The sequence below is a fragment of the Diceros bicornis genome, unplaced genomic scaffold (genome assembly GCF_020826845.1).
Source record: "Diceros bicornis minor isolate mBicDic1 unplaced genomic scaffold, mDicBic1.mat.cur scaffold_73_ctg1, whole genome shotgun sequence".
Taxonomy (NCBI): Eukaryota; Metazoa; Chordata; class Mammalia; order Perissodactyla; family Rhinocerotidae; genus Diceros; species Diceros bicornis.
In genome coordinates this window covers 2518468-2659140 of record NW_026691615.1, presented here as the reverse complement: position 1 = coordinate 2659140, position 140673 = coordinate 2518468, and the positions used below count along the sequence as shown (strand labels likewise).

General features: G+C 54.1%; 2 protein-coding genes across 8 annotated transcripts; one reads left to right on the top strand and one right to left on the bottom strand.

The window, feature by feature from the left end:
* Positions 1 to 56835: 56835 nt before the first annotated feature.
* On the bottom strand, positions 56836 to 99329 carry SAFB2 (scaffold attachment factor B2). Of its 6 annotated transcripts, XM_058537898.1 has the most exons (21): positions 99049 to 99329; positions 98023 to 98110; positions 94292 to 94356; positions 94003 to 94206; positions 92115 to 92177; positions 91174 to 91201; positions 89753 to 90263; positions 89284 to 89333; positions 88629 to 88729; positions 83715 to 83864; positions 83514 to 83626; positions 79403 to 79533; positions 78028 to 78119; positions 74874 to 75010; positions 73201 to 73494; positions 72166 to 72306; positions 70985 to 71027; positions 69864 to 69997; positions 68107 to 68219; positions 67913 to 67979; positions 67252 to 67628 (listed from the first exon to the last, which is right to left on the bottom strand). In XM_058537898.1, exons 1-21 carry the CDS (start codon positions 99232 to 99234, stop codon positions 67484 to 67486), a joined length of 2856 nt encoding a protein of 951 aa, XP_058393881.1. In that variant the 5' UTR covers positions 99235 to 99329; the 3' UTR covers positions 67252 to 67483. The 6 variants fall into 6 exon arrangements, 5 of the variants coding, with proteins under 5 accessions (XP_058393883.1, XP_058393884.1, XP_058393881.1 ...); XM_058537903.1 differs by lacking the exons at positions 98023 to 98110; positions 99049 to 99329 and adding an exon at positions 96657 to 96957; XM_058537900.1 differs by lacking the exons at positions 67252 to 67628; positions 67913 to 67979; positions 68107 to 68219 and adding an exon at positions 56836 to 57173 and having other exon boundaries at positions 99049 to 99326.
* Positions 99330 to 99610: 281 nt separating this feature from the next.
* On the top strand, positions 99611 to 138699 carry SAFB (scaffold attachment factor B). Of its 2 annotated transcripts, none has more exons than XM_058537906.1 (21): positions 99611 to 99905; positions 102858 to 102942; positions 112152 to 112216; positions 112298 to 112508; positions 115298 to 115356; positions 118163 to 118190; positions 119129 to 119639; positions 120061 to 120110; positions 120955 to 121049; positions 122844 to 122993; positions 123068 to 123150; positions 123471 to 123610; positions 123777 to 123865; positions 125574 to 125680; positions 132883 to 133173; positions 134297 to 134434; positions 134644 to 134686; positions 137217 to 137338; positions 137598 to 137698; positions 138064 to 138130; positions 138397 to 138699. In XM_058537906.1, the coding sequence occupies exons 1-21, from the start codon at positions 99717 to 99719 to the stop codon at positions 138524 to 138526; spliced, it is 2754 nt and encodes a 917-aa protein (XP_058393889.1). In that variant the 5' UTR covers positions 99611 to 99716; the 3' UTR covers positions 138527 to 138699. The 2 variants fall into 2 exon arrangements, with proteins under 2 accessions (XP_058393889.1, XP_058393888.1); XM_058537905.1 differs by having other exon boundaries at positions 137592 to 137698.
* Positions 138700 to 140673: the final 1974 nt, after the last annotated feature.

Genomic DNA, 140673 nt, shown 5'->3' with positions numbered 1-140673 from the left:
CCCCAACTTCTTGGCTGTGTGACCTTGAGTGAGCACCTTTACCTCTCTGGGCCTCGGTTTCCTCATCTGCAAGATGGGGATAATAATAGAATCCTGTATCGTAAGTTAGATCTAAAATTCTTATAAAGTTCTTAAGGTGGGGCCAGGTATACAGTAGGTGCTCAAACAGTTTGGCTATCATGAGGGGGGTACTATTACTGTTTGCTGAGCTCCAGGCCCTTTCCTGGAACAGCGAAGGAGACGGTGCTTACCTGCCCTCCATGCTCAGGTCTTATTTCTTATTTTTTCATCCTTGCACTTTACATATGGAGGCTCAAAGCCACGGAAGAGTTTGGTCAGGGACTCAGTGCAGGATACAGTTGAAGGAACTCAGAGACGCCTCGATGATCTCAAGGCCCCTTATTTTTGCTGATGGGGAAACTGAGGCCCGGAGAGGGGCAGGGAGGCCTTCCTGGCCTTCACTTCTGAGCCCAGCCCTGAGTCTCAGGAGGGACCCCAGAAATTCCCAGTCACGTCCCTGCCTGTCCTCAGTGCTGTGGCTGCGGGAGCCGCCTGCCTGTAATTTACCAAATGTGACAGCATCTTGGCCCCGATGGCACAGCCCCAGCCAGTGGCCTCTGCGGGGCTGTCACCTCCCCCGCCGGGTCTGAGTGATGGAACGAGGGAGCGAGAGTCAAGCTCTCACCGTGTGCCAGCACCCAGCTGGCCCACCGCTTCTGCGGATTTGGGGTGGACGGCTAGAGACTCTATCGCCCCCAAGGCTGGACGGATCACGACCCCATTGACAGATGTGGAAACTGAGGGTCCAGGATGGAAAGCAAGTCACCCACGTCACATGGGTACCCATCTGACTCCCTTCTATTGCCAGGCCCCGGGGTGGGGGCTCTGACAAGCAGTGACCGAGACAGACCCAGGCCCTGCCCTCTCGGGGCTCACGTCCAGCAGGGAGGGCAGGCGATGAGCAATGCACACGATGAATAATTGTGGGGTGTGTTGGGTAATAAAAACTATGGGAAAAAAGAAAGAAGGGAGGGGGGTACAGGATCCAGAGATGGAGGAGGATGAAAGTGACAAATGGGGGGAGGCCTCACTGAGGAGGTGACATCTGAGCAGACACCTGAGGGAGGGGAGGGAGGGAGCCATGTGGGTTTCTGGCGGAAACAGCACGTGCAAAGGCCCTGCGGCAGCAACAAGCTCGGCCTGTGTGAACAACAGCACAGAGATGGAGTGAGGGACACTATAGGATGGATGGTGTGGTAGGCAGAATAATATCTCCCCAAAGATGTCCTCAGCCCAATCCTTGGAACCTGTGGATATGCTACCTTACACAGTGTAGTGGGATAAATAGCGTCCCCCCGAAATTCATATCCACCTAGAACCCCCGAATGCGACCTTATTTGGAAATAGGGTCTTTGCTGGTGTCATTAGTTAAGGATCTCGAGACGAAATCGTCCTGCGTCTAGGATGGGCCCTAAATCCAATGACTGATGCCCCTATAAGAAGGGAACACAGAGACACAGGGAGAAGACCGCCCTGTGAAGATAGAGGCAGAGGCTGCAGGGATGCGGCCACCAGCCAGGGGACGCCTGGGGCCCCCAGAAGCTGGAAGAGGCCAGAAGGACCCTCCCCTGGAGCCTCCGGAGGGAGCACGGCCCTGGGACCCCTTGATTTCAGCCCTCTGGCCTCCAGGACTGTGAGAGAATAGATCTGTGCCACCTTAAGCCCCCCGATTTGTGGTACTTTGTTACAGAAACCCTGTAAAATTTCCCAGAAAAGGGAAATTAGCAAATCTGATTAGATTAAGGACTTTGTGACAAGGAGATTGTTTTAGATTATTTAGTTGAGCCCAGTGCAATCCCCCGGGTCCTCATCAGAGGGAGGAGGAGGGTGAGAGGCAGAGAGAGACGGGAGACGCTGCGCTGCGGGCTGTGCAGAGGGAGGAAGGGGCCCCGAGCCCAGGACGCGGCGCCTCTAGAAGCTGGAAAAGGCAGGAGACGCTTCTCCCCGGAGCCCCCGGAGGACCAGCCCTGCCCACACCTGGACTTTAGCCCGGGGAGACCCGTGTGGGACTCCCGGCCTCCAGAAGCGTCCGATAAGAAATGTGTGTTGTTTTCAACCACTAGATTTGTGGTGCTTTGTTACAGCAGCGGGAGGGGCTCATACAGATGGTTTAATGGTTTCCATTTAAAAGGAGGCAGAACCCGTGCGACCTCTGGGCACAGAGCGGCTGCTCACAGCTGGGCCTCACCCAGCGTGGCCCCTGGTCTGCTGGTCCACCGACGGCCCCCCGGGCCCACTGCATTTCTACGCCCTCGGCAGCCGGGGGTCATCGGCAGCTGCAGGCAGGGCCTCCCCCAGCCCCTTTCATTTACTGCTTTTTTTCGAATTACAAACATCGGGAATGTTCTAGAATGCCTTCACACTACACAGGCCAGTGGAAAGCGAGAGTTGCAAACTGCGGCCCCCCGGGGCCACACTCGGCCCCCAGATGTGCCTCCTCTGATCAAGGGATTTTGTTTGGGTTTTTAAATTAGTGACGATGCTTAAAGATCTGGAAGTTTCCTGTAGGTCTAGAATCGGCGCTTGCTCTGAAGAATCAGGGGATCTGGCCACGCTGGGCCCACGTTTTCTCACGGCTGATGCTGAGAGGTGCCACCCCCGTTAGTCGGGGCAGGGGCCTCAACTTACCAGGGACCCCACCCAGCCCACTGAGAGTCGTCACCATCACCCATCAACCCCAGCAGCCTTCCTCGGGTTTAAAAGTGATAATACTAGTTTGGCAGTTCCTCAGTTAGGTAAACAGAGAATTACCGTAGGACCCAGCAATTCCACTCCTGGGGCTCTACCCAAAGGATTTGAAGACAGGTGTTTACACAAAAACTTTTACGTGAATGTTCATAGCAGCATTATTTATAACGGCCAAAAGATGGAAACAACCCAAACGCCCATCGATGGATGAATGAACAGACACACAATGTGGTCCATCCATACGGTGGAATATGACGCAGCCATGAAGAGGAGTGAGGCCCTGACACAGCCACACCGTGGATGGACCCTGAACACACGATGCTCAGTGAGAGAACCAGACACAGAAGGACACACGGTGTGTGATTCCATTGATGTGAAATGTCCAGAACAGGCACATCCACAGACAGGAAGTGGGTTCATGTTTATCAGGGGCTGGGGAGGAAGGTGGGGAGCGAGTGCTCACGGGGATGGGGTTTCCTTTTGGGGGGATGAAATGTTCTGGAACTATAGTGTTGATGGTTGCACAACACTGAGAATGTACTAAATGCCACTGGATTGGTTGATTTTGTGTTATGTGAATTTCATCTCAATAAAAAAAGTAATAATGAAATAAAATAAAATAAATCCCCTTGCCTTGGGTGACCCCCATTGACATTCTGGTGCAAATGCTTCCAGAACTTTCTCCTCCCACATCATTGTCCTTGAGGCTTCCTCTTGCCCCTATGCACGTACCCCAGACATGGGTCCACATCCGCTCACACCGCTGACCTCACCCTTTATCATGGCTGCGTAGTCTTCCCTTACCCAGGTGGCGGGGTCGCCTGCCCCCTGGTGGTGGGCTGCTGGTAGTTTCCAGTTATTTGTACTTGAACATGGAAGTGAAGGTGATTGGACGTGTCTGTATATTGCTCTAGAGGGCACAGGACCAGTTTGGTTCATTTTCAATTTCAGTGGGTGCCAACAGCTCCCACTGTCCCCACGTGTATGAGGGTGCTTGTTCCAGGTCCCCCCTCCTCTGCCCACAGCCCTCCAGGGCTCCCCCTCCCTCGGGGGAGAAGCCCACGTCCTCCTTGCGGTTCCCCAGGCCCCGCATGACCTGCCCCGTCCCCTCCCCGCCCTCCCTCCTCCCTCTCTCCCCCTCCTCCCTCTCTCCCCCTCCTCCCTCTGCCTCAGCCACACGGGCTTCTCGCTGTTCCTCCAATACGCCAGGCCCGTCCTGCCCCAGGGCCTTTGCACGGGCTGTGCCTTCTGCCTAGATTTCTCCTCCTGCTCACCCCCTTCCCCAGGCAAACTCCTCATTTTTCAGATCACAGCTCCTGTGTCGTTTCCTCATTCCAAACTTACCGAGGGGGGAGAGAGAGAGAGAGATGGGGTGTCTGAGAGAGAACATGAGAGATTATCCAAGGGGAGAAACCAGGCAGAGACCGGACAGGAGCGGGTGGGGAGCTGGGCTTGGGCAGGGCTGGGGAGAGGCAGTTGGAGGCCGAAAGGGCAGCCGGGACTGGCCCGGGGCGAGTGGCCCCTGTCGTGCGGAGCCCCCCCAGGCCCCCCCAGTGCACTGGCTCTTGCGCATCAACACTCGCCAGAGATTCGGGAAATATTTTCTCACCATCTGACAGTTTTGGCAAAATACAATTCCTCCAGCTTTTTTCCGTGCAAAAAACATGTCCATCAAAACCGTCCCCGCAGGGCCGGCGGGAGAGGGAGGCCGCGGGATTTGGTCCGGGGACTGCGGAAAGGCTCCGGGGAGAGGAAGACGCGGCGGCCTCGCGTCTCTCTGCAGTTGGGGGGCGACGTAAAAACAGTAAGAGTAACAGTGAAATCGCAGCCACTCGCTGAGCGCTTGGTGGGGCTGGATGCTCCGCTGTGTCCGTGTGCCTGCACAACTCCCCCGTTATTATTATCCCCATTTTTCAGATGAGGACGCAGAGCCCAGAGAGGGGAAGACACTCCCGTAAGGTCACACAGCACAGCCAGGATTTTAACCCACACCCGCTCAACTTCCCCAGGGAGGCCTGGAAGACCCTCTCCCCAGACGGGAGAGGGGAGGAAAGGCAAGGGAGGCTGAGGGATCAGCATATGCAAAGGTTTCAAGCAGGTTCCATTCAATTCCAGCTATGGCCAGCAGCCCTCAGTTAAATGTGACTGTGCAAAGCCTAGAGGAGGTACAGAAGTTGAGCAGGCCCACAGTGGTGATGGGGTTGGGGCATCCCCTCGACTGCCTTCATCGTCCCTGTCACATCCCGGTCCCCACAAACCCCTAAGCCAGGAGCGAGCGTGGTGTGCAACCTTAAGCAAGTGGCTTAACCTCTCTGTGCCACGGTTTCCCTGTTGGTTTCAATAGACATAAAAAATAATCTCTAACTCTCAATTAAAAGTGTTCCTGTTCCAGAAACACTTGGGACGGGCTTGGCACACAGTAGGTGCTTATAAACGTGGAATATAATTAGGTAAGTGAGTCCTGAGCAAGGAGTGGGCAGGCAGGGGGTGGGGGGCAGGAAGGTGGCTCTGGTCCCGGAGCCCGAGCCCCCGCCGGCTCCCGAGGCCAGGGATGGAGTTTTCTAGAACACTGCCCCTCCTCCCAGTTTCCACCCGGAGCCGGCACCGCCGCATAAATCCCACTTTACGGCTGTTATTGACAGGCGGCGGGAAAAGCAGGCCTACCAAGGCCCAATTAATTTTCCCGTCTGGCATCTGTGCACAGAGCAAATGTCTGAGCTCCTGGAGGGAGGGGCAGAGCGGGCTGGGGACAGGCCAGGCTGAGGACAAGGTCGTGGGCCGGCTGGGGGCATTCGAGACCCCATCCTAGGAGCACTGTTCGGGGAGTCCCAGATTCTGAGCCCCCGGCTCTTGTCTGAGGGCAGAATAGGTGTGGAGCGGGGTTTGCAATTTTTAATGAGGATGAAGATGAGGAGACGCTTGAGCAAATCCCCGAAGGAGGTGACAAGGAGCCATGTAGCTTTCTGGAGGAACAGTTTGCCAGCAGAAGGCACAGCCCGTGCAAAGGCCCTGGGGCAGGACAGGCCTGGGTGTGGGAGGAACCGTGAGGAGCCCGTGTGGCTGGAGCAGAGGGAGGAGGGGGAGAGAGGGAGGAGGGAGGGCAGGGAGGGGACGGGGCAGGTCGTGCGGGGCCTGGGGGTCCTCGGGAAGGACGTGGGCTTCTCCCCCAAGGGATGTGGGAGCCCTGGAGGGCTGTGGGCAGAGGAGGGGGACCAGACTCAGGGGCCCACAGGCGCCCTCTGGCAGCTGCAGAGAGAACAGTTGGAGGATCCATCTTGAAAACAAACCCAGTTATTAAATTCTCCCTTTCCAACCCCAACTGTGGGCCCGAGGCCTCCTCGCTCTTGAAAGGGAAAATCTGTGCACGTGAAGAGGCCTTAAAGCATGCTCGAGGAACTTCCTGCAATGCTGGACGCGTCTATACCTGCCCTGTCCAGTACGGGGCCACCAGGGACATGTGGCTTCTGAGCAGTTAAAATGTGTCCACTGCAACTGTGGAATTGCATTTCAAATTTATTGAATTAATTTCTTTTTTTAAATTGTAAAATACAGAACGAAATTTACCATCTTAACCATTTTTAAGGGCACAGCTCAGCGGCATGAAGCACATTCACACTGTTGTGCAACCATCCCCACCATCCGTCTCCAGAACTTTCTCATCCTCCCAAACTGAGACTCTGTCCCCATGACACACTGACTCCCCGTCCCCTCCCCCAGCCCCTGGCCCCACCATCCACTTTCTGTCTCTGTGGATGTGACTCCTCTAGGGGCCTCCTGTGAGGGGATCACACAGTGTCTGTCCTTCTGCATCTGGCTCATGTCACTGAGCATCACGTCCTCAAGGTCCATCCACGTTGGAGCAGGTGTCAGAATCTCCTTCCTTTTCACAGCTGCGTAATATTCCAGTGTGTGGATGGACCACTTTGTGTGTATCCATTTATTCATCAACTTTTATCTATTGTGAATCATGCTGCTATGAACGTGGTGTACAGACATTTCTTTGAGACCCTGCTTTCAATCGAATTTTATTTAATTTTAATTAATTTAAATGTAAATAGCCATGTGTAGCTAGTAACTACTGTATTGGACAGTGTGGCTCTAGAAGAATTGGAAGAAAATTGAAGAGAATGAATTTTCCTTCTTAAGTGTAATTCAGTGCCCTATTGGGGACAACAAATGACATTTTATGAGCCACCCACACTTATTAGTATCCCACACTGTAACCTATAGTCCAGCGTGGGACACAGCGCAGCAGAGACATTCCCTGGATGAGGCCTCCTCGGCCTACTGCTTCCTCCTCCCCAGGGGCAGGCAGCCTGGACCCCACAAGCCTGAGGATGATGGCCACCATCAGGGGCAGCTGCACCCCACCCCGTGGCCTGGGCCTCATTAGAGTGGTACCCAGGGAGGCTGAGTGAGGAACCTGGCACTCATTATTACTCGAGCTGTGGAGGAGCCTCAAAGGAAATGCTTAGATGGAGGTGTATCGGTCAGCTATTGCTGCATAACAAAGAACCCTCAAACACATTTATCATCTCATAGTTTCTGTGGGTCGAGAATCCGTGCATGCCTTAGCTGGGTCCCCTGCTTCAGGGGCTCCTACAAGGGAACAATTTTGGTGTCATCTGGGACAGTGGTCTCATCAGAGGCTGGACTGGGGAAGGATCCACTTCTGAGCTCCCTCGGGTTGCTGTTGGTGGGATTCATTTCCTTGTGGCTCTAAGCCTGAGGTCCTCGGATCCTTGCTGACTGTCAGATGCACGTTGCTCTCCGCGTCCAGAGCTGCCCACAGTCCTTTGCCCCTTGGCCATCTCCACGGACCATTCTCAACATGACCACTGGCCAGTAAGAAAGAAAAAGAGTGGCAAGTCTGCTGGCAAGACGGAGTCTTATATATGGTAACATAATCATGTTCTGCCGTATTCTGTTGGTTACAGCAGGTCACAGGTGCCACCCAGACCTAAGGGGAGGGGATCACACAAGATGTGGACACCAGGGGGCAGGAGTCATGAGAGCCACCTTAGGGTCTGTCTGCCAGAGGAAGCAAAGGGAGGGAGAGCTGGCAATGGCTCTGGGCCCCGAGGGGTGTCTGGGAGGGAAGGAAAGAAAAGAGGAGGGAAGAGCCGAAGGTAAGAGAGATTGGGAATTGGGAGAAAGACATGAAATTCCACAACTTTTTTTTTTTTTTTTGCTGAGGAAGACTGGCCCTGGGCTAACATCCATGCCCATCTTCCTCTACTTTATGTGGGACGCTGCCACAGCATGGCTTGACAAGCGGTGCATAGGTCCACACCCAGGATCTGAACCTGCAAACCCCAGGCCACCGAAGTGGAGCACGCAAACTTAACCACTAAGCCACTGGGCCAGCCCCTCCACACCTATTTTTGGTGCCCCCTTTTTGCCCAGCCCCAAGTCCTCTTGGCCTCACACGGACACTCCCAGCCCAGTGTGACTTCTGCTCTCATGGGGAGAGGGGTGCACAGGCTCCCCCAGTATCCCTGATCCACCCTGAGGGTTGGGAAAGCTTCCTGGAGGAGGCAGCCTCTGTGAGACCCCCGAGGATGAGACAGAGGCCATCGGTGAGATGGGGGCATGTGTTCTGGGTGGAGGGACCAGCAAGGGCAGAGGCTTGGAAGCATGAAGGAGAGAGATGTACACACCTGGCAGGGCAGTGAGGTCACACCAGGGGGTTATTGGATGAATCATCACTTTGCCTCCGAGGGAGGTAATGCCATACCCATTGTACAGATGGGGAAACTGAGGCTCAGACAGGTGAAGCCACTTTCTCCAGGTCATGTGGCTCAGAAGAGCAGCCTCATTTGTGAATCGGATGTTTGAGGTCCTTCTTCATGCTCACACACAACTCTGAGATCCCCTTTATGACCTCAAGATTGAAAACAACAACGACAACAACAGTAATAATAATAGTGGTGTTTGTTGAGCGCTTTCTATGTGCTAAATACCACTGTAAATGCTATATATATATCAGAGGTCACTCCAGGGCCAAATACCGCCCAACATTTGTTGTTTACATTTTTAAATGGTTGAAAAAAAGAATGAAAGAATAATTTTGGGACACATGAAAATGATGTGAAATTCAAATTTCAGTGTCCGTAAATAAAGTTGTCTTGGCTCACTGCTGCACCTGTTCATTTATACATGGTGGCTGTCACACAACAATGGCAGAGTGGACCGTGTGGCCCCCAAAGCTGAAATTTTTGACTTTCTGGCACTTGACAGAAAAAATTTGCCAGCCCAGCTGTCTCTGTATTAATTCCTTGCAACCACTCTGTGAGTTAGATGCTATTGCCTTATTCGGTTTATACAGATGAGGAAACTGAGACACACAGGGTTAAGTGGCTTAGCTAAGGTCACAGTTAATAAGTGGCTGAGCTGGGATTTGAACCCAAGTCTGTCGGACTCCCCGTACAGTGCTCTCAGCTCGGCACCATACCTGATCATGCCCTCTGGCCCTTGGCACTTGAGGCCTGGAGTGTCTGGGTCCAGCTCTTTCTCCCCTGAGCCTGGGGAGGGGGTGGGTGGTCTGCAGGTGCCCACAGCAAGCTCCCCATTCCAGCTGACCCCTCCCTTCAGGACCATCCAGGAAGGCAGCCAATTAAGAGCAAATCAATTAAGCAAACTCCATGCTGACTGCTGCCCTGTTTTTCTGACCTCAGCCGCGAGGCTCACATTCCGGACCCGGCCGACTTGGGTTCGAGCAAATGCATTTGTGGGTAGATTTGAGAAGGGGCTGCAGGATCAGGAATCCGTACAAAGCACTCTGGCCTGGCGCCCCGGGAGCCTGCGACATTGGATTGTATAATCTGATCCCCCCCCGGGGAAGGTGTGGTGGGGGGTATTGTGTGAGCAAGTGCTGGAGGAGGGGAACCCGTAGAAGGAGGGACTGTTCTGCAGACGAGGAGCTGCTCGGTGTGTCTGGGAGTGTGGAGGGAGCAGTGGGAAAACAAGGCTATAATTTGCTCATTTTACCTGTCATTCAAGTGATGAAGGTTGCTGTTTCTTTGTCACATGCTATTTGAGAGATGTGACACCTGAAAGGGGAGTGTCATAATGCAGGCTCTTCCTGCTGTGCTCTAACCTGGAATGATATGAGGTTTGAGCTGCCGCAGACATCTTGTAAGGGCCTCTATGTGGAGCTTGAAAGCAGAGCAGTGCAGAGAAAGCAGAGCAGAGAGACTGAGAGAAACGAGCTCCTGGATCCAGCCACACCTGAAGCTCACACAGACCTGGACTTTCCACTTACAACCTGGGCATTCACGTATATGGCTTATGCGTGGTAACTAATAATGCTCTCACCAAATATTTCCTGATCTTCACCTTCTAGGAGGTGGAAGATTAGATTATTATTCAGCAAATTTCCCTCTACCTCTCCCCAAACTCCACGGGAGGAATATACTTCCCTGCCCCAACGATGTAAGGCCCAGCCGTGTGACTTATTGGCCAAGACTATGAGCAAAAGAGACAGTGAATCAATTCAGAACTTGGGCCCTAAGAAGGACGGTATGTTTCTGCATGCCGTCTTCTGCTCCTGCCTTTAGCCATGAGACAGATATATCTCAAGTAGCCACCAATCCAAAGAAAATGAGAAACACATGGACCAGATCTGGACACAATTCACCGATTAGAACTGAGCCCAGCTGACCTGCAGATGTGAAAATGAGAAATAAAAGCCTGTTGCTCTTTGCCAATGAAATTTGGTGGATGTTTGTCACGCAGCACTAGCTGACTGTTACGTGAGCACACGATAAGACTGCCCTTCCCGGCTTCTGATTGGTTGGTTTGGGTGAAGCTGGATGACTAGCTCTGGCCAATGAAGAGTAACAGGAAATGCCCTGTGTCACTTCTGGCCAGAGCATCGATTGCTGGTGAGAGACCACCCCAGAGTTCTCCTTCTCTGTGCCCCAAAGACCAACAATATTCCAGACAGTGGCTGCTCCATCAGCCAGGGTCCTGGAGTGAGGGGACATGGGGCAGAAACCACAGTGAATAAACCTGTGATGTTATTAGCCTCTGAGATGTGGGGGCTGTTTGTTACTGTAGCCAGATCAAGCCCATCCTGTTACAGTAAGAAGGGAAGTGTTTGGGTTGGGCAGAAAGAAGTGGCCCAGATTTAGGGTGAAAGAGAAGACTCTCAACCCTAATAACTAACATTTACCAAGCCTTTCCTACCGTCCACATGCTTTTCCTGAGTGATTTCATTTAATCCACACACCCACGCTGAAACCGAGGACAAGGGAGTAAAAATTTCTCCGGATTAGGGTGAAACTTTGTACCCACGAGGTTATCATGGGAAACAAAGTAACCAAAGTTTCTCAGCTTGCTTTGCAGGACAGCAGGAGGACCGCTGATAAGAGAGTAGCTTGCTGACAGCCCCCCGCCTGGCTAAGCATCGCACAGGAGCACTGAGAAGCTAAAACGACCGATGGTAACCTTTAGACATCACACACTAAAAATCCACGGCATGCAACACACAGAAACCCCCCAAATTTGCATGTGTGATCCATGAAGAGACATGAAAGACAGTCATGCCTGCACAGAGGACTCTCAAAACTTCAGCCCCCGAGGCCACATGCTCCCCCTCCCCAATCCCGTTTGCCTTCTATAAGTCGTTTCCAAATCAGTTCCCCTTTAAGGTGGTTTTTTTTTAGGACGATGGTTTGCCATCTTCCAATCAGCTAGCTCATCACTTAATAAAGCTCTTTCTCTACCACTGCCATGCCTCTAGACTGACTGGCTTTTGTCTTGCGGCGAGCAGATCGAGCCCTCACACAGTAACAATGCTACGGGGTAAGAGTTAAGAGTTGATATCGTCTCCATTATACCAACTGGGACACTAGGCTCGGGAGGGCCTGTCACTTACTCAAGGCCACGTAGCTGGGAAGTGGTGAAGCCAGAATGGCCCCCAGACCCGCCTGACTCAAGAGCCTGCCTCTTCCCTGAATCTGGCTGCCTCCAGGCCATGATGGACGCTCCGAGCGTCTGCAGCCAAGTGAGGGGACTTGAAACCACAATAGAAGCCACGTGTCCACCAGCCCTAAAGGAGTTTGAATCTACCTGTTGGAATGTAAGTCCACAAAACCCAGTATCTTCCTCAGGGCGTCCTCGTGGACACTCCCCCAGGGCGTGCTCGTGGACCCTCCCCCGGGGCGGCCTCGTGGCCCTTCCCTAGAGCAGCCTCATGGAGCCACCACTCAGTGCTCCCAGTTCCTTCCATGGCCTCACCATGATCACGTGTGGGGAGGCATCACACCCCAGATACCAGGAAGACTGGTTGATTTTCTTCTAAATATATTGTAACCATTGATATGTGATTAACTGTGGAAGACTCAGAGATCCCACTGCCCCCGGCCCTCAGATGTGGTGTGGGCTTCAGTCTGTCTCGGCTTGTGTCGAGGTCTTTTGAAAACACCGTCTTTTATTTCTTCTCTCCACAGCTTTTCTCACCTTCCAACACGCCCCACCACGGTCCTACTCCTTTCTGTATCCCGTAGATGCTGAGCTGCCATCAAATCATTAAACCCACCTTTATTTTATATCCTGCTCAGGAAGAAAACAGCCCTGCCCATTAAGTCACGGCAAAGGCGAAGAAGACACATCCTGATTTCAGAGACGCTGAGACAAGAAAATTGCCCATCTTAGAACCGGCAAAAGGTGGTGAGTTCGTTGTTTCGTGACTGTCTCTTCTGCTGGACCCAGCAGGCAGGATGCTGTTTGTCTCGGTTGATGCTGTGTTTCCAGGGCCTCAAACAGGGCCCGACACTTAGCAGATGCTCAACAGATACCGGTTGAATGAAGGAAGGAAGCAAGGAATTGTCTGACTCAATGCTGCAAAGTTTTCAAACACTCTCTCGTTTGATCCTTGTCACGCAGCCATCATCAAACTCTGCATTTTACAGAGGGGAAACTGAGGCCCCAAAAGGGATGGTGACTGGCGCAAGGCCACACAGCCAAGCCTGACATCGACCTCCCTCCCCGAAGCTTGGCTCTGGCGGGCTGATTCCGAATCCATCCGGGGCAGCCCGGGTCCGACTTCGCCCCGACACCCTTCTCCGCCGGCCACGCTCCCCCAGAACCTGTTTGGTAAAAACCTCATCACGCCCGCCCGAAAGTCGACATCGAAATTACTGCCGAGCCCTTGACTCAGGGTAATTAAGAGCATTTTAGGACGCCTCGCTTGATTAAAAGTAGACCAGCCGTTCAGAATGAAAATTCACAAGGCAAATTGCTTTTGTTGCCGCCACGATGCTGTTTTAAACCCACGCGGCTCTCGAGCTAATAAAGGCCCGTCACTCGGGCTGTCGGCCCGCTCGGGACGCATTTGCATGACTTCCCGACCGCTGTTTACTGTCATCGCCGCCCCGGCACCCTGGACTGGAGGGACCTCTGTCAGGGCATCAGAGCCAGGGGGGCCCGGGCCAGCCTCAGTGTCACCCCCAAACCTGCTCCCATCTCAGGGACCACCCAAAGTTGGCCTGGTCCCCAGCTGTCCCCACTACCCTTTCCTGCCTGGTACCCCAGCCTCTGCCTCCTCCCTGGCCTCCCTGCCTCCAGTTTCAAGCCCTCCCATCCACCCTCCCCACAGGGCTCCTAAAATCTGATCAGGCTCCCTGCCCCCCGTCTTCACCCAATGAACTCCCCCTTACTCATCACCTCCCCTGACCTCCAGGTGGCTCAGGGGCCTCCTCTGGGCCCTTTCAGCTGCCTGTGCGCCCCCCATTGCAGCTCGCATCCTCCACGTTGTAACTGCCCAGTCACGTGTCCATCTCCCCGCCTGGGCTGTGGGCTCTGGGAGGACAGGGCCGGGTCTGTCTTGGTCACTGCTGTGTCCCCAGTGCCCAGAGCAGGTCACGGTGCTGAGGAGGGGGAGGTTGAATGAATGAATGAATTAATTAATTAATTAACGCAGTGGGGTGAGAGGTGTTGGGGACCCCGTGGATCCCAGACATCAGGCCCCCAAAATTCCCCTCTCCGCCCTGAAGCTCACTGTTCTGCAGACCCAGAGCCCCCCCGCCTGCAGCTTCAGCCCCTCGCTTCCCCAGCCCAGTGACAGGATCCCCCAGCAGAGCCAGTGGAGGGAGGTCCCGCCCCTTGATCCGACCCCTTCCCCGATCCCCAGGGCGAGCGAGGGCTGTGGGCTCCCCCTCCACGGAGGCTGGTGGCTGGGGGTGTGGAGGGGGAAGGTCCGGTTCCAGCGGAGGAACGGCAGTGGGAAGTCCCTCCTGCAGTCTCACCTCGGGTCCGGAGATCACACAGTTTCTCGTCGGTCACGAATGTCCAGTTACGGGGAGGGTCATAGTTACAACTTGACGACATGCCACTCACGGTGTAAGAGGCGGAGGACCAGGTGACGACACCTATCAATGTTTTAAAACCAGTAAAGTCTCTTCTAAGAATTAATCACAATGTAAAGCAACAGTTCTTCCCCGGGGGCGAGTCTGTCCCCAGGGGACACTGGGCCACGTCTGGGGACATCTGTGGCTGTCACACTGGGGGTGCTCCTGCATTGAGTGGGTGGGGCCAGGAATGCTGCTTAGCCCCCCACAGCACCCGCGACGGCCCCCCACAGAGAACGACCTGGTCCCATGTCAGCAGTGCTGAGGCGGGTTTGGGGGGGACCCCGACGCCAGCTAACATCTAGGGGACACTGACTCTGCACCAGACATTTCTGGAGACTTCTGTTCTAACTTTCTTGGAGGCGGGCGTGAACACCATCCCATTTCACAGATGCAGAAAACCGAGGCCCACAGCCACAGAGCCGCGTCCCTGAGGTCACACAGTCTGCCAGAAGGTCAGCCAACAGGGGCCAGGACTGTGACCTCTGTCGCGTTCACTCCTGGGTCCCCGGGGCCTGGCACACAGCGGATGCTCGGGAAACAGAAGGTAGAGAAGAGGTGGGATTCAAACCCAAGCCGGGTGATTCTCTGGCCTTGGATCTGGGGCGTTCTGACTGCCAGGCCCCCCATCACAGCCCCGGGCCGGAGACCCCTCTGCCGTCCAGGGACCCTTGGGATCCAGGAGGCGCGGCTGGAGCTCAATCTCTTATTGTGGCCGCTGAAAAGGGAGCAGGTGCTGGCAGCCCGGCCGAGGGGCCCGCTGGTCGCCTTTGTGCCCGGAGCTGGTGGGACCCTCTGCTCGGAGCCGGGCCTCCATTCAGCCCGCTCAATTCCACACTCCACCTTCGCGGCCTGAAAAATCCCGGTTCTGCCCGGCCGGCCCGGAATGCGGGGCCTTTGTTCGTCTTTCTGGGCCTCCTCTGCCTTTCATCGCTTCCTCCCGGAGCCGGGGGATGGGGGGGTGAGGAGAGCGAGAATAAATAAATAAGGGAGGCCGAAGAAAAGGGCTCCTCGAGTGTCCGCAGAGCTTCCCATGGAAGGGGATTTTCGCCTGACACTCGGAGATATTGACAAAGGCGGGCGGGCGCACTTGGCCGTGGGCCGCATTGAGATATTCACAGAAACAAATTCATCGGGCTGTCTTGGTGCCGATCTGGCTGCCAGATGTTCGTCAGCGTTCCCCAGGCCGGGAGAAGGAAGCAGAGACCAGCTCTCTCCCCGTGACTTGCTGTGTGACCTTGAGGAATCTGCTTGCTGTCTCTGTGCCTGGTGGATCATCGGCCCTTTATGTTTCTGCTTTGGAGGGATGTAGGGTCTGGGGGTGCTCGGAGGGTGGAAGATGCTAAGTCACCCAGCCTTGGGGAGGCAAGCTCCTAGCTCCTTACCAGCGCCTGGGGGGAGAGGAGGGGCCCCAGGGGCTGATCAGGGCGTCCACAAAAGCCACCATTCTGACACCATCTCGAGACTCATTCCCGGATGGCTTCGGGAGCCTTCTCTCCCCTCTCTGGGCCTTTTCTGTAATAATAATCCAGCCAGTGTATGTTGTTCAATTCAGTTATTCAGGCCAAACTATTGGCTGAGCTCTGCCAGGCTGTGTGTTGGGCTCTGGGAACAGGGCAGTGAGCAGGGCAGACGGGCCCAGCCTTCCCAGGTGGCACGGATGCTCACGTGACCAGCTGCAGGGTGACAAGGGATCCAATGGGGACACGGAGGCACCGTCAGACGCCCCCAGAGCCACCTGAGGAATCAGGAACCCTTTCCTGGAGCGGACGTGTCTCCTCTTCCCGGTCTTCTGTGGCTGAGCAAGAAAAAGCCAGGCTTTTCTGCGCCCAGGCGGAGGGCACAGCGGGGGCAAGGGCCTGGCGGGAGGAATGGGCGTCCGGGGCACAGAAAGGAGCCAGGGATGCAGGAGGTGAAGGCTGGAGGGGGACAGACACGAAGCCCACGTCAGCCACGTCCTGGGACGCGTGGCAAAGCGTTGCCAGGGTTGTGTCCGTCTTTGGGGCTCTCCACCGCCTGGTGGGATGGATGATCACGTTGATTCCCATTTCTCAGATGGGAAAACTGAGGCCGCTCAGGGGCAAGCCCAGCCGGGCCAAGGTCACAGGGCAAGTAGGGCAAGGTGGGTAACAGATCAGGCCATCCCGAGGCTGGGGGCTTCCTGGGACCCTCCGTCCTTCCACACAAACACCTTTTACCCTGAGACGTGTTGCAATAAACGAAGCTGCCTTCAGGGATATTTCGAGGAGAGAGGGTTTGTGTTCGTGGGAAGGCGGCTCCAAGACGCCCCCCATGTGAATTTCCTGCAGCTGCTGTGACAAAGGACCACAGACTTAGCGAAAACTCTGCAAATTGATTCTCTCACACTTCTGGGGTCACAGGTCCAAAATGCGCCTCATAAGGTGTGGGCAGGGCTGGGCCTCCCGGAGGCTCCAGGGAGAACCGTCTCCCGCCTTTTCCAGCTTCTAGAGGCCACGTCCTGGGCTCGGGGCCCCTTCCTCCGTCTGCACAGCCCGCAGCGCAGCGTCTCCCATCTCTCTGCCTCTCACCCTCCTCCTCCCTCTGATGAGGACCCTGTGGTGACACTGGGCCCCGGGGATCCAGGGTCGTCCCCCATCTCAGGGGCTTTAACATAGCCCCATCTGCAAAGTCCCCTCTTGCTACATAAAGGAGCATATTTGCAGGTTCTGGGGATTAGGACGTGAACGTGTTTGGGGGGCCATGATTCTGCCCACCACCCCCACCCCCTGAGGGGTCAGGGCCCAGAGGGGATCAGAACAGAGGATCCAGGCAAAGCCTTGGTGTTGCGGGATCCTCAGTTTCTCCATCTGTGAAATGGGTGTCAATCGCAGGCCTTGACCATTAGGATGGTTGGAAAGTTTTGCTCAACCATTTAACAGCGTAAAGGGGGGAGGGGTTGGGGGGGCCTCTCTGAGGAGCAAAGAGCCGTATAGAGGAGCGGGGGGAGGATGTTCCAGGAAGCGGGAACAGCAGTGCAAAGGCCCTGAGACAGGTCATGCCTGTGTCTCTGAGGACCAAAGAGGAGACAGGAGAGATCGCTCTGGGAAGGAATGGCTGAGGGGTTCCTGGAAGATGTGAGGCTGCGGCCTGGGCAAAGATCAGGGGTATGACCAGCCTAGAGCGAACGAGTGAAGCAGGCTAAGGGCACCGAGGCAGAGTGACAAAGCTGCAGGATGGGAGCCTCGATTTCCCTGGGGCCCGAGGGAAGCCTCGGGGGGGGGGGGTGTGAGTGGGAACAGCCCTGCCGGAAGCAGCCCCCCAGCCTGCCCGCTCTTCGAACCCCAGCTCTGCCCCTCTCACGCTGTGTGACCTTGGGCAAGTCGCCTCCCCTCTCTGGGCCTCATCTCCCCATCTGTCAAAATGGGGATAACGGTGGTGCCAACACCACAGACCTGGGGGAGGAGGAAACGAATAACCCAGGACAAGCTCCGGGCTTGGCGCGCAAGGAGAGGGCAGAAGCCCATATCACTCACTTCGAGGCAAAACTCGCCCCCAAGATTCTGCACCCCCTTCTCTCTTGGTCCAACTTTTTATTTTCTTCAATGACACACGTGTCCGTGTCCCCAGGCGGGGGATCTTGCTATTGTCAGTGAATGAACCGCCACCGCCCGACGTTGATTGCACCATCGCCCCCACCCCCAGGATCCGCTCACGATGGGGGCACAGAAGCCTCAACAAGGGGGGCAGAATTAACCCCGGCGCCATTCACAGGAGGCGCCTCGGTGGTTGCAAACTAAAAACGCACACAAAAATGACTGCTCCCTCAAGGAACTGGAGGGGGCTGTCTTGCATTAGGATTTTGTTGCTTATTTTATTTATGAAAAAGCGCACGACGAAGTCCTGCTGTTTCGGGGCCCCGCTTCTGGGTTCAAGCCAGAGAGAGGGGTTCCAAGGAGATGGTGTCTCCTTGGGCTGGGTCTTCATCCCCCGACGGTCTCAGAGGCTTTTTTCTTTGAGGCACCTCGCAGGTCTTCTGTTCTGCCATCACGCATCGGCGTCCTTCTAAATCTCCCCTCTGGGTCTGCCCTGCGCACAGTAGGGACACAGAAACCCAGGTTCAATGGACCTGAGACGCTGCCAGGGGCCGTGGAGAGGTGGGAGGCGGGGGTCTGGCGCCACGCTGGCATTCGGGTGTTTCTTCCTCCGGTAAATATTTATTGAGCACCTACTGTGTGTCTGAGCCTGTGCTGGGCCCTGGGACACAGAGGAGACCAAACAGACAAGAAGAAAAAAAATCCTCGTCCTTGTGGAAGGAGATGGACAGGCTGGAAAAACAGGGTGACGAGAGATATGTGGGAAGTGCACAGGGCGAGGGGAGACATCACGGAGGGCTTCCTGGAGGAGGTGACTCTGAGCCAAGCTCTGACGGATGCATTGGAAGAAGCCGAGAGAGAGGATGTTGGGGGTGCAGCAAAGCCTGGAGGGGAGCCAGTGGCTCCTTGGGACAATTGCAAGGTGTACGAGGGCTGCTGGGGGACCAGGGAGGAGGCAGAGGTGGGGGCGACCGTCGAGGCAGAGCCGCAGGGCAGAAAGGAGGGGCCAGAGGGGACAGAGGGAAAGGAGGCAGGATCCAGGAACCGACAGGCCGTAGTGGGAGGGAACGTGAGGCAGGGCACGAGGCTGCCATCCGGGGCTCCAACTCGGGGATGGGGCCACCTCGGAGATGGGAACCCCAGAGGGGGAGCAGGTTTGCAGGGAGACGCTGAGGCCAGATTGGGCCCTGAGGACGGGGGCCCTGGGGGACGGCCAGGGAGAAGCCCAGGGTGGCAGCTCGACCTGCCCGGAGGAGGCTGAACTCCCGGCACCACTGGAGCGCTGCTGTTCCCTCTGCCTAGAACACCCTTCCCTGCAGCCTCCACCCAGCTTACGTGCTCTGCTCCCTCCAGGTCTCAGCCTGGAAGACACCTCCACCGGGAAGCCCCTCTGGGTTCCCACAGCCCCTGTGCGTCCCCCATTCCAGCCAGGAGCATGCTTAGCCGTCAGTGTCCGAACGGGGCTGGTCCCTCTAAGTCCTGCCGTGTCCCGAGCACCCAGTCGGCACCCTCGACCTCTCTGTCACGGGAACAGGGTGACTCTCATTTTCGTGACGTGCCCGGCGCCCATCGGTGCCCCTGGCTCTCCGGCGCTAACTCCCGTCCATCAGCGGACCCCGCCAGGTCCCTCGAGGACACACAGCAGAGTGGCCGGAAGCGGGCACCTCAGAGGCCGGCGAGACCCTGGGCCATTTCCAGCGGCCAAGGCCCCAGACGAAAGCAAAAAACCGCAAAAACACCAAAAGCGCTGGTTTGTTTTAACAGAGACTGTGGCACAAACGGACGCTTCTGCTGCACGCTGCTCACAACCCAGTGCAAGTAAGTGTGTTCTGCAGGTCATGACACGATTATTCTGAAGGATTAATTCGAGGTAGACAGAGGTGGGACTTGTCCATCCACTGACAGGTCTGAACTGAGCACTGACTGTGTACCGAGTTCTTTTCTAGGCACTGTGGATGTGGAGGTGACCAAGACAGTCCCCCTGCCAGACAGAAAACGCATTAGCAAATAAACAAACAAGAAAATTTCAGACATTGGTAAGTTCAGGCCAAAATAAATAGAATGATGGGATCGAGAAACCCAGGGGTGATATTTCAGCCAGGGGGATCAGGGAGGGCCTCCTGGAGGAGGTGATATTTGAGTAGAGAAAGTTGAAAGTTGAGATGGAGCCGCACATATGGATAAGTGGGTGGAGGGAATGGCATGTGCAAAGGCCCTGTGGCAGGACCAGGCCTGGCGACTTGGAGGAACAGGGAGGAGGCCCGTGTGGCTGGAGGGAGGAGGGCGGGCAGGGAGGGGATGGGGCAAGTCGTGCAGGGCCTGGTGGGCTATGGGGAGGACTTGGGCTTCTCCTCTGAGGGACGTGGGAGCCCTGGATGGTCCCTGTAAGCTTCTGTCCCTCCTGAGTCTTTGTGACTGTCACACCCACAGCCTCACCAGGAAAGAACCTCAGAGAAGACCTTCAAGGCTCTCTGAGAAGACGATCCTCACCTCCTGCACGGCCTGCCAGACCCCAGCACCCCCTTCTCGACCGAGCCCCCGCACTGAACCCCAGGATGGCTGCCCGGCTGAGCCCCACACTCTCCCCCACCGTCGTGGCTCCTGCCTCCACATCCAGAGCCCCAGCCCGAGCTGCTCACATCTTCCCTCCCGCTCCCGCCATTCCCGCGTGTCAGGGCTGAGGTGGGGGCTCTGGAAGCAAACCGCACATCCTCGGAGCCCCCACCTAGTCCCTGGGCCCCGGGGAGGGGGAAGGTCATGACCCCATCCGCCCTTGAAGGGGTTGAATACAGAAGGAGCATGATGGGGACTGTCACAGCGTCTGAGGTCCACCCCTGCGGCCCTTGCAGAGGTCACTGGGGGATTCCTTTATTCATTCAACAAACAGCGGTCTGCTTCCCCCTTTGCCATTAGTCTGAACAAGGCTGAGCCCCAACTCCAGGCTGGGATGCTGGATCCTACCCCACTCTGACCCTCAGTCTCTACATCCATCCCCAGGGGAGACTGGACCCTCCCTGTCCCGTCACCTGAAATCCTACACCCAACCCAAACGTCCCACTGCAGGGCCGGGCTCCGCTGACCCTAAAGAGCAGGGTCCTCCCACCTTCGCCCCTCAGAGCCCCCGGGCCTGGAGGTTTCCGGGGCCCAGGCGGCAAGCAGGCGGGTTGGGGTTAAAGCCCCCCAGGGGACAGGCCTCGATGCTTGAGGCTCAGAGCCCCGCGGAGCGTTCCATCTCCAGCCCAGCAGGGGCTGCATTAGCCGCTCAAAACCCATTTGGGGAAATTAGAGCAGAGGCCTCTGCGACAATCACGGGTCATTCTCCTCCCCGTTCCCAGGGTCTCCTGCAGCGATGACAGCCCAGCGTCGGGTCTGAGGGGGACGCAGGAGGACTGGGGGGTCCCAGCCGGCCGGCTCTGGCCCCAGGCCTTCTCCAAGCCGGCCAGGGAAAGAAAAATGCAATCATCACGGGGTTTAAGGCAGTCACTTCTCCGCTCCAGCACCTTCCATGGCTCCCAGCTGCCGAAGAGTTCGGTCTGAATGGTTCAACCTGACGAACAACAGCGAGTCTCAGTAGCACCAGGGGAGAAGCCTGCTCTGCCAGCTCTCTGTGTTTCTTCCCACAGAGGTCGTGGGCTTCCTGAATGTCCTCTAGCCTCAGCGGCTCACAAGGCAAAGTGAGGCCAGGTTTGCATTTAATTCAGAAGAAGGGTGGACCTCAGGAATGGTTTGATCCAGCATTTCAACTGGTCATCAAGATTCAAAATTCATTCTCTCTTCTGAGACCTAGAAGACCTGAGACCTTCTTCCCAGCATCTTCTCCAGACTCCCCAGGTTTTTCCACCTCCAGGTTTTGGCTCACACCTGGCTGGCCTGTCCCATTCCTCCTAACACCCTCCCCCATTCCTTGGCCCAAATGTCACGCCCACAGGTAGCACAGGGAGCACAGCTCCCTGGAAAGAGAGATCAGGAAGTTGGCTGTTACCCAAGCCAAGACTTCTCTGCCCCTCTCCAGACCTCAGTTTCCCCACCTGGAAAATGACAGGACTTGCATCCATTTTCCTTAGAATCTCTAAGGTTCAGTGAGCCTGGGGGCCCCACAGGGGATGCTTCTTGGGGATTAGTCCTCTCAGTGGCCATTTTAGTCATAATAATAACAGCCAACATTAGCATATGTTTTCTATGAGCCAGGCCTGTACATAAGGGCCGTGCTAGGGCCTCTGGTCCACGATGAGGTGAGGTTTCAATTCTCACCTCCCATATGAACTAGGGACTAATGTTAGCTCCATTTTACAGATAAGAAAACTGAGGATCAGAGAGGTCCAGCCTCTTGCTGAAGGTCACACAACTGGTAGGTGGGAGAGCTGAGACTCGACCCCTGTGGATCTCATTCCAGACCTTAGCCCCCAGGCTACTGCACCTCTGGGTCTCCTGGCCAAGATTTCTGGGTTCTAATGTTCCATTCAGGCAACCAGCAGGCAGGTAGAAGGAAGCCTTTTCTCCCATGAATGCATCTCCAGGTTTGTAACAGAGATCAGCGGACTCAGTTTAGCTCCTGGGACTCAGTTTACCTCCTGGGAAGTCCCCCTTCCCCTGAAGGTTCTCCCACATTACTGACAAATGCTCCTCCCTCTCTGACAGATGTGGAAACTCAGGTTCAGAAAGGAGAGGTGATGCTCCTGAGGCCTCCCAGCCAGGCAGTGCCCCGGTGTCTGATATCAGTCAGGACAGGCTGGTTGTGCAACCCTAGGGAGCCAGCCTCCAAGGTGGCGTCCATGAGCCTCGCCTCCTGGTATCCACGGCCTTGTGGGGTCTCTCTTGCACTGAATCAGGGCTGACCCATGTGGTCAATGGAATACGATGGAAGTGACAGCAAGTGGCTTAAATCCCAGGTCACAAAAGACACTCCAATTCCTCCTGGCTCTCCCTGGGATCACTCACTATGGGAGAAGCCAGCCGCCATGTTGTGAGGAGGCTCAGGCAGTGCTGTGGAGGGGCCCACGTGGAGAGGAACTGAGGCCTCCCACCAACGGCCACTAGAGGGAGCCATCCTGGAAGCAGCTCCTCCAGCCCCGCTTGAGCCTTCAGATGATACAGCCCTAGCCGACAGCTTGACTGCAAACTTGTGAGAGATTCTGAGCCAGAATTGCTTGGCTGAGCTGCCCCCAAATTCTTGACCCCCAAAACCACGAGCGGCAATAAATTATTATTTGAAGCCACCAAGTTTTCAGATCATCTACACATCCATAGGAACTGGAGTAAACCCCCAAATCTTAGTGGCTTTAAAACGACTAAGGTTGATTTATTTACCACACACGCTATACGCCCAGCATAGGTGGTCAGGGAGCCTCTGCGTCCACTGTACACAGGCACTGGGGCAAAAAGATGGAACATCAGTGGTCTCCGGGCAGGGGGATGGATACGGAGAATTGCACGCTGGCTTTTAAAGGCTTCCACCTGGAAGTGATGCACTTCACTTCTGCTCACATTTTATTGGCCAAAGCAACTCATGAAACCACGCCTCACCTCAAAATTCAACCGTATTAGTTTGCTAGGGTTGCTGTAACAAAATACCACCAACTGAGTGGCTCAGACAACAGAAATTTATTGTCTCACAGTTCCAGAGGCCAGAAGTCTGAGATCAAGGTGTTGGCAGAGCCAGCTGCCTCTGAAGGCATGAGAGAAGGATCTGTTCCAGATCTCTCTCCTAGCTTCTAGTGGTTTCCGGGCTTGTGGCAGCATAACTCCAATCTTTGCATGGCGTTTTCCCTGTGTGCATGTGTCTCTGTGTCCTCTTTTGATAAGGACATCAGTTGTAGTGGATTAGGGGCCACCCTACTCCACTATGACCTCATCTTAGTTATGACCTTATTTCCAAATCAGGTCACCTTCTGTGGTACAGGGTGTTAGGACTTCAATGTATAAATTTGAAGGGACGTGATCCAACATGTAACAGCAGGCGAGTAATCTTATCACTTCCCTAGCAGAAGAACTGGAATCCTGTAAGCAACCCTAATAACCACAACACGCCCATTTATTGAGCACCTACTATATGCTAAATCCTTTACTAGACACCCACAATGCTTCCTCGTCCGTCTCTCAAGACAATCCTACCAAATAAATCTTCTCATCTGATTTTACGGTTGAGGAAACTGGGGTTCAGAGGTAGCAAGACACTTGCCTAATGTCACACAGCAAGTCAGAGACAGTGCCAGAGAGAAGTCCATTCCACCAGCTCGCCATCCTACTTCCCACAGAGTTTTTGGGTTTCCCGAATTTCCTCCAGCCTCAGTCGCCTACAAGGCAAAGTGGGGGCATGCTTGGATTTAATTCAGAAGTAGAGTGGACTTCGGGAAGGGTTTGATCCAGCATTTCAATGAGTCAGGATGAATCCAGGTTCGCTCTCTCTCTTCCCTCTGCCACAGTCATCCTAAATCTGGTTCCCTAGGGGTTAAAGGGAAGCTGCTAACAGTTGGGGGGGCAGTGGGGTAGATGCACAAACTGGGCTGCATTTGAATCTACCCTGATCTACTTATTTTCATCACACTCATCATCTATACACATTATGAATTTATCATGCTTATTGTTTTATGTCTCTTTCTCTCCCCACTAGATGGTCAGCTCCTGAGGGCAGGGATATTTATTTGATTCCATATCGTATCCTAAGTGCCCAGAACAGTGTCTGTCACATACCAGACAAATATCCGGTGAATAAATAAAAAAGGCAGGATCGCCCTTAGACAAGTCACATTCTCTCCTGAGACTGAGGGTTGGTTCAGCACCCCCCCCCCGAGGCACATGACCGAGTAAACTTGGGGGTCTGTTAAGTAGGATGCAGAGAGCTGGGGGTATATTCCCCCAGCTCTCCCCCTTTCCCAAAGACTCAGGTTTTGTCAGGTGGTCCTCTCCATGCGGCTTTCTCCAGGCTCCAGTAACCATGTCCTCCTCTTGCTATCTCAGATCTAGGGGTGACAAGGGCCCCCCACTGTTGCTATTCTGCTTGCTGCACCATCCCTTAGGCATTTCTCTCAATCTCTCCCACACCACTGGAAATAGTACTCTTATTCAACTCACCCCAAATTACCCCAATTACAGCGGTGCAGCTGTGTCCTGCTGGGACCCTCCATCTCCCCTCTTGCTGCCCCAATACCCTCGCCAAACTCCTCTCTCCCTCCTCAAGTCACAAAAGAGCCTAGCGAAGGCAAGCAGAAATGGAGGGGGGTGGTTACACCAGCAGAAGCTCCACTTACTCGGAATTCACTCTGCCAGGCTCCCTGCTGTCTGCTTTTCCGGTGTGGTGTCATTTAAGCCTCACGTGTGTTCTTGTCAATCCCGTTTTCCAGATGTGGAGACCAAGGCTCAGAGAGGCCCAAGTAGTTTGCCCATAGAGGTAGTAAGTCACAGAGCCAGGTGTTATGGGCAGATTTGTGTCCCTCCCAAAAGATACATTGAAGTCCTAACACGGGGACCCGTGAATGTGACCTTATTTGGAAATAAGGTTTTTGCAAATATAGTCGGGTTAAGACGAGGTCATTAGGGTGGTCAAGTACAATATGACTGATGTCTTTATAAGAAGAGGGGGATTTGGACATAGATCCACTCAGAGAAGACAGTGCCACGTGCAGACACAGACCTGGGAGAAGATGCCACGTGGAGACGGAAGCAGAGACTGAAGGTCAGACACTAGAAGCTGGAAGAGGCAGGAAGGATCCTCCTCTAGGGTTCTCTAGGAGGGATCACGGCCCTGCCAACACCTTTGATGGACTTCCAGCTTCCAGAACAGTGAAAGAATAAATTACTATTATTTCAAGCCACCCCATGTGCGATACTTTGTTGCAACAGTCCCAGGAAAATAATGCACCAGGTTCCTGCCAGATTCGTTAAAAACTCCTCTTCTCTGCTGCCTGTTACATAGGATCCCCCAACTCTGCTCCTCCTCAAAGCCCAGAAAATCAAATTAGTTTATTCCTTGTCTAAGGAACCTCCAGATTTCACCTTTTCCCTCCTCTCGCCTGTGTTATTTGCCGTGTCTAATAGAGCAAGGTTGCAATGTCACCTCTCGCCAGTAGAGGCCGCTCACACACACACCTTCTATCCTGCAATTAACATGCATCTCTGCCTCGGTTTGCAGCAAGGTGACCTTGAAACTGTGTAAGTGAGGCTCTAGGGGTCAGAGACACCTCAGCATAGAGATTCACAGGGTCCCGGGCACCATGAAGCTGGCCCCATAACTGTTGTTTATTCTTAACTCGTGAGACAGGTGGTAACGGCCCCATTTTATAAACTGGGAGACTGAGGGCCCAAGATGGGCACTGCCATAAATCTCCTGGCTTCCATACGGGGCCCCGTCCCATATCCTTAAGCCCTCTCTTTTTCGCCCATCTGACATCCAGGCTCAGTCAATCCCATCCCCTCTGCTTTCAAAACCTATCCAGAGTCCGGCCGCTCCTGTCTCCTGCTCTGCCTCCATCATGGTCTGAAACCCCATCATCGCCCCCCTGGACCAGCCCAGTCGCCTCCGCCCTGGTCCCCGGGTCCCCCCCTCACCCCCACGGTCTGTCCTCCCGGCAGCCGCCACCAGAGGGTTCTTGCCGCTATGTCACCTCCTTGGAGAAGCCCCCTGAGGCTAATTTTAAGTGTCGATTTGCCAGGGCTGTAGGGTGCACAGATATTTGGTTAAAGATTATTTCTGGGTGTGTCGGGGGGCGGTTCTGGAAAAGATCAGCATTTGGATCGGTGGACCCAGCAAAGCAGATGGCCCTCCCCAATGTGGGTGGACCTCATCCATCCACTGACAGCCCGAATGGAACAAAAAGGCGGAGGGAGAGAGAATTCGCTCTCTGCCTGACCCCGTGGGCTGGGACATCTTCTCCTGCCCACGGGCCGGGCCGTTCGCCACCGGCTCTCCTGGGTCTCCAGCTTGTGGACACAGATTGCAGGATTTCTCAGTGTCATAATCACGGGAGCCTGTTCCTTATAACAGATCCCTTTCTAGATAGACGTATACATCCTATTGGTTCCGCGTCTCTGGGGAACCCTGACTAACAACCCCTTCCCAAGACTTCCCTGTCTTAATCCCCCCATCCCCAGCCACTCCCCATTTATTTCCTCCACTGACCTCTGAAGCCCCCTTCTTCCTTTATTTATCCACTGGCCAACTTGGTATACAGTTAGTGCTCAATATAGACTGGCTGACTTGAATCCTCGACAGAGGCCATGTGATGGTGGAAGAAACTAAACAGTTGATCTTGCTCCGAATTATGACACCCTCGGCCGCAGACCCGAGTCTCTCGAACCCGGGTCTCTCTGCTGTCACAGCAGGCCTGGTCCCTCCAGGTGTTGGAATAACCAGGATGCAGGGCTCAGAAGCAAAGATGGGGAAGATGGAGGGGTCCCCCAAATTGCCTTCCATGCATTGCCCTAAAGCCGGGCTTCTCCCCCCTCCACCCCGGGCACTGCCGACGCGGGGCCGGGTCACTCTCTGTGGGGGGCCACCCTGGGCACTGTGGGGGGTTGAGCAGCATCCCTGGCCCCCACCCACACGATGCCAGGAGCTCCCCCAGTGTGACAGCCACAGACGTCCCCAGACATCGTCCGGTGTCCCCTGGGGAGGCAGAATCGTCCCCGGTTGGAACCACTGCCCTGCAGAACTGGCTCCTTCCCCCCTCCCTCCTTCTCTCACTGCGTCTACACCCGGGGATGGGAAGCCCCAGCCAGACCCAGGGAAATTGGATTAACTCGCAGAAGCTGGCCAAGACCATCCGTCACGCCATCTGAAGGACAGCGTATTGATCCCCACGTTGTGAAAAAATTAAATGATATCCCTTTTTGTTATTCAAAACGCTGCTTAAGCAATTCCGTAATGGAACTGCCTCCCCGCATTGGACGGAGGACGAGCGAATGTGGACGTGGCCCCGTCGTCCCCCCGGGTAATTGATGACCCCGAGAACAGCTCCATTTTGCCGGCGACACGAGCAGCTTTGATTTATTAAAGACATAACAATTATGAAAATAGCTGATTGATAATCAACTCGCCCGGGGCCCTAATTGATTTCTGGGGGGAAATTAAGCACGGGAGGTATTGACACCTTGAGGACAGGGCCACCGGCCTTGGGGATGGGCCGTGATGGGGTGGCTGGTGGGGGCAGAGGATGGGATGGGGGGATGGTGGCCTGGGTTTGGCTGTATCCTTTGTCACCTCGCGGGATGCTGGGCATCTGGCCAGCTCTGCTCACGGTCCAGCCCCGATGGACTCTGCCATTTCCAGATGACCGAGGGGGACCGGACTCCAACAGAGGCACGTGTGCCGTATTGTCCACAAATCTCCCAGCATGCTCTGCGTCGGAGACCTCAGCATAGCATCCACAGCGGCCGAGAGCCTGGCACCGTGCCTGTAAATGAGTCTGCCCCACCGGATCCAGAACCTTCTATGCCTCCAGACTCCCCTGCGAGGGATGCCAAATTTGGCCAGAAAAACACAGGACGCTCAGTTACATCTGAGTATCAGACCACAAACGAATTTTAGCAGAAGTCTGTCCCAGGCAATATTGGGACACGCTTTTAAAGAATTATTTGCGGTTTCTCTGAAATTCAAATTTAACTGGGTATTTTGGAACTTATCCGATGATCCTATCTGGACATTCAGGACCCCAGCTCCCAACAGCCCCACAAGGGCCTGTTGGAGGCAAGAGGATGTTCAGTTCTTGCCCCCGAGGTCACCGGTGGCTGATTTAAGATTCAAACCCAACCCTGAGGTGTGAGCCTTCCACAGCCTTCGAGATCCCCCGCTGCTTTGGGAGGGAAGGGACAGCAACTTTTCTTTCCATGCAGGGACAGAGCAGACGGGTGGCAGGGACCAGGTCTGGTGACAGACGGATATGGATTCCAATTGCCCTAGTTCAGCCTGCTGATTGCTGTGTGACCTTGAAAAAACAGCTTGGCCTCTCTGGGCCTCGGTCTCCAGCACCATAAAACCAGCATAATGGTGGGATCTCTATCACGGGGTGCTGGGGAGGGGGAAATGATTTGTGGGTGCCCACACTTGGGGGGGCATTTGATACATGGGAGGGGTCAGTTGGGGCTCCCCGAGAACTAGTAAAGACAGAGACAGACAGACAGCAATAGAGAGAGTCAAGGCAGAGAGACAGCAACAGTGAGAGAGAGATGCGCCCCATTTGGAGATGGGGCGGCCCCCAGGATGGGAATTCAGCCTGCAAGTCAGAATGTTCCATTTTCTATAGAACGTTCTAGAACGTTCTAGAAACGTTGCCAGTTTCTATAAGGCAGGGAGAGAGCAAACGCGGAGATCTCAGGATGCAGACCCAGAGCTGGCAGCCGCCTGTGCCCGGTCCCCGTGACGGCCCCGCTGAGCGGTTTTAAGTACCGGGAAAGATAAAATAATTTTTCCCCCTCTGAGCTGGGTGATTGACGCGGTAATGAGCCCCGCCGACAGGGAGAAGGTCAGGCTGGAATGTAATCAGTTTTTTCCAGAGCGATGCATAAACATGACGGCACGGCAGCAGGGAAGGGGGAGGGACCCCAGACTGTCCCCAAACCCTCTGAGCTCTCAGCCGCAGGGCATGCCGGGGCCAGTGGGGGCCGGGGGGGGGGGCTTCCCGGAGGAGGTGTGGCTGCCGCTGGGAGTGTAAAGAGCAGGCATCGCGGGCAGAGGAGCCTGGACATGTCTCTTCAGGCATCTTCCCGCCCGCACCTGATCCTCCTGCCAGAACACACATCTCCCTGCATTGCTCCCAGCCTCAAACCCTCCATGGCTACCCACTCCCCACCCTGCCTAAGAGTTTGAATCCGGGCTCTCCCTGTTGCAGCTGTGTGATCTCGGGTGTGTCACCTCCCCCTCCCAGCCTCAGTCTCCTAAACTGTAGAACAGGATGGATACAGGGCAAGAACTGAAAGAGACACCAGTGGCAATGCTTTGGGCTGCAAGTAACAGGAAAACGCAGCCTAATGTTGCTTCAACATTAAGAAACGTTTTTCATCTTGTACAACAAATCATTAAGGTCTTTACTCAAAAGGCGCTTCTCCCAAGAGCCTTCGCTGATCAATCCCTCTGCTCCCTATCTTTACCATCCTTCATTTTTCTCCCTAGCAGTTATCATTTCCTGACGCTATGCATTTGTTCAATATCTGCTTCTTCCTCCTCCAAGCTCCTGAAGGCAGGAATTTTTAGGTTTTGTTGACATGTTCCCAGGGGCACCCAGAAGGTGCTCATTAAATGCTTGTTAAATAATTGGATGATTTCTTCATTCGGGATGATTGATTTGGCTATTTAAGAACGTGGTCCTGTGTCTTTGTCAGTATGTCTACCATGTTGTTCCTCATGGTCCAAAATGATTGCCAAAGCTCCAGCCATCACATCCTTATTCTAGCAGGAGGAAGGAAGAAAGGCGGAAGGACAAAGGAGGCTTCCTCCAGTAGACTGTCTCCTGGATGGAGCCTTCCCAGAAGCCCCTCCCCAAATCTCATTGGCCAGAACTCAGTCACATGGCCAGACCTAGCTAGCTAGCTGCAAGGGAGTCTGGGAAAGGTAGTTTTTATCAGAGTGCCCTCCCTGCTCTCCCTCGTCCAGCAGTGGTTCTGCAGGTGGAGACGGACAGGAGGATGAATGCTAAGAGGCAGCAAGCAACGGACTCCTCCTCGCAGCCTCCACGAAGGAGAAAATACCACTGTGCCCATTGCCCGGCTCAGAACACTGAGGCCCCCAGAGATGGAACACCTTGCTTGTGGTCCCCTGAGTGTCATAAATTCCAAGAGCTGGAATTCGGACCCAGGCAGGGGTGGTTGCTGAGCCCGGGCCTGCTCCAGCCCCTGCATGGTCTGTAACCACGGCTGTGATTTGTGTCATTGTTATCATTGTGGCTGTCACCCGGGGGGTGCCTGCAATGTCGGGGACCGGCCTCCAGGGTGCACGCTCCAGCTGACTCTGGAGAAGGGCGGTGCAAAGGGCAGCACGGAGGCACAGGGAGGTTGAAGGGCATCCCAAGGTCACACAGAGGGAGGCAGAGCCGGGACTTGAACCCGAGTCCGCCTGGTACAGCCCACCGCCCTCCCTGCCTCCGGGGAGGCCACGGAGGACCCTGCGTGGGTTACTCGGCCGCACCAGGGGCTCCCGGGCCCTTTCTCTTCCTGGCGGAGGCTGGGGCAGCGGTGGGCGGGCACGCAGGGGACGCCGGCCAAGTGCTGAGTCTGCACCGCGACATCTCCGCAGAAGCCACCGGGCACGTGGCCACGGGGGCCCAGGGCTCTGCAGATCATCAATCTCGCCCCGTCCCTGTGGCTGGCTGCCACCCTCCCACCACCGCCCGGCGCCCTCCATCCCTCCCTCTCCCGGGCCCTGCTGCAAAGGGCCCAGGCTACAGGGCAGAGCATCCTGGAGGAGGCATCAAGCCAGGACCGCCCAGGCGAGGAAGGCCGGCCGGTCCATCCTGGAAACACCCAGAGGCAGGACTCACCAGCCCAAGAGAGAGTGGAGGGTAGAGGCCCAAATCGTGGGGTCTGTGGGTGCCCATCTCAGAGCCTCCTCTAATGCTGGGCCAGCTGATTAGTCTTGCTGTGCCTCGGTTTCCCCGTCTGCAAAATGGGTTTGAGAAAAAGGATCTGCGTCGTGGGGCTGATGTGAGGGTCATGCAAACTCTGACAAGCACTTTGGGTATTGACTGTAGATAAGTCCTGGGTTGGGCCATGGGAGACGTCGATGTAATCTGGGAAGGTTTCCTGGAAGAGGCAACATTTGCTCTGGGCCTGAAAATACGGGAAGAATTTGGAGGGACTGACAGACGAGAGGGGGAAGTCCTGGTGGGTGGAATGGCTTGAGCAAAGGTGTGGAAGTTAGAGGAGGGTTTTACAGCATTGAGAGGAGAGGTGGGGCTGAACCATCAAAAGGCCTTAAATGTCAGGTGGAAAGAGACGGGACTTGGCTGCAGGTAATGGGGAGCCTTGGAAAGTTCTTCAGCAGGAGGGTGAGAGCATCAAGGCAGCTATGATTTTAGGGAGATGAGCCACCTGCAGGTCAGGGTGGATCAAGGCAGACCCATCGGGCATCCACCATCCTGCCCCCCAGGGTGCCTGGGTCTGGGCAGTGACTCATGAGGCACCTGGGGTGGGGGAAGAAGATAAGCATATGGGTGCTCCTAAGGGGAAACTGAGGCACGGAGAAGTTCATTGACTTGCACCAGGACCCCCATCTTTAATCACTGTGGGCAGGGAGGGCCTCTATCCGCGGTACCAGGCTCCAGCCCCAAGGCTGCTTACCAACCACTCTTGTCCCTAACACCTCCCGGGTGACAGAAGCTGATCCCGTCCCCTGTCACCCCGCAGCCCTTGGCCCTTCCAGCCTCCAGGACCAACCGAGACAGCTCTGCAGTTAGAGGATTCTGCCGACTCCACACACAGAGATCACATCCACCATCCTGCCCCCCAGGGTGCCTGTTATGGGCTAATTCCGTCCCCTGCGAATTTATAGATTGAAGCCCTAACCCCCAGGACCTCAGAATGTGACTGTATTTGGAGATAGAATCTTTGAAGAGGTAATTAAGTTAAAATGAGGTCGTTAGGGTGGGTCCTAATCCAATAGGACTGGTGTCTTTATAAGAAGAAGAGATTAAGACACAGGCATGCACATTGGGGAGAGCACGTGAGGACACAGGGAGAAGACAGCTGTCTACAAGCCAAGGAGAGAGGCCTCAGCAGGAACCAACCCTGCCAACACCTTGTCTCAGACTTCTAGCCTCCAGAATTCTGAGAAAATAAATGTCCGTTGTTTAAGCCACCCAGTCTGTGGTGTTATGGCTGCCCTAGCAAATTCATACAGTGCCCGTGAGACCAGCTGCACCAGCTCTGGATCTTCAATAGTCAGAACTCTGTGGTCTGCAAATCACCAAAAAAAAAAAAAACCTTGACTCAGATCAGCTTAAGCAAAAAAGGAGCTATTGGAACAAAATCTAGGGCTTCAGGCATGGTTTGATCCAGGTGCTCAAATCACATCAAGATCATCTACTTTCCTCTCTATTAACTCCATTCTCGGGGAGATGTTTCCCACAGGGTGATCAGATAGCTCCTAGGAAGACCAGGTTTCTATCAGCTCAGCAGCCCCTGACAAAAACGGTGTGTCCTCCCCACCCTAGCAGAACTTCCCTGGTAAATCCAGCAAATGTTCAGGAGTTCGATCTGATTGAACCTACCTGGGTCATGGTGGGTGGCCCTGAGCCAATCACTGAAGCCAGAGGTTCAGCATCCTGCGATGGGCCAGCCCTCGGTGTCTTTGACGGGGCTCCCCCAAAAAGAGACCCTGAAGTAAGGATTTCGGGGGAGGTGGCAAGTAGTTTATCAGGAAGATGATCCCAAGAGGCATCAAGAGGGGGGAGAAAGTGAGCCGACACTGGGGCATTGATGAGCAGGTGACTGTCACCAACAGGGACCCACGGGGGCTCTAGGGGACTGGGCGGAACGTGCCTTGGAGTTTTCCCAACAGAGGGACAAGGGGGCTGCGGTGTTTATCCCCCACCTGCAAAGGCCGAGGCTGCATTATCCCTCCTCCTTCTGGCCTGGTCTGCCCGGGGCTGAGCGAGCTCCAGGAGCCAGGAAAATGCCTTCGGAGAGTGGAGTGCAGGTGTTCTCGGGAAGCAGGCTATTCGAGAGAATACGGGTGGGGCTGCTCCATGGGTGGTCGCCTCCCTCCCTGGTGCCTGGGATGAAGCCTGCCAGACCCTCATGAACCAAAAACAAGACAGGGGAGCTCCCCCCAGGATGATCCCAGGCGCTAATCCAGAAGCAGGAAGGATGTAGGACAGACTAAGGCAATGATGGTCTAAATAGGGTCAGGTCTCCTGCATTCTTCCTGTAAATCTCATGTGTTCCCTCTGGCTGCCTGTTGACACTTCCCTCCAACAGTCCAAGCCCCCCGAGCCCCTTCTCAGCCCAAAGGGACAGTCACGCTTTCGGACATTAGGGTGGGACCACAGGGTGGGACGGATGGGGCCACCAATGCTGTTACTCCCGTGGCCGCCACCAGGTGTCGCTGTGGAACGAGGGTCCTGCACAGCCTTGCCTGCTTTTCCTCGCTTGTCTCCGTTAACCCAGATCCTCGCATGGACCCCAGTGGGTCCCCGAGATTAGAGCCCCGATCACCGAGCAGACACCATGACGGGGAAAGTGAGTGAGGTGGGACTTCCAGCTCCCACTATACGCTACCTTAGAACCAACCAGCTCCTTTCCCAGCCACCCCCCCTCTTCCCTTAGGACTAAGTCCCCCTGGGACACCACGGGGTGTCCCTTCCTGCCTTTAGATCTCCCTCGGGGCTCAACCCATCAGAGAGAACCTCAGAAGGGGAGGAAATGGAATCCCTTTGCTCCAGTGAGTTCTGCCTCATCCCCATTGGCCGGGTCTGCACCCCAAGGATTTGGGAAGAAATGTATTAGTCAGCTATTGCCACGTAACAAATCGCCATAAACTTGGCAGCTTCAAACAATGCTTATTTATTATCTCACAGTTTCTGTAGACTGAGAGTCCAGTCCAAGCTTAGCCGGTCCTCCGCTCCAGAGTTTCTCGCAAGGCTGCAATCAAGCTGTCAGCTGGGGCCACGTTCATCTCCAAGTTCAACGGGACTAGGTTCTGCTTCCAAGTTCAAGAGGCCTGCACGCTTCTGCTCGCTCTCTCGGAACCCGGCTGCCGTGCGAATGACCCCAGGCTGGTCTGCCAGAAGAGCACCCTGTTCTTCACAGGAGAAAGCCCTGTTGTCCCAGCCGACAGCCAAACCAGAGACCCCCAAACAAGAGAGCCCAGCTGAGATCTGAGAGCCACCACGCCCAACCCCGGGCGGAGGGCAGAGGCCAGAAGGGGCCCGGTCGAGACTCGAAGAATCACCCAGCTAATCTACAGACTCGTGGGCAAAAATACACCCTGAGTGTGTTCAGCGCTGGATGTGGGGCCGGTTTGACAGATCCGATCTGCGACAGCGTCGTCACCGCCATTCCCCCACGACGACGGGCACCCGCTTAAATATGAATGAAAGTAGGAGGACTCGGTCGACCAACTCTCCCTAAATAAAGCAGTTCTGCTTCGTGGAGTTTAGCTGTCTCCGCTCTACAAAGGGAAGGCGGCTGGCAGCTTCTCCTGATTAAAAAACGTTCAGTTCCACCTCGCCAGGCATCTCAATGCCCTCCTTTCCCACCCACCTTCCCAGGAGCGAGCGGAGGCTCTTCTGGGCTTGCTGGACCTGGGACTGCTGAGGGGCTCTCAGGACCCTTCGGCTGCCACAAACAGGACCTCTCTCTGCCATCCCGGCCCCGGCTGCTGGCAGAGCAGCCGCGGAGGCTCCCTGAGGATCTGCTCGCCTCTTCTTACCAACACTCAAGACCCTCTCAAGAAGAAGGAACAATCCCTGGTGGGCGGAGGACGACAGGATGGGCTTCAGGAAGCCTCAGCGCCGGCAGACAGAGCAAGACAACCTGTGTCCCGGACTTGGCTGCGACCTTGGGCTTGTCACCGTCCGGGAATAATTGGCAGAGAGATAATGTCACCTGCCCACTTCCCTGGCCCATCCCCGAGCCCCTGGAACTCTCCAAGTTCTAGCCATTAAAACAGGACCTGCCCCAGAACATCCGTTCTCGCTGGCCGTGCCCGCGGCTCAATACACTTCACGTCACCCCCAGAAAGCAAGGCTTCTTAGTGGAACAGGTCAGCGATTAAGAGCGAAAAGTCTAGAGTCAGACCTGTGTAGAAAGCTTAGAAAAACTGGGTGGGGCACTAAATGATGGAATGATTAGAAAAATTAGGAGGATGATGAGAAAACTTACAATGACGCTCAAGGAGTCCTATGCAACTGTGTAAAAGAATCAGGAATCTCATGGAAGGCGGCCAAGATACTCTGAGGAGATCAAAACACAAGAGTAATGGATACAGAGTTTCTGTCTGGGATGATGAAGAACAGGTCTGGGGTGGGTGGTGGCACAGCGCTGCCAATGTCCGTAACGCCACTGAGCTGGGCACTGAAAATCGTTCCGATGGTAAATTTGATGTTCTGTATGTTTGATCACAATTTAAAAGCGGGGGTGGGGGTGGGGGGCAGAAGGAAAGATTCTGCCTCTCAGGGGGGGATCCCATCTCGTGCTGCCCACATCGAAGCCCCTCACAGTAAGAAGCCTTGGAAGCCACGTCAGGAGCCAGTTTGGAGAAACTGAGATCCAGAGAGAGCAAGGAGTTGGCCCAGAGTCACACAGCAAGGAGGGCGCAGGGCCAGAACTTAAGACTCCAGACAGGGCCTGAATGAATAGGACCGTCCCCCACCGTCCCTCTCCAGGGAGCGGCTGATTTTGCTTAAGCTCCTGGTGGGGGGAGGCTGAATGGGAAGGAAGCATCTTCTCTCCTTGTCGAAGCCTCGGGAATTCCTCCCTGGGGAGACGTGCCTGTTAAGTCTCTGATCACAGACTCGGTGATTTCATTATTGTCTGCAAAGCTCTTACAGATAATCACAGTGATACAGGGCGCTGGAGTCATCAGGGATCCCTGACGATGCTCCGACGGTGGGGCCAGAGGGTGGGGCCGGGGGGGTGCGCGGAGATGGCCCTGCCCATCCCCTTTGTGCGGAGAGAGGGGCTCAGGAGCCAGAGGACAGGGGAGCCTGCCCAAGGTCACACAGCCAAAGGGGGACAAGATACGCCCCCACAGCCACTCATGGTAAGCCTGAGTCAGGCCCCCTCCTCTGCCCACAGCCCTCCAGGGCTCCCCCTCCCTCGGGGGAGAAGCCCACGTCCTCCCCGCGGCCCCCCAGGCCCTGCCCGACCTGCCCCGTCCCCTCCCTGCCCTCCCTCCTCCCTCTCTCCCTCTGGCTCCCTCCATCCCTGCTTCTGGCTCTCACCAAGTTCTCAGAACACAGTAAAGGACCCAACGCAGAATAAATGGGCACCCTGAACACATCCGGGATCCGAAAGGAACTTCTAGTCCACAGCCTCTGCTTGGACTCCTCTCTGGATGGGGAGCTCACTACCTCCCAACATCTCCCATTTCATCTCTGAGCTATTCTGGTCATTGGCAAGGTCCTCAGAAAAATCTAGGCTGAGTTTTGTGCCCTGAACTCTGTGTGTGTGTGTGGGTGTGTGTGTGTGTCTGTCTGTGTGTTGAGGGATGGGGGACAAAATGAGGTCACGAGGGGAAATTATTGAATCTTTGCAGGGTGGTCACTGTTTTGAACACTTTGAAAGCCTCTCTAAGACTGTAGGGGTGAGGTTCACCCAGACTGACTCTCTCTCTGTCTCTCTCCCCTCTTTTCTTTTTGTCTCTGGGTCTCCGTGCTGTTCAAAGTCACACAGACCCGCAGCTTCTCAGCCCCCAAAGAAAATTGCCGGCCACGCTGGCAGCAGAATAATTGAATCGGCAGGCGGCCGGGATGGAATCAAGTGAGGGGGTGAAAGGGAGAGGGCTGGGGGGCGGGCGCTCAGCTAACAGCAGGGCCCTGGTCAGGGGGATGCGCTCAGCGACGGGCAGCGGGAGTGCGGGCAAGGGGGGCGCGGGGCCGTGAAATCTCACCAGCGACCCGGAGCCCCCCGGCTCTGCCTGAGACGATCTGAGCCCTACAGAAAGAGCTGGAAGCCTGCGTCTGTACCTCCAGCACACAGAGTCTGAGGAATCCCCAGAGCCACTTGGCAGGGCCCGGGTGGGGGTCTTCTCTAGGGTCCACTGCCAAGGGGGGCCCAGCTCATTGAGGCGAGGGTCGTTACCTGTCATTCGTCCATCCACACAGTCCCTCACCCCCTACCCGTCCACCCACCTACCCATCTACCCATCCAACCCTCCAGCCACACCCACCCCACATCCCCACCCACCCATCCACCCATCCTCCCATCTTCCTACCCCACATTACTCACCCACCCATTCATCCATCCACCCATCCATCCATCCATCTATCCACCCATCCACCCATCCATCCACCCATCATCCATCCACCCATCCATCCGTCCATCCATCCATCCATCCATCCATCCATCCATTCATCCATTCACCCATTTATCGATCCATCCATCCATCCATCCATCCATCCATCTATCCATCCATCCATCCACCCATCCATCCATCCATCCATCATCCATCCACCCATCCACCCATCCATCCATCCATTCATCTGTCCATCCATCCGTCCATCCATTCACCCATCTATCCGTCCATCCATCCATCCATCCATCCATCTGTCCATTCACCCATCTATCCACCCATCCATCCATCCATCCATTCACCCGTCCATCCGTCCATCCATCCATCCATCCATTCACCCTTCCATCCGTCCATCCGTCCATCCATCCATCCATCCACCCACCCACCCACTGGCCCATCACTCGATAAACACCTATTAAACTCCTGCTGAGCACCCATTTCTGTGCTGGGTGCTGGAGACACCGGGACAAAAATGACAGCCGAGGTCCCTGTTCATTTGGAGCTTAGTCTAGTTGGGAAGATCAATGCTAAACAACGGAACAAACTACTCTGTCACTGAAATTACGACAGCCCTTAAGACACACTCAGTCTGCTCTGGGATGTATAATGGGGGGAGGGGACTGATTTGGTTGGGAGACCATGGACAAGCTACAAGGGGAAATAGTGTGACAGGCAGAGGGAACAGCATATACAAAGGAGAGGCAGATGTCCAGCGTCTGGCTCAAGGGCAGGGCACACGAAGCTGACCCTGGATAGGAAGCGGGGGCCCCGGATGAGGAGTGGGTTAGAGGGGAAGTTACTGACCCCAGACTGGGTGCTGTTGGGGGGTGTCCAGGGGAGATGGGGAGGAATCAGCAACAGGGGGGGCGAGAAGAAGGCAAAGGAGACGAGAAGTTGCGGCCAGAGAGGAGGAAGGGAGACCCGGGCGTGGCCAACCATCACTTCCCTTGCCCGGATGGAGGTCTTAAGGTCCAGGGATCAGCGGGGCCCTGCCTCCCAGCCCAGGCCCTCTCTGTCCCTTCCACATGTCGGACAGCAGCAGAGGCCCTGAGGACCACCGAGGGAGACCCCTTCAGCAGCTCGCTTCTGAGCCCAGCCCTGCCAGCTCTCGCCGGCCAAGCCACATACCTAATTCAGCAGCCGCCTCCGTGTTCCCAGCTGTGACATGGGGACATTTCAGCCACTCCATGAGGCCATGGGGAAGCTCTGAGGCCAAGATGACCGCAGCAAGAAGTGATTGCGTCCTCTACACCGTGACTAGCAGGGCCTGGCCCATGCATCATTCATTCATTCATTCATTCAACAAATATTTATCGGCTGCCCAGATGCTGTTCTGAATGCTTAGGATACAGCTGTGAACCAAACAGACACAGTTCCTCTGTCCTCAAGGAGCTGATACTACAGTGAGACAGAATAACACACAACCGCCTAATCTTATTTCAGGAAGCAGTAAGAATTATAAAGTAGGAGAAGGGGACAGAAATTGTCTGGGGGAGATGCCTGTGAGCTGGGGTAATCAGGGAAGGCTTCCCTGAGGAGATAACACATGGGAGGAAGCATTAGTCCAGCCGAGAGTTTGGGGAAAAGCATTCCGGGCAGTGGGAACAGCAAGTGCAAAGGCCCTGAGGCAGGGCCACGTTGGGCATTTCAAGAGTCAGCTCCTTTTTGGGGCCGGAGCAAAGCGAGGGAGGGGGATACGGGCTCCTGGTACTCCCCATCCTCCTTCCCTGCTGGCTCCTCCTCTGCTGCAATGCACACACGTGACACGCTACGCATTGTCACATTTATCTTGCCGGTTTTCTCTCTCCGGCTGTCAGCTTCATAAAGAGCCTAGAACAGCGTCTATGTGTGATTTTGAACGAATGAACGAACGGACAAGAATCGGCCATCCTTCCCATCAGAAGGGCCAGGTGGGAAGGCACAGAGCCTCCAGCCACTTCAAGAGGCCCCTTTAGGAGGTCAGCCCTGAGAGCTGTGGGGTCAGGGCCTCCCCTGATGACTGAAATTCTAATTAACTCCAGGGCCGCGAGGAGGAATTATAGATAACTTCGCCTCCGAGCGTTCGAGAAGCAGCTCCCCCTATCCCCCCACCAGCCAGCTGGCCGGGGAGGCGGGCGCCGGGAGAGGTCATTTGCATAGGCAGGTAATTGGTTTTGCAAATAAATCTGGTTCTTGAAATTTGTAGATTAGCAATAATACGTCTCCAGATGAGAGAGAAAGGTCACGGATGAATACAACAACAATTAAACTTTCGGGAGATTAGGAAGCTCAACAGAAACCCAGGACGGGGCGGCCGGGGGAATGTGGGGAGGCCGGAGAGGTGGAGGGGGCTGCGGGGGGGTGCTGTCTGCAGCTCCCGGGGAGCCAGCCGAGGTCCCCGCCTTCCCGCCTCATGGGGACACCCTCTGGATGCCAGCCTCTGGGCACAGTGGGACATTCTGTGCAACACGCCCAGGACGGCTTTTAGGATCCCATTTCTCAGATGGGAAAATCGAGGTCCAAGGAGGGCGAGGAAGACGCTCGAGACCACACAAGGCAGGACTCGAACCCAAGACCCTCAGCTTTGCAGTGTCCTAGGGGACGGCGAGCCCCATCCGACAGCGGCGAGGAAGTTGGGAGGGTGGGAGGCCCCCTCTGTCGCCTCTTGCTGTGTGACCAGAACCGTTCCTGTGCCTCGATCCTTCCACGCCTCTGACATCCGAGCCCAGAGCGCTTTATGTGCGATTTTAAATTTGCAAACGGGTGGCGATTGAATGCGACACAGCGGCTAAGGGACCGGGCACCGTGCCCGGCGAGATGGAGGAGCCCCTTCGGCCATCCTGGGCTCTTGGCTGCAAGCAACAGAAATGCGCGCCAGGGAACGTAAGCGGAGCTGAAATGTATGTGCAACTCCCGGGGTGGAAGAGAAAGGCGGAGAGAGACGCTCAGCGGCAGGGAGGAACTGAAAAATCTCGACAGGTCACACAACCGTATTTTGCCACCCGCTGGCATGTGACCTTAGGGGAGTCACCTTTCCCCTGGGGACCTCAGTTTCAGTCCCTCTGAAAGGGGGCATCCTTGTGCCTGCTTCATTTATTCAATGTAGTCACGCTAAGTATTTCCTGAGCCCCTACGGAGTGCCAGGCGCTGTTCCAGGCCGTGGGGAGGCGGCTGTGAGCAAGACAGGCAGAAATGTCTGCCCTGGTCAAGCTTGCAGCCCAGTGGGGGACAGACGATGAGCAAATAAATCAGCAAAATCTGTAGGGTTTTAGAGAGGGCTAAGTGTTGGGAAAAATTGAGGGGGGGCGCAAGAATTGGGGAAGAAGGGCAGGTTGCAATTTTAAACGGATGTTCAGGGAAGGCCTCACTGAGAAGGTGACATCTAAGCAGAGTAGAGGGAGGGAGCCATGGAGAGATCTGGGGAAAGAGCAGTTCAGGCAAAGAGAACAGCATGTGCAAAGGTCCTGGGGCAGCACCGTGCCTGGCATGTTGGAGGAACAGCAAGGAGGCTGTGTGGCTGGAGCAGGGGGAGCGAGGGGGAGAGGGAGGAGGGGAGGGCAGCGAGGGGGACAGGGCAGGTCGTGCAAATCTCCTCGTCCAGGGGGCAAGGAGAGGGGCATTTTCCTGCTAGGGTCGCCAAAACAGTGACAAATGTCCACTCCTCCTTCCCAGCCCCCTGGGTGGCAGAGGCGGAGGGCTGGCCCTCAATATTCACTCTCCATCTTCTCCTTTAGAAATAGAACCTGCCCAGCTCAAGACTACCCTTCCCAGCCCCCCTTGCCCGTCAATATGATCATTTGCCTACCTGGTGGACGATAGGATGTGAGCATAAATGGCACGCGTAACTTTCAGGTTGCAACCTCAGAAGATCTGCACGGGCCCTCCTCTACCCCTTCTCCCCTCCTCTCTCCACCCTCATCTGGAAGGTGGATGTGATGGCAGGGGCTGGAGCAGCCATTATGGGCAGAGCAGCAAGAGAAAAGGAGCCTGGGTTCCTGGTGCAGCCTGGGACAATGTCCAGACCGTGAGGACAGGGAACCATGAGCTTCTCCATATAGGCCAAGGTCTTATGGTTTCACGGTCTTGGTTCCATGGAAACACGGATCTCAAATAATCAAGTTTCGAGCACTGTCGCAGCCCCGGGACTTCCTCTCCCTCCTGCTAACACCCTCTCTGCTGCAAACTGCCCGTCCTCCCCCTGCCCCTCCCAGTTTCCCTCTGACTCTGCTCCCTGCCACCCCGCCTCTTCCCACAACCAAGCTGTGCCGTGCCAAATGCGCCACCTTGTGGCGGGCCCAGAAAGTGTCCTTCTTGGCTCTGTGGGAAATCCCGCCCATCAGAGGCTGCCCACCGGCTCTCCAACGGACTTAACTTTATTCCAAGATATTTTCACAGACGTCCGTCCTCCTCACTTTTCTATCTCCCTCTCTCTCTCTTCTGAATTTTGGCAGCCCCACCACAGCCGAGCTGGGTCCTTTCAACCTCCGTGGCGATCCTGTAAGGGGAAAGGGGACCAGAGAGGGTGAGTGAGCTGGCTGGGTCACACAGCCAGGCCGTCCCCTCCAAAGACAGCAGGAGAGTGAAGCTGGCGGAGAGAGGATGGACCGCTGACCTTCTGGCCTGGAGACAACACAGTGCCTTAGTCTGAGTGCCCCCCACGAGTCCCCTGGAAAAACCTCCGTGGGAGCTTTAATCTCATTCTTTCATTCTTCCCACATTTACTGAGCAACCGCTAGATGCCGGATCCCATCCCAGACGCCAGGACCAGAGCACACCCACCCTCTCCCTCTCAGAGCTCACAGGCCAGTGTCGGAGCAGCGACCCACGAGGGGGGCCCAGAAGAGGCTCCTGAGCCCGGCTGGGCCTCAGGCTTCCCGGGGGAGGCGACGGGTCAGCCGAGACGTGAAAAGTGAGGAGAAGGCAGCGTCATCCGCACGGAGGGGACAGCAGGCGCACAGGGGTTAGGGTGAGTTTGAGCCCCGAGAATCGTCCAGAGCAGGGGGAGATGGACTCAGGGGGGAAATGGGGTGAAATGCAGAAGCTTGAGGCCAAGGGCACTGGGGAGCCAAGGACGGATTCAGAGCAGGGGAGGAGAGAGAGCAGACTGCCTTTGAGGAAGGTCCCGGGAGGAGGTCCAGGGCCCAGGACCGGGCTGCCCCCCAGGGCCACCTCCCCCTGCAGCCTGGCGGGAAGGAAGGAGAGCGGGGAGGGGGTACCTGGCGGCCAGAAGCCCGGTAGCTAATGAGCCCGGTGCGGCGCGGCCTATTTTTAGCCACCGCTCCTCGGGACGCCTAATCGCTCCGGCCAGCTCCTGCCAGGCTGCCATGGAAACGCACAGTGCCACCGGGGTAGCTCTGTCCCCAGTCCCCAGGCCCGGCCTGCGCCACCCGCCCCGCAGCCTGGGGCCAGGATGCCGCCTCTGCCGGGGAGGGGGCCTGCGTGCGCTCCCGCACTGCGCTGTGTGACCCCGGGGCGCCTCTGCCCGTCTCTGGGCCTCAGAGGATGAGCGGGGTCGCACGGATGCTGGAGGCTGGGCCCCGGGTTCGAATCCCTGCTCTGCCAGCTGCGCGGGACGCGACCTCAGGCTTGTCCAGACCCTTTTTGGAGCCTGACTTTCCCATCTTTAAAATGGGCCCCAGAAGCCCAGCTCCTGGCCCCAGTGGTTTCAACGTCTCATCGAGCGCCTGCTGGATGCCAGGCATTGCTCGAAGCTTCTCACGCGTTAATTTTATTCATTGACTCCAGGGGGCACTTGGCACATTGCATTTTGCTCCTGGGGCCAGAGAGGGTGAGCGGGCTGCCTAAAGTCACACAGCATCCAAGGGGTCGAGCCAGAGCTTGAAGCCAGGCGGCCGGCTCTGGAATCTGAGCTCTGACCTGTGCAGACATGGAAACTGGAGCGTGGAGGGGGCCGCTGAGCCCCCAAGGAAGGCCTCGTGCATGGTGGCCTCTCCAGCAAGTGGGGCCTGGCTCCCGCCACCCCCCCTTGCTGGACCGGAAGGCAGAGGGTGAGGGGCTTCGCTCCCCCAGGGTACAAATGGGGACATCGAGGCACGGACGGGAGCAAGTTGCCCAACGCTGAGCCCCGGAGCTCGGGTCTGCCCCTCCCACGGGGAGAGCCAATGACGCCCGCGGCTATTTCAAGCTCTGTCACTCTGGCAAGTTGACGGGGACAGACTAGGAGTCAAGGGTCCCAGCCGGGGAGGGGAGAACAAAACCCCGACCGCAGCCAGGACAGGGATTTGGAGGGGGACAGAGGGCAGAGAGGACAGAGGCGTGCCACCTCGAGCTCCGTGCCTCGGTGTCCCCATCCATCAAAGGGGCGCCGATCGCCCCGGTCCCCACCTCCTGGGGGCTGTTGGGACGATCAGAACCTTCACCCACGTCCCACCGGCCCGCGGGGGGACCTGTCCGTCTGTATGTAACCGGATGTTGCCCAGGACGCAGAGTCGGGTGACCCCAAGGGCTGGTGATTGTCATTTATCATTGTTGGGCATCAGCCGTCTCTGCCGGGCGCCCAGGAGGATGGGGGCACAGCCTGTGCCACCCCGGGGGGTTTCGTCCATCCCGATCCGAGGAGTGGAGGGGGGAGGGGAGGGGGGGAGGGGAGGGGGAGGGGAGGGGGGGCACCCTGAGCCAGAATCCCCGGCCTCTGGCCCGCCGCCCCACCCGGCCTGTGTCTCTGCCATCCATGCTGGCGCCCCTGGGGACACCCAGTCCCTGTCACCCTGGCACGGGGGGGGCGGGGGGGGGAGGCCAAGGTCACGCGCCCCTCCCCGCCCGCTGTAATAGCCCCGAGATGAACTAAATGTGCGGCGACCCGGGTGCCGGCGGCTCTGACACAACTGTCCCTGGGAGCAGGGGGGCGACGCCCGCCACCCTCGGCGGGCCGGGGGACACGGGGCGTGACGGCAGGGGCCGGGGTGTCTGGGCAGGTGTGTGTGTGTGTGTGTTCATGTGTGTGTGCACGCACACATGTGTGCATGTGTATGCGTGTGTACATGTGTGTCTGTGTGTGTACGTGTGTGCATGTGCGTGTACATGTGTGTGTGCGCGCCAGGCGAGCCCTGGGTCACTAAAGTGCCCTCACATTGCCCCTCCCGGGGGACCCCCCTCCCGTTTCCTGCCTGAGTTTCCACCGTCGCGACTGTCACGCTCACTCCCGCCCCCCTGAGCCCCTGGACGGGGGCGGGCAGCGGCGGGGGTGGGAGGGTCAGGGGGCCGAGGGCCGGGGCGAGAGAGGCAGACCTCAGTTTCCCCGTCTGCCTGATGGACCTGCGGCGGCAGAGACAGCCCTGGGGTGCGGGAGGGTGGCCGGCTCTCCCTCTGGGGTCCCCTCTCCCGGGACCCGGGACCCCGACAGCCAGCCCACGAGCACAGGCCCTTTAAGCCTCTGTGCAGCGGGGGAGGGAGGTGGGAGACGGGGAGGGGATGGGGGGGGACACACGCCCTCCGGCTCCCCGACTTTGACCCATCTCTCCGCCCCCTGTCCCTCAATAATACAGCCTCTACTCATGCCGGCCTCCCCCCTTTGCCCGGCCCTGTCCCCTCCCCCCGTGGGACTCAGGCGGCTGGCTCTCTCCCAGCCTCAGTTTCCCCTCTTGTAAAACAGCAGTATGACGGTGCTTGGGGGGCAGGAGGGCGAGCAGGGGGCCCGTCTGCCCCACGGTGACCTTGTCTTCAGCCAGTATGGGGGTGGGGACAACCTGACCGTCCCCGAGAAAAACCGCTACAGAATCACCCACCGATCTGCAAATATTTTAGGTTTAAGACTATTTTCTCCTCATTCACGGCCCCCAGCTCCCCGAGCCCCAGAGAACCCAGGAGTGTCCCCCCATTATGAGATCCCCCCAAGCTGGCCCATGGGCAGTCCGGACCCCCAGCCCTGGAGGCCCCTGCTGACATGCACCCCGAGTTCTGAAGACTGAGGAGGATTCCCACATGGGAAGGAAAGGCATTCCTGGTGGAGGGAACAGCCAACACAAATGCTTGGAGGCCGCCAGCAAAAAAACCCCAAATTCAGGTCTCAGCTGGAACCCCAAGTGGCTCCCCTGCATACAGAACAGCAAGTGGGGGCTTTGCAGTCCGAGATCGCAAGTCGGAACCCACTCCAGCGTATACAGTGGGGCTCAAGAGCTCGGATCCTGGAGTCAGAGAAGCTCTTGCAAAACGGGGGCCGTAACAGCTCTCACCCCCACCCCCCAAGCTACGAAAAGCGTGTAAACCCTCAGCACATCCTCAGCGCTCACGGGGTGGCTGCTGTTACCGCAGTTCCCAACAGGCCCGCGTAGATCATTTTTAACAGTTATATATTCACTTCAATGTATATGCCCCAAATTTATATACACCATCTACGCTGCTCAGAAAAATATATTTCTGGGTTTTCAGGGTAGGCTATAAAGATGCATTTTTAAAATAAATATATTTTGGTGGAAAAGGATGGGGAGGCGGTTTAGAGAAAAATGACGGAGGGAAGGAGGGAGGCCTGGAGTTGGGTAATAGATTTCTCAGCCTGTTCCTGGGTGCAGTAATTAATCCTGAGGGGCTAATTAAGCTCCGGCTTCTGCTCCAGCCACTCAGCAGCCATCCTCCCGGCCTCCTCTCTCCCCCGGGGAGGCCCAGCCTGGCCCGCCCCCTGCTGGGGCCTCCCTCCCGCGGTGCCTCCCGGGCCCCAGATCCCCGGGCTTAATCATCAGGAATTAAGGTTTAATCAGAGGCCTTTCCTACGGGAGGGGACGCCTCCCAGATGTGCGGCGGCGGCGCAGGGCAGAGTCTTTCAATATTTAACACTTTGATACTTTGTTCATTGGATATGTTTTTGCATTCATTGTGAGTTTTTAAAATGTTTCATTAAAATAGTATTTAGCAGTCACCTGGGCCTCTGTCATCTCCCTCCGCCCTGGTCCCTCGCTCCCATCCTCACCGCCCCCACAGTCTGTCCTCCCCGCAGCCCCCACCAGAGGGCGCCCGTGAGCCCCTGAGTCAGGCACCCCTCCTCTGCCCACAGCCCTCCAGGCCTCCCACCTCCCTGGAGGAGAAGCCTAAGTTCTCCCTGAAGCCCCCCAGGTCCTGCCCGACCTGCCCTGTCCCCTCCCTGCCCTCCCACCTCCCTCTTCCCCTCCTCCCTCTGCTCCAGCCACACGGGCTCCTCGCTGTTCCTCCAACACACCAGGCATGGTCCTGCCCCAGGGCCTTTGCACGGGCTGTGCCCTCTGCCTGGAACCCTCTTCCCCATCATCACTCACCCGGACCAGCGCAGTCGCCTCCACCCTGGTCCCTTGACTCCCAAACTCACTCCCCGTAGCAGCCACCAGAGGGCGCCTGTGAGCCCCAGAGTCAGGTCCCGCCCCCTACGGACTGCGTGTTAAACGATATTTTGGAATTTTGAGTTAAAGAACATACATTTTTAAAATTAACCTCACCTGTTGCTTTTGGCTTTTTTCCTGCATCTCTCAGAAAGTTTTAAATGACACGCGTGGCTGGCGTGATCTTTCTACCAGACCGCGCCGGGCTGGACTGGGGACATTTGAGTTCTAAGATGCTGCCGCCTTTGCGCCACCCGCCAGAGGGCGCTGTGCCCTCCGGGCGGGGTCAGGCATTCCGGAATCTAGAGGAAAAGGAAGCAGTTCAGACAAACAGTCGGTCCTTTGTGGTTGTCGTCTTAGCTCACTTCTTAGAACTCAGCCCCATATTTGCCGTCCGTCGTCTTTCACCATCTACAGGAGATGGATCTGTCTCTGGGTTAGGATTCTGCCTCCAACCTTGACCCCAGTTTATTCTTCGGGGGGGGGGGGCGCAATTAGGCCTCCAGCGTCAACGTACTGATTCTGCAGCATTAATTGGACACCTACTGTATGCCACACTCTATTAGCTCGAGGCTATTCCTCCAACAAATTCATCCCAACAGATGAGGGTGCTTTTTCTTCCCTTTTTCCAAATGAGAGAACCGAGGCCCAGAGAGGGAAAGCGAGCTGCCCAGAGCGGCCCAGCAGAGCCAGGCTTTGTCCCCAGCTCCTTCTGACGCCAGTACCCTCTGGGCCTCTCCCCTCAGCCAGCCACCTCCCAACCCCTAATCAACTCCCGAGAAACGTGGGCAGACGTGGCGGCGAGGACGCTCTTTATCTGTCCAGATCGGGCCGGCGCGGTAGAGCAGGCAGTAATTAAGTCTGAGTTTTCCCCATTTATCATTGAATTCCAAGACACTGTGGTGACATAAACCGGGGGGGGCCCTTGCGGAGAGCTGGCTTATTAAATGCTGCGGGACCCAGTGGTGACAGACGAGACCCCATCCCAGCCTTCCCGGTGCCCGAGGGCTGGTGAGGAAAACACACATTGACCGAATGATAATAGAAATAATCAATGCTACAGAGGAAAAGAACAGGATGATGGGAGAATGCAGAACCGGGGGGGGGGGGGCGTGACTCGGTTGGGGCGTCCCCCAGGAAGTGACACCGAACTTGCAAATTGGAGGATGAAAGGTGAGGGCTGGGGACGGGGTATCCCATACGCAGAAACAGCACGTGCAAAGGCCCTGAGGCTGGAAAGAGTTTCTCCCACATGGGACCCGGCAAGGGGTTTAGCGGGTCTGGAGCTCAGATCACAAGTGCAAGGTCAGAGCCAAGTCAGGAGCCCTCGGGGTCAGGCCTGGAGCCCTCGTGGTAAGGCCAGCGGCCTTCAGTGGACAGTCAGCAGCCATCAGCAGAAGAGGCAGGCCGGTTTCCCCGATGATCTGGGGCGCGGCAGTGAGGCTGCTTCTGCCTCCGGTGAATCAGGCCAGGCCGTCCACTCTGCTTTTTCTGTTTTGTTTTTTGTTACAACTGTTTCCCCCTCAGTGGATTCTTTCAAGCCCATTCGGGGACACGTTGGAGTCAGGATTTCTCTGCCGACACACAGCCTATACCCCACCACCCAAGACACCGTCTCCCTTGGGCAGGTGGGGAAACTGAGGCCCAAAGAGGGATAAGGACACCTGAGATGATTCAGAGGAGGGCGGTGGGCCTAACCCAGAGGAGGGGTTTCTGGGAGGCCCAGGAGCAGCCCCCCCCCCCCCCCCCCCCCCCGCCGCTTCTGTCTCTTCCGCTGGACCTCGCCCTCGCTCAGCCGGGTGCTTCTGTGCAGTGAACAACCTGCCCCACTGTCCGTGGCAGACGGAGCAGGGTCCGTCTTGGCACCTCCAGCAGCCAGCGCGGGCCGGGCATGCAGAGGGTGTTCAATAAGTGCCCGTTGAATGACTGTGCGGTTAGAAAATGCCAGAACCCAGCCTGGAGTCACGGGGAGAGAGACAGAGCGGGGACCGAAGAGGGAAGTCGGGGTGCCTGCAGTTTCTGGCTGAGCCGCAGACGCCTCCTCGGGGAACCACCTGGATTGACTTGTCCCAGGAAAATTCCCCTCGACCTTCTGGGAGCACAAACGGGGGGGGGGGGGGCGGCCCGGGGGGGGGGGGGAGGTGGCCCCTCCCCGGGACGCCGCGGGCCCCAGAGAGGCTGCCAAGTCTCAGCCGAAACTCGTCGTGGCCCAGACTTGCTCCTCGGGTGGAGCCCGGAGCCTGGCAGGCTGCCCCCCGCGTCTCAGCCCCGAGAGGGGAGGGCGCCGGCCCGGGGTCACCCAGGACAGGAGGCAGGGCCTTCCCGGCAGGGGGAGCGGCCTGTGCAAAGGCCGGGCGGGGCGGGGGAAGATGGGCGAGGGCCACACTAAGACGTCTGAACTTGATTTTGTTTCAAACACTTAATCTTTTATTCAATTCACACTCACATTCGGCCCCTCTGGACCTAGTCCCAGCCAGGTGACCCTGGGGCCCCAGAGGCGACCCCTCAGACTCGGAGGACACACAGACCTCCCAGTTCCGGGCATCAGGGATGAGCCACGAGGGGCGGAGGCTGCAGGACCCAGGGGCTAACTGCAGGGCCCATGTGGGACCTTAAAAAATTAAGAGTGCGCCAGCTGGAAAAGACCGGAAAGGGCATTCTGGGTAAGGAATAGGCACATGCAAAGGTCTGGACGTGTGTGATAACCAGGAAAGTGCTGGAATCGAGCCAGAGTGGACGGTGACACTCCCAGCCCCAAGTGGTCAGGGCTGGGCCAGAGAGAATCCGGGGCAACAGAAGCCCAGAGGGAAGTGGAGGCTCTTCTTGGAGGATCAGAAATGGCTGCATGATGAAGGGGGCATTGGGGCTGGGGTTTTGAAGGATGAATAGGAGCTTGCCAGACAGAAATGGTAGAGCAGACAAACTGAGCTGTGGCCAGAATTCAAGGAACAGGCTGATGGAGTAGCAGGAGAAAGAAGGTCTGGAGAGTAGGGCGAGTCAATGCGAGATTTCTCCAGATCCAAGCTTGCCACGCAAGGCCAAGAAACCCCACGACGGTTCTCCCCGCCAAGCCCCGTCGGGCCTGCTCCAGCCGCTGGCAACTCTCCTCCTGGGGTCACAGGCTGCACCCACTTAGGTCCATGACAACACTCGGTGGACACTTTCCACAGTCTGGGACCTCAGGCCAGGCTTGTGCCCCTCTGTGCCTCAGTTTCCCCATCTGGAAAATGGGGATCCAGAAGCCACTTTTGCTATTTGTGTTTCTCTGAAGACTGGGAGGGCTTCAACAAAGGAGGCGAAGGAAGAAAATGGAAAAAGCGAAGAAGGGAGGGAGGGAGGGAAGGAGAGAGAAAGGAAACAGAAGGGAAGGGAAGGGAAGGAAGGGAGCAGGGAGGAAGGGACCGGCTGCCACCCCTCCTCCGGGCCACCACCTAGGTACAGAGGGGGCAGGTCCAACATGATCGCCTCCGGACACGCCAGACCTGTCGGGGCTTAAGAAACGGGTGCTGATTTGCATGTGATTTGCATGCGATTTGCATGCGATTTGCATACCGTCTTCTAAATGTCAAAACAGCCTGAAAATGCTTTCCCTCCCCCAAGATCCGTCAGGAAGCAGGCATCCTCCCCCCTCCTCCACCAGGGACTCCACACGGGCTGGGGACCCCTCGGTTCTGGGGCTGCTGGGGCAGCAGACCCGGATGGGGGTACCTTGGACGCCCCATCTGTGAACTGGGTCGTGGTCACGGCCCGCCACCACTGCGCAAGACAATTGGGTGTCTAGGGTAAGTCGAGGCGGGGCCGGGACGTGGCGGGGGGGCTGAGGAAGGGAGCGGGGGGGGGGGGGGGCGGATTAAAAGCCCCACTTTCCCGCGGGGACTCCCCAGGTGTGCACGGGGGTCTCTGGCACTGGGGGGGGGGGGGATTAAAAGCCCCACTTTCCCGCGGGGACTCCCCAGGTGTGCACGGGGGTCTCTGGCACTAAGGGGGTTGGGGGACAGGAGAAATCTGGTCACCGGCGCCGGCCCTCCAGCCGCCTGTGGGAGTGAAGTGGGGACCCCTCGGATGCAGTGGGGGTCCCTCCCTCTGTCGCCTCTCCCCTTCCCCGGTTCCTGTCTCCCCCTCCATCTCCCTCCCACCTTGGCCCCAGGAGAGATGGCCCCAGAGCCCCTCAGCCCTGGCGCTGTTCCCGCTCTGGGCCCTGCAGCCACCACGACCCTCCGTTAAAACCTTCTTTATCCCCCGGCTCCCAGCCACAGGTCAGGGGTCCAACGAAGCGTGAGTCCCGCCATGGGGAGGTCTCTGAGGGCTGGGGTCCCCCACTCTGCACCTGGAGTCATTAGGGATCCTGTGAGTCCCGGCTGCACCCCCCAGCCAAGGCCGTTCACAGTACAGGGGACTTGTGGTGACCCCAAAGGGGACAAGGAGCTCACTGGCTGAGGAGGAGGGGATCTGGGAAGACTTCCTGGAGGAGGCTGCAATCTCAGTGGGTTGGAGCACAGAGAGGAGCACGAAAGGGGCCTCAGGGGGGCACGGCTTGAGCCAAGGTCCATGTGACATCCTCTGGCTGTCCCTGGGAGCCTCCGACGGTGGCATGATGGTGCCCACAGCTGACTGGACACTTGAGGTCCCCAGAGGGGCGCTGTGGCTTCAGGGTGACACAGCACGGCTGGAAGGCCCCGGCTCCTCCCTGGCCGGCTGGGCTGGGGCAGCGACGTCCTAGGTCGGTGTCAGGGACGGGGCTCCGTCAGGAGTGTCCGAACAGTGGGCGTCAGCCGGTCAGGCCAGTGTCCCCGCGTCTGCCCGGGGGAGCCCAGGACTGGAACAGCAGGAGGGAGGGGACAAAATTTCAGTCCAGGCCCGCAGGAGGGTGCAACACCAGCTCTCTTCCCTTCCCCCAGTGGCCGCGACATGGGCAGCGACACCTGTGGCCATCTCTTCCTTCTGATGGCCCTGGTGCCCTCCAGGAGGGACATGAGTGACCCTCAGCCGCTTGGCTCTTTGGAGCCATCTGGTGGCAGTCGTGGTAATTGCAGGCAAAGAGCTCCATTCAACAAATCTGCCAATCAAAGCCCATTCTTGCAATATAAGCATCCGGGAGACAGAGCCCAGAGAGGGGCAGCAATTTTCCCAAGGTCACACAGCAAGGCAGGCAACACCATTCTGGCCCACATGTTGGTCTAAAGGTAAGCAAGGAGGAGGTAAGGCTGGCCTCCTGGCCCCAGGGGCCAGAGCATAGAGCAGTGGAAGGCGGGGACAGTTAACAAAGTGAGTCCTTTCTCCTCTCTGGGCCTCAGTTTCCCCATCTGTGGCCTCTACAATCTGTAAAGTCACTTCTGCGCCTGAAGCACCAGAGTGACTTACCCAGGTGGGTCGAGGCCCCCACCCCAGCCTGCTCCTTCAGCCGGCACCTCGGGTCCCCTGGGGCATGGCTCCAGCCCAGACTACCTGCAGCGGGGGACAGCAGGGCACAGGTTGGAGGCCGCACGCAGCCGTCGCCTCGGCACTCAAGGCCTCCCTGTCTGCTCAGTGCCGGGCCGTGCATCTTCCCGCACCTGCCAGGACCCGCCTCCAGCCTCGAGACCCTCTCCCGGCTTCCGGGAAATGCTCTGAGCAGCCCCTTCCTCACCTCCAGACACAAGACACTTATTGAGCACCTACTGTGTGCCTGGGGACATAGCAGTGACGATGACGGACAACAGCACCTTCCTACAGTGTACAGTCTGGCGGGGGGGGTGGCATGGAAAAATGAGTAAAAGACAGAGAAATCAGCTGCCCATATGTGTGGGGAGAAGGATCAAGCGGGGTGGGGATGGGGAGGGTTGGTGACATGCATTTTAAACAGGGTGGTCCTGGAAGACTGCACGGAGGTGGTGTCTGAACAATGGCCCGAGGGAACTGGGGAGGGAGGTGGAAAGTGTTCCAGGCTGAGGGAACGGCCAGTGCAAAGGCCCTGAGGCAGGGCCGTGCCTAGAGAGTTGGAGGATCAGCGAGTCGGCTCTGTCCTGGTTCAGCCCCCACCATGGCTCACCTGGACCTCCGCCCTGGTCCCCGGCTCCTGCCCTCACCCCCACAATCTGTCGTCCCTGCAGCCATCAGAGGGCGCCCGTGAGCCCCTGAGTCAGGTCCCCCCTCCTCTGCCCACAGCCCTCCAGGGCTCCCCCTCCCTCAGGAATAAAACCCCATGTCCTCCCCGCAGCCCCCCAGGCCCTGCATGACCTGCCCCGTCCCCTCCCTGCCCTCTCTCCTCCCTCTCTCCCCATCCTCCCTCTGCTCCAGCCACACGGGCTCCTCGCTGTTCCTCCAACATGCCAGGCCCGGTCCTGCCCCAGGGCCTTTGCACGGGCTGTTTCCTCTGCCTGGAACACCCTTCCTCCCACTCTTGTTCTTTGTTTAACCAGCTCCTTCACATCGCAGCCTGAAATGTCACTGTCTCGGAGGCCGCCCCTGGCCCCTGTGGCTAGGGCGGCACCGTCTCTGTCACTCCCGACCTTCCAGAGTACTTATTACACCTGACATTCAATCATGTATTTATCTGGTTCCTCGTCTCTCCCCAACTGAACTCATTGGGGGTCCACGAGGGTGGGCCTGGTCTGCCTGGGTCACCATTGGGTTCTAGTGCCCAGCGCATCACCTGGTACACAGTGGGCACTCAATAAATGCTTATTGTATACTGAACACTGATTGTGTGGACGTGTACGGCTCGCTAGGGGCCTGGCGAGCCTGACCCCCCAACACCTCAAGGTTACACCTATGACTCCTGTCCCTCCAAGGTGGCATCGGGCCTCAGGGCCCAGCGTCACCATCTCCACCAGCTCGCTGTCCATCTTGCCAGGCACCAGCTCCTCGTGCCCCCGAGCCGCCCCAGGCCTCTGCGGGCGCTGTTCCCGCGGCCCGTGCCCTTCTCTGCAGGCCCCGCCTCGGGCCGAGAACCCCTCATGGGTCACCTTGGTGGGGGGACCTCTTTGGAGACCCCAGATGGGCAGGTGAGAGTGCGGCAGCGAGGGTCAGGATGGGAACGTGGGGAGGGCAGAGGAGGTGGGGGAGACGGAGGGAGAGAACAGAGACTCAGAGAGACACAGAAGAAAATAGCAGAGACAGAATGGACAGAGACACAGAGAGACAGAGACAGAGAGAGAAAGAGAGAGACAGAGACACAAAGAGACAGAGACTCAAGAGGGAGAGACAGAGAGAGAAAACAGCAGAGACAGAAATGGACAGACACAGAGAGACAGAGACAGACAGAGAGAAAGAGACAAAGAGACAGAGGCACGAGAGAGAAAACAGCAGAGACAGAAATGGACAGAGACACAGAGAGACAGAGACAGACAGAGAGACAAAGAGACAGAGGCTCAAGAGAGAGACAGAGAGAGAAAACAGCGGAGACAGAAATGGACAGAGACACAGAGAGACAGAGACAGAGAGAGAGAGACAGACAGAGAGACACAAAGAGACAAAGACTCAAGAGAGAGAGACAGAAAGAGAAAACAGCAGAGACAGAAATGGACAGAGACACAGAGACAAAGAGAGACAGAGAGACACAGAAAGAAAGAGACAAACAGCAGAGACAGAAATGGAAAGAGATACAGAGACAGAGAGAGACAGACGGAATGACAGGAAATGAAAGAAACAGGACAGCGCCACGGAGAGAGGCAGGGACGGAGACAGAGAGAGATGAGCAGACGGGGAGGCCGGGGGGGAGGACAGAGGAGAGAAGAGAAGGACGCAGGCGGGGGGCCTCCAGCCACCCCACGACCTCTCTCGGGGCCTCCCTCCCTCCACCTTCTCTCCCAGCGGTTCCCAAAATAGCAGCGGCTTCAGGGAACCCCTGGTCCCCTCTCTGCCCCAGCCCACCCCGCCCCGGACCCCAGCCAGGCTCCTGCGCACCCCGCCGGCCTCCATCCACTCCCATCCTCCACCCCCAGCCAGGCCCTCCTACGGCCCCCCAACTCACCCGCCGCCCCAGACCCCAGCCAGGCCTCCTGTGCCCCACCCTCTACTTTGACACTCAACCAGGCCTCCTGTGCCCTACCCTCCACCTCGACCCCCAGCCAGGTCTCCTGTGTGCCCCGCCCACCCTGATCCCCCATCCCCGACCCCAGCCAGGCCTCCAGCACCCCCCACCCACCCTGATACCCCATCCCTGACCCCAGCCAGGCCTCCAGCACCCCCCACCCACCCTGATCCCCCATCCCCGACCCCAGCCAGGCCTCCAGCACCCCCCACCCACCCTGATCCCCCATCCCCGACCCCAGCCAGGCCTCCAGCACCCCCCACCCACCCTGATCCCCCATCCCCGACCCCAGCCAGGCCTCCAGCACCCCCCACCCACCCTGATCCCCCATCCCCGACCCCAGCCAGGCCTCCAGCACCCCCCACCCACCCTGATCCCCCATCCCCGACCCCAGCCAGGCCTCCAGCACCCCCCACCCACCCTGATACCCCATCCCCGACCCCAGCCAGGCCTCCAGCACCCCCCACCCACCCTGATCCCCCATCCCCGACCCCAGCCAGGCCTCCAGCACCCCCCACCCACCCTGATCCCCCATCCCCGACCCCAGCCAGGCCTCCAGCACCCCCCACCCACCCTGATCCCCCATCCCTGACCCTCCATCCCTGACCCCCAGCCAGGCCTCCTGTGCGCCCCGCCCACTGTGAGCCCCCATCTCCAACCCCAGCCAGGCCTCCCGCGCCCCCCCGCCTGCCCTGATCCCCCCCATCCCCGACCCCCAGCCAGGCCTCGCGCCCCGCGCACCTGGGCTCGCGCACGAGCAGCAGCACGGCGCCGTCCTGCAGGCGCGCGTCGCGCACGGTCTGGTGGTCGTCCAGGCGCCGCGCGTTGTAATAGAAGGCGCGCCGCCAGGAGCTCACGCCCCGGCCCACCAGCTGGGCGCGCAGGTCGCGCAGCGTGTCGCGCGGCCGCACCGTGAGCGGCAGCAGCAGCGCCTCGTCCGCCAGGTGCACCTTGATGTGGTAGCGCTGCCAGCGCCGCAGCCCGCGCCGCAGCCCCTCCATGGCCGCCCGCCCGCGCGGGGCAGGCCCGGGGGCGGAGCGCGGCCCGCAGCGCCCGGACCCCCGCGAGCCAAGCGCGCGCCCCGGGGGCGCAGCGTCAAGCCGGATACGCGAAGACACCGTGCATGCCAGCCGGGGAAGGGAGCCAGAGAGGAGGCGGGCGGCTCAGCCTCAGGGCAGGTCTGAATGGAGTTCTCAAGGAGGAGGGGTGAGCCAGCCGCGCAAAGGATCAGGGGTGCTGCAGGCTGAGGCAGGAACAGCCGTGCAAAGGTCCTGGGGCAGGATTGCGCCTACAGTGTCCAAGGAAAGGCGAGGAGGCCGTGTGGCCGGAGCAGAGGGAGCCAGGAGGGGACAGGGCAGGTCGTGTGGGACCTGGGGGGCTGCGCAGAGGGCTTGGGCTTTTACCCAGAGGGACGTGGGAGCCCTGGAGGGCTGGGGGCAGAGGAAGGATGTGACTGAGGTTTATATTCATCACTCACTTTTTTTTTTTTTCCTTATTTCCTTCAAGACACATTCAACAAGCACCTACTCTGTGTCTGGGCTGGGCATCAGAGAAATCTCACTAGGGCTCTGCCCTCGAGGGTCTGCCAGTTTGGGGTGGAGGACACAGAGCTGGTCACAGACATTCTCAGCCCTATGTGGTCAGGGCTTGAGTAGTGGGAGAGACCCCAGGCTGAGAAAGGCCAATAGGTGAGGATGGCTTCTCAGAGGGGTGGGCATTGCAGCTAGGGCTTTGGCAGATGAGTAGGAGTTCAACATTCCCACCCAGGAGGCACCTGCCCATGGTCACCAACTATATAGTTCAGTGTGTGCCCACTGGGGTTGTTATGAGGATTAAACTAAAGTGTGTAAAGCAATTAGAAATCTTCCTAGAGCATCGTCACTCACTAATTGGCTCGGCCGAGAGAATATTCACAAAGAAGTACAATTTGATTCCTCAAAGTAAAGCAAATAAAAGCAAAAAGAGCAGACAGAAAAAGCACCTGTAAGTGACAGATGGTCTTCTAGGTACTTGATTTAAAAAACAGAAAGCTTCCCTGAATTCTCACAGGACACTCTGAGCTCCCATTTTACAGATGAGTAAACTGAGGCATAGAGAGGGTAAGTGAGTTCCCCGAGGATACACAGTGAAAAATGGCAGAGCCGGGATTCAAACCAGCCACCGGGCGTCAGCAATCACGCTATTGTCCACTTAAGGCACAGATTCGTTTGCAATCATCAGATTTCAGACAGATTTTAAAGGTGGCTCAAAGCAAAATAAATTCCAGATGGATCTCCGCTGCCCCTGCAAAAAAAAAAAAAAAAGAAAGACAGAGAGAGAAGCTATAAAATTACTAGAAGAAAACATGGAAGTTAAAAATAATAATAATCCCAGTGTGTTGAAGCATGACATTAAACTCTGAAGCCTTTAATTAAAAGATTAATAACTGACTACATAGAAATATAAAATTCCTGCACGCACACACACACATATACACGCACACACACACACAAATACTAGAAAGTCAATAGACAAAGTCAGGGAAACTTTTCCAAGACATGATAGACAAAAGGCTGATTTCCTGCATATGTAAAAAGCTTCCAGAAATCAATAAGAACCAACAAGAACAAAGGAGGAAAAGACATGAACAGTTTTTGACAAGGAAGCACACACGTCTTCTAGAATGAATGAATGGGAGTTCCTTCTCGCTCATGGTAAGCTAACTCTACATAAAACTACCATAAAATTCCTTTTTTTTTCTGAAATCCATCAGATTGCTCAAGATGACAAAGTTTGATAATTCGCCGTGTGGCTGGGGTTTGGGGAAAAGGGCAGTCTTCTGAATTGGAGTTCAGAGTGTGACATGGTGTCATCTCTCTGATAATAGCTACTGAAACCAGAAGCCAGCTGTGTCCCTTCGGGGACTCCATCCACGTGCCCAAGGATGGCTTAGAGCACCACACACATGCTGAGCAATTTACACGTAACTCCCAGCAAGCGCTGAGACTGAGCTCGCGGAACAAAGCAGGGAAACCGAGGCCCAGAGAGGGGAGATGCAGGATGAGGCCCACGCTCTCTCCAGGGAAGGTGGGAGGGCTGGCTCGGCCTGCAGAACCGGTCGCCACGGCCCCAGCCACCGTCCTTGTCGGGCTAAGTCCCAGGCGTCCCGTGTCACACCTGTTGGTGTGCAGAAAAGGTCAGAGCGAAGCCAGGGGATGCTCGGCTGTGGCGTATGGAGGCGAGTTCCAGTTAATTCTGACTTTCTCACGAGGCCGTCAGGAGAAGGCAGGTGGCCGCGGGCGGCAGGCCCTCTGCCTGGGCCGCCGGATTAGAGGGATCAGGGCTTCTGCCTCGAGACACTGTCTTATCTGTCACAGGCAATTACGGAAGACCCGGGCGGACGGCGACAAGCTCGGAGAATCCCTGAGTCCTGGCCCCTGAGAGGCTCCGAATGGTGGGATCACGGAAATTGTGGACTCCCCGCCATCTTGGAATGCCCGGCGTTCTAGACCCTAAGAATATTCACGCCTCTTCTAGAACATTCTAGAAGCAGAGAGCCAGGGTTCCGAGAGGCAGTCAACACGCATCACTTCTGGCTGTCCTAGGGGGCAACGGAATGTTGGAGAAGCTTCCGAGAGAGGTCAGAGAAGCAGTGGACAGCCACAAGAGCGGGTTTTAAAAATGGGCCAGGATGCACAAGGCGTGGTCGTCGGGGGCAGGAGGGACACGTGTGGGTGGGGCCGCGTCCCGCCAACCCTGCAGGCAGATCAGAAGGGAGCCAACTTGCCCCTACCAGTGACATAGCCACTGAACTTGGCATCAAAATTCTAGAATCGCAGATGCTCAGCCTCCGGTGACACAGACAAGATTTCTTATCTAGACTTGTCCCCTTTGGACCAGAGGTGTCTCAGACTGGAACCCCGGGGCCGAATCTGCTTTGTTTGGCCCACACAAGGTTTTCTAAAAAAGAATTGGTGAATGAGTGTTTCCGTATTAAGAAGCTGGGTCCTTCGTTAAGAAAGGCCTTGTCTCAGGTCAGAGTGCTCTCTTCATAGCTACTATTTCCTGAACCCATCTGTCCCCCTCCAGTGAAATTTCATAAGGAATTCAACGCTAGGATGCCTGGCACATGAGGGCTCACGGTGGTCCCTGTTGGTAACTTGTGTTATTCGAGCTTTGCTCTATTAGAAACACAGGCTATTTGCCACCAACAGGTTCAACAGTTGCATCCTTCATATGTAAAGAGTTGTTAGAAATAAATAAGAATAGACACATGCAAAGAACACAGATGCCACTCTGGACACACAAAAGACACAGGCGGGAAATTGTTAAAGAAAGACTCGCATGACTGGTGCCTGGAACAGCATCTTGCTCTGATTTATATACCCAGCCTGATCCAATCAATGCATTTTTCTGTACACTGAAGTTTGACAACCACTGAGCTAGACCAAAAGGGAAGTTTTTGTGCAGACAGATATCCGAGCATCCACCTATTTGGGTCTTTAAGACAACCCTCAGCTCCCTAGTGGTGAGAGGGGAATTCTCAGGGGCTCCCGCTGACCCACGGGCTAATGGATGTGCTCGCAATTATAAGGATTAAATGAGATGATTTCTGACACTTACTGAGTCCTCAGGCTATGCCAGGCTGTGTTCGAAGAGCTTTACAAAACCTGGCTCACTTTATCACTTAACAGCATTGCTATGGGGTAGGTGCTAATATCAGGCCCATTTTACTGATGAGGAAAATGAGTCCACAGCGTCAAAGCAGCACCTCAGCTAGGGCCTGGCACACAGTAGGTGCTTGGGTTTAGAAGAACCTAAATCTTGTTCAGTCAGCAACATGAACACCCGTACCTGTCTCCCCAGGGAGTATTTCCTCTGGGGTCCCGTGAGAGACTCTGGGCACCTGTAAGTGCTCCATAAATGTTTCGGTTCTCACGTTCTGTGGGTGACTCAGTGCAGAGCCGCCGGGAAAGGGGAGTGGAGATGGTAGTGGCAGGTTTCTGGGGGTGTGGAGACACGAGACGCACACAGGGACGCCCATGAACACACACCCTGAGACAAATGCAGACACGCCTGTTTCGAAACAGACACAGAAACACACACACACCCAGACCACACACAGGTATGCACACAGGCACACACAGGCACCCCAGGGTCTCGGGCTGGGGTGGGCGGATTGGGGAGGCCCCGGACGCGATCCCTCCTGGCCCCAGCCTCCACCTCCGTCTCTGCTCCCTGGGGCCCGGGGCCTCCCGCTCAGGCGGTGGCAGACCAAAGGGGGAACTGCAGGCCTAGAGACAGGGACTCGGGCAGCGGGAGGGGCCGGGCGGGCGGCTGCGGCACAGAGCGCAGCTCTCGGGCGCCACCCGGTGGGCACGGGGGGCAGGGGGCACGGCGGTCCCTGGGCTCGGCATCTCTGGGTCTCTGTGTCTGTCTGCGTCTCCATCTGTCTGTGTCTCTGCTTCTCTGTCTCGGTCTCTGTCTCTCCATCTCTGTCTCTTTCTCCCTCTGTCTCCCCTCCACGCCTCCCCCCAACCCAGAGCCCAGGCCCCTCCCATGACCCTCCCCTCTGTGCCCTGTCCCCCGATGGCATCTCGGCATTTCCTGCCACCCGTGGGCTGCCCGCTGTGACTCAGGCCGGGTGGGGCGTGGTGACCGGCCGCCCGCTCCTGCCTCCCATGTCCTGGGCTTTGGGGAGGGGACCCACGTCTGGAGGAGCACACGGTTCCCCACTGTGCCTCTGTCCAAATAGAGCCTGGTCCACGGGGCCACCGGGGCCCGCCCCTTCCCCAGGGTGGCCGCTGCTGGCTCCCGAAGGCGGGGCACAGGGACAGGGAGGATTCGGACCCCTAAGCGAGGAAGGGCCCAGAGAGACAGTGATGGTCACCCTGGAATCCTGCGAGGAGGGCAGGGCCCCCTCTTCTCATCTGCTGAAAACCTGCCACGTCCCCGCCATCGCCTGCAGGCTGGCAGCCTGATCCCTGACCAGCCCGGGGTCTCAAAGGCCACTGACCCCAAGCCTCCCACACTCCCATTTGCTCTTGTTCTCCGGTTCCTCCGAGGTGTGGGGTTCCTCCGAGGTGTGGCACCCTTTCCTTCCCGGGGGCTTCTGTGCATTCTGTTCCCTCTCCCAGAATGCCCTTCCAGTCACCTCCTCCAGGAAGCCACCCTCACTCCACCCCCTGCTGGAAACCATCCTCTGAGCTCCAGAGAGCAGGTCTGTCCTGGTCACGGTCATAGCCGTGCCCCTGGCACAGCGCCGGGCGCACAGAAAGTGCCCAAGAAGCATTTGCTAAACGAATATGCGAGTGAGAAAGGGCTCAGAGGGCGCTCTTGAGCCCCATTTCCCATCTTTCCTGGCTGGGGCGGGGGGTGGCCACGTGGACGTCTTCCTGCTCTGTGCCCTGTTTTCCCAGGCACGGGGGAGAGGGGACATTTTCTGGGCTGCCTGTGAAATCTACCCAGCTGAGGCTCATTCCAGCCGAGTCTGTCAATATTTGGTCCGCCGTGGCCGGCAGCGTCTACGCGGGGGAAGCTTCAGTGCCCTTTACCAGCCTCCCCCCCGGGGCCCGACGCGAGGTTTCTGTGGCTGGGTATGTGGGGCGCCCAGGCAGTTTCACGGCTGGCTGGCACGACGTGGGGACGACGGCGGGGCCGGGAGAAGCCGCGACACACCATCACGGCTTCCAGCACTTGCCCCCGCAGCGTGCGGCATTCCAGAGGCCGAGCCGGGGCCTCTTGTTGTGAAATTGCGCATGCGACATTACAGCTTTCACAGCAGTGGACGTGGGGACCACGCGGACCCTTCCCCAAGTCCGAAGCCCACCCTTAATCCCTGGAGGGAGAGATTTCTGGCGAGGAGGCAGAAGGCCTGGCTTAGACCTTCTAGAAGGATTAACAGCAACCACAGGCATTTATTAAGCGCCAACTGTATGCTGCGTATTGTGCAAAGCATTTTAAATGCATCGGCTAGTTGCGTCCTCGGGAATCACTCTGCCCGTTTCATGATGAGAAAACTCAGCGGGGTTCGGGGTAACTGGCTCAATGTCATCCAGGAGGCGAAGGGCAGAGTCAGGATACAGACCCTCCCGCCTGGCTTGGGCTCAAGCAAGTCACCCAGCCCTCACTGTGAACACCCCCTGGAAACCATCCAGCCCTTCTCAACAGTCAGGATCCCGGGAGGGGCTGGAGGCAGGCCCTGAATCAGATCGGCAGGTCTGAGCGGGGGCCTGGGAGCCTGCGTTTAGGGAACTCTTGCTAGAGGTGTTCCTTGGTCCTTTCTCGGTAACGGCAGCCTTACTACTGCACGCGTCCAAACGTTGCCCTCAATCTCAGCCGGGATTGTCCGCCACCTGGTGTTTCCTGAAGACAACACGAGACGAAAGAGCTGGCGGCCCCATCAGACACTGTGAACTAGGGGAATTTTCTACCAGGCCTCGAAAGACCCGATAGGCCAAACAAGGGGTGAAGTCTTCTGAAAACCTGAAAAGACAGGATTATGATGTACTTGCTCTCTTTCTCCTCTCCCTAGATTCAGTGAGCGTTTACCATGTGTCTGCTAAGTTCCAGTGTGTTAACTAGGTCTGTATTTTCTGGGGTTTTGATGCTTTGATGTCTGGGGCCTCGCCGACCAGGGAGGGACGGCCCTTCCCAGGACTAGCTAACTCCTAGAGACAGTGAACAACTCACCCTAGGGGGTCTTTCAAATGCAAACCAGCCAGTGCAGAGCCCACACCTCCATCCTCTCCTCTCTGGGGCTCGCCCACTCAAGGCCACTGTCCCCTGTTCCGATCACCCCAGGACCAGGTGGCAGACGACTGGGGCCGGCCCCTCTGCCCCAGAGCCCGCTGGAATTGCTGGGACTAGCCCATCCGGCTGCCCCTGGGTGCCGGCCTTTCGGCGAGGGATCTGGGGGCCTGGACACCGCTTTAAGCTTCACTGGGGCGGTTTCCAGCCCGGTCCATCCCTGAATCGTCAGGGACATAGGAACTTATCCTTGGGGTCAACGCTAAAGGTTAGACGCACACGCAAAACAACGTAGACAGTGTTCAAGTCCCGCCCACTCGTTGGTGCTCAAAGCAATCGTCACTTTACCACCACGCGACCTGGGTGTGTGGCCCCTGCGTCCTGGGTGGCTGAGCAGGGCCATGTGGGTGCGTCTCAGGCTCTCGGGGGCTCTGGGCGTTCATCTCTGCTTGACCTTCCCGGGAACGGACTCTGGCTCCCAGAGAAGCTGCGACCGGGCACGTCTGGGTGTCGGGACGCTGGGTGACATCTCTGTGTCCTGGTATCCATCGGTCACTGGCCGCAGGGACTGCGCACGTCTCTCTTGGCTGACCAGTGTTCACGTCTGCCACCCTCAATGCAGATTTTGTCATAACCTGGGGTGACGGGCAACGTAATGCCCCCTCCCTGCAAAGATCCTTAAAATCAGAGAAACTTCCCGACCGTGGTCAGAGGGAGACGAGACCATAGCAAAAGGATCAGAAAAATGCTACGCTACGGGCTCTGCAGACACAGAAAGGGGCCAGGAGACAAGGAAGGTGGGCGCCTCCAGAAGCTTCTAGAAGCACTGGAAAAGGCAGGGCATCAGATTCCTCCCCCAGAGCCTCCAGAAGGAGCCAGCCCTGCAGACACCTTGAATCTTAGGGCCTCTGGCCTCTGGAACTGGGAGATGGTAAGTGGTATTGTTTTAGGCCACGAAGTTGGTGTAATTTGTTACGGCGGCCACAGGAGACACACACCCGTTATCCTGCAGGCATCGTGTGACACACTTGGATCCTAAAACGCATACAGCACTCCGGGGAGAGGAGGAGATCACCATTCCTGAGAGCCGGCATCCTGCTGAGCAAACGAGGCCTCCGGCACACCAGGCTGGACCTGACGGGGTCAGCCGTCACATCCTCCCAGCGACCTGCGACCGAGGCCTCACGCCCATTTGAGAAGCCAGAAAGCTGAGGGCTCCAGAGAGGGCGAGTCACTTCCCCCAGGACACACAGCTGACGGGGGAGGTGACGCTGAGACGGGAATCCACCTGGCAGGTGGGAGCCCGTCCTGTGGCTGTATTTTGAAAAAAACCTCAAAAGCCCTTTTTATGACGTTGGAAATTATTTGACGAGGAGTTAACGCGTGCCGTTTAAGAATGGCAATCGTCGTGCAGGCTTGGGAATTCCTGCAGAGCGGGAACGTTTCACCTCGGAGCTGTTGTGAAATGGAATGAAATCCTGATGAATACAAAATTTAGCAATTGATGGAGTTGACACATTTTTGTAGATGTGGAGACGTTTGATAAGGTATTAATTCTGATTTTGCAGGGTTCTTGTTGTATTTTTGGAGCCGCTAATTTCTTCTCTCCTCCTCTCCAGGTCTCGAAACATTTTGCAGGTCCGGTAGGCCTCCTAGTACCTGTCAGCATTTATTAAGCACTTACTGTATGCCCAGAGCAAGTTTGAGCTCCTTCTGTATATAGCTAATTTAATCTCTGCAAACACCCTCTACGGTAAATACAATTACTATTCCCCCCCTCCAGTTAAGGAGGCCAAAGCAGAGAGGAACCATCAGCTAGCTCCTCAGGGGCAGACGGGTAGGCTGGGTCTCAGCGTCCGGCTCCAAGCCCGCCCGCCAGAGTATTCCCCAGCAGTTTCCAACCCGACTTTAACGCTTTTTTTTAAATTGTGGTAAAATACACGTAACATAAAAGTTAGCATCTTAACCACTTTAAGGGCACAGCTCAGTGGCATGAAGCACATTCACATGGTTGTGAAACTGTCCCCACCATCCGTCTCCAGAACTTTCCATCTCCCCAAACTGAGACTCTGTCCCCATGAAGCACTGACTCCCCTCCCCTCCCCCAGCCCCTGGCCCCACCGTCTACTTTCTGTCTCTGTGGATGTGACTCCTCTGGGGGCCTCCTGTGAGGGGATCACACGGTGTCTGTCCTTCTGTGTCGGGCTCATGTCACTGAGCGTCACGTCCGCAAGGTCCATCCACACTGGAGCAGTTGTCAGGATTTCCGTCCTTTTCAAGGCTGCGTAATATTCCAGTGTGTGGCTGGCCCACCTTGTTAATCTGTACCACTACACACCAATTAGGATGGCTATTATTAATAAAAAACAAGTGTTGGTGAGGATGTGGACACTGGAACCCTCGTGCACGGCTGGAGGGAACGTAGAATGGTGCAGCCGCTGTGGACAACAGTCAGGCGGTTGCTCACAAGTTAAACCTAGAATTACCTTATGACCCAGGAATTCCACTCCTAGGTGTCTATCCGGGAGAATGGAAAACTGGTGTGCCAACAAACACACAGACACCTATCTTCACAGCAGCATTGTTCACACCAGCCAAAAGGTGGCAGTGACCCATGTCCATCTGCAGCCCCTTCTAGAACAAATATTGTGTTCTACCTCCCTTTGCTCTTCTGAAATAAAAATCAGAGTTGATGTAACTAACTACACACAATTAAAAAAAAAAAAACCCAACCAATATGATGCCCTATCAGATACAAACAGCAGAAATAGAAAGCAAATGTTGATAAATATGTCTAATCCGGCCCGTAAATGCCCGGACACAGCACGCAGACACGGAGACCTGCTCAGCCGGCTCCAATCCCGGACAGAAGCCGCCGTGGGGAGGCATTTAGACCCCGGCCCCCCAGCAGCTCTGTTCTCACAAACGGTGAACAACTCTCGGTAAGGTTCTGGATGAAACGATGAGCAATTTCCCCAGAAGGTGCGTTCCAGGAAAGATCTGCACGTGAGAAAACTGCAGAGCACTCCTGTGTCCCCCCCCCCGACTCCTGGGTTGAAGTCCTGGCCCCGGGAGCTCAGAACATGACAGACGTAATCACGCTGACATGAGGCCAGTAGGGCGAGCCCTGGGCCAACAGGACCAGAGAGGGGACAGCTGGGCGCAGACACACACGGGGAGAAGGCAGGTGAAGGAGGCAGAGATTGGGGTGACGTGTGTGCAAGCCACAGAATGTCCAAGCAGGCCGGCGACCCCAGGAGCTGGGGAGACGTGGAACAGACTCTCCCTCACGGCCTCCGAAGGACCCAGCCCTGCGACACCTCGACTGGACTTCCGGCCTCCAGAGCCGAGAGTCAATGTCTGTGGTGTCAAGCCAGCCGTTTGCAGCGAGTCCTGGGTCACGGCAGCCCCCGCAGCCTGGCGTATTCTGTGTCTGTGTGAAACAGGGCGGGTTTTGGGTCTGGCTGGTCACTAGGGGCTGTCCATGGGGCAGCCTGGCGGCGGGTCCCTTCAGGGTGCCCCCCACCCCCCGGGGCCTGGCTGCTCCGTGGCAGCCACGTGACGAGATCTGGAAGCAGGTCTCTCCACAAGCCCAGGCCGAGTCTGGCTTTTACTGCCCAACACGGAAGAGCCAGACCCAGTGTGGAGACTCGAGCTCGCAGAGGAGACGGGCCACCGTGCAGGCGGCGACGTGGCCCCACCGGCCGCCGTGCGCAACCTGGAGACGGCATCCTGTCAACCTGTCACTGGAAGATGACTCGAAAGCCCCCTCGGCGGGGCCGCTTGAGCTGTCTCTCCCTGCGATTCCGAGCCGGCCGCCGAGGGCTGGGCCGCTCCGCCACACGCTGGGCGGGATTGTCAGGTGGCTCTTTTAAAACTCAACAGCCCAGCGGGAAGGCGGGGCACTCCGACACAACTGTTCACAATTGTGCTGGGGTGGCTGTCCTAGTTTCCGAGGGCAGGGAATCGGGTTCCCAGCAGGGTGGATTAACTCTCACCTCGCCGCAGCGGGGCCGGGAGTCGGGGAAGGCAGCCCTCCTCGCCCGGGCCCCCACACAGGCCCCTCGCTGGGCCTGCGGCCACCGGATGGGACAAGCCAGCCCATAGGCCTGCGGTGACCGTGCATCGGCACCCCGGGCCCGTCGGGGGCCTCGTCCCGCTGTCTTGAATGAAGTAAACTGGGATCACTTACCATCACAGCTGAGACGATATCATGAGTTTGCATTCCGGAAGAGAGGGTGGATGCAGTGCCAGGTCCGGGCGCCCCATCCCCGCCCAGTGGCCCAGGGCCGTGACTGAGCCCCTCAGCCAGAGCCCCCAACCGCACGCCATCGCCGGATGCTCCCCCGGGTGCCCCGGGCACCCCGAACGGGGGTGGAAGGACTGGTCCGAGGGCCCCCGGGGCACGCCCCCCCGCCCCCAGCGAAGAAGTCCTCATTCCCACCCGGCTCCGCCACGACGAGCTCCAGGACGCCGGGCGAACGACCTGCCGCCTGCACCCATCTCATCCGGGACAGGGACACGGATGCCCCACACCCTCGGGTGGCCGTGAGGATCCGGGAGACGAGCCCCAGCAGTAGGTGCCCCTGCAGGTCGGCACCCCTCTGCTCCGTAATCACCGGACACACGCGGATGCTAACCGTCAACTTTTATTAATGGAAAATGGAATGCCTCATTAACAGAAACCTTGTCTTAAAAACGGCAGAACAAGAACATTTATTTTAAAAAAAAAAAGTGACTTCACATTTTACTGAGTTACAACATGGTGGCAGGACCTGCTTCTGTCTGTTAAAAGATTCCATGAGTTCCCGGGAGCTGGGGCCGGGCCGGCAGTGCGTCCGCCCACCGCACACGCGGCCGGCGGGTCAGTAGCGGCGGGTGAAGTGGGGGTACGGGTGGGGGTGCGGGACTCGGCTGCCCCGGTCCTGGCCGGCCAGTCCTCCACCGTCCAGTCCGCCGCTGGGCACCACATGCCCCTGGGAATGCCCGCCTTGTGCAAAGCCGCCTCGCCTGGAACAAAGGCACACGTTTGTCCCCTGCAGCGCGGTACGCGTCGTCCTCTCGGGCGCGGCTCTGCGGCCCGGAGAGCAGAGGCGCTGTGTCCAGGCGAGCCACGTCAGGTTCCCGGACCGCCTTCCGGTAAGCGAGGACTGGTACTTGCATAAGCTGCCAAGAGCTGCTTTTGGGTTTGTTTGCAAAACGCTCAAGCCAGCAAGTTGATCAGACATGCAAAACAGGGAGAGGAAGGGAGGACCAGCAACAAATCAACGTCAGCCGCGGACAGAGCTTCTTACCCCGACATTCCGCCCCGAGCGGCCACGTGCCCCGGCCCCGAGGGCCCAGACAGGCCCCTCTCACCACCTGCGAGAGAAGACGAGTTTGCCAATACTCCCTTCTGGGAAGTGCCCAGAAGCCTCCGGAAATGCTGCGACTGCGGCTGCCCCTCCCCGGAAGGCGCCCCCACTCGGGGGCAGGAGGCAGCCCGTACCTTGCCACCGTGCGTGCTCCCGGCCCACCGTGCCCACGTCCACCGCGCCTGGCCAGGCACGCTCCTGGCGCTCCTCCAGCCTCTCACCGTGCTCCGTCCACTCACGTCCGCCCCTTTACCAAAACACAAACCAGAGGCACGACTGTCCCCGTGCGCCTCCACGGGGAGGCAGAGGCGTGGCTCATCACGCCCCGGGGCCAGGGCTTCCGGGAGAAGCCGGCTAAGGATGGGAACAGACACGTCGTGGCCAGTCAGCACAGCTAACGTCACAGCCACCAGACCAGCACGAGAAGTGAGACCCCACCTCATCGCCACCAGGATGGCCAGAATCAAAAAGACAGACGATAACAAGTGTGGGCGAGGCTGTGGGGAAACAGGAACCCTCACGCGCGGCTGCTGGGAACGGTAAAGGGCGTAGCCACCGTGGAAACAGTCTGGCAGTGCCTCAAAAGGTTAGACAGAATTACCCTATGATCCAGGAATTCCACCCCTAGGTGTCTACCCAAGAGAATGGAAACATATTCACACAGAGACCTGAACACCAACGTTCTCAGCAGCACGACTCTACACCAGCCCCAAAGTGCAAACAACCGAAGCGTGCATCAACTAATGAGTAGATAAAAACGTGTCCGTCCACACAGTGGAGTACGACGCAGCCATGAAGAGGAGTGCAGCCCTCACACAGCCACACTGTGGATGGACCTTGAACACACAATGCTCAGTCAGAGAACCAGACACAGAAGGACACACGGTGTGTGAGTCCATTGATGTGAAATGTCCAGAACAGGCACATCCACAGACAGGAAGTAGGTTCGTGCTTGTCAGGGGCTGGGGGAGCGGATGGGAGTGACTGCTAGTGGGGACTTCCTTTGGGGTGATGAGAATCTCTAAAATTGACTGTGGTGATGGATGTTCAATGCTATGAACACACTAAAAGCCGTCGAACTGTATACTTCAAATTGGTGAACTGTATAGCATATGAAACACATCTCAAAAAAGCTGTTTAAAACAAAAAGCTTCAGAGACAAACTCTGGGAGATTAAAGTCCAAACGTGGGTCCAACATGCGGGCACCAGCCGTCCCCGTGGCTGTCCAGGATTGCTGTCTAGGCCCAGGCTGGGTCTGGAATGACGAGTGCGCTGGCCACTCGGCCGACCGGTGCTCAGAGGCCCAAGACTAGGAACCCACCAGAGCCCCACCACCCGTCTGCGAGGGCGAATGCAATACTGCCCCCAAAAGTGAAACCCCAGTGCACGTAACGCCACCCTCGGGCGACAGCCGCCCAGGCACAGGGTGACACTGCTCAGTGGTCTTCTGTCTGAGAGCCAGTTCTCCCGTCCACACTCCCCACGGGTATTTAAGCCAATGGAGCAAACAATGTTAAAGAAGCGAGCGCTAAGGAGGCTGCTTGGGAAGGAACACTGCACCCTCGTCTATGAGACGGGCGCCCAGCCTTGCTCAACACCTGAGAACCCACCTAGAAATGCCGTAGACCCTGCTGCTGCCCGTGTCAGCTGCCTAAAGAGGGCCTACAGACAACCTGGGGGGAGAAGCCGCTCTACCGTGGAGGGGGCGGGGCCTCAGGGCTTCCTCCCTCAGCAAGCGGGGGCCCGTGACGGAGACGTCCACACGAGGGGTGACGCCTGCCGTGACCAGTGCGGAAGGGCCGCTCCATCGACTTGGCAGGGCACCCGGGGCTGGCTCACTTCAGACGGCCGGCCCCTGACGGGCCAGGGCGGAGGGGCCCGCCTGCTCACCTGGGTGGCGGCGGCGGTGGCCCTCGGCCCTCGCTCATCCTCTTGTCGGAGCTGTAGCCCCCCCAGCCGTCGCGGGAGTCCCGGCCGTGGCGCTCTGGGGGTCCTCCATGGCCGTGGCGGTCGTCAGAGTAGTGCTGGAAAGCACAAGAGGAAGGGTGACTCTAGCCGTGTCACCCCTGGACGGGCCTGTGAACCCGCAGCCCCAGCGCAGCGGGCCGGGGGCGACAACGCGGAGAGGACCTGCCAGGCCCCTCCGAACCCCACCTCCCCAGACACTCCACTTCCGACCCGACACCGCCGCAGGGGCTCCCGGCTCCCCCACCTCCTCCTCGCTCAGGACGCCGAGTGCCCCTGGGGCTCCATCACTGGCCACACGACGCGCCAGGGAAGCCCGCCCAGCCCCGTGAGCGCGGAGAACCCTGTGCTGTATGACACTCAGTGACTCCTGCAGGGTCCGCTGAGAAGAGTCACTTATCGGCTTCCCCAAAGAACGGGGACACGGCCTCCGTGCTGATGACAGATGCCCCCCCGCCCCCCCCGGCTCGGCGCCCTCAGACCCCTCTGTGCGTCACTTATGGGGGCAGCCCAGGGCTCCTCACTCGGACGGCTGGAGGCCAAGTCCCACAGGTGGAATGACCCAGTGCCCCCGGCCAACCAACTCCGCGCTCAGGAACCCAGCACGTCTGGGTGGCAGGAGAGAACGCTGCAATGTTCTCCCAGAAAACCCCCGTTTTAAAAAGCCACCACCCGGACGCTGCCCCCACCTTTCTCGTGGAGGCCTCCCCTTTTATCTGACCTGACACCCTATGCACACCGCACGGGGCGCCTGCAGACCACCAGAGATGTGAGGTGCACCCCCCAACCATGGGCTAAAGGGCTCCCTAACCGGGTGCTAAGCCTCTGTTGGGGGTACTGGGGGGGCACCCCACAGTGCCGAGACTCAAAAGCACGTTAAGCAAGCAGACAACCAAGAGATGTGAGGTGAAGCAAGGACGAGCCCTACACAGCTGAAAATCACACTCACTAATCAGAAGACTGCGATTACGTGCACTCTCCTCGGCGGCCAGACGGACGTTTCCACACCCGCCCACCCCGCACAGAAGCAGGCGGCTCTTACTCACCTGCCCGTCTCGCTCTCCCATCACCGACCGTGAAGCTTCCCTCCTGCAAAAGGGAGAGATCTCGTTCCCATGGCCGCTGGTGGCCCTGCATGGCATTTCTGCAGGCCACACAAGAGCCCCACGATCGGACACTCACTCTCTCTCACCACGAGGGGCGGTAATTTACCGGCCTAAAAAAAGGCAGCTCGCGTCTAAAGGCTTCTCTCTGGGGGTGGGAGGGAAGTCGGATCCTAAGAAGGTGGGAATGAAGGTTTTACTGGACTAAAATCCCTCAGAGGAGCCTAGAAGTACAGACGGAAACCGTGAAGCCAATGCCTAATTTATCTGTGGCCTGGCGAGAAAAGTCAGGGTAACAGGGAAGCTGCCAGGGTCCCTAACCTCTGGTCTGACCCAACACACGTGACTCACACGGACCCTCAAACCACCTCCAGCCACGATGAGGTCTGTGAGCAGCTTCCCAGCCGTCTTCCCGTTCTCCCCACCCTTCTGCAAGAGCTAACCAACGATGAAATGACTGAAGGAGATGCAGCCCGGGGGAGCCCGAAGAGCAACCCAAAGAGAGGGCTCTCAGACCGGAAAATCGAGGGCTGCCTTTCTCATAAACCACATCTATTCCTCATTAAAAAAGGCTCTGGTGAAAAAGAAAAAACAAGGCACTGGCGGAAGAAACCCACCAGACCTTGGAAACACAAAGCAGGCCCCATACTTGCTTTCCCGCATTGGCCGGGCAGCTCTCCCTGTGGTCTGGTCATGAAGCCCCGCCTGCAGAGGCTTGGGGGGCCACACCCCTTGTCTGAACTGCCTCCCCGCCTGAGCGTCGGTGAGCCCTGCGGCTTCAGAGGGGCCCATGCAGGGGGGAGGCCAGGAGAGGACAGAGGTGGAGGGATTGGGGCTATGGAGCAACCTCAGGGAGCTGTGAAACCCAGAGCCTGGCCCCCTCAGAGCCGAGTGTGGGGGATGCCGAGGCTCAGGGCCCCTCTGTCCCCTCTGTCAAGACAACGGCACGTGGAATGAGCTCAGAGGCGCCTGCCCACCAGACCAGTCGAGGATGCCCAAGTGTCCACTGAGTCCGCCATCTTGCTCAAGGCCTGTTCCCCACTCCCACGTGCAGGGGGTCAGTCACCCACTAGGAACCTCACGAGCCACTGGGACGCCAAGGGAACAGCCGGTGGGGCGCTGACCTGTCGGCCACGTGGTCCTGGTACTGGCCCCGGTCGCGGTGGTCGAAGTCGTGGAAGCGGTGGTCGGGCCGGGGGAAGTCGGGGCGGTATCTGTCCTCCATGGCCATGCGCTTTCCCTCTGGCCAATAGGCATCGTCTCGCCTGTTTTTCATTTTAAAAAGGATGCAAATTTCACTCACAAAAGGAAATGAAAGAAGCAATAGGGTGGAGGCGGGGCGCTCACTGCAGCCGGGGTATCACTGGAAATGCCCCGCAGGGCTCACCTGTAAACAGCCAATCACTACGGCTTTGATCTGACAAATTAAAATCCCCCACACTGCCAAGAGGCATCCCAGTTCTCTCATCTGCCCATCTTGAGGAGGGCCACTGTGAGCTAATCGTGTCACAAGGCTGTTAACATCTGGACCCCAGGTGAGCTCACGTTCAAGGAAAATGACACGTCTGAATTTCTGGAACAGCCTTCCAGCTCCACGTTTCCCCCTTCCCATCTTCCACGGGAACCTGAACCTCCCTCGGGTTTCGTGTCAGAGCAAAAGGAATGAGATGGGGTGACAGCGCACGACACCCAGCTCAGGACGGCACCCACTTATCTCCTTCCTGATTTTCACCAGAAAACCAGGCTCACGTCAACGGAGCGGCTCAGAGAGGCTGGAGGCCGATCAACCTCCTTTCCGAAGGGGAAGGCAACTTCCTCTTGCATCGCGCAAACGCTGCACCCCTCCCTCTCCCAGGACGGCGGGGGCCTAGCGCACCCTCGGGGTCTCCCACCGACGCTGGAGGGTGGGCCTGCTCCCCGGAAGCCACAGCGCCAGGAGCGGGCGCCCGAGGCAGGCACAGGCCCTCCAGCGCGCGGCCGTATCAGGCGGGGGAGGCAGCGCCGCGCAGCCGGACCGCGACACCGAACCCTCCAGACCCGAGCGGCGCGCAACGGGGCGGCGTCCGGCGCGCGGTGCCGCCTCCCGCCCCTCCCGCCGGGCGGGCAGCAGCGGACGAGAGCCCACCTCCCCCTGCCGGTGACCGGGCCGCGGCTCCTACCGGCCGTCCGCGTCGCAGGGCCGCCGCAGCGCGGGCCGCCGCTCCTGCTCGTAGCGCAGCTGCTCCTGCTGGCGCCGCAGCTCCTCGCGCTCGCGGTGGATGCGCTCCTGCTCCTTCCTGCGCTCGCGCTCCACGCGCATGCGCTCGCGCTCCAGCCGCTCCCGCTCCAGCCGCTCCCGCTCCAGCCGCTGCCGCTGGCACTCGAGCTGCAGGCGCTCGCGCTGCAGCCGCGCCTTCTCCTTGCGCTCCTGGAAGGCCTCCAGCCGCTGCTCCCGCTCGCGCTGCTCGCGCTCCCTGCGGGACACCAGGCCGCCCTGACGTCCCCGCGCAGAAGCCGCCAGCCTCCGGGCCTCGCCTTTGCCCACCACGCGGCCCGCGCTGCCCCGACCCGCCGGGAACCCCAGCCTCCCCGCCTCCCGCCTCCCCTCCCACGTCGCAGAGCCAGGGGTGACCCGGGAGCCGGAGCCCCGGGGCCAGGCCAGCACACTGGGCTCAACGGTGCCCAAATGCAGCGCCGCGGAACGGGGGAGAGAAACAAGACAAGTCAGGGTGACTGCGCCTCTCAAGACAGGCTGCGGGGCACGCAGGGAGACCCCGCAGAAAGGATTACAGCAGCCCTCCGAGGGCGAGGGTGCGGGCTTACAGGCTAATGCTGTACCAGGAGCAGTGTCTTTTCCCACATCTTCCCCCTAAAAAGGCTGATGTTTTTCATGACAGGGTCACTTTGAATGGAGCTGGGAGGGTTTGGGGACAGGAGACAGCTCGGCACAAGCAAAGGGGCCTGCTGGTGCTGGCCTGGCACCGGCAGCTGGGGCCGAGGTGCCATGTCATCAGCCACCGCACACCAGGCCCTGTGCCAGGACTGGGAGCCCTCTCTGCGCCTGAGGCGCCGCCATCACTCCTCGCAGCCTCCCTCGGGGCCTGGAAAGGCTCCAAACCAAGCGCAAGCCGGTGGGGAGCAAAAGGCCTCCGGATGGGATCAAAAAGCCACTCTAGGTGCCTTTATCGTCTAAAGCTCCCTCTACAGAGGCGGAGACCATGCACTGCTTCAGGAGAGCGGGTGGAGCGTAACCAGAGACGTTTCTCTGTGCTCCGCTTTAGCTCTAGAAAGTTTCCCCGACGCTATGACATAAAGCCACGGTTTCACTGGGCAGTATTTGAGGAGAGACGACAAGGGGGCTCTGGCCGTCCCGACGTGACATGGCAGACCGGGAAAGTGGAAGCAACGGGCCTACATCAGTACACGCTCTCCTCAGCAAAGGCGGGGGCACCAAGGACGTCGCCGAGGGCCAGCGCTGCCTGAGAAGGCCCCTACGCAGCCGTCTCAGGAGTGCAGGTGCCACTCCCGGGAGCAACATCCCTGACAGAGCCGCCACAGGCCCGACCTCGGGAGTGACACTGGAGAAGGTCCAGGGCGGAAGCCGGAGGCCCCCACACTGGGGACCCTCCCATCAAAGCCACACGTGGTGGGTTCGCCACATGGAAGGTTCCACCTGCAGCCAGAGGAAGCGCTCTAGGCAGAAACCCTGGGCTTTGGTGACCATCCTGCCATCCATGGCGGGCCAGCTGTGACCCGGCCTCGGCCTGGGGGGAAACGCACGAGGAGCCCGCGGGCCCAGGCCCTGGGACACAGCTGGGGAGGGGGAGAGCCCGCCGCAGCTGGCCGCACTCACCGCCGCCGCTCCGTCTCCCGGATCTCGCGCTCCCGCTGCCGCTGGCGCTCCCGCTCCCGCTGCTCCTTGATCTTGTCAAACGACAGGATGTCCCTCTTCTCTTTGCTCTCCGACTTGCGATCCTGACTCTTGGAGCTCTGCTGACCAGAATCGGTTTATGGAGGTCAGAAAAGCGACTGGCGCAGATGCACGAGAAGGACGCACGTATCTGGGCTGGACCCGGAGCCTGCGGCCCCGGCCCCGGCCGCTCTGCCTCGAGTCTCGCTCAGACAGCGCAAACAGTGGGCACCGATGGGAGAGAAGGGGGGATGAAGCTGCAGAAAACGCACAGGCAGTCTCTAGCGTGGCGGAGCCGAGAATGCCACGGAAACTAAAGCAGGACGAGGCCTCACGACGCCACGGCGGCCCGTCCGTGCACTGGGGACAGCCGGCAAGCCAGCTGTGCAGACAGCTGGAGGACGGACTGCCTTCTCATCCTCAACTGCGGGCCCAGGCCTCAGGAGGTGGCCTTAAAACAGAACACGCCAAAGATGCCTCCCCGGAGAACAGCGCCCCTGCTGAGGCAGAGCATTCACGGGCAAGCGCCACGCTCCACTGTCTTGGGGGAGGCACGGGACGTCAACGGCTGGCCCCCACGTCCAGGCTCTCGGACGCTAGGGCACCCCGACCGGCCACGAATCAGACTCACCCAGGAAGGTTCAGGGCCTCCTGCAGACCCCCAGCCTCAGAATCTCCGGGGAAGGGGCCGCAAGATACTTTTTAAAAGTTCCTCAGCTTATTTTCTTAATTATCTCATGCGACAAGGGGGCAGGGGAGCAGTTAGGAGGAGAGAGATCAACAAAAAGACAAAGCAACCCGATAGAAAGCCAGGCAAACTTTACCACCTGATTTCTCACAAAAACAAACAAACAAAAACCGAGGGGGAGGAAGGGGGACATGCAGACAGAGAGGACAACCTCATTACAAGGACAGATCCACGGCCCAAAACATGGCGAGGACACTCCTCACCTAGGAGATGGGCCAAGAGTTCAAAGTCTGACCGCAGCCACCGCAGCAGAAGGGAGGAGGAACAGACACCCTAGGTTCCAGGTGAGGGTGCCATCTAGCTCGGAGGCCAGCACGGCAGCAGAGTCCCCGATTCACACTCCTGGGCTCACAGCCCGGCCTCGCCACTCACTAGCGGCCTGGCACGCGCTACGCACCCAAGGAATGTGAACATCCTCCGTACCCTTTCTGAAGGGCCCTCTGACACCACCAATCACAGAGAGGGACGCACACGCACTTCTGGAGCCCCCCGCCCCCCACCCCGATGGGCATTTACCACATAAACACAAGTCTGCCAGAGGCACCACACGAACGCTGCACCTCAGCAGTTTCAACAGGGGACATGGAGACAACCAGGCGTCCAGCCACAAGACACCAGTTACAACGATCACAGGGCATCCCTAAACGGAGCCACACACAGCTTTACACGGACAAAGACCCGCACGACCCCCTGGATGGGGCTCAAGGGCATCGTGCCGCGTGCAAAGAGCCAACCTCGAGAGGTCACGTGCTGCAGAATCCTGTGTATAGTCGTCGTCACAACGACACCCTTTAGAGACAGATGGGGGGTGGGGGGACAGTGACAGGGGGAACATGAGGGAGATCTCTCCACCTTGACTGCAGGGGTGGTCACGCCCAGCCACACTGGTGAGGAAACGTCCCCGCACCACACACACTGTACACCAGCGTCACCCTCCTGGCTCTCCTAGTGTGCGACAGCCACAGATGATCCCCTGGGGGAAACTGGGTGCCGCGTGCACGGCACCTCCGTACTGTCTTCTACAGCTGCCTGTCAATCTATAATGACTCCAAAATTTAAAAGATTTTTTAAAAAGTAAAATAGGAAGGGGCTGGCCCGGTAGTGTAGTGGTTAAGTTCGTGTGCTCCGCTTTGGCGGCCTGGGGTTCATAGGTTCAGATCCCAGGCGCAGACCCATGCACCGCTCATCAAGCCATGCTGTGGCAGGCGCCCCACATACAAAAGAGCGGAAGACAGGCACGGATGTTAGCCCAGGGCCAGTCTTCCTCAGCAAAGAAAAAAGTAAAAAAGTAGACCCATACGTCTCATCATATACGTCCACCAAGAGGTGTGCAGGAGCAGGCCACAGGATGCTCCCTGAACCGTGGTGCTTTAGAGTGCACATGTTGTGTGTGTCGTGTGTCCTCACGCCCTCTGAGAGGAAGTGTGAGGAGCCCGTGCGGAAGCAGAGACTTCCGTTCTGCTTGCGTTGAATCTTCCTATCTGGATGTTCTATTCACGCGTGCATTACACTACTTATTTTTTTAACGTCAGAGTTACTTGGGTGGTAAGACGGTGCGTCTTTGTTTTCTTCTCTAGACGTCTCTGTATTATATGATTGTCACACAGCCCATAGAGAAACTGGCATTAGGAACTGCTGCTTTAGAGACTCCAAATGTTCATCTTGAAAGGAAGTCCCGACACCACCGAGCGCTCTCGGATGAAGACTGCTTGGATGAAGTGACTCTGCACGCACTGAGAGCAGTGCTGTCCTCATGAACCTTTTAGCCAGAACCTTCAGCTGGGAAGCAGAGGGTCTGTTTTCCCGAGTGGAAAAAGCAAAACGAGAAGCCACGAGCTTGTCCAGCCGTGTACACAGGTAAGCAGTGTGGCTCGATCGCTGACAACAGGGAGGACAGGCAGTTTCGGGGTGGACTCTACTCTGCTTTTGGTTAATTTAATAGAAGATTAGAATATCAACTAAAAAAATAATAACTGCTATGAGATTCCCCAAAGAGCAGACCCTGCCTTCCGACATGAAAAGCCTGGATCTCGCCCGTCCCATCCAATGGCGAGCTGTCATCTGTGAACTGGTTCTCCTTCTAGAAGATGGTTCACGCTGACAAAGGATCAGTGAAGGGTCAACACATTTACGGAAAGCAAACACGGCTGAGGACGGTTTTGAAATAAGTTCTAGAACCTAACTTCGTGTCTGTACGTATAATCTAAACAGTTAACGACATGCCTCCAGAGTACTTCAAAGAACTTTAAAAATTTTAAAGGTGAAACAACGCTGTTTTCATAACGTAAATCGAAGTGGTTGTCAAATCCCCAGAAGCGGCTGGACGGAGGCGGCAGCACCAGTACTTACTCTCTCTTTGGACCTGCTTGTAGTTTTCACGCTAATGACGGGCTCTCCCTTCGATTTATCCATTACGACCGTCCGTTCCATCCCTCTGCTTCCTTCAGGAAAAAACAGCCATCTATGAAAACAAGCTGCACCCCACTTCCCGACAGCAAGCAGCACACGGGCGGATGGGGGCTTTCAAGTGACTAATGCTACCCTCGGGGGCCTGTGCGCCCTGTCTCTCTCTCCATCAGGACACAGAGTTAAGTGCCACCGAGATGGCCACGCTGGGTTGGCAGCGGCTGGCGGACCTCGGCCGGCCTGTGCTCACGTGGAATGCAGGGGCTGTGACCTGCTCATCTTACAACTGGGATCTGAGTGCGTTCCACGACGCGGGCACCAACGCACCTGACCCGCAGGCTCCCTCTACCCCCACACCAAACCCCCGTGGCTCCAGGAGAACCGATGTCGATTTTTCCCCCTCCCACACATTCTACAGAGCTCTCCAGACTCCGGGCCCTTGTGCTCTACATCAGACACTGCCAGCTCTGAGGGAGCCCCCAGCAGATGGGTGGGCTTCCCTCCATTATTCTACGGCAATAAAGCCTTCCAAACCCATTCTTCCCCTCGACGACAGTGACCAGGCTCCAACCACTGGAACAATCACTGATTTAGGGAGATTTGCAATACTTAAGGAACATTCTAAAAACATGCTCCTCATGAGACCGCTGGCAAATTACCCCAAACGTTGAAGATCTAACTTGTAATTCGCTGTACCAAACTCCAATGCTCTAGATGGTTGGGCTGCATGTCTGTTTTTTGGTTTTTTGAGGGTTGGGACAGGAGAGGAAGAATTTTATTTTTTGCCACACAACATTCTGCGGCGCCCCACGCAATCTGAAGGTGCAGAGCACAATACATTTTTATAAAATGACAAGAGAGGTCGTGTGCTCCAAGTGTAGCTACTTCAGAGGGTACAGACGTTCTGAGGTTTTCCCTTTCTCTACGTATTTTACTACGTCTGGCTTTAACATAAACGCAGGAAAAACCTGACTGCACACCTGCAGAGCTGCATCAAATTAGTTACAAGGAACCAGGGCATCTCCCTTTTGCAAATCCCACACCTGTTCTGCTGAAGACTCAGGAAAAGCCAGAACCCAGGTCCCTTGGCCACCAGTAAACACGAATCACAGACGAGAACCCCTCCAGATTTCTGCTGTCGGACAGAAACTGCAGCAAGCCGTTTCCTCACCTGAGGCTCTGCTGCTCTAACAGCTCCCTCTGCACAGCAAGTCAGCAAAGTCATCAGAAGCTGGCTGTGCTCACCTGCCCTCTGAAACCCGCCCAGCCGTCGTCACCGCGTTCCGCCCTTTCCACGGACACGTAAAAGACTCATCACCTGATTTGGTGACTCGGGACCGATTCGTGGGTCCTGTTTTCAGCTCATCTTCGTCTTTTTCTTCCTTTTTAATGTCTTCAGGCCTTTTCTCCTCCTTCTTCTCCGTCTTCTCTTCCTTCTTGATTACGGTTCTATTTAAAGACATGGTTATCAAATTGGAGTTGCTGAGACTGTAACAGGAGCAGTGCACACTCACGTTCAGATTTGCACACAAAACCAAGCAGCCAGTGGCAATCGGTTGGGGGTAATATCTGAAAACCGTGGTGATGAGCAGACCCTCTTCAGATCCAGCCCCCATGCCCGCTTCGGTTATTAACGCCGCATCTGGAAACGTGCAGAAGGAGGCTGCAGGCTCCTGGGCTGTTTCTCTACAATGCCAGATGCAGTGGTACATGAGACGGGCAGGCAAACGTACATGAGAAACACTCCAACTACAGAAGAAAGCTTGTTAAAGGTCCATTTTAAATGTCTCAGTTTGTATGTGCGGAATGTGATCTTTAAGTTTTGTAGGGAAAAACATTTTTTCCAAATAAGTCCACCAGTATCAAACAGAATGGAGGCACAGTACGAGGACAGGAAGTTCCTGCCGCAGGAAGCAGTGGGCCACCTCCCTGAACCCTAACACGCCACACCTGGTAATCTGCAGACTGTGGGGAGTTACAATGGCGTGCGATGTTAGTAACATTCCAACCTTGGTAACATTCCACTCCAAGGCAGTTTTATGCTAAGCAGGGAAATAAATCATCACTGCCATTCAAACGTGTCTCCCATATTCCCTAATGCTGTTTGTCTCGGGCAATTAAATTCCACACTTACTAAACGCCCACAGTGTGCCAGGCCCAGGACGGGAAAGCCAGACGCCCTGGGGGCCTATAACCAGCGCTGCTTCCCCTCTCTTCCCTACGACCCGGGCACAGCTCAGGCCGTCGCAGGAAACCTCTCCCAGCTCACTCTTCCTCCCTCCTAAACTTCCACAGCACGGAGCAGTGGTCTTTAAAATGATATCTGTTTTGAGATCATTTTTCATTTTAAAACTTAAAAAAAGTCAATACAATAATAATTGATAGTGTGTACCAGAATCATCAACTGTAACCGTTTTTAACATATTGGTTTCCTTTTTAAAAAAATAAAACGCTATGGATACAGCATATGTCACAGATACAGGAGGCCCCTCCTTATCCACGGTTTCAGTTATCCAAGGTCAACCACAGTCTAAAAACATTAAATGGCAAATTCCAGAAATAAACAATTTGTAAGTATTAAACTGTGTGCTGTTCTGGGTAGCACGATGAAATCTCGCTCCATCCACCCTGTCCCACTCGGGATGTGAATCATCCCTTTCTCCAGAGCCTCTATGCTGTACACGCTCCCCGCCCGTTAGTCACGTAGTAGCCGTCCCAGTTATCAGACCGACTGTGGCAGTATGGGTATCGCAGTGCTCGTGTCCAAGTCACCCTTATCTTACTTAACAATGGCCCCAAAGCGTGAGACTAGTGATGCTGGCAATTTGCATATGCCTAAGAGAAGCCGTAAAGCGCTTCCTGTCAGTGAAAAGGTGAAAGTTCTTGACCTGATTAGAAAAAACAATGGTGTGCTGAGGTTGCTAGGATCTATTACAGTACATTGTTATACCTGTTCTACTATTAGCTATTGCTGTTAATCTCTTCTTGTGGCTTATTTTATGAATTAAACTTTATCGTGGGTATGTATGTACAGGGTGAACCCGTGTGTGCGTCTACACCACACACACATATCTATATGTATTCGGTCCTGTCTGAGCTTTCAGGCATCCACTGGGGGTCCTGGAACACATCCCCCGAGGATAATGGGGCACTACTAGACACTCCTCCCCTCCCCGTCACCATGGCAACCACCGCCACGCCTTCACTGTCAGTCCCCTGGCTCTACCTCCTGTGGGTTTACACACACGCTCACATGACGGTGACCATCCCGGGCGATGTTTGACATCATTTCCTAGGACTGACCTACGGAGGGTACTCAGGTGAGCGCCCTACAGCACTTCTCAGCTCCCGTTCCCAAGGCCAGCCTGTGTGGATCTTTCCACAGATCTAGTCCCTTCAGCTGCTGCACAGTAGTCCACGGTTATTACTGTGCCCCTCCTGACAGGCAGAGACTGTTCCAGTGACTGTGACTGCAAGTAAGGCCACAACGAATCCTCTCTGACGTACCCCTTCCACTATTCTAGGGTGCCACCCTCTCCCTCCCAGGAGACCTGAAAACTGTCCACAGGAGACACCTCCTACTGGCTCTACACTCACAGGCACCCCCTAGACACAGAGAAACTTACTGATAACACGAATTAAGTTAAAAAGTAATATCTAAAAAATAAACATACGTAGGGAAAAGGGCTGGAGGGCTGCACACTGGGATCACGCGACACGTGTGTGTGCTCGCCAAAAGGTGATTACGGGCCATCACCACTCATCCCAGACAGCAAGGACAGGCCACCTCTCTGGAAAAGTTTCTCTACACCACTTAGGCTGACTACCAAACCTAGAAATCCTTAAAATGAAACAAAAGGTTAATGGAGGTGTTTAAAGAAAAAAAATACGGTTCCAACACATCTGAAAACGCTTAACCTCCAGGGAAACCACATGAAGGCATCTGGTTTTAAACATCTCAAGCTCCTCAGATGGTTAAGTGCCCCAGCACCGGGACAGGGCAGCCAGCCCAGGACTGAATCCCGGCCCTGCCGCTCCCTAGCTGGACTGTGTGACCTTGGGCCGGGTGCGTCCCCTTTCTGAGCCTGCTTCCTCTTCTCCCCAGAGCACAGACCCCCAGGACTGTTCCAGGACTAAGGGAACCACTGACATGTTAGCTTGTTCCTTTCTCCCACACACGGCTCACTTCTGTGATCCAAAAACCAAGGAAGGAAACGCGTCCCCAATACAGGATACCGAGGGCTCTCCACGGTTCCCCAGTTCCACCAATACAGACTGCTGAGTGCTGCTGAGAGGACGTGCCTCTCTGGGGAGGCTGCTGATAAAATGACCGGTCCTATACCTAGACACCCGAAGGCTAGTCTGATGTCCTTTATTCACGGGCCTGCAAATTCCAATTTAGCCACCATGAAGACCAGGAATCACACCTTTAAAAACCGGGTTCAACTCAGGAGTATTGATGTGCCCACAGCCACGTTTACTCGACTATAAGTAGTCTCACAGAACAGCCAAAACGAATTACCGTGAGCCAGACATAGGCTCAGCAAAGGGCTCAATTTTTAGAGTGCGAGTGGACCTCAACGTGGAAATAAACTGTGTTGACAATATGAACTGGACGCAGACGCTCGGCGTTCTGAGAACAGCGCCATATCAAGCACATCACCAAAGTCTAGCTTCTCAGAAAGATAAGCCTGCAATCCTGATAAAAGTGTAAGCGAGCAATGCCTGTTTTGAAAGATCTGTCCCTATGTCCATCTTGATTAAAGACATAAATCATCCCTTTTAGAAAAATTGTAGCCCAGACCCTGAATTCCAAAACTACCGTGCCAAGGCACCCTAGGGTACCGTAGTGAGCTCACAGGCACCCTGGGATGGTTTACACGTTTGACATGACAATGGTCAGACACGGCACAAATTACTAGCTTGAGGCCATTCATCTCAGGATTAGATCAGGCTGCACTCCTTCGGATGACACCGTATCTTTGCAAAGCTGGGTTTCTGCAGCTGCTGATAAAAAGCAACAACTGTGTGAAAACCAATCTGGATCAGATGATTCCAAGGTTTGAGAGGCCGTGCTAGGGCCCAGAATGTTAAGAATGAAATAAAAACATTATTCTTTCATTTTGTGTGTGTGATGTTTTTCAACAGGCTACTAAGTTGTTTGAATGTAAATACTTATTAAGGATGCTCTGATCCACTTTTTGGAGTTACTGGTTATTTCACTACAGACTCTAGGTCTTGAGCGAAGGCTGAGTGTTGAAGTGTCGGCACAACGCAAAAATCACCTGGGATCTAACTGAGAGGCTGGCGAGGCTGTTGATGGAAAGGACGCATGCTTGTTTCCTGAGTGACCCCACTGACCCCGGGGCTGCCACCTGCCCTCCTCCCAGCCATCAGCTTGAGAGAAAGGTTTTCAAATATCACTTTACTTTTCAATTTTGATCTCCACAGGATGATGTCTGTCACCACTCGATAACTTTTCCTTCTTCACTTCACACTCTTTTCTGTCCGACAGCTTTTTCCCGGCAGGTTCGTTTTTGGCCTAAAGTACAATACGACACAAGTGGCTTGCGGTCCACGGCTCCTTGCCTGTGAACTTCGTGAGCTACCACAGGCAAGACCCGCCTCACCTTCTCTACGGAGATCATTCTCCCGTGGAGCTCAGTTCTGTGGAGATGGCTGATGCACTTGGTAGCCTCGTCCGAGGTCGACATGGTGACAAATCCGTAGCACCGAGCCCCAGGACTGCGGGCGTTGGTCACCACTTTGGCCCCGACAACCTTCCGAGAAAGGGCACCCTTATTTTCTCATACTAGTGAGAAAGCACACAACTTGGCAAAAATGATTAGCAGTTAACTGATCATCAGAATCGTTTCCACTAGTTTTTACTTCTCTGGAAATAATTAGTTATTAAAGTGGTTCTAGGACCAGACCTAGTAACCTAGTGGTTAAGTTCAGCGCACTCCACGTCGGCGGCCTGGGTTCAGTTCCCAGGTGTGGACCTATACCGCTCTGTTAGCAGCCATGCTGTGCTGGCAGCACACATACTAAAAAACAGAGGAAAGGGCCAGCCCAGTGGTGTAGTGGTTAAGTTTGTGCGCTCTGCTTCGGTGGCCCAGGGTTCACAGGTTCGGATCCCGGGCATGGACCTATGCACCGCTTATCAAGCCATGCTGTGGCAGCGTCCCACATACAAAAAAATAGAGGAAGATGGGCACAGATGTTAGCTCAGGGCTAATCTTTCTCAGCACACACACATACACACACACACACACAAAGTGGTTCTAATCATTAATCCTGACCTATCAAAATACAATTGCTTTTGATACCAGATCAGCCCCTGTAATGACAATAAACAAACAGAAAAAGCTAAAGATAGTTAAAGGTCACTAACCACAACTTGTTGATTAACCAAAAGTCCTTTCTGCCTGGATCACTTTCTCCAGTTCCACTGTACGCATGAGTAGCTAAGGAGATATCTACCCAGAAACGCACCCCATCCATGCCAGGCACAGCTGAGAACAGCTCTGACACAGATGCAGAGAAGTACCAAGCATTCACCCTCCTGTTGCCTGAAAGATCTAAAAAACGGGAGGAAACACAGGCAACAAGGGTTTTCCGACACCAGACATCAGCCCACACAGGACGGTGACCCCTGCAAGAGGGCAACACACGAGTGAGCCGTGTGGCTGCCCTGGCTCACCACCTAGAGGTTCCAGGGAGGGGGCACTGAGGGGCAGTATCCCCAAGCTGAGCAGAGCACCGAGTCTGAGGAGATCAAGGCAGCGAGAGATCACAGTACGCGAGAGGAAAGTTTCGGACAGAGACGGCTCCAGAGAGCTGCAGAGGAACAATCCCTGGGTTCACTCAGGGCTGCAGATGGTTCCCTTTTCCCAGCGGGAGCCCAAGCGCTGCAGTGCAAGAGCCTGTAGCTCACGGGCATCGGGCTGAGTACTCCGAAGGGTGTTGCCCCAGGAGTGGACAAAGCTAGCCCTGAACTAAGGCTGCTCTGGCCTCACAAAGCCTAATCAAGCCTCAGAAGGAGCAAGTGATGGACTGTCCCAGCAAAAGCTCCAAGACACCCACAGGGACACAAGAACACCCTGCTCCCAACAAGGTCAAGTCACAACGTCTGTCATCCAGTCAAAGGCGACTAGGCTGGCCAGAGAGCAGGGACATCTGACACTAACCAAGAAAAGAAAACAGTCAGTAGAAGCAGACCCAGACATGACACAACGACAGACTTAGCGGACAAGGATGTTCAAGTTATTTTAGCTATATCCCGAATGTTCCAGATGGTGGAGGAACGATTGAGTGTGTCAGCTAAATACATGGGAGATACGTAAAAATACCCAAACTGGACTTTTGGAGAAGGATACACTAGAAGACACAAAATGACAGCAGACACTGCAGAGGAAAGATTAGGGAACTTGAAGACATAGTAAGAGAAACAATTCAAAATGAAACCGAGAAAAAAAACTGAAAAAAGCAAAACAAACCAGAGCAACAGGGAGTTGTGGGGCAACTTGGGGACTCCTCAAAGGCGAGGAGTGCAGGAAAAATGCTAGCAAACGAAACCAGAGCACACCACCAGCAAAGTGCCCCAAAGCAGTGATACAGAGAAAATCTTCAAGGCAGCCGGAGGAAGAAATGCCACCTGTGGGCTAAGGAACAAACATGAGAACCACAGCCAACTGGCTGGAGACGAGGTGAGCCAGACAGCAGCAGAGCAGCAGCGCCGTCTGGAAGAAAATCAGCCAACCTGGAATTCTACACCCGGTGAAAACAGCTTTCAAAACGAAGGCAAAAGACGACTTTTTCAGACTTATGGAAGTGGCAGGAATTCACCATGGCAACCCTGTGCTACAAGGAAGGTTTAAGGAGGGAGGAGAACAACTCCCAGTGGGAACCAGGATATACAAAAAGCAGTAAAGAGCAGCCCCAGATGGCAAACACACGGGAAATTAAAAACCCAAGATTTTTCTTATTTATAAATCTCTTTAAAAGATTGTTTCAAGCAAAAGACAAAAACAAAAAAGCCAATAATGTACTGCATGGCTTACTAAATAGAAGTAAAATGTATGATCATAACACCTCAAAGGCTGGGAGGGGACACGGCAGAGCACTGTCATAGGGTTCTTATGCTATCCGGGAACGGGACAACATCACTGCAAGAAAGACTATAGTGAGTTAAGATGCGGACCACAACTCCTAAAGGCAAACACGGAAAAAAAACTTACGGCTCATCCAATGGGTCAAAGAAGAAATCAAGAGAAAGCAAAAAAATACCACAAGACGGGTGAAAATGGAAATACAACCTACCACAACTTCTGGGATGCAGCAAAAGCAGTTCTAAGAGGGAAGTTCCTAGCGATAAATGCCTACTGCAAGAAATGAGAAAAATCTCAGATAACCTAACTTTACACCTCAAGGAACTAGAACATAGTTATACCTTATATATACCAGTTATAGCTAATAAGCCACAAATCATAAAAAACACTTGATGCAAAAGCCAGCAGACAACCAGGAACAAGGGATCCAAGAAGAAACAGGAGAGAGAAAACAGAGCAAGATCCGGGACTGACGCCCCACCACGCCAGTGCTCACAGGTAGGACACTCGAGAAGGGAGGGTGCAGCCAGCCACTCTGGGACGTGCAAAGAGCCCGACACAGGAGCCCAGGGTTCTGACTCCAACCACCTCCGATGCAGTGGGTCAACATGAACGAGCCATCTCCTCTCTCTGGACCTCAGTGTCCCCAACTGTGAGATGACGAGGGGGTCCATGCTCTCTAGGTCCCCAGCAGACCCTGACGTTCGAGTTTCTGCCCGCAGTGATGGAGGAGCTCTGCTCTGCCTGCAGAGGAAAGCCTCCATCGGTCCAGAGCACCCCGCCCGTGGCCAACGGTGACAGAAAGTGAGAGAGACACGGATGTCAGTTCTCCCATCAGAGATGAAGCTTCCCATTCTTCCCTCTCCTCAAGGTCGGGGGCTGAGCCAATGATGGGTCAAATGACCTTTCCATCATACTAAGTATCTTTGCAAACGCATCACTTCCTACGACAGATAAACCCAAACAAGAGCAGACACCACGAGAAGCTCGAATGTCCCTGTCCCCCAGCCTGCCCTCTGCCCTCAGCCCCTCACAGCAGCCTTTGGTTAGTTCATCCAAATGACAGCCTTGCCCACCACGGGCCCTCCTAAGTCCTGCTGCTTTAGTCCGGAGCTGAGCTCGGTGGGCAAGGCCAACCCTAACCACTCAGGCCTCGCCCTAAACATGACTTCCTCAGCGAGATTTGCCAAACCCCCCTCCTCAGTCTAAGTCTCTACCACACAGACAGCATGCTGTAATTTCCTTAATATACTTATCCTAAGGTGTTGTATGTGTTTATTTCTTTTTTATTTCTTTTTATTTTTTTGGTGAGCAAGACCGTCCCTGAGCTAACATCCATGCCCATCTTCCTCTATTTTATATGAGGGTCACTGCCACGGCATGGCTTGATGAGCGGTAGGTCCGCACCCAGGATCTGAACCCGCGAACCCTGGGCTGCCAAAGCAGAGTGCGTGAATCCGACCATTACACCACCAGGCTGGCTCCCGTATGTGCTTATTTCTTAAGTGATTTTTCCACCACACTGTAAGCCAGTGACAACAGCGACCTTGCCTCCGTCTGCTTTGACTTTAGAATCAGCCCCTGAGTCGAGAAGGAAGTCAACAAAATAACCGGATGAATAGGATACGGCTTAATAGTTTTCTAAGCCCTTCTGAATGCTTCTTCTGGGTCCTGTCTGCTTAAGTCACTAAAGCATTCACCGACACCTAATCGGGTGACACGGACCTGAGCAAAGGGATGACCTGGGCAGCCAGGACGGGACAGCCACCAAACCTCTGCCCCAAGTCCCTATGACGTCTTGACGCCGACCGGTACACGCCTACCTCCCCCTTGGAGGGCCCCTCCCCACGGCACCCAGAGGACCAGGGCACAGCTTATGATAAGACTTTCGTTATTTAACTCCAAGACAGTGGAATCATCTTTAAATGTCCTCAGCTTGCTCAGAAGGCTTCTGAATTACATGATTTTCCCCCTGCCCCCATGAGCAGCCTATTAGTTGATTTTATTTTTAAATCACTATCACCCTCCAGTTCTCGAAATATACACTTAAGATACTAGAAGATATAAAAGTCAACTCTTCACTTACTGTTAAGGAAAAAACTCAGCGTGCCAGCTTTACGTTTTCTATAGGCCAAAAGACAGCAGTCTCTTTAAGTGAGCAAGAACCACAAAACTGCAGACTGTCACTGTTTGCACACACTCTCTGAGCAGTGTTCTGCTCCCCGTTATCCACTCTCAACCAAGAAACGAGGCAGACCACCCAGAACTCGGTGGGTATTTTCCTTCTTGGGGCTTTTTGTTGTCCTTTTTTTTTTAAAACCAGAACTGAGAACCAATAAAATTAAACAAAGCAAGGAATAAGGTCCTAACCTCCTGAGTTTGTTTTTTCACCCCAAATCGAGGCTGGGTGGTCAGATGTAAGGGAGAGCCTACCTTTCCATACTTGCTGAAAAGGTTCTTCAGATCTGTCGCCCGAGTCGTGGAAGACAGTCCGCTGACCCACAGATTCTTACCAGAGCTGCTGCCCATCCGACCTGGAGCAGGAGGAGAGGGGTGTGCTTTGCCTCGAGGCGTAACAGGAAGCACGACCATCCCTAAGATTGGAGCCCTCTCTTCAACTCTAACTAGGTCCAGTTTCAAATCTTGTGATTCAAGAATTTAGTTACTGCCAACACATAGCACAGGAGACAAAAAATTCTGAATCTTGGAAACCGAGTTTCCCTACTTGAGGAATAATCATGTCCGAAATAATTATGTCTGTGTCAGCCACGAACTGAAATGTCTAAGATCAGTTCTCATCCAAGACAGCAGTTTCTGTAATTCTTGTTCCATTATTATTCAATGGGCAGAAAGACTCCTGTCCGGTAATAGGATTTTCACTCTCTCATAAATGGTAACCACAATAAAGACACAGAAGACAGAAGCTCACCAACATTTAAAGCTAGTCTCTCAAGGCACCATTAGATGGTGAATTCCAGTAATCCACAATAAAACAAACACTGGATCCACTCTGTGGATACCTGCAGGCCCCTCCCACCCCAAATAAGGGGTCCATAGGTGTGTCCCCGCTACATAAGTTAAATCATACCTTTTTCATCTTTAATGATTGGCTTTATATCTTTTTCTTCCTTAAAAGAGCTAGAGACAAAAGTTAGTGTTACTCATATAGGAAAAAAATGCCAGAGAACTAAATTAAAAGTATGATGTGCTAAAACTGAATACCTACCAGAAACTTAGTCTGAAATAAAACTTTAACAGACACCTTTGCAAGCTGATATTGGAAATCTGACCCCCAAATACAACGTCAGATTCTTAAAAGTCAATTCGATTTGGCTGAAGATAACACTTAATTTAAGAACACAACCATAGTAGGTTGAGAAAAAGACAAGGAATCGAATCACCCATTAAAAATACACAAAGAGAAATAAAACATTCTTTAGAGGTAAACTACAATTTCATCAGTCTGGCTGGCCAATTGCAGAAAAACAGCTTATGTGTGTCATTAAACGACCAATGAAAGGAGATAGCGTCTGGTCTAAAACTGAGAAAAAACAAACCTCATTTTCTGATCAGCGCCCTCACTGGCTGAGGACTCTTTAGGAGCCGGAGGGACTTCATTACAAGCTTCAAAAGCAAACTTCTTCACGTCTTCTTTGCTATCTCTGGGCTCTGGGCTCGAGGCTTCCGGGGGCGCCTCCGCGGCCTCCGCGCTACGGGCTTCCGTGGGCTCTGGGGCTTTACTACTCTGCTCAACTGGCTCCTCTAGCCCTACAGGCTCACAGTCCGTCCTCTCGCCAGCGCCTGTCTGCTCCACGGGCTCCCTTTTCACTACCGCTAACAGGGTGTCTGCCCTGCGCGCCTGAGCTTGTGCCGGTGCCTCGCTGGCCACATCTAAAGCACCCTCCTCCGGGTGGCCGCTGCCAAAAAGGTCCTCTTCCTCCGCAAGCTTTCTGTCTGGCCCCACGCTACTTGTTTCCTGTGCAAATGGCTGCTCCAGCTCGGAACCTTCTTCTTTTACTGGCTCAGATTTACAAGTTTCCCCCAAAATGTCGAGTATTTTCTCATTTTCTACGGATTTAACAGGAATAGAATGGCACAAGGTTTAATTACCAGGGAAATAAAGCAATCACAAATGCGGAACGGGCACGGCTGCCACACTAACACGCAGAGAACTGCTAGCTACACAGAGATTGGAAAACCCGCGGGTACACACACTCACACTGGTTACACTACCTGCGCTCCGACCGACTGCTAGAGTAAGCGCTACGCTACACGGAAGAGAAGAGAAAAGGACCCCACAGATTTAAACACCCAGAACCACGTGGCCGCTTCTCGACGGTCTTCTTCGTGTTTTTGTTCAAGTCTGGGTCTTCCGACTAATTTTTCCAGTGTCCAAGGTGCTGAGCCGAATGCAGTGACAGCTCAATTTCCACATTTCTTTGCATTTCTTTTAACAGAATGGTCCAATCTGAAAACCGGAAACTCTTCCGACGGCGGGAGACACAGGCAGTCCAGAAGGGGGGTAACGTGTTGGAAATTTTCATGAAGAAACTCTGTCTTCTCTTCTGGAGTCCAGTCACTTCCCAGGTTATAAGAGCCCTGACAACCACTTTCTCCTGCCTCAACTGCATTAGTTAGAATGACTGTAGCAAAATATCACAAGATCTGTTTCATGTGTGGAAACACATGGAAGCATCACCATGGGGGGATTACTTAACTACCACGCTATGTGGTTAGAGAGATGAAAATAAACACCACCATCTCACCAAATACACTTCACCTCCAGAACCACAACGGCACTTCCACAGATCTGGTGATACGAGTGGGTTTCCAATCTCTGATCCTTGTACGATCTGGATTGTCCACCATTAAAATAATTTACGAGACCATAACACAGCTTAAAATATACAGACAGCTTGGAAAAAACAGTAGCAGGAAAACTTTCAAACCATAACTGGCGTGTTTCTCTTATCAGTACCTGGCTCCAAAAGAGGTTCTTCAATATCCTGTTTAGAAAAAGACAAGAAAGAGAAAAGCCACAAGGCTTTAAAAACTGGGCAGACACACTTCCCTAGGAGAGTGAGCTTTCAATCAAGTATGAATAAATGCCTGTTGCAAACACCTTTCTCCACTCAAAACAATATATTGTTTTAATATAATTAAAATAATCCAACCAAGATAAGCTCATTTTGTCAGTTTCTCTCCGGCAAAAGCGGACAGGCAGTGGGAACACTGAGCCCGCCCAAGCCCCCACCAAGTCCGGCCACCCCACAAGTCTCAGCTGACCTAACGGCCTCTGCAGCTGGCAGAGACTCCCACAGCCACGGCAGAGGCCACACCGATGGCCACTGCTTTATAAGTCCCACCAGGTTTAAAAATATATTTCTTCCAACATAAACCAATATTTGTCACTGGAACCTGTAACAAACTCATCCCTACCTTGTTTAACATCTTTCCCCCACTTACCGCTGTACTGAAGACAACAGGCCAAATCCCCTCCTCGGCCCCAGACTTCGGTAGTCAGGCCCACCTGCCTTTGCCTCTCCCCCACCCTGTGCCCTCCACCCCTACAGCGAGCCACCCTCCCTTCTGCCCCTTCACGGACTAACTCCTGACCGACCTGTCAGATCTCAGTTCAGATAGGACTCCTCCAGGAAGCCTTCCAGAAGCTTCCGGGGCCCAACCTCCTGAACTTCTCCTCCCTCCAGTTACATTCTTGTGGTTATTAACCCCTCCCCCACTAGACTACATATCCCGAGAGTGACCTGTTTAACTTACCTTCTTCCCCCAGCACCCAGCTCAGTATGAATGCTGAAAGAGTCACTTTACACACACACACACACACGCATCCTTTTTCACTAGGGAAGAGTAACCACTGCCGTGAAGTTTCCAGCGGGGCAGAACCACACGGTAACTTACCGGAGGTACTTTGAAGTCCAATGATGGAGCATCCAGAGTGTTCTCGAAGCCGTCCCCATCCACCTGGAAGACGAAGTGGAAGATCACTGTGTGGAGACAGAGCCGGGAACGCCAAGGCCCACACCTCACCACTGTCCACGCAACCCGCGTGTGTACTTCCTTCCCGGCGCCTACCACCGCCTCCGGGTCCGCGCCTGGAGTATCCGGTTCACCAGCCACCTCCCTGCCCCAATGCCCAGTCCAGGACTCAGCGACACCAGCGTCTCTGACGGCACTGGCCGCACGAACGAACGAATTCATTTCCCAGGTGGTTTCCATATACCGGTGGTCCGCAGACACCACCCTCCTCAGAATCCCCAAAGCAGACCTCGAGAGGAACACGATCAACTTCCCACTCCTCTGATCTCGCCTGACAGCAAGACTTTTAAGATAACAGTAACTGGGCACTTCTGGAGTGCTTTATTTAGAACAAGTCCTTGATTGTTCTCTCTTTTTGCTGTTTATTAAAAAACTGTTCTCTTAAAGGTTACTAAATTTGACAGTCTTTTACCTCTTTAAATGAAATACATCAAGATCCCCTCCCAAATATTTTTCTCTTTTTTTTTTTTATTTCTTCCTTTTCTAGGCTTGAACCTTAGGAACTGGGTGCTTCCACTAATCAAGAAGTTAGAAAGGAAGTCCATGCTCTGGAAATAATTAACACCCGCACCACACTGAGATCAGGACAAATGAGCTGCTTAATGCTGCCCCAGGCCGAAGTGCAGTGACGTTTGGAACGTGACTTTTGACCTCTGAGGTTTCAAGTTCAGTCCTACGAGGGCACTTCTTTCCAGTTTAAAGCTATGACGCCTTAAGTAAATAAATAAAACCACCGAAATAAAACAGCTGGGCACACCAAGTCGGTAAGATTAAATGGCAGTCAGCCCTTGGATGGCTACCATGGAGAGCTCCATGCCACAGCACGAGAAGGGAAACTGGGAAAGCGACGTTGGTAACAGAATTAAAGCCAGCACTCCAGGGGCCGGCCCCGTGGCTTAGTGGTTGGGTGTGCGTGCTCCGCTGCTGGTGGCCCAGGTTCAGATCCCAGGCGCACACCGACACACCGCTTCTCCGGCCATGCTAAGGCCGTGTCCCACATACAGCAACTAGAAGGATGTGCAACTGTGACATGCAGCTATCTACTGGGGCTTTGGGGGAAAAAAAAAAAAAGGAGGAGGATTGGCAATAGATGTTAGCTCAGGGCCGGTCCTCCCTGGCAGAAAGGGGAGGATTGGCATGGATGTTGGCTCAGGGCTGATCTTCCTCACAAAAAAAAAAAAAAGAAAAGAAAGAAAAAAAGCCAGCACTCATACACGAGGACGCTCACAGTGGATCCCTTTAACAGGAGGGGTTCTCGGGGCGGGGGGGAAACGAATGTTTCTCTTCACTGTATTTCACACCTTTCAATATAACTGTCTAACCCTGTGCATAAAGCATATTTAAAAAATAACAGGGCTATCTGGAGGATGGAATTATGAACTTTTTTGTTTTCTTCTTCTCTTTCTATAGTTTTTTAACCTATATTTTAAAAGGAAAACGCTTTTAGCAACTGTGTCAGCCTTTCATTTTTTGACTTACGGTTAGAAAGCATCTCCCATCCAATTATTAAAACACTCTCCAGTACTGTAGAGAAGTTATCCACTCGTTAATATCTGCCCTGCGTGGAATTTAACTGGACATCATTGACCACCGAGGTTTAGACACTGAATCAAGTGGTTATGGTGATTGGTGATTGAGCTGCACACTATTTAACCAGGCACCAGCACGTCCTCACTCGTGTCAACAGCACGCGAGCACTGGGGAGCCTCTGAGCTGCTGGCACATTCCACCAGGTCTCCAAGTTACCTACAGTGTGCTCTGTGAGCTGAGCCGGGAGCTCCCTCAGCTGTGCAGCCACGTGTTCTCTGCTGTCACACAGCGAATTGAGAATGCTGTCGGCGCCCTCCTCCCCCAAGTCTGGAGCCCTGCTGTTCTCGACTTCGGCCTCTTCTAACACACTAACGTCCATCACGTCAACATGCTGCAGGCTCTCCAGGCTGGCTTCCACATCCTCCTGTGAAGAGGAACGAAAGGCGTTGACGACCAGGCGGGCCAGGACGCGGGGCTCCTGCCGCCATCTCCGCTGTGACGCCACATACCTGCCCGTCTCTGGAATCTTCTTCCAGGCCATTGTCTTCCGTGCCTTCTTCCTCCGTCTTCTGTCCTAATTAGAAAATAGTTGTTCAATCAGACAACACTCAGGTTCTGCCCTCGTAACTAGTTTATACAGGATGATAGATTCCAAACTTGGTGAGAACATGTTACAAGGAAACGAGAAGAAGTGCCCCTTCTTCTACCACGTCTAACTCTGTCTCAACAGGGACACGGAAATCTAGGATTTCTCTAACACTATCAAACTCTTTTGATTTTGCACAAAACATCTAAGAGCTTCAAAAGATTTCAAAACCACGCCAAACTAAGACAAACATCCCAAAAGAAAAACGAGCAAAGGATAAACTCGGGCATTTTCCAAGAAACATAAATTTAAAAACGCAATGTTCTGGGGCCGGCCCCGTGGCGCGGCGGTTAAGTGCGTGCGCTCCGCTGCTGGCGGCCCGGGTTCGGATCCCGGGCGCGCACCGACGCACTGCTTCTCTGGCCATGCTGAGGCCGCATCCGACATACAGCAACTAGAAGGATGTGCAGCTATGACATCCAACTATCTACTGGGGCTTTGGGGAAAAAAAAGGAGGAGGATTGGCAATAGATGTTAGCTCAGAGCCGGTCTTCCTCAGCAAAAAGAGGAGGATTAGCATGGATGTTAGCTCAGGGCTGATCCTCCTCACAAAAAAAAAATAAATAAAATAAACAGAAAGTGCATACAGCCTAACCATCCAGAGGGAAGCACACTCTGGCATATTTTGTTCCTATGTGGGACGCCAGTGGTTCTCGACGGGGGGACTGGGGTGGAATTTGGAAACGCTGGGAGACGTTTTTGGTGCCATAACCGGGGGAGTGCTACTGGCATCTGGTGGATAGTGACCGGGGTGCTGCTCAACATACCATAACGCACTGGACAGCACCCTGCCACAAAGGATTATCCACTCCGAATTGCCGATGGCACCAAGGCTGTGAAACCCTGCGGTACACCATACAATGTCTTGTGACTTTACAAAAAAGTATGCTTTTAAAGAATATTTAATGATACGGGAAAACGCCCCCAAAGTAAAAAAAAAAAAAACCACGTAATCTACTTTTATTAAAAAGCTCGTGTGTGTTTCTATACACACGAGCGTGAAGATGCATTTGTACAAACACAGAAGGACATGGCTAAGGCGATCGCCAACAGTGTTAAAACACCGAGTGGTAAGATTAGAGAGAATTTCATTTTCGTACGCGTACTTTCCATGTTTTCCAAATTATCGAAAAGTATCATTCTCATGATTTTTAAAAAGGAGGAAATTAAACATAAGAAATCTCAATCTTTGACTAAAGATGCAACCTGTGGTGTCAACACCTTGAGTATCTCATGCACCATGATGATCAATAATCACTCGAGAAACGCAGCCCTGTGCTCTTTACGTTCTGTGATTTAATTCTCCCCGGGAGGCTAGCAGCTCTGCTATCTGCGTTCGACACAGGAGAACTTGGTTCGGCTCCCAAGCTGGGACTCAAAAAATTCCGCTGTACCATTTCCCGTTCTATCTAAACCCAGCACGTCCTTCTGAAATACGCTGTCTAAAAATGTTTGGGAATTGCACCCAATTTCTAGGCCTCAAATAGCAGCCTGCAGGGCCCCACAGGATGTAAACAGGAGATGCAGACCAAAAGGCTGCACCAAGAGGCACCCTAACTGGGAGGGGGGATGAGAGACAGGCTGCACCCCAATCCCAGGTCTCAGCTGACTAAAAGCAGGGGGCGGGGGGGCGCAGGGACACAGACACTAGAAGATGAAATTTGAATGTCACACAAACCTAATTCAAAAGTTTAATCTTTCACAACAGACCCACGAGTTTTCGACAATTTGCCTGTTTAGATGAGTCAGGGCAGAGGTCTCTTGTCCTATTTATCACGAGGAAGCTTATTCTCAGAAAGTTGAGCTCCTTTTGACTTTTCAAAGGCAGTGGTCACTCGTGAATTTCCAGAATTAGTCCAACTTTGTGGCACAGACTCTGGAAAACAATTGGTTGAGTCCTCCTAGTCACTTTTCTGCATCCTCGAGGACCTCACGTCAACCCTGAGGCTCTAGCACTTCACGTTGCTAAACAGGAGCCCAGACACCCCCAAGACCACGCCCGCCCCACAGGGGAGACCTGCGGGGCCCTGGCCACCTCTCCTCCCCTGGGCTTTGGTGACTCCTCTGAAGGAGGCAGCGGAAGGACCAGCGCCCTCCTGATCCCAGCCAGAGCTGTGCTGGTCCACACGCCCTTTACACCAGCGCAAGCGACTCGGATCAAGGCTCTCCGGACAAAACGCCAACTCCCAGCGGCTCTGACAGCCCTAAGCTTTAATGCAGACACTCACACAGGCATCTGAGGCGCTCAACTGAGGCTGAGTTTGTCTAACGATGCAAAGATCCCTGTGTGGAGCCAAGAACACTTGGATTAGCAAGGCTTGCATCCCAATTGTTTTCAACGAGCATCTACGTTAAACGCGTTTAAACTTAAACGTCAATGCCTTATGGAACCTAATAAAAAATTAACCTTTCAAAACCCATGTACAAGATTTAACCAGTAAGACGAGTTATGGAAAAGGTGTCCTTCTAGGAAAAGCCGTCAAAAAAGTAAACTGAAATGACTGAAAACGCTGTAAATTACTTTCCTTTTACTTTCTAAGCAGCTGTCCTCCACGGCCTGAATTTAACCCTTCTTCAGATGAATTGGACACGCACAGCTCTGAGGATTTTCGTGTGGCACCTTTCAAGACAACAAGCCCCTCACACAGGAGTTTCTAATTACATTGTTTTTATCGCCGTAGAATCTAATAATGAGGACGACAGCCAGTGAGGGTAGCAAGGTTTCCAAGTTTTATGGAATCAAGTGCTTGCAAATATAACTGGTATCAGCCATGAAAAGGAGTGAAGCCCTGACACACGCTACAACGTGGACGGACCTTGAAAACATGACGCTCAGGGAGAGAACCAGACACAAAAAGCCACACGGTGTGTGATTCCATTTACAGGAAAGGTCAGGAACAGGCAAATCTAGAGAGACGGGAAGTCAATTAGATATTGCCAGGGTCTGGGACAGGGGGAAATGGGGAGCGACTGCTAATGGGCATCGGGGTTTCTTTTTGGGGTGACGAAAACATCCCAGAATTAGACAGTGGTGACACTCACACAGCTCTCTGAATATACTAAAAAGCACCGCGTTATCCACTTTAAACAGGTGCATTTTGCAGTATGTGAATTGCACCTCCATTTTTTTTAAAAAATCACACTGGCAAAGCACAGGCTGGGCGCAAATACTCCCACAGTCTATTTTGGACCCTAGACAAGGCAAGTTGTATTCGGTCTCGGGTTGGTGTCATTTTCATTGGTTTAAGATCTATTTCTTGAACCACGAAGGAAACCAAGCAGGTGCATTTGGCTGCTGAGACCAGTGGGGGCAGCTTTCAGAGTGTGCCGTACGCTGGTTCTCTTTCAATCTCAATGACAAGGGCTGTTTTTAAGAAATATTTTCATTTCACTGGGCACCTGCACATCTCTCTCCTCCTCCCGTGCACACCCCCGACAGAGCCACTTGTTAAGTGGAGAGGAGCAAACCCAATGGTCAGATGGGGGACAATGCGTGCCCAAGGTTCTCCCGGCCTGCGGGGCAGGAAGAATGCTAAACACAGTCTCCTCCTCTCAACACCCAGATGCCAAGCAGCGAAGAGGCCAAGTGGATACCTTTTATGCCTCTCTTGGCTGCCTTCTTGCTGGTGGCTTCCAACGCAACGCCGATGTCGTCGGGATCCTGCCCTTCTTCCTTAACCGCCTAGGAGGAAAAGGTGAATTTCACATTATTAAGAGCTGCAGGGCACACACTGTTCTTTGCAAGTAACAACTTTCCAGCAAACAAAGGCAAACCTGCCCTGCAAAGAGCCACCCTGCTTCTGCAGCCTGGGCTGCATGCTGGAAAGGCACAGGATGAACCCGGCGCAACTTGGGTCTCTCTGCGCCCCAGCCTCAAAAGACAAAGGGGCATGGGAGTTCCAAAAGGACCCCCCAACCTGCAAACTGCCCAAGCGTCTACTTTAAGCTAACAATGTAACAGACAGACAGGCTGCACCTGATCGGGCGTGGGCAAAGGGCTGAGTGGTGGTCCACGGGCCGCCTTTGACCTCCGAGGGGACCTCAACGGAGAACTCACAAGGTCCCCACCCTTACGGAGCGTGTTCTCGGAAGACGACAACCCCATGCCCCCGATTTTGTATTCAAGAGCTGGGAAGTGGGACATGCCCCCAGGACGGTGGGACAGAGAGAGGCTGGGGGACGGAGCAGCACTTCAGGGAGGGCGATCGGTGAGGCGACATCTCAGACAGACCCCGAATGACAACCAGGCGCCAGCCCGGAGAACAGCAGGCGGGCGGCGGGCACGGTCAGTGCAAAGGTCCTGGGGCGGGTAAACGCACAAGTCCTTTCCCGCAAGATCTCAAAGGTTCTGCAGGCGGGGAAACGGAGGTGCAGGGCGGGGAAGGGACTCGTCCAAAGTCACCGAGCCAAGCCCCCGACCCGTACCCAGTGCTTTCAAGGCACCTGAAGCGCATGGATGGAAGCAGCGCGGAAGGCGAGATACACAGAGGGGCGGAGACGGCCAAGGTCACGCAGCCGGGTCCCCCGGTCCCTGACAGCTCGGGCCGGGGTGGCCCTCGAAGGGGCGGTGACAGGCCCGCTCGGGGGCGTGGCCGGCCCCGGGGCGCCGCGCCGCCTCACCTTCTTGAGCCGCTCCATCAGGGCGCTCTTGTTGCCGCCGGTGTCCAGGTTCCGCTTCTTCAGCTCCGCCCGCAGGTCGATCACCCGCAGCTCGCTCAGCCGCCGCGTCCCGGCCTCCGAGGCACCCAGACCGACAGCCGCCGCGCCGGAACCCGAGTCGCCGGACCCGGCCAGAGCCTCCGCCATCCCTGGGCTCCCGTCGCCGCCACCTCCTCCCCAGCCCGCCGGCGGCTGCAGCGGCTCTGAGCACAAAATGGCGCCGCCTAAGAGGAAAACGCACTCGCTTCCTCCCGCCCCGCTTTCCGGCCGCGCATGCGCGCTGCCCCGACCGGCGTTCTGAGCAGCACGCGCGCTCGCGCGTCCACCAACCGCGCGTCCCCCGCCGCAACGCGCAGGCGCCGTCACTGCAGCACGCATGTGTCCCCGGTGACGGAGGCGGGAGGCCGGCGGGACGCAACGCGCCTGCGCACATCCGCCCAGCGCTCTCAGCGCGCAGGTGCAGACGCGACCCAGAGCGTCGGCTCCGCGCCGGGTGCGCCTGCGCAGAAGCGAGGCGCGCCGGGGCGGCTGGAGCGGTTCCCTCGCAGGCGGCGCCATTTTGTGCTGGGAGCTGAGCGAAAACCGGCCCGGTTCTGTGTGAAGTGGGCAGCGGAGCCAGGGGCCCTGGAATGGCGGAGACTCTGTCAGGCCTAGGCGATTCGGGGGCGGCGGGCGCGGCGGCTCTGAGCTCCGCCTCGTCGGAGACCGGGACGCGGCGGCTCAGCGACCTGCGGGTGATCGATCTGCGGGCGGAGCTGAGGAAGCGGAACCTGGACTCGAGCGGCAACAAGAGCGTTTTGATGGAGCGGCTGAGAAAGGTGGCGCGGGGCCCCGCGGGCGGGCGGGGCGGGGGGCCCGCGGCCGCCCCCGGGGTCCCGGGGCCTCGGGGACCGCCCCCGGCCGGGTTGCGGCCTGCGCCGGCCCGGCGCCGCGGCTCCTCCCAGGCGCCGGCGGGGGCTCCGCGCGGCCCGGCCCGGGTTCGAGTCCCCGCGCCGCGCTGGGGCGCGAACGGGGCCCCCAGGTCGCGGGGGCGCGGGGCGTCCGCTGCCGCCGCCGGCCCGGGGCCTGGCTCGCGCTGTCCCCGCCGGGCCTCTGAAAGCGGCCGGGGAGCATGGAATCCTCGCTGCCCGGGGCGGGGAGGGGACTCGGCCAAGGTCACCCGGCCGGGGACGGGGGGCGGCGCGGTGGGAGCCCGGGCCGGCCGCGGGGGGCTTCAGTGGGGAGACAGGTGCTGCGCGATGTGTCGGGGCTGGCGAGCCTCGAGTGGGGGGCTCGTTTGCAGAATAAATATATCGAGAAGGTAGCTAAAGGGAAAAATGACGGTTAAGGGGTCTGCCAGCGCTGTTTCGGGACGTAACCTGGATCAGGAGGTGCGGTTTGCACCAGGATCGGAGATGCGGACACAGACTTGGGGGGATGGAGAAACAGCTGCGGGGGGTCCCCCAAAAGGCAGGCGGAGTGTGGGCTCCCAGTGGCCTGGCCTTGGGCCGGGAGGACGTTTAACCCCCGCGAGCCTGTGTCTTTCTGTGTCACGAGGGGGAAGGGTTCGTGCTTTGGGGTTGGGATGGAGAAGATGTTGGGCAGCGGGCCGGGCTCGGCGCCTGGTGAGTGGTCAGGACACGAGCGCTGTCCCAGCGGGTCCTTTGAGCCCCTGATTGTCGTGCGCGGAGCAGAGTCGGAGCCCTGGCCCGAGGGGTCTGGGGGACGCCCCGCGAGAAGCGGAGTCGAGTCGGTGTTTGGCGTCCTTGCCCCCCCGGTGTCCTTAGTCCTGTTGGCCGCTGGCCCCCCCCCCCCCCCCCCCGTCTCCCCCCTGGCTCCGCTGGTCGTGGACCCTCTGTCCGTCCCCTGCAGGCGGGGAGGGCTCTGCCTCGCTCCACCTTCCCTGCTCGCGACAGCTGGGAATCGGGGTTTCCTTGTCTGTTTTTGCTGTTGAGAGGAAGCAGGGTTTACTTTCCGTGTTCTGGGTCGGGACTCGCAGGCCGTGAGTGGGGTGAGGTGGGCCTCCCCAGCTCCAGCTTGTGTGTCGTTCGCCATGGACACCACCTTCCTTGGTGCAGGCTGGGCGGGAGTTCATTGACCAGACCGTCACCTGGAAGGATGCGGGGACGGGGAGGGTGGCACCTGGGGAGACGTGGCCCGCGGTCTGTCAACAAAGCCACGTTGGGGGGCTTTGTCCTTGTTGCCCCAGACAGTCCGCAGAGCTGGTAGGATGGTGTGGAAACCTCCCGTCGGGCTGAGACTGGTGTGTGACTTGAGGAATCTTCCGTCATTGCCATCTCTGAGGGGACAAAGCTGTCCTTCCGTTCTTCTCTCCCCCGCTCAGTTTCTCAGGGACGTGGTCACAATACGTCACTGTCCTCAGCCTGCACGCCCGTCCGCTTCCTGGCCCAAGCGAGTCTAGAATCACCCATCTCTTTCCTCGTCCACTTGTGCCATGCAGTTAGCATCTCTCTCTGGGTTTATTTCTCCAGGAAGGGCAAAAGGGGGAAAAGCGGAGGGAACACACAGTGTGATTTCTCGAGGTCTGTAAGGGTGACTCAGAGTCCACGGTCCCCGTGGGGTGAGCCTGCACCCCCCAGGGGACACTGCACCCAGAGGAGACACGCCGAGGAGTGAAATGGGACACCTGCTGTCTGAGGCAGTTGTTCTCGTCTCCTGGTGGTGGTCCAGAATCTTCCATCCCCAGGGTGAGGGCTTTCCTGTTTGTGTTTTCCTTGGTCTCAGGGCAGACCTCCAGTTCCTCCTCCTGGCTCTGGCTTCACAGAGAAGGGAGAGATTTTCTCTGTCTGGCACACACACAGATGGGGTGTGGAGCCCCCAAGCCCCGTTCTAAATTTAGACTGCCGAGTTGGGAGACTCCTGAGAATGGGAGGCTTCTGAAACCGCCTACAAATAAAGCGCAGGATGTCAAGTGGCTTTAAATGGAACGTGCTCAGGGGTGGTGCGGTAAGGAGGGACAGGGTTGTGAGGAAGACCCGAGCACGCAGCCCAGCGTCCAGCATGTCATTGGCACGGTCTGTCCTGATTGGCCGAGCGCCTCCTTGGTGCCAGGCACTGTGGCTGAGCGTGGGTGGGGGCTGTTCCAGTGAATGACAGGCTCCAGGGGTGGGAGGCGGGGCTGGCAAGAGATGCTTCTAATTCCGTGTCCTGTGACGGGGGTCCCCTAGTGGTTGAGAGCAGGACCTTTGCACTCAGTTGTTGATGCGTGTCATCAGATGAGGGAAGACGTGTCGCGTCCTGTCCCACGTCTGTCCCAGGCGGTAGGAACTCAGCCAGTGAGCCATAGCATCCTGTCCCGACAGTGCCGAGTGTAGGCGGGCGTGGAGAGGGGGTCACGGGGTGGAGCGGCACGCTGCCCGGGGCAGTCGCAGGAAATGGGAGAGCGTGCCTTTCCTTTCTGAGGCCACTGAGCCCAGGAACGGGATGAACCAGATTGTGGTGATGATATTGAAAGTCAGCCTAACGTGTTGAGGGCTTGCTTTCCGTGGGGATGCAGGTCTCACAGCAGCCTTGCAGAGTGAGTACTTTCATTAGCCCCGTGTTCCGCAGTGGAAACAGACTCGGTGCTTAAGGAAAGCTGCCCAGGAGCACGCAGCTGAGAGCTGGCAGCGTGAGTCTGATCCAGAGCCCTGGCTCCGGCGGAGAGGAGAGAAGGAACGGGTGAACCAACAGCGCGGAGAGGCCTTTCCAGACCCGCATCTGAGGCTTCTGGGAAAGGCCAGTGTGTGTGCTGCCTTATTTGCTGAACTTGTGTTTTTCCTTCCTTTTAGGCAATTGAAGACGAAGGGGGTAATCCTGACGAGATTGAAATTACCTCCGAAGGAAACAAGAAGACATCGAAGAGGTCCAGCAAAGGTATGGAGGTTTTATAAGCCCCGATGTGAAGAGCTTTCTTCAGAACTGCTTCCTCTGCTAACATGCCTCGTTTACTTGCCTGTGTTTGGGGCCTGTGGACTGCCCCGTGCATCCACAGGGCCTCGGATGAACCTGTGCATTTTCTTTCAAGCTCCCTCCACTGAATTTTGTTTCTCTGGTACTTGGGAATTCAAATGGGATGGAAAGAGTGTTTGTGCCTTCACTCATTTCCGTCCGTAGGTTTTTCCACAGCCCTTGCTTATCCAGACCCTTTCCTTTAAGTAGAGTCTTTAGGACTGCTGGAGTCTCCTAGTGCTCTGACTTACAGAAAATAACTTCCCTTTTAAATACCACCTGTTCAAAACAGAGTTGTCACCTTTACAGGCATTGCTTTAAAAAATACAGCATTAGTGACTCGCACCATCTTACCCAACCTTCCCTTCCTGCCGCCCCCCCCCCCCCCCCCCCCCCCCCCCCCCCCCCCCCCCCCCCCCCCGCCTTTAGCCAGGCCCTGACACCTGGGCCTCTCTCTTGGCTCTGTGACCTTAGCTTATGGGCTAAGTGGGCGGATGGGCTCCGCCCACTCCCCATCTGTCTGCACTCAAGGCCTCGTTCGTTCCTCAGGAGACAACTTCTGCTCCTGCCAGTGGCGACCGTCTCTCCTTGGGTCCTCTGCTCTGCCGTGGCCTGGTTCCTTATATCTTGTTTTAATGCTTTGTCACTTTGCCTCGTGTCAGAACCAGATTGTTGAGGGCAGGGGTTGTGTCGTCCTCGTCTGTCTTCCCTCTCAGTATCACTCAGTAATTTAACTCAGAAACATTAGTTAACTACTGTTTTAAGAAAGGCTCAGCTACAGCTGGGCATTTGGACTGTTCTGGAAGTTTCCTTGGTAGGTGTAGGCTTTGTTGCTCAGGCCCCAGAACAGAGTGAAATATTCATGTTACCGGGCCAGTGGTGAAGAGTTGGGATTGAAATGTCTAAGAGGCGGGCACCCGTGTCAGCCCCGCCGTGTGGTGTCAGCTCTGGGGGGGTGGCAGTCAATGACCTCACTTTGGGGTGAAGTCCTTTCTGTGGTCCGCGGTTCATGGTGCGTTTTTGGCTTTGCCCAGGTAAATGTCTTTGCCAGGCTGAAGAATTCTGGAAAATGGACAGAAAGACAATCGTGGTGGGGAAAAGTAGAGCCTGTGGATCTCCTTCTTTGCTTTCTTTTTGCTTTTAATACAAAAAGAAATGCATGTGCTAAGGTTTTTAAAAATACAAATATGCATTAAGTAAAACACTGAAGTTTGATCCCAGTCAGGAGGCAACCCATCGTTAGAAGTTTCGGCATACTTGCCCAGAGTTCTCTGTGTGTGCGGTCATTTAAAAATACACACGTGAAGATGCACGCACACACCTGTGTATGTAAGTTTCTCTTTCCTTTAAAAAAATTGGTCCTGCTATACAAAACCTTCCGTAATTTGATTTTTTCATTTAAGTTGTTGAGGACGTCTTTCCATAGTGCTGCAAATAAAAACACCTTTTTTTTTTAACAGCTTAGTAGTAATCCTTGTTATGAATATACTACAGTTTAGCTCAGCTGTCTCCTTGTTACCAGACTGTAATCTCTATGGGGAGAGCATATGTCCAGTAATCTCAGCACGATTTTGTATTCATGACAGTGCCATTTTTGAAGAATACAGACCACTTATTTTGAAGCCTGTTTTTCAATTTGGGTTTTTTTGTGGGGTTTTTTTGTTTTTCTCATAATGTTGAGATTTTTTTCCAATTTTCACCTGGCATTTCCATTTTTGTTGCTGCCATGAGCCAGAAATGTCTCTGTGTAGTTAAAGGAATGTATTTTTTGATAACGTACTAGATGTAGAATTCTGGGATCGAAGGATATGTGCCTTTTATTTTAAAAATCAGTCTGTACTGGTTACTATCTCTATCAGCAATGGGGGGTGTTTATTTCTTTAGCTCTCACTTAACGTGGAATATTATCCTTTTAAATGTTGCCTCTTCTATGGAAGAAAAGTACCTCGTCGTATTTATCGCATTTCTCCACAGGTAAAGTTTTCATGTGTGTTTCTTCACAGATTAGACAGCTTCTGATAATTGGCCATCTCTGTTTTCTGAATTGGCTTTTCATGCCCTTTGCCCATTTTTCTGCTGGGTTGTTTGTCTTACTGACTTGAGGACTCTCACTATATAAAATGTCGCAATTGTTTTTCCCAGTCTGTCATTTGACTTACCTTGTCTGTGGTGATTTGGTCATTTACGTTTTAATCTTTAATACAGGCGGTGTTGTCAACCTAGTCTGTCTGGTTTCTAGATTTTATGTTGTGTTTTAAAAGGCTCTGCTTTGCTTTAAGATTATCAAAAGTATTCTCTATTGTAGAGTAATATTTATGGTTTTATTTTTACATTTGGATATAGTTCATTAGGAATTTATTTTTGCGTATGGTAGGTAGGGATGGAAATAGGAAAGGTTTCTATCAGAAAGATTCCTTGTCCCTTTCCCAGTCACACTCCCCCTGCCCCTCGCCAAAAAAAACAAAACAAAATGTTGTGATTGTTTTTGCCACAGATTAGTTTTGCCTGTTCTAGAACTTCATGTAGAGTAGAACTGTTCAGTACCAACTCTTGTGTGTCCGGTTTCTTACGCTCGGCGTAATTAGTTCTATTCTGGAGGTTTATGGTACATTTGATAGTTGATAGGGCAAGTCTCTAAGTCCTCCTGAATTATTTTCAACCACCTTACTAGATTTTATCAAGATTTTACCTGAAAATAGAGATCTTTCTTCTGACCCATTGAACAAATTCAAAATGGTTTGAAGTCAGCAGACTGATTATTTTAATCAGAATCCTGGAAAGCACATCTCCAGTAATCTCAGCGCTGTCTTGTATTTGTGACAGTGCCATTTTTGAAGAGTATAGACAGCTTATTTTGAAGCCTGTTTTTCAATTTGGGTGTTATTGTGGTGTTTTTTTTGTTTTTTTTTTTTTTCATGATTAGGTTCAAATTATTAGACTTTTGTCAGAAATACCGCTGGAAGTGTTACCCTTCTTAGTGTATCCTCTCTAGAGGCACATGTGGTCCGTTTGCATGGCTGACTTGAAGCGGAGCTGGTCAGGTTTCTCCACTGGAACGCTCCTGTCTTACCGTCTGTAATTGTATCTATGGGGAAGATGCTTTGAGATGAGGGTAGATATCTTGTTCATCGTCCACTAGTTACAGCATCCACTGGTTCTCGTCCAGGGGTGACTTTTTAAATGTGTTATTCCTTCTACATTTATTACTTGGTTTTCCACCAGAAGAGAGAGCTTGCCCTTCTCCCCTATCTATCAGTGTGAGTTTAGATTATTTTATTCTGTAGGTTATAAGCCTTTATGATTATTACTTATTTCGATGTTCAGATTATCCCAATGAGAGCCCTTCACGCGGGCTCCCATGTCTTTTTGACATGTCCATATCATTCTGTGAGTACTCCCTTACTTTCTGGCACAAGAGGGTATTCAGTCTCTCATACTTTCCTTGCCCCACCCCAGTAATCAGCCTTTTCTTCTAGGCGCCCTTGTTCCTTTTTGTGGAGAGTGGTACTTAAGGATGTCATCTCCTTCTAGGTGAGTGCCAGGTTTGTAAGGTCTGGTGGGCTGAATGTGCCTCATGAAATTAAATACTGGTAAAGCAATCAGAAATAGGCCAGTGACAAGCTAAGCAATATGAAAAAGTAAAGCCTTGGGTAATGTGAACAGTGCCCCTGCCAAACTCACAGCTACAATTGTTTATCACTTGACGCTCTTGGTTCTTTGTTTGAGGTGGCAGTGATATCCTCTGCAAGTCAGAGACCTAAGCAAGGTATCACCAGGTAGACGTTACATTTGTATGTATAGTATTGTTAAATAGTAGATAAAGCTAACAGGATGTACTCAAGACTGACTTGGAGAAAGTGTTCCTGGATGGGATGACTTCATATCAGAAAGTTGTCAGTTCCCCCCAAAGTAACCTAAAAAACTTTGGAATCTGTCTGTACTAAAAGTAATCTAAAAAGAAAATGCACAAGAATAACTAAAATTTTGAAAAACCAGTGATGTAAACTTGCCCTGATTTTAATGGTAGGCTATTGGAAACAGTGGAAAGTGTGAGGATTTGTTCATTTTAAAGGTAGGGCTAAGGATTTTTCGGTAAACGATGTTGGAGCCGTTGGCTGTCTATCTGGTGTAGGAAAAAGCTCTGTTTTTACCTCCTTCTGTGCAAAATAGAAATTCCAGCTGGAGAGTACTTTAATTTAGTGGTAAGGAAGACCTGAAATGAGACGAAAACTGAGAAACTATAAAAATGAAATTTAGATACATAGAAGGTGTAAGCCTCTCAATAAAAGACATTGTAAATAATTAACACACATAGCAGACTGGGAGAAAATATTACAGCATATAAATATCCAGAAAGCATTAAATATTCGTATAAATCAATAAGGAAAATAGACAATCCAGTTGACAAAGAGCAGGGACTATGAACAGGCAGTTCAGAGATAAAAGAAAAAACAAACATGGCCTATGTGCAAAAAAAGATTCCCTCGCTAATAATTGAAGGAAAGCAAATAAAACTGAGATACCATTTTTGCCTATCAGGCTGGTAAAAATTTCCGTAGTTCTTAATATCCCACATTGGCGAGAATGTGAGGAAATGGGCCCTTGCTGGAGACGGTAAAGTTATAAAGCCTGTTGGGGGTGAGGTAACTCAGCTGAGGTCCGTAGTGTGGAGTGAATGATGGAGGGGGAGCAGTAGACAGTCACGTCAGTCAACGGCGGGCCGTGTCCACAGCAGTGGTCCCATGAGATCGTAGAGCCTAGATGTGTAGTAGGCTGTGTTATCTAGGTTTATGTAAGCACACTCTGTGATTACACAACAAGGAAATTGCCTGACGACACGTTTCTCAGAACCTATCTCCATCGTTAAGCAACACACGACTGTGTAGTGTGAAAATGTATTCCAAGGCCTGTTATTGAGTAACAAAGGCAAGTCACACCGAGTCTAGATGATATGATCCCATTACATAACAAATTTATTTCCGTTTGTATAATGTATGTATGTAAATGCCCAGGAAAATGTTTTGAGGGCCCCCCCCAAGCCAAGAACAACGGTTACCTCTTACGAGTACAGTGGGAAGAAGGGAGACTGGGTTTTTTTCATGATTTATGAGTGTGAAGCTATTAGTGGAATAAAATTTATAATGGGTATGAATCTTTTAACGAGTATATTTGTATAATTGCATAAGTGCATAAGTGCATTAATCAAATTGAAAGAAGTACTGACCCGACCACGTGCAGGCCCCGGGGTGCTGTGGGGCATCCCTGCAGAAGTTCGGGGAGGCAGTCTGGCAGGTGAGCGTGGACGGGATCGCTGAAGCAGAGGCGGAACAGGGGAAAGACGGTCGCAGGTTGCAGAGGCGAGCAGAGCAGCGCCTGTTGTTGGGGGCTGCTGACAAGGATGAGGTTACTCCCCAGAGGAAGGGTGCAAGGGGCACCTTGGCCCTTGGTATAAAGACACAGCGCTTTCGTTTTTGCCAGAGAGTGATATTTTTCATTCACCTTAGTTTGGATTTGACTTAATCACGTTGTTTTTCGTCTTTGGAAAGTACAGTGTCTTTCCCCAAATAGGGATTGTTTGTCAGTGTCGCACTGGGGGTGTGCTTTCTGTGTCGAAGGCCGAACGGTCTTAGGACCACGTGTTCTCTTGACTTTTCTCGTCGCTCCTTACCTGGAAAGCCCTCCCCGAAGGGACTTAGACCACACAGTGCTCCTGTTTTGCTGCTCAGGAGAAATGCTGGTGCAAGAGCGGAAACCCTGATTCTGCTTGCTGAAGTCTGCTGCCTCTCGGGAAGGGGAGGAATTCCGTGTACAGGGTGGCAAGTTTGTGGTGGCCTGCTGAGATTTTTCCCAGTAACTAGAATAGGATTGGACAAAAACCACCCTACGTGTTCTAGAATGATAGCAGCTTTATCAAGTATAATCAATCTGGGGAATGCTGCTGGGTCGAGTTCCAAACAGTTTTTCAAGCCCAAAGCATGTTTTGCTGTAGGAATGTTATCAAATGTAATGGGTTTCCCAGCCCGCCACCATGGCTGTCTGCATGTAATGTATTGAATTCTAGCGTTAGTATGACGATCCCCCGTGTTCCTAAATAAGATATTCCTGAAAACATGAATGAAATGAGAATATGGGAAAATCAGGTAACTCAAGTTATAAGGAAATTCTTAATTGGAGAGAGATTTTTAGCCTCAGTTGTGGTATAAGGTGTGGGATTTTTTTTTTTTTTTTTTTTTTTGATGAGAAAGATCAGCCCTGAGCTAACATCCGTGCCAGTCCTCCTCTTTTTGCTGAGGAAGACTGGCCCTGAGCTAACATCCGGGCCCATCTTCCTCCACTTTATATGGGACGCCGCCACAGCATGGCCTAACAAGCGGTGCGTCAGTGTGCGCCCGGGATCCGAACTCAGGCTGCCAGCTGTGGAGCGCGAGCACTTAACCGCTGCACCACAGGGCCGGCCCCAGGTGTAGGATTTTTGCCTTTTGCTTTTTTTGTTGTTTCAAATGTTACACATTTAATATACTTACAAGCTTAATCATTCAATAGAGGGAATTAATGTCTGCTTCCCTTACGTTACTTGAAACAACACTTAGTAGGCCTAAGAAATTGACCTTCACATGGGAAAAAGGCCTTGTGGGAAGTGAGTTATCCTGAGGTGTGTAGCTGAGTACAGGGGGCTGATGAGCGGCCCTTTCTGTGTCCCCCGATTAGGAGCCGTAGGAACAGCTTTACTGCACCACGCTCTGCTTTTGAGACCTGGTCTCCACACCATACTGACATAGTCCATACACGGGATTGTAGTCTTCACACTGGAAATAGGCAGTCACTGTGATCTTAGCAAGACTGCTCTTGAGACCTGAAATTTCATTTTTGCCATGCCTAATAATTTCCATTTTGGCTTCAGCTCTGTCGTTCTTATCATCATTGACATTTTTCTGTTTTCTACTCGTTTTATCATTAGTGTAAACAATAAGACAAATGACCACAGATAGACTGCTGCTGGGATGAAGGTGCCAACACGCCTGCCCGCTGTGAACTGTTGGCCCCAGCACAGACTGTGACTGTTATAAAATAATCTAATAGTAAGGACGATTAAGAGATTGGGTGGGGCAAGTTAAGGGAAAGGGTTTCCTCAGTTTTCAAAGCGCAGAGTTGTCTAAAAAGGTGAAATGCGAGCCTAAAGATGTGTCCAGCCTCTTGATGTTCGTTTTTGTCCTAGCCTTAAATTACTGACCTCTTGAAAAACCCCCTGAAGTTAAGCCACTCCTTCCAGTTCACTTTAGTTTCCTTTTCTTCCAGTTAATCTCAATACTTTATATTTTTTAAAATATTACAATGCCACATAATTAAAACTGGAACAAGAATAACAGGTCAGTGGAAGAGAATAGAAATATTAACTAGTCCCAGGCATACAAAAGAATCTAATGATGGGTAGGGCCAACATTTCACATCAGTGGGGGGAGAAAAGATTAGTAAATGGTGTTGGGAAATCAGTGTCCAAATGGGACAACCATTTGGAAAATAGTCTCAGCAGAAAACTGAAAAGAGTTAAATTTTAAAATGAAAACCGAACAAGAACTAAATATAGGAGAATATTTATATAGTTTTAGTGTGGAGAAGGGCTTTTAAGTGAACGTAAAAACCATTTACACATAGGGGCCGGCCCGGTGGCGCTGTTGTCAGGCCATGCTGTGGCAGCATCCCATATGAAGTAGAGGAAGATGGGCAGAGATGTTAGCCCAGGGCCAATCTTCCTCAGCAAAAAAGAGGAGGATTGGCATTAGACGTTAGCTCAGGGCTAATCTTCCTCACACACACACACACACACACACACACACACACAAAAACCATTTACACATAAAAACCCAATAATGGCCTTGACTACTTGAAAGCGAAATTTACCCGAAACCCATAAATTAAGAGGTTGGTGAAGGACTGGGAGAAAATATGCATTGCATATATGACGTGCAAATATAAAATGAGAAATCAAACAGAAGTCGTTTTGTGTGTGCAAACTTAACTTTTCTGTGAACTTAACCAGTGCGCCACCAGGCTGACCCAGAACAGAAGTTTTTAAATGGAGAAAAGATATAAATGACAAATTTTTATTACAAAACTACAAATGGTGAACAACAAAAAATTCAGCCTAAGCTGTAATCAGATAAATTTCAGTTAAAACAAGTATTCCTCTTTTGCCTAGCACATTGGCAAGGGTAAAGAAAAATAGCTGATTTTAACAAAGATTCAGAAAGATTGGCACTTTTGTTCACTGTTGATGGAACTGTATGAATTGGAACAACCTTTCTCTGGGGTATCGTGATCATATGTGGGGGCTTGTTTTCTTTTTAATAAAAGCCTTGAAAATATACATACTCTTTGTCTTGGGGATGCTATTTCTAGAAATTTGTCCTAAAACGATAATTGCCTGTGTGCAAAAAAAAAATTACCAAGATGTTCATCTTTATGAGCATTTCCTTAAATTTCCAGCCATAATTAAATCAGTGATTTTTTTTTCCATATAATGCTATTAATGTGGAAAATTGTTAACTATATTAAGTGAAAAGATTCTAGGATGATGGTACAGTGCCATTTTTATAAGCATAGCATATGTGTATATATAGCAAAATAGGGGAGGATATCTAGATGTAAATAGATCATAACATGAGGCTGACTCTCGGTGGTAGTTACAAATGGCTTTTATTTTCTCTCTGCTCCTTTATGTTTTGCTTTATGTGATTGTTTCTGTGCGAGAACATGCTCCATGTTTGGTAACTAAAAAGCAGGACATTTGTATGAGATAGTCTTCTCCCCACAGCCAAAGCTACTTGACACAAAGGCCAGGCCTTAGAATCTAACAGGTCTGGTCTGCCTCAATCTTACTGAGAACTCATTTGCAGTTTCTCATGCTTCCACAGCCGCTTGATAAGAGCAGAGCCTCTTCTGCTTGGGCTTGGGGGGGTGGGGCTGCTTTGTCCAGGGGGGCCTCACCATTCCTGGATTAGTGTCCCTAGACTGGGAGGTACCTTGGGTGTTTTAGGTGTCCACTTCTGTAGTGCTGAGGGCCTATATAAGTAAAAGTTATTCCTTCTGGAAAATGCATATCATTGCTCTCATGCTGTAAACGATTCTCGCTTCAGGGCGTAAACCAGAGGAAGAGGGTGTGGAAGATAACGGACTGGAGGAAAATTCTGGGGACGGACAGGTATGTGCAGCCTAGTCAGTGAGTCTACTTGGTGGATGGACCAGTGGCAGTACATGATGGTTGTCTCTTGTTTTGTCACAGGAGGATGTTGAAACCAGTCTGGAGAACTTGCAGGACATCGACATGATGGATATCAGTGTGTTGGATGAAGCCGAAATCGATAATGGAAGCGTCGCAGATTGTGTGGAAGACGACGATGCTGATAATCTCCCGGAGTCCCTGTCTGATAGCAGAGAGCTGGTCGAGGGAGAGATGAAAGAGCTTCCTGAGCAGCTTCAAGAACATGCTGTAGGTAACTCGGCAGTGTCTCGAGAAGATACCCTGAGTATATCAATTCCTCCAATGTAACAGATGCTGAGTTTGACGTTTGGAATTAAGTTCTTCTTTTAAAGCCATTTCAGTAGCATAATGGCTATTCTGTTCACATGTAAAATTCAGACAGTTCTGAAAACACTTTGCTTTGTTGAAAAGTGGTGTCTCGTGAGGGACACGAGTGTATGCTGCCATTTGCATAATGCAGCATTAAACGTTTCCGGGACACTATTCAAGGCCTTCCTGTTACTGGAGGTTGGTCTGTGGGGTTAGGGCTGGAATGCCTTGAAAGTACCGAAATAGAAAGAGGTTGAAAGTTGGTCTTTCCCTGTTCAGAAGCGATTGGGACATTTCCAGTAGTCAGCCTTTAGTAATACTAAGCTTTGACATTGTTTCAGATATTAGAAACAAATCAATATAATACAATTGTAATGGGTGCTCCTCACTGAACTCTGTCTGCCGGGCATCAGGCGTTGTGTCTTTTAATCCTTTTAACACGTAGATGTTATGCCCATTTTCCAGTTGAGGAAATTGGGGAGTAAAGAGGTAACAAAATATCTCCAGGCAACACACAGCTTGTAAAAGAATGAGTTAAGAGCAGGCTAATTGGGGCCAGCCCCATGGCGTAGCAGTTAAGTGGGCGCACACCAACACACCGCTTGTGAAGCCATGCTGTGGCGGTGTCCCATATAAAGTGGAGGAAGATGGACACGGATGTTAGCCCAGGGCCAGTCTTCCTCACCAAAAAAAAAAAAAAAAAAAAAACCAGGCTAATCCCGAGGCCGTGAACTTAACTGATACACCACACTGTCTCTGTGCCGTTAATTTACTAGATGATTTTATTTCTTCGAGGATGAATGTTTGTCGGGTAGACAGAAAAGGCAGTGAAGATGAGCAGTGTGGGGCGTCTCTATGGGGTCCCCGTGTGCTGGGCTGAGAGACGCCTGTGTTCATGGTGGTTCTCGGCGCTCTTGGAGTGAGCGTCTCTCGAGGAGTCTCCGGGGAGGAGGCCGTGTTCTCTCCCAGCCACCCTGCTTCTGCCATGCCGCAGAGTGTTTTTGCATTTTCTCTGGGAGCTGACTGAGTATCCTTAGAGGTAGCAGAACGTCATCTTTGAATGGGAGGGTTGCTTTTGAGAAATAACTGAGAGTCATTTTGATACAAATAGGGTAGGTGATTATTTTATTTTTTGATGAGTCTCATTCATTGGCATCTAAAAAGTTGTATCAAAAACACGGGAGCCGTGACTGGAAGTACGCACCCTTGCTTATTGGCTGCTTTTTCTTAAGGCTTTTTTTCCCCTCTGATTAGAAAATAATAAATACCTAACAAAAACCTGGAAACATCCTAAATATTTATCAATAATGGTTAGATAACTATGGTTTAATAAAAACAGTGTTGTGTAAGAGTTAAATGCACTGACTAGAGGTCTGCCAGTTAACTTGCTGTGTGACCTTGGGCAAGTTAGTTAACCTCTCGGGGCCTCATTTGCAAAAATAGTGGATTTGGGGAGGATTAAATAGATGAATATTCATCACTAGTTTAGAGCAAAAGATGTATTGGAACACAGCCACACCATCTTGTGACAGTTGTCTGTGGCTGACTTCTCGCTACAGCAGCAGAGTAGAGTGGTCGTGACAGAGACCATCTGGCCTGCGAGGCCTAAAAGAGTCCCTCTCTGGCCCCTGACGGCAGAAGGTCGCTGACTCTGGCTTAGAGCAGGGCCTAGCGTATCGCAGGCACCGGAGGGTTGTTGCTGCTGTTGCTGTGCAGTCTGTTATTACTGCTGTATGACCGGCTCAGCGAACTGAGCAGATCCCTAGGAAGTACAGCCGTCTCCAGAGGGAGGGGAACACAGAGGACTGTGCTACCACTGCTGTGGACAGAGAGGGAGGTGGGCTCTGACACATGCATGTACGCCTGCGCTTCCGTGAGCGTGCACGGACTATCTGGCAGTGGTTGATCAGGGGAGGAAGGAGGGGTGGATTCCCATCAAGTAACAGTAATAATGCATGCTCAGCGTAACATAGTTGAAAAATGCTCCCCCCCCAATACACTGATATTCAGGGCTTTACAGCAAACAGTCAAAATTATTTCAGGTCATACAACGATGTTCTGAATCCCTTTTCTGTTGGGCAGGGCCCAGCTCTTAGAATGGAAGCACAACACACCAGTAGTTGTTCCCCTGCAGAGGGACGTAGATGGCTCCCCTGAGCTTCCAGGCCTGTGCTCCTGTCCCCACACTCCCATCTGCAGGTCAGCAATGCTGGGAGCAGGCTTCTCAGAAATGCCCTTCCAGCCAGGGCGGCAGCGGGCAAGGGACAGGGGTCCCCACATCAGCAGCATCCAGGCTTTGGGCAGAGATTGTGGCCACAACAGTGGAAGAATGCGCTCGGTAGCGTGTTCTAGACAGTGTTGTGAGAACAGTGGTCCCCACACCTGGTGCTGATCAGATAGGCTGCGTACTACCCACTTTTAGTCTCCTGACTGCTTAACGTAGACTTTTTTTCTTTGTTTTGACTTTCATTTTAAAACCCACAGTGACCATTTTAGTGGGTTTCCTAGTCTGTCTGCAAGTATACGTCTACATACAACATTTCTTTCAGTCAAGATGGAATCACACTAGGATGCTGTTTTGATTCCTGTACTGTTTAGAATTTTCTCATAAATGATTTTTTCATGGCTGTTACTTTTCATTGTACAGAAGTACCATTATATTACCTTCTTGTTGGTGTAATAAACTGTGTTCTCCATTTATTTTATAGGTAGAGGACAAAGAAACTATAAACAATTTAGATACTTCATCGTCTGACTTCACTATATTGCAGGTAAATTGTTGTGTGTCTCAATATTTTAGTCAAAGGGTAGCCTGCAGTATCTGGACACCTCTTCAGACCTGTACAGCACTCCCCCGAGAGTCGGTGCAGGTTTGTTGACTTCAGCATCCTCTTCTGGAAGGATTTTTGCTGTCCACTCTCACCAGATGTGCCATGCCTGTTGGCTCACCTGCAGCTGAGAGGAGGGCAGATTTGGGGAAGTTCTTGCTAATTCAGTTACTGTGGGGGAAGCATCCTGTCTGATCCATTCTGGATGGCATCCTCTGCAGAGAGACTATTAGATGAGACAGCAGGGGGAGGGGGCACCCACAAGAGAGCTTAATGGGGCACAGATGAGGGTGCAGGGAGGCGGGGCGGGCAGAGCACTGACAGCACAGCTGGGAGGGGGTTCTCGGGGGTTCTGGCCCTGCCTTTGGGAAGTTTTTCTCACAGAGAATGCACAGATTTATTTTGATGACAGTCTGATCTTGGCTGTTTCATTACCATCTGTGTGGATGTTAAATCTTAGATGAGAACAAATGAGATGTGGACTAACTTTCAGGTATGAGCTGCATAAATATGGTCTCGAGTTTCCTTTTAATTCTTCTGCCAGCCTACATAGATGTAAGCTGTTGGAATAGACTAACCTGGGTAGCTGTCTCCTTTTCAATGGAAAGTTTTTTGAGGAAATGAAAATACAGTCAGCTTATGCCAGCCCTTGTTTTTTAAGTAATGTCGCCTGTGCTGCTTAATTACAAATGACCTCTCAGAGAAGATCTCCATTTGCTTCTGCCAGGCAGGGGCCAGGTTGATGATTGGCAAGCCAGAGCTGCAGCCCTAAGGAGCATGGAAACCTTAAGAAAACTCAGTGAAACTCAGCTCACCTTTAGGGCTGAGGTCTCTCTCCACCTGTGAAGAGACACAAACCATTCCTGAGTCAGAAAGAAAAGGAGGGGCCTGGCCCGATGGCGCAGCGGTTAAGTGCACGTGCTCCTCTTCAGCGGCCTGGGCTTTGCAGGTTCAGATCCCAGGCACGCACGGACACACACCGCCTGTTAAGCCATGATGTGGCGGTGTCCCATATAAAGTAGAGGACGATGGGCACGGATGTTAGCCCAGGGCCAATCTTCCTCGAGGAAGAAAGGGGAGAATTGGCATCGGATGTTAGCTCAGGGCTAGTCCTCCTCACAAAAAAAAAAAAAGAAAGAAAGGAGGAGGCAAGTCTTGTCATTTTCTCTGGTGTCTTTCTAGGTCAAAGACTCAGATGTTAAAATGGAAAATACAGATTCCCTCCCAGAGACAAATGGGAATATATTTGTTTCTAGAGAAAGTTAAGGAGAGACTTGTTCTGCCTAGAATGATCCTTAGCTTCAGTGATAGAATCTTAATTTCCAGCTTGGGGTACGTTACATGGAAATAAAAAGGTTACAAATAAATGAAGCTGCGAGGAAAGTGACTAATTTCCTGGGGTTTCCAGCAAGGCAGGTCAGTTCCCAGTGGAAGGTCACGTCATTCACATCCATTTAATGGGTGTAATTCAAGCACCCGTGGTGTGTCAGGCGTGGATGCAGAGATGTGTGAGAAGAAAGGACGGTCTCCGTCCTCGCACAGCTCATCCTCCCCACGTGAATTACACACGTAAAGACACTGCTGGGGGGGTGCCTGGGCTGGTGCACAGACTCCTTGTCATACAGCCTTGGCTGAGATCTTGGCTCTGCTGTGTGTCCTTGAGCGAGTTAGTCAGCCACTCTGTGCCAGTCTCCTAATCTGCAAAGGGTGATACTAATAGTACTAACCTGCTAGGGCTGTGTGATGATTAATTTATCTATGTAAGGTGCTTAAGTTTGTGCCTAGAACCTAGTCAGTGCTCATCCGTGTGGGCTAGAATTCCACAATAATGTACCTCGTGCAGAGGTAATGTGGGGGCCAGGGACCACATATTGAGAAAGACCCTTAGTGGGGTAGCCGCTGAGGCTTCAGGAGAAGCCTTTCTACAAGGAAATGGGCCGTGACCTAAGTACTGAGAGATGTGTAGGACTTGGTCAGAGTGGGGGCAGGGTCCAGATGGGCCTGTCGGGGAGGGAGGGGGCATGGGGGCCATCGCTGAAGGCTTCAGGCCACAGAGGGACACGTGCTCGCCGTGGTAGCAAAGTGCATCGTGGCGATGGGGGAGTACGGCCAGACGCTACGAGAGGCGAGCAGTAGCAGCGGTCTGAGCTGGCAGGACTTCCCGGGGAGGGTCTGAGGGACGTGTGGGAGTGAGAGCTGGCCCTGTGGGGACGTGGATGGGAAGAGGTCGAGGAGGAGGTGTGTGTAATCCAGGAGAGCACTCAGGTGGGCGAGGATGGGGCGACTGCAAAATAAGAACAGGGGTCAAGCCACCTGTGCCCGTGTCCCCCGGTCTTTTGAATTTTCAGACACTAATGGTACATTAGTTAAGGGATGAAATGGTGGTCTGATATGAGTATAAAAGTGAAAACACTGCTCTGCTTGCGTGGAAGACTTCAATCTAGAGGGACAGGCAAGCATGTGATCAGTTCATCACCATGAAAAGTGATGGCATTGCTGGCCGCTGGGAAACGCAGCGAAACATGCACCCGAGGGGGCAGGCCCCTGGAGAGTAGCCTGGAGTGTGGGGCTGGGGGCCAGATGAATGGGGTGGGGTGCCAGCTGTGTGGGCTCCTTCTCCAAGCGGGCAGTTTCCCACCTGCTGCATTTGTGAGTTTCCTATTCTGTGTTTTAAAAATTCCCTCTTTAGTGTTAATAAACCGTAGGTTTCATCCATCTGGCACAGTCTTATTTATGCTTTTTGTTGCAGGAAATTGAAGCGCCATCCTTGGAGCCAGGTACTGTTAAATGAACAACTTACCAGCGGGGGTTTGGAACCATGCTAGTTTTCCACCTTTTCTAATTGGAATTCTTTAATTTTAAAAAGTTGACTTACTATAGCATACATTGTTCTAAAGGTTTACGATCCAGAACATACCAGGATCATAGAGATTGGAAACCCAGCCATATCACCAGATCTGTGAACGTGGCTAATTCTCATTTTGCAAAATGTATCGGTGAGATGAGACTATCTCATGCCTTTTTAGATGTGAACCGCACTTAAACGTACGTGGAACGAGTTTGCATGCCTCTCGAGAGCTAAGGCCTCGGCACCCCACACAACAGATCTTGTGATATTGGGCAGTACCTTAACTTGGTGGTTTTAATTCAGGCAGTGCAGGGAGTGCTAGGGAGATACGTTTAAAACATTGAGACATAACTGGATTCCAGAAGAGGAAAGAGTTTCTTCATGAGAATTCCAAACAAATCATATTCACTGTCTGGACTGCAAATATCTCAGAGCACCGAAGGAAGAGATTCTGGTTGTCATGTTGGACTGTTCTGTTAAAAGAAATGCAAAGAAATGTGGAAATTGAGCTGTTCAGTGAATGGTGATACGTTCAGTTAAGCAACTTGGACTTTGGAAGCTAAATTTGGAAGAGTCATATATACACGGCAACAAAATGAAGACTGTCAAGAATCAGCCAGAAGGTTTTGGGGGTTAACTCTCTGGGATGCTTTTCTCTTCCGTGTAGCGTAGCGCTTACTCTAGCAGTCGGTCGGAGCGCAGGTAGTGTAACCAGTGTGAGTGTGTGTACCCGCGGGTTTTCCAATCTCTGTGTAGCTAGCAGTTCTCTGCGTGTTAGTGTGGCAGCCGTGCCCGTTCCGCATTTGTGATTGCTTTATTTCCCTGGTAATTAAACCTTGTGCCATTCTATTCCTGTTAAATCCGTAGAAAATGAGAAAATACTCGACATTTTGGGGGAAACTTGTAAATCTGAGCCAGTAAAAGAAGAAGGTTCCGAGCTGGAGCAGCCATTTGCACAGGAAACAAGTAGCGTGGGGCCAGACAGAAAGCTTGCGGAGGAAGAGGACCTTTTTGGCAGCGGCCACCCGGAGGAGGGTGCTTTAGATGTGGCCAGCGAGGCACCGGCACAAGCTCAGGCGCGCAGGGCAGACACCCTGTTAGCGGTAGTGAAAAGGGAGCCCGTGGAGCAGACAGGCGCTGGCGAGAGGACGGACTGTGAGCCTGTAGGGCTAGAGGAGCCAGTTGAGCAGAGTAGTAAAGCCCCAGAGCCCACGGAAGCCCGTAGCGCGGAGGCCGCGGAGGCGCCCCCGGAAGCCTCGAGCCCAGAGCCCAGAGATAGCAAAGAAGACGTGAAGAAGTTTGCTTTTGAAGCTTGTAATGAAGTCCCTCCGGCTCCTAAAGAGTCCTCAGCCAGTGAGGGCGCTGATCAGAAAATGAGGTTTGTTTTTTCTCAGTTTTAGACCAGACGCTATCTCCTTTCATTGGTCGTTTAATGACACACATAAGCTGTTTTTCTGCAATTGGCCAGCCAGACTGATGAAATTGTAGTTTACCTCTAAAGAATGTTTTATTTCTCTTTGTTTATTTTAAGCTGATTACATAATCTTTTTTCTTTTCTCAACCTATCATGGTTGTTTTCTTTAATTCTTCCTAATTATCTTTAGCCCAGCAGAATTAATTAACTCCTGTGGGTCTGAAATCTTATGGTTAGGTCAGATTTCCAATACCAGTTTGTCGGGGTATCATTTTTTCAGAACTAAATTTCGGGTAGGTATGCAACCTCAGCACGTCTTTTATAATTTTGAGTTTGTTTCCTCTCTGCTGCTTCCTTCTGGAGTGACATTCTCTTTTGTCTCTAGTTCTGTTGAAGATGACTCGGATACGAAGAAGCTTTCCAAAGAGGAAAAGGGTAGGTCACCGCGGCGACACCGGTCCCTTGGGGCGTGTTTGGCTTTGGCAGCAGTGGGGTGTTAGATTCTAGTTCATCCCATACCACGTTTCTTACCCACATTTGCCCGTGAGCTTTGATCAACCTTTCTCCAGTCCTCTGCTAGTCACCGTGGGTCCTGGGGTGTAGGGAGCAAGCCAGTCCCTCAGAGTTCACACCTTGGTATGATGCGGACACTGCTTTGGCTGGAGCCCGTGAGCCCAGCGACCCTGCCTGACCCTCTTATTGCAGATTCTTTAGCCTCAGTGACACTTGCAAATGGAAAAAAGGCTTCTGGCTTCGGATATTTTGGGCTTACTTGGCATTTCACGTTTATCACTACCTTAACCCTTTATTCAGATCACTAACTGAGAAGAAATTATGCTGGTCTGGATTCCTTCCTAATCAGGAAGGAATATTCTTTCCTAATCAGGAAAGAATAAAGATCAAGGATTGGTACAAAAGTCTTTGCTACAAAAGAAAGAGAAGCAGCCGAAATGGTTTTACAGCGACATCAGCCATTTGATGTTCAGAATCCTTTGTGCTGGCTGCGCAGCCATTTGGTGACTTTCTCAGGGAGCCTCCCATGGTCCTGACAGCTGCTGCCTCACCATTGTAGTGGCATCGCAGGCGGTCCTGTGGGCCTCACGTCTAGCTCCTGCGGTCGTGTGGGGACAGTGGGCCAGGCCCCCATGCGCAGCTGGCTGTGGGTGCTGCTGACATCTGGGGAGAAGAGGGGAAGCGTCTGGTTTGGAATGGCTTTAATATATAAGACTAGGGATCTTCTGGGTGTCGTGTTTTTGATGAGAACTTTCTTTTGAAATAGGTCGTAGCAGTTGTGGTAGAAATTTCTGGGTGAGTGGACTTTCTTCTACCACCAGAGCTACAGATTTGAAGAATCTCTTCAGCAAGTACGGGAAGGTAAGACAAGGGGTTTTCTGGAGAAGGAGACGTTTTTAAGCCAATGTGGTACAGCCTTTACATGCAGATTATTGCCCCCCTCAGTGAGTACTTTGCCACCACGCCGTTCTTTGAGCCCACATTTGCTCGTGGCCTGTGGAGTGTCTGCGCCTCCACAGGTGGAGGTGAGAGACCTGTGGAAGCTCCCAGAGCCCACGTCTGCTTTGTATTTCTCCCCCTTCTGCAGCCCCCAAGGCACCACTTAGATTTTATAGGGTCTCCTGAATCCGTTTCTATGGGTTCAGGACGTAGAGCCAGGGAGGGCTTCGGGCCGTGTAGGAAAGGGCGGGGCCCGGAGGCGCACTTGTGTGAGACAGTGGTGATTACGGAAGACCGCTGGTGAGGCTGTGCATAGGGGTTCCCAGCAGGCCTCTGGAGTCAGACCACGGGGCAGCTGCGGGTCCAGGCTCCGCTGCTCACAATCCTGTGACCAAGGGCGTGTCACCTCCCCTGTCTGAACCTCGTCTCTCCACCTGGGGACCTCAGAGTTGCCGCCTCCTTAGGATGGCGTGTGTGGCTCTGTCACTGTTGGCACCCCACCCCGGGGACCTAAGCTCGCCTGCCTTCACCCACAGCTCGGGCCGCTCTGGCCGCCTCTCCTCTGCAGCCCCTGCCTCCCCCCCACTCCCTCCCTCCCAGTGCCCGCTGCAGTTCCGTTTGTTAGGGCACCTGTGTCGGCTTTCCTCCCTTTTCTGTCTCACTCCCCCTTCCTCCCTTTGCCTCCTGGACTCGCCTCCCAAGTAGATTCCTGCACCCCGGGCTCCTCGTGTCTCAGAGCCGGCTTTTGGGGCAAGCCAGAGTGAGACTCAGCACAGGCCCCTGTTCAGAGTGGGGGTTCAGTCAGTCACAGCAGAGAAAACCAGCAGTGTTTACCTTGGTTATTGATGTCCAAGGACAAGCAAGAGGAAAACTAGATATGACACGGTTATAGACACAACGGACGACTCCTGGGGCCTCAGTCATACAAGGCGGGCCCGTTTCCGGATTCTGCTGCGCCTCAGAGCGCGTGGCTGCTCTCAGCATGGAAATGTCACCCTGGAGCCTGCCGTGTGTTGGGTGCATTGCAGGCTTCCTGTGGGTTGAGGGGGGGACCCGACCACGCCGGAACCTTCCTTTGGGTCTCAGACCCTGTGTGGCACATTGAGGGTGACCACTGGCTCCTGTGGGACCCCTGAGCAGTGGTGCCTTCAGCTCACTTGAGTTGGGAGGATTAAGAAGCACATAAGGGCTGTGCCTGTAGCGCCTGAAACGTCTCGCTGGATGATGATGATGTTAGTAGGGGGAGGAGTTCTGCCTTCCAGAGCGCTCTTGACAGACCTGTTCTTAGGTTGAGCTTTGGCTGTAGACGTGTCTCCCTATTTTACTGGCCCTGCAGTGTGCCTGTGTATGCAGAACCATTTTTCCACAAATCTCATACTAAAGGAAAGCTGGCGGGACTCGGCTTCCCGTGTCACTCTCCTCTCTAGTCCACAGTGCCGTCCTGGGCCCCTAGGGAGAAGACCAGATGTGGAGGAGGGCCTGGGAGCGGAAGCCACAGACAATAGCCTTGTCCTCCACAGTCCTCATCTCCCACTTGTCGGGCACCTGGTGATGGGGTTTCCCATGGGTCCTCGTCCCAGGGAGGAGGGCACCAGCACCAGGGGTGGGTCAGAGGCAAGCAGCGTGAGCTGTAATGCCCTGTGCATTTTGAGCAGCGGGTGTCGGGGTCCGCGTCGGGGCTTCGTGTCTGAGGCATACTGTGTGCTTTCCTTCCAGGTGGTGGGCGCCAAGGTTGTGACAAATGCCCGGAGTCCTGGAGCTCGCTGCTACGGCTTTGTCACCATGTCCACAGCAGAAGAGGCCACAAAATGCATTAACCACCTGCACAAGACAGAGCTCCACGGGAAGATGATCTCGGTGGAGAAGGTGAGGGCCGTCTTTTGCCCGGGGTGCACCCGGTGTGGGAAATGGGGTAATACTCCACTCCATGTCTCCTTCAGGCGAAAAACGAGCCTGCTGGGAAGAAAACCTCCGAGAAGAGAGATGGCGAGGGGAAGAAGGAGAAGTCCAGCAACAGTGACAGGTACTGCTCTTCTCTGAGGGCACTGTGGCCCAGGTGACCCTTGGCTTTGTTTCCCATCCTGTAAGTTTTCCGCACATCAGGAGGACTGCGAGGCCCTCAGCCCCTTTATGTTTTGACTTTTGTCAGAGGATTTCTCCACCAGTAGTTCCTCACTCCAGGTCCTCTTCCCGGGGTGCTTGGGAAAAGCAGGGTGGGGCTCCTTGTTCTTGGTCGTCCTGTTGCCACCGCCACATTGTGCTCAGGGCAAGGGTCCGGTCGTGGTGGTGTTTCCCTGAGTGTCTGATGTCACACACTCATGGGTCCTGGGGTGTTATTTGTAGATCTGCAAACTTGAAGAGGGAAGATAAAGCCGACAGAAAAGACGATGCTAAAAAGGGTGACGATGGAAGCGGAGAAAAGAGTAAAGATCAAGAAGATCAGAAACCCGGCCCCTCAGAGCGCGCTCGGACCACAAAATCAGGTAGCCCCCCAGTGGGTCTGGGGGTGTCACCTTGTCTTCTCTTCCTGACTGCTGTGGGTAGTCGGCAACACAAGCTGAAGATCTCTTTTCCCTGGCGTTGAGAACTTCTTTCCCGTTGGGGTGTTTCATGTTTCTGACCGTATTACCCTCACTCCTCCTCCTGCAGGAAGTCGGGGAACCGAGCGGACAGTGGTGATGGATAAATCTAAGGGCGTGCCGGTCATCAGTGTCAAAACCTCGGGGTCCAAAGAGAGGGTGAGTGTGCCTTTTCTAGCAGGGTATTCAGCAGCTTTCCCATCTGACGTTGCTTTCCTTTCTATTTCTGTGTGTTTTAGAGAATTCTTGGGCTTAATTTGAGAACAGTTGTGTGCCTTTTCAAAATGTAGACATCTTGGACTTTAAACTATTGAGAGAATTTAGAAGCTTCCCTTGCTGCCCTGAAAGTGTCAGCAGCTCTCCACCGTGCATTCCTGGACCCCTGTGTGACCCACCAGCCGTTCCAGCCTTTCCAAGCCTGGTCTCCACCTCGGCTCCGTCCCGTACTCTGCCTCCGTGCAGACGCTCCCCAGAACACAGAACCACAAAGTACCTGTCTCAGTCTGCCTGCTGTTAGGGTCGTGCGCATCTGTCAGTGTTCATACATTCAACTTTTGACAGCCTTACGACTTTGACAGATGTGGGTCCAGGTCCCCAAGACCACCCACACTCAGCGATTCACTAGCAGGACCATGGACTCAGCCTATAGTTGTAGTCACAGCTGAGCCTGGCACCAGTGATGCAGACACAGCCACCTCATGGGGGGAAGACGCAGGCGGGGTCTGGAAGGAACATGTGTGGGCTCCTTTGTGTTCTCTCCCTCCCACGAGGGCTCACACAGCGGTGAAAATGCACAGGCGATGCTTCTGCCCAGGGAAGCCCGTGAGAGCCTCGGTGCCCAAGGTTTCTCCTGGGGGCTGGTCACATTGGCACCCTCTGCCAGGCGAGGACCAAAATTCCCGACTCCCAGAAGGAAAGCAGGTGTTTAGCGTCAACTGTAGTTTGCATGGTCTGGGCACAGTGAACCATCCTTACTAGTTCACTGTTCACTGGGGACCCTGAGGTCCAGGTTCCAGGCACCAGCCTCAGGCCTGCCGTGTTAACCCTGCTGTGTGGATGACAAACCGCTGAAGCTATGGAATGCGGGGATCAGGTGGAAGCCAACATTTCAGTTATGGAAGCTTTCAGTCTGCTTGTGTTTGTGCAAGTATTTTAATATACTGTGACCTTTTACCCTTATTTTATAAAAGAAGATTGGAAAATCACAAAATGAAAGTGTGATTCCAAGGCTAAAACGGATAGATCTCATAAAAATAATAGTCGCACAGAGGCCGGCCCGGTGGGGTAGCGGTTGAGCTCGCGTGCTCCACTTTGACCCCCAGGGGTCGCAGGTTTGGATCCCAGGCGCGGACCTGTGCCCCGCTTATCAAGCCGTGCTGTGGTGGGCGTCCCACATATAAAGTGGGGGAGGATGGGCACAGATGTTAGCTTCCTCACACAAAAAAAACTAATAATAGTCACATAAATCAGGAATCCTCAGACATACCAGAGGTGGTCTTGGTTGGGCACTCACTGCATGTTTAATTATGAAGGAAAAGAACAAGATTTATTTTGGATGCAAAAGACAAAGTATAAAAATATTTTTTGATTCTATGAAAAGTTTTTGGGGGAAAGTACTTAGTTCTCTTGTGACCTTGTGGAAGTACTCAGTAGACTGATCACGTTGTAGCATTAAATGGTGGTGAAGGTCTGTGACTTTACATTGTAAGTAGAACACAGAGTCTCTTAGGGGTCTGCATTACCTGACGGCTTCGTTACACATCACTCTGCGTTTCCAGTCTTCACCTTGGGTGCTGGGACCTGGGCACACCTGCTTCTTCCCGTTGTCGCTTCTCCCTTAACCTCTTAACGTTCCTTGGTGAACCAGGTGTCCAAGAGCCAGGATCGCAAGTCGGCCAGCAGAGAGAAGCGGTCCGTTGTGTCCTTCGATAAAGTCAAAGAGCCACGGAAGTCGAGAGACTCGGAGTCCCGCAGGTGAGTCGGGGTCCGGGGGTGTTCGCTGGTTTGCCTGCTGCCTGGGCGGGCTGTGACCGGGTCCTGGGAGGATGTTTCACATCCTCTGTCCAGGGAGTGTCGCTTTAACCCTATTGCCCTCTTGGCTCTCAGTTCACAGACTTGCTGTGCTCTGACTCGTATCCTGTGGTTTTCTCAAATGATTTTCTCATGCAAATAGGCCTCTCTCTTCCTGAAGATTCTGGAAGATAACAGCAGAGAGAGGGCATGCCTTTCTGCTGCAGTAGTGCTAGTTAACAGACATACCAGATTTGCTCCGGAAGCTGTGGAAAGGGAAAAATAGTGGGACACACCCAGTGAGAGAGTGGAGAGAGGGCCTCTTCCTTAAGTCAGCCAAGAGAAATGTCTTTGTAAGTTCTAGAACTAAACACAGATGGAATTGGTCACCTTGAGTGACAGTTCATCTTTCCTATCAAGAAATAATTTTAAACTATAGTTTGAAAAATAAGAACCATTTGTAAAAGCCTGGCAGGGTAAGAGTGAGAAGGGGCAGAGCGCCATTTTTTGCAATGCCCCGTACAGAGCTTTCTGCCTACCAGGGAAGGCAGCAGGGAAAGGAGAGGGCAGTTTTGGTGAAGTAATTGGCAGATAGATCAGCGGAACTGACTCCTGCCTGTGGGAATTTAACGTGATAAAAACGACGTTTCTCACTAGTGACAAAAGGATGGACTCTCCCCAGAATGGCTTCAGGCCATTTGGCTGTTCCTTTGGACAGGCCTTTGGGTCTCCAGCTCACTCACATCACTGACCAAACAGTCAACACAAACTGATGAGGGAACAGGGACATAAAACTCAAATTGTCCACGTAATGTGAAAGTAAATATATTTATGAATTTGAGCTTAGGAAGGCCTGAAAAGTCATGAAAGAGAAGTAGGGGAAATCAGAATTTAACTTCTGTACAACAGACGACGATAGAGAAGTCAAAACATGCGACAGATGAGAATAAAGGTGATTGAAATCAATGTAATAAGGAAAGAATAACCCAACAGGGAAACGGGCAGAAGACAGGTCACAGAAGGGGCAATACTCATGGCCGTGAAACGTATGGAAAGTGGTTGAGCCTCACCAGGGTTCAGGGAGATGCAGGTGGACACAGCAGTGTTCCCTCCATCAATTAGTTTATTTGATTCACCGTCTGAACTACAGTGTAGGAGACGGTGTTTGGTGGTGAGCGTGCCCGTGGGCGCGGCAGCTACAGGGAGGTTCCACAGTAGAGGTGCCTGCAGCCTCGTGTCCCAGACCCAGAAATGCCACTTTTCCAGACCTGCCCTGGAGGAGCCTGTGCGCCAGGAAATGGAGGCATGGGGGTCTGTTTTGGGGGTTGGGAACAACCAAAAGGTCCCCTGTGGGTGCTGGTTGTATAAACCGCAGCCTCTCCACTTCATGGGCTCCTTCCTAAGAGTGTGCTGGAGAGCTGTAGACATAGGGATGGGGAGGGTATGGGACACGCTGCATGAACTGAGCAAGCTGCAGCCATTTTTGTCCAAAACACAGACAAAACAAGGCGAGGTTATACATTTCTGCTCGTACAAATGTGTGTCTATAAATGCATAGCGGGGGGTGGAAAGGAGATGACCTGGCAGCTGTCTCCTCTGTTAGGTCCACCAAGACTGGGAGGAGAGCGATCAGTGTCGCTCTCAAAAGAAGAGCGGTCAGTGCCCTGAGTCGGGCGGCGGGGCCCTGTGTGGCATGGCTGGCACTGCACCCTCAGCTGCTGCAGGTCCTTGCTCGCTGTTACACTCAACTGAATTTATAAACGTCATCAAAAGGTTGCGATTCTAGTGCACTAGCCCCATTTCATGTGACTAATTGAAGCTCCTGGTTTAGGGAGCAAAGATTCTAATTCAGACTTATTCCCAATGAGAAATAGGTTGTTTCTTTCTTTCTTTCTTTCTTTCTTTTTTTTTTTTTTAATTTCTGGGCTTTCAGTTCTGTTCTGTTGCTCAGTGTGTCTGTTTTTGTGCCAGTACCATGTTGTTTTGATTACTAGAGCTTTGTAGTATATTTTGAAGTCAGGGATTGTGATGCCTCCAGCTTTGTTCTTTCTTCTCAGGATTACTTTAGCTATTCGAGGTGCTTTGTTGCCCCATATGAATGTTAGTATTCTTTGTTCTATTTCCGTGAAGAATGTCCTTGGGCTTCTGATGGGGATTGCATTGAATCTGTAGATTGCTTTAGACAATATGGACATTTTAACTGTTTATTCTTCTAATCCATGAGCATGGGATATCTTTCCATTTCTTTTATGTCATCATCGATTTCTTTCAATAATGTCTTAGAGTTTTCATTGTATAGGTCTTTCACCTCCTTGGTTAAATTTATTCTTAGGTATTTTATTCCTTTTCTTGCGATTGTAAATGGGATTGTATTCTTGAGTTCTCTTACAGGTAGTTCGTTATTAGAGTATAGAAATGCAACTGATTTTTGTAAGTTGGTTTTGTACCCTGCAACTTTGCTGTAGTTGTTGATTATTTTAATAGTTTTCCAATGGATTCTTTAGAGTTTTCTATATATAAAATCATGTCATCTGCAAACAGCAAGAGTTTCACTCCTTTGTTGCCTATTTTTATTCCTTTTATTCCTTTTTCTTGTCTAATTGCTCTGGCCAGAACCTCCAGTACTGTGTTGAATGAGAGTGGCGAGAGTGGGCACCCTTGTCTTGTTCCTGTTTTCAGAGGAATGGCTTTCAGTTTTTCCCTGTTGAGTATGATGTTGGCTGTGGGTTTGTCATATAGGGCCTTTATTATGTTGAGGTACTTTCCTTCTATACCCATTTTATTCAGAGTTTTTATCATAAATGGATGTTGGATCTTATCAACTGCTTTCTCTGCATCTATTGTTTTTATTCCTCATTTTGTTAATGTGGTGTATCACATTGATTTGTGGATGTTGAACCATCCCTGTGTCCCTGGTATAAATCCCACTTGATCATGGTGTATGGTTCTTTTAATGTATTGCTGTATTTGGTTTGCCAGTATTTTGTTGAGGATTTTTGCATCTGTGTTCATCAGCAATATTGGCCTGTAATTTTCCTTCTTTGTATTCTTGTTGTCTGGCTTTGGTATCAGGGTGATGTTGGCCTCATAGAATGTGTTAGGAAGTCTTCCATCTTCTTCAGTTTTTTTGGAATAGTTTGAGAAGGATAGGTATTAAGTCTTTGAATGTTTGGTAAAATTCTCCAGAGAAGGCTTCTGGTCCTGGACTCTTATTTTTTGGGAGGTTTTTGATTACTGTTTCAGTTTCTCTACTTGTGATTGCTCTAGTCAGATTCTGTTTCTTCTTGATTCAGTTTTGAGAGGTTGTATGAGTCTTAAGAATTTATCCATTTCTTCTAGATTGTCCAATTTGTTGGCATATAGTTTTCCATAGTATTCTCTTTTAATCCTTTGTATTTCTGTGGTGTCCGTTGTAATTTCTCCTCTTTCATTTCTAATTTTGTTTATCTGAGCCCTCTCTTTTTTTCTTAGTGAGTCTGGCTAAGGGTTTGTCAATGTTGTTTATCTTCTCAAAGAATCAGCTCTTTGTTTCATTGCTCCTTTCTACTGTTTTTTTTGGTTTCAATTTCATTTATTTCTGCTCTCATTTTTATTATTTCTTTCCTTCTGCTGACTTTGGGCTTTATTCTTTTTCTAATTCTGTTAGGTGTAGTTAAAGGTTGCTTACTGGAGATTTTTCTTGTTTGTTAAGGTGGGCCTGTATTGCTATGAGTTTCCCTCTCAGGACCGCTTTTGCTGCATTCCCTATGAGTTGGTATGGTGTATATTCATTTTAATTTGTCTCCAGATATTTTTTGATTTCTCCTTTAATTTCATCAGTGACCCATTGGTTGTTCAGTAGCATGTTCTTTAGTCTCCACATATTTCTGACTTTCCCAGTTTTTTCTTGTAGTTGATTTCTAGTTTCATAGCATTATGGTCAGAAAAGATGCCTGCTATGATTTCAATCTTCTTAAATTTATTGAGATTTGCCTTGTTTCTCAACATATGGTCTATCCTTGAGAATGTTCCATGCGTGCTTGAGAAGAATGTGTAATCTGCTATGTTTGGATGGAGTGCTCTGTATATATCTGTTCAATCCATCTCATCAAGTTTTTTGTTTAAGACCATTATTTCCTTATTGACTTTCTGTCTGGATGATCTATGCATTGATGAGAGTGGGGTGTTAAGGTCCCCTACTATTATTGTGTTGTTGTGGAATCTCGTTTTAGGTTTGTTAATAGTTGCTTTATGTACCTTGGTGCTCCTGTGTTAGGTGCATATATATTTATAAGTGATATGTCTTCTTGGTGGAGTGTCCCTTTTATCATTATATATTGCCCCCCTTGTTCTCTCATTACCTGTTTTATCTTGAAGTCTACTTTGTCTGATATAAACGTGGCAACACCTGCTTTCTTTTGTTTGCCATTAGCTTGTAGTATCGTCTTCCATCCCTTCACTCTGAGCCTGTGTTTGTCTTTAGAGCTGAGATGCGTTTCTTGGAGACAGCGTATTGTTGGGTCTTGTTTTTTTAATCCATCCCTCCACTCTGTCCTTTGATTGGAGAATTCAGTCCATTTACATTTAGAGTGATTATTGATCCATGAGGGCTTGATGTTGCTCTTTTTTCACTCATTTTCTGGTTCTTTTGCACTTCCTTTGTTTCTTGTCCCGTGTGTCTCAGACTACCAGTTCAGTTCGGTAGTTCTGTATGGTGGTTTTCTTAGTTTTCTCTTTATTTATCATGTTTATCTGTTCTGATTATTTGTTTAGTGGTTACCATGAGGTTTGTATAAAAAATCTTGTAGATGAGATAGTCCATTTTTTGATGGCCTCTTATTTCTTTAGACTAAGTCGATTCCATCGCTTTCCTCTTCCCCTTCCAAGTTATTATTGTCACAACTTATTCCATCTTGTGTTGTGAGTTTGTGTTTAAAGTGATGAGGTTATATGTGTTTTTGGTGTTTTCGTTCCCTTAATCTTTGATGTTATAATTGTTTGCTAACCTATTCTGATAGAGAGCTGCAATTTTTCTGATTTTGTCTACCTGTTTTTCTTCTTGCTCAAAGCTTTGTATCCCCTTTTTCTTTTTTTTCAGGCGTGAGGGCCTTATTGAGCATGTCTTGTAGTGGGATTCTTGTGTCAATGAACTCTCGTAGCTTTTGTTTATCTGGGATAGTTATTATTTCTCCATCACATCTGAAGGATATTTTCGCTGGATAGAGTATTCTTGGCTGTAAGTTTTTGTCTTGCAGAATTTTGAGTATATCGTTCCACTCTCTCCTAGCCTGTAAAGTTTCTGTCGAGAAATCAGCTGAGAGCCTGATGGGAATTCCTTTGTACGTTATTTTTTTTGTCTTGCCTTAATATTTTTTCTTTATCTTTGATTTTTGCCAGCTTTACTACTGTATGCCTTGGAGAGGGTCTTCTCATGTTGGTATATTTAGGAGATCTATTGACTTCATTTACTGGTGTTTCCAGCTCCTTCCCCAGGTTTGGGAAGTTCTTAGCTGTTATTTCTTTGAACAAGTTCTCTGCTCCTTTTTCCCTCCCTTCTTCCTCTGAAATACCTGTAATCCTTATGTTGCATTTCCTAGTTGAATCAGATATTTCAGAGAATTTCTTCATTTCTTTTTAGTCTTAGTTTTCTCTCCTCCTTCATCTGGGGTATTTCTGCATTCCTGTCCTGAATATCGCTAATTCTTCTCTCCATATTGTCAGCTCTGTTCTTTAAAGATTCCAGATTTTTCTTTATCCCTTCCATTGTGTTTTTCATCTCCAACATTTCTGATTGGTTTTTCTTTATAGTTTCAATCTCTTTTGTGAAGAAGCTCCTGATTTCATTGAGTTGTCTATCTGTATTTTCTTGTAATTTGTTGAGCTTTTTCATGATAGCTATTTTGAATTGTCTGTCATTTAGGTTATAAATTTCTGTGCCTTCAAGATTGGTTTCTGGGCGCTGGTCATTTCCTTCTGGTCTAGAGATTTAATATATTTTTGCACACTGCTTGAGGGCGTGGGCTTATTTTTCCTCATTCTGAAAATATCTGGGTGCAACTTGCACCTGCCGCCACTGGGTGGGGGTCAAGAGCTGTGTATTCTGAGCCCACTGTGATCCATGGGCACTCTGGCTGACCAGCTGTGCTGGTGCTCTGGGTGGGTGGGGGCGGTTTCTTTCACCTGCCCGATCCTGGGGTGCTAGCTTAATGAAGGCACCCCCACAACAGTTCAGTCCCCTCCGTGTGGGAATTTCCCACAGGCTGTGAGAGAACTTGGAGAGGGACAGTTTTCCCGCAGAGGGCTGCCCCTCCCCGCTCTCTCTCAGAGAGCCGCATGGTCCTGGCCCCAGAGTCGCTATCGTTGGGGAAGGAGAGAAGTCTCCTTCCTCCATCCACTTCCTCCCGGGGTACCAGCACCTCCACCTTCAGATGTAGAGGCTGCATGGGTCTCTCAGATGTCTTTTGTGTTGCGTGAATGTCCTCTGTTTGTACATGAATGTCCTTTTTGTTGTATCTTAGGGGGGAGGGTCTAAGGCGAGAGTTCACTGTGCTGTGATGCCAGCGTCAACGACTGTGGCTTTTTCTTTGTTTTGTTTTGCTGAGGAAGATTTGCCCTGAGCTAACATCCATGCCAGTCTTCCTCCATTTTTTAATATGTGGGACGCCAGCACTGCATGGCCACTACCAGGGCAGTGTAGGTCCATGCCCAGGAACCAAACACGGGCTGCTGAAGTGGAGCCACTGAATTCACCACTAGGCCACCAGGGCTGGCCCTGTTTCTTATTTTTAATGGACTGTTTCATGGAATCAGATGTTGAACTCGAAAGATCTCAGTTCACATCCTAGCTGACCAGACACACACCCACACCCACCCACCCACCCACACACACCCACACACCCACCCTACCCCAGCCTTTGCACTTTGCTCCCTGGCTGGTCAAGGACTAAGCTGGGGGCAGAGCCCGTGCTGGCGTTTCTGGGCCCCTGCTGCAGTTCACACAGTCAGTGGGCTCCGCCCGTGTCGTCCTGCAGATCAAGGCACAGCCCTGGGTCCTGCGTTGCAGCCTGGCTCTGGGGGCTGGTCTGCTCTCCCAGGGTGGGAACCGTTGCTCTGGGTCCGTAAGCTGGGTGATGATGCCGCCAGCACCGCGGCCTGCGGGCCCTGCAGCTGCTGCTCTTGGCCCGCAGGGTGCGCGAGCGCAGTGAGCGGGAGCAGCGCTTGCAGGCGCAGTGGGAGCGGGAGGAGCGCGAGCGGCTGGAGATTGCCCGAGAGAGGCTGGCTTTCCACCGGCACCGCCTGGAGCGGGAGCGCATGGAGCGGGAGCGGCTGGAGCGCGAGCGCATGCACGTGGAGCAGGAGCGCAGGCGCGAGCAGGAGCGCATCCACCGCGAGCGCGAGGAGCTGCGGCGCCAGCAGGAGCTGCGCTACGAGCAGGAGCGGCGGCCGGCTGTGCGGAGGCCCTACGATGTGGACGGCCGGTAAGCTGAGCGACTCCTAGCCGCTGCCCCTAGGTGGCCCGGGGCATTTAGAATGGTTCTGTGGTTCCCAAAATCATGTCATCCTGAGACTTTTATTGAAAAGGAAGCACAAGTACTTGCTACAGCCTGATTCAGTGTCCTGCACTACATCAGGGGTCCTGAGATGGGTTGAGGTGGGTGGAGAAGTGGTTCAATCAAGTGGTGCTTCTTAAATGATCACGTTCAAGTCCCAGCACACACCCCTGAGGAGGGAGTTCAGACACCCAGAGCAGCATGTGACGCCTGAGTGACGGGTGGGCAGCCAGAGACCAAGAAGTGCCTCCTGCAGGGCCCCCTCCAGGCTTTGTAGTCATGGCAGTATTTGGTGTTGCTTATTCCGATAATAAGGTTAATTTTGATTCTCTGGACACGCCGACCTGACGTATGAACACTGCAGTGCTGACACCAGTGAAAACCAGGCCTGCACTGAGAGCTCGCTGTCCAGAGTCGGCTGGTAATCCCAGCCCTGATCCTGGCAGAGCCTTCCCCATGCGTTCCAACTTGAGGGCAAAGTGAGGTTTTTTTTTTTTAGTGAGGAAGATCAGCCCTGTGCTAACATCTGCCAATCTTCCTCTTTTTTTGCTGAGGAAGACTGGCCCTGGGTAACATCCATGCCTCATCTTCCTCCACTTTTTATATGGGGCTGCCACAGCATGGCTTGCCAAGCGGTCATCAGTGCACGCCCGGGATCCGAACCGGCAAACCCCGGGCTGCTGCAGCGGAGTGCACACACTTAACTGCTTGCGCCACCAGGCCGGCCCCCGCGAGTTTTGTCTTTATCTTCTCTCTACTGTGTGGGTTAAAGAGGACCCTGTGCATTATACATTGAGACTTCTGTAAAGGGCCTTGCACTGTTTTAGGACTTTTCACACCTTTGTACAAAATAGCGAAACTACATTTCAGGTGTTTCTGCAAGTCCCCCCACTGGGCGCCTGCTGGGTCCAGTCACTGTTGGGGTGGAGGAGACGGAAGGGCACTGAACAGAGCTTGGGGGAGCAGGGGCAGTGTGAGGGCCCCGTTCACCAGCCCCCACACAGGTGGTGCATCTGGGGGGACTTGCACTCAGCCCTTTCTCCCCTTCCAGGCGAGACGACGCCTATTGGCCGGAAGCCAAGCGGGCCGCCCTGGATGAGCGCTACCATTCTGACTTCAACCGCCAGGACCGCTTCCATGACTTTGACCACAGGGACCGGGGCCGCTACCCCGACCACTCAGTCGACAGGTCAGCCAGGCCCCACTTGGCCTGCCCACCTGGTGCAACTTTTCTTTGTCCTGGGTCGCTCTTAATGACAAGGAACTAGGGTTGGCCTTCGAGGCTCTGCAAGCCCACCTGAACCATCAGTGTGTGGGCTCAGTGTGGGAAATGGTTTCATTTAGGGGTCTGACTGGCCTATCCTTCCTCTCATGGTTTCATTTCGATTGGTTTTTCAGGAGAGAAGGTTCGAGGTCCATGATGGGAGAAAGAGAAGGACAGGTAAGTCAGAAGCTATGCATGTAGCCACGGTTTTTCCCGTAGAATCGATTCTCTTCCTTCTTCGTGCCCTCCTCCTGCTCCCGTCTGAGCTAGAGGCGGATGAGTCACAGGAGACGTGCAGCCCCTTCACTGTTGGTGGGATGACGCTTTGAATGGTTTGTCCTTCGTCTTGGCTGGAGACCCAAACAGGTGTCCAGAGCCTTCTTTGGATTTGGCCGTGAGGTCCCGTGTGCCTTAGTGACTAAATACACGGTACTAAAGGGCTAGAGAGCCTTGGGCAGTCTGGTGGCTCTGTTGGAAAGGGCCTCGTGACCCACACGTGGACCCAAGGCTTCCGTGTTGGGGGTGCCAGTGCACCTGGAGCAGGCCGTGAGCTGCGGGCGCTGAGTCAGCCGCCCGCTGGGCCTTGGAGAGCAGTTCAGTCTCTGGTCCCCGCTCGTTGTCTATGCAGGACGGACGTGTTAGAAAATCTTCTCCCAAGAGCAGTGGGTTTCCTTGGAAGATGGGATGAGGAAGGTTGCTGGCCCGTGAGTCGTTCTGTCCCTAACTCCGGCATAGACTTCTCAGTCCCGTGTTCCGCCCTGAGTTCCTAAGAGCGTGGCTGGGGGTGGCAGAGCTCCTGGGCTGTCTCGAGGGGGTCCTTTGCCGCCCCAGGAGTGATTCCGTAATCCTCAAGTGATTCTGTGTCTCCACTCCTGGAGGTCAATCTTACACACACCTAGACCTAGTCTTGCGGGTTTTCTTTGGTGGAGAAGTTGAGCACAGTGCTTAAATATGCAGGCTCCGGAATCGGCCGGGGTCACATCCTGCAGCCCCCATTGCTGCCCACAGAGCCTGTTTCTCCCACTGTGCAATGAGGGTGATTATCCTGACTGCGTAGGGCGCTTGAGGATTAAATGAGCCGATAGACGTGTCTACAGAAAGCGTGGGCCCCGTTCCTCACACGCAGCCATTCCTCATTGCCAGCTGGTCTTCCTGCGACTTAGACAGTGCTCTCCTGAGAGTGGGTGGGTGGGTTCTTTCTGACCTCCACAGTCACACAGACGACACCGGGGCTGCCCCGTCTGGCAGGTGCTGACATCTGAAAGAAAGGGGAAACGTGACAGCGCTCGGGGGCCTTGTTGAACGTTATGTGGGGGGTGGGTTGGAGGGAAGAACATTGGTTAAATTTTAAAGTGCTGGGGAGAGATGGAAATGGGCTTTAATTTACTAGGGTTTGCTCAGTTGAACTTCCCTGCTTTGAATTAAATGCTCCTCGGCCGAGTTTTGTGTCCTCAGATAGAGGCTATTGGTAAAAGATCATTCTTCCTTAAATGTCTGTCTTTGTCCACAATCACATGAAGCTGTCTCAGTCGTGAGCTGTAATTGTTTAAGAGCCAGTGTGCCTGGAAGATCGTTTACAGAAACGTTCTTTCAGCAGTCTCTTTAAGCAGCTCTGTTACATCTGGCAGACCTGCCTGTCGTGGACGTGTTGGCTTGTGGTTTCGCCCCTCGCAGGAAGAATGCTCTGTGTTGTCCATCTTGTGACGTGGACCCCCTCTTCTGCTGCTGCTGAGGGGAGGGGCCCACATTTGGGGCCGAGAGGCGGGGAGGCAGACAGCGGGGCGCGTGTGCGGCTGGGGCTCCCCTGGCCGAGCCACAGTGGGAGAGCAGGCCTGCATGGCCGGGGCGAGTTCGCGTTTCCTGGGCAGACACGCGTGGACACGGACAGAGACGGGGCGGCTGGAGCAGTCGTCCAAGGGCCGTCACTTCCAGGGCTCCCTTCTTGTGCCTTCTCACTGGGAATGGGTCCTGGGGCAGAAGCCCCCAAGGCCACAGGGTGGGTCTGTGGAACGGCGAGAGCAATAGAGCCATGGAGCCAGAGGTGCCTCCCCCGCTCCGGAAAAGCCGGCTGCGGGCGTCGTTCCAGCAAACAGGACAGGCTTGGGGCAGGGACGAGGAGTGGGCGTTTCTTTAAAACAGCCTTTCCCAGAGCACGCCGTCCTCTTCATCTGTCCCTCAGACAGCGCGAGGAACAGCTTTCACACGAGGGATGCGCAGGGGAGCGGCGGGGGCTGTGTGACCGGTGTGCTGCGTCCCGGACAAAGCGGGCTGGCTGCTGGGCCCAGGACTGAGTGCTGTCAGGACCCCTGGTGCCCGTGCTCCACTGGTGCCGGGGGCTGTTGATGACATCGTGGGCACAGGGGCCCACCACAGTGTCGTCCGTCCCTGCCGTGGAGCGGTCGCCATGCCCCAGCACCCCTCTGTCCTTCGGCGCCCGCATTCTCTGCCTCCTGTTAGGGTGGCTCTCGGCCCTGACGTTTCCCTCCGTTCCTCCACTCTGTTGAGCGCCTGTTCCTCACCAGGCTGTGAGTAGACTTCGGGGATGCAGCTGTCACGCAGGCTGACATAGCCTGTGTGGCACAGGACAGTGCGCAGAGTGCCTGCCGGCGCTTCTCAGTTACTGTCATTGTCGTCATTAGCTTGTTGCCCCAGAGCCTGGGGAGTTCAGTATCGACCCCGCCTTTCCTTCTGGCTCTTTATCCTCCAGCATTACCCCGAGCGCCATGGCGGACCCGAGCGCCACGGCCGGGACTCGCGCGACGGCTGGGGCGGATACGGCTCGGACAAGAGGATGAGCGAGGGCCGGGGGCTGCCGCCGCCGCCGCCCAGGTTTGTGTCCCCCACCCCCGTGCCCAAACAGCAGGATTGATGGGTCGAGCTGAGGACCCCGTGCCCTCTCCACAGCTCAGCTGCCTCGGAGCCGTGTGAGCAGCAGCGGGCCGAGAGCTGGTTCCCGTTCCCCACCGCCCCCTGCTGCCCAAAGGGGTGGGAGCTGGGGACAGGAGTGCGCCCCGCCCCCGCGCTGTTGCTGTTCTGCAAGGCGGCGGCGGGGCAATCCAAATCAGAGATGCCTTTCTCCAAGGGGCAGACGGGACTGGGGGGACCACGGCCGGAGAATCGAGGACGACCGCGCGTGGCAGGGCGCTGCCGACGGAGGCGTGATGGACAGGGAGCACAAGAGGTGGCAAGGTGAGGCCTGGCTCTCGCCGGGGCGTCTGTCTGGGTGGAACAGCGTCCGGAGGCTCCCGCTGCCCCCGCTCTCGGCCTGCCACAGGCGTCCCCGGCTCCGTGCGGCAGGGCGGCTCTGCTCCCCTCCCCGGGGCCTGGCAGGGGGCTCCTTGATGTCCGGGTGCAGGGAGAGTGAGTGCGTGAGGTCTGGCCAGGCAGAGGGCCGGGGCTGCGCCGCTCCTGTGCTTCTGCCCCCTCGGGGACCTGCGAGTGCTGGGTTGACCGGGTGGCTCACCGGGGACTGGAGGTCCTGACCCTGTGTTGGTGTCCTCCCCACTCGGCGTCCTGAGCTCGAGGCGCTGTAAAGAAGGTCTCTTGTTTTCTAGGTGGCGAGAGAAGCATGTCTGGTCACTCGGGGCCGGGCCACATGATGAACCGAGGCGGGATGTCGGGGTAAGGCTGTCCCGTCTGTGCCCCCAGTCCATCCTCGAGTGTGGGCTCACCGTGGAGGGAGAGAAATGGCCGTCTGCCCACCTGACACAGCCCCCGCTCTGGGGTGCAGTGGGCTGGCTCGGGGCCCCGCCCTGAAAACCGCAGGCCCCTCTCCGGGTGTGGCTGCCCCAAGGAGCAGGTCCCCTGCACGGGGCAGGGGCCCGGGGTGGGGGGGCGGTGGAGGTGGGGACGGGCTCCTGGGACACGAGGACCTGCCTCTGTTCCAGGCGCGGCAGCTTCGCCCCCGGTGGGGCCTCGCGGGGCCACGTGATCCCGCGCGGCGGGATGCAGGGCGGGTTCGGAGGACAGAACCGGGGCAGCCGGCCCAACGACGCCCGTTTCACCCGCCGCTACTGAGTGCCCGGAGCCCGCGCGACGCCGTGGCTGCAGGAGTATGTTGTTAGGAGTCCCTGAGCTGTGTACAATACATTTTTTTATCTGCTGCCATATTGTAGCTCAATACAATGTGAATTTGTTTTTGTTTTTTTTGGTTTTTTGTAATAAACGTGTTTCTGTTCACATACCCTTTACTTAAAGCGTCATCTCTTCATTTCCGCCTCTTTACAATGAAGTCACACTCGGCCTTGCTGAGCCCAGCTCTCCTCCAGGGGGGAGGACGGACAGACAGGGGCAGCGGTCAGGGAGTCAGGGTTCCCAAAGCCCTTTGCCGACAGCGCACCTCCCAGCCCGCGAGAGCCAGGCCCAGAGTTCCTAGGATCATCGGGGTCCTGACTCTCGGCCATCCCATCCCTCCTCCTCGTCCCCCACCCCGGGGCCCTCTGATGTCCCTCAGATGTTTCCGCCGCCCACACTCTGCCTCTGTGTGTGTGTGTGTGTGTGTGTGTTGAAATCTACGTAACGTGAGATTTACCATTTTTAAGTGTACAATTCAGTGGTTATGTACATTCACAATGTCATACAACCCTCCCCACCATCCGTCTCCAGAACCTTCTCATCTTCCCAAACTGAGACTCTGTCCCCATGAAACACTGACTCCCCACGCCCCCCCAGCCCCTGGCCCCACCGTCTACGTCCTGTCTGTGGATGTGCCTCCTCCAGGGCCCTCCTAGGTGGAGCTGCATCCCAGTGGGTCAGACGGCAGTATGGGGCCGAGTGCTGCCTCCCCAGGTCAGCCGCGCTCTGGCCCCAGGGGTCCCAGGTCTACGTGGACGGGGGTCGGAAGAGTGGTCAGAGGGAGGCCAGCCTCGGGCCTGTGGACACTGGAGCTGGTCATCTCCCTCTCTGGGCTCCATCTCTTACACACTGAAGTGGGGCCCGGCCCTGTCTGGGGGCTGGGGCTGTACCAACAACCGAGGCAGCCTGGGACCTGTTCCCCCAGGACCCGCGGCTCTGGGAACAGAAATGTGACCAGCGCTTTAGACTCTGGGCGGCCAAATAAACACCCGCTCCAGAGGGGGCCAGAGATGTTCCTGGTACCTGTACATAGGGCACCTCACATGGTAAAAGGGACTCTGCCAGTGGGATTAAGTTAAGGCCCTCGAGATGGGTGATTATGTGGGGTTACCCAGTGGGCCCAGTGTCATCACAGGGTCCTTATAAAGGAAACAGAGGCAGGGGGGTCAAAGGAGACGGGAGAGAGGACGACCACACCGCTGGCTTGGAAGAGGAAGGACCACAGGCCCAGGAAGGCAGCAGCTTCAAGAAGCTGGAAAAGGCAGGAAACCGATTCTCCCTAGAGCCTCGAGGACCAGCCCTGCCCACGCTTGACATCAGCCCACCTCTGACCTCCAGAACCGTGAGAGAGGAGGGGGCGTCTAAGCTGGGGACAGGGAGGCAGGAGTCAGCTAGGAGGAGCGACGGCCTGGCGAGGGGGCACACGAGTCGCAGGCGCCTCTGGTGGTGAAAGCAGCTGTCCCGGGAACTGACGGCCACCTGGCGTGAACGGGCGGGACGGAGCAGGGAGGAGGCCGGAGGGCCCGTCTCAGGAGTCTGGGCTGTTTCCTCATCTGTAAGACGGCCCGCCGTTCCCCCCTGTCCTCGCTGTGCGTGGCCCTGGGTGTGGCCAGGCCCTTCCCGCCCACACAGCTGCCCCTGGACCAGCGCCCACACCATCTCTGCCCTTCGGGAGCCCCCATTGCATGGCCCCTGCACCTCCCCCCCACCCCAGGCACGTCCTGCAGTCCTCCTGAGGTCAGAGCCGGCTGACAGATAAGCGTGGACCGAAGGCGGGGACGTCACCAAGTTCACGGAGCCGCAGGCCACGGCCGGCTGGATGGAGGTGAGGGCTGAGCGCATCGCCAGGGGGCCCTCCCCCGCCTACACAGGCCTCCTTTGCTCTGCGAGAGCTCACGGGGTACTGGGCCCTTAACTGTTGTTCAAGGGCGCGCAGGGTGGCCTCGGCACGCCTCCCCTCTGTAAGACGGTGATGATAACACAGGGAGGTCGTCAGGCCTCACGGAGCCTCGGGGAGCCCTGGTGCAGCCCCAGCTTCACGTGCCCCAAGTACCAACCCCTCCCGTATTTGAAGACTGGGTCGGTGAGGT

What these genes read in the sequence shown, in the direction of transcription:
- SAFB2 (XM_058537898.1), bottom strand. Translation starts at nt 99,234, where the DNA reads ATGGCGGAGGCTCTGGCCGGGTCCGGCGACTCGGGTTCCGGCGCGGCG. An exon ending in GGCGCTGATCAGAAAATGAG is followed by an intron (nt 89,334 to 89,752) that starts GTTTGTTTTTTC and finishes TTTTGTCTCTAG; the next exon opens with CTCTTTTAAGGAAGAAAAAG. An exon ending in AATCATTAAAGATGAAAAAG is followed by an intron (nt 88,730 to 89,283) that starts GTATGATTTAAC and finishes CTCCTGCTCCAG; the next exon opens with GTCGGATGGGCAGCAGCTCT.
- SAFB (XM_058537905.1), top strand. Translation starts at nt 99,717, where the DNA reads ATGGCGGAGACTCTGTCAGGCCTAGGCGATTCGGGGGCGGCGGGCGCG. An exon ending in TGATGGAGCGGCTGAGAAAG is followed by an intron (nt 99,906 to 102,857) that starts GTGGCGCGGGGC and finishes CCTTCCTTTTAG; the next exon opens with GCAATTGAAGACGAAGGGGG. An exon ending in AAGTCCAGCAACAGTGACAG is followed by an intron (nt 123,151 to 123,470) that starts GTACTGCTCTTC and finishes TGTTATTTGTAG; the next exon opens with ATCTGCAAACTTGAAGAGGG.